At 44.9% G+C, this 121,896-nt stretch overlaps 1 protein-coding gene across 4 annotated transcripts; it reads right to left on the bottom strand.

Moving 5' to 3' along the window:
• Positions 1–636: 636 nt before the first annotated feature.
• ADAMTS9 (ADAM metallopeptidase with thrombospondin type 1 motif 9) lies at positions 637–83,714 on the bottom strand. 4 transcript variants are annotated; one of them, XR_003993701.1, is made up of 40 exons: positions 82,484–83,714; positions 81,985–82,373; positions 80,605–80,767; positions 67,471–67,757; positions 66,420–66,503; positions 66,189–66,310; positions 65,736–65,776; positions 65,510–65,615; positions 63,591–63,737; positions 62,592–62,733; positions 62,086–62,193; positions 58,047–58,192; positions 52,541–52,722; positions 52,303–52,439; positions 51,213–51,330; positions 50,852–50,947; positions 48,244–48,410; positions 48,006–48,135; positions 47,330–47,456; positions 45,356–45,566; positions 44,303–44,467; positions 43,124–43,288; positions 42,139–42,258; positions 40,033–40,137; positions 39,718–39,885; positions 39,240–39,524; positions 38,443–38,604; positions 37,698–37,874; positions 23,751–23,918; positions 18,998–19,171; positions 13,301–13,471; positions 11,654–11,848; positions 9,577–9,709; positions 9,251–9,345; positions 8,997–9,091; positions 8,769–8,924; positions 7,205–7,296; positions 5,535–5,639; positions 3,384–3,478; positions 637–3,264 (listed from the first exon to the last, which is right to left on the bottom strand). XR_003993701.1 is itself a non-coding variant. In XM_030501181.1 (40 exons), exons 1-39 carry the CDS (start codon positions 83,082–83,084, stop codon positions 3,389–3,391), a joined length of 6,303 nt encoding a protein of 2,100 aa, XP_030357041.1. In that variant the 5' UTR covers positions 83,085–83,714; the 3' UTR covers positions 637–3,264; positions 3,384–3,388. The 4 variants fall into 4 exon arrangements, 2 of the variants coding, with proteins under 2 accessions (XP_030357041.1, XP_030357042.1); XR_003993700.1 differs by having other exon boundaries at positions 8,803–8,902; XM_030501181.1 differs by having other exon boundaries at positions 8,769–8,902.
• Between the last annotated feature and the right edge of the window lie 38,182 nt (positions 83,715–121,896).

The following is a 121,896-nucleotide window of genomic DNA, read 5'->3' as shown; positions in this document are numbered from 1 at the left end:
AGGAACATACAAGGAAGGACAGAAAAATGCAGCTTCTTCACTCTCACCTGCAGCCTCTGGGGCAGAGGCAATGTAAGACTCTGCTGCAGTTTGCCACTTGGTTGCCCTCCTGGGAGCCAGTCCCCACATTTCTCTCAACCCAACTTTCTTCCACCTTGATTTTCTGGTAGATTTGATACTATTTTTCTCAGACTTAGTAAAGTTGATTATTTTTGCAGATTTCTTTAACTAGCATTGCCAGCGGTGAGGACCAGGTCCAGCATCCCAACTCATCCTTTGAAAACATTTGGCTCCCTTATCGTCCCATGGAAACGGATGTCCCTGGTGCACGGATGGCAGCACCAGCCAGTCACCAGCTGCACAGGGAGCCTCTGAGATGTGCTTGTGTATGTTTTGTACCTCAGATCACCCCTCTTGTGGAGGAACTTGGGAAGCATCAGTCTAGCCAACCGGCAGGACACAAGTGGATGCCTGAGGCCATTCTCCAAGGTGGTACCTGATCCACAGACTCCAATGTGGTTTTGGGGCATGGCTCCATATCAAGAACATTATTATCCTCCCTTGTTCTTTTTGCCTTTTTTCTGGGATGATGAAACAAGGAAGCCAAAGCTTAGAAATAAACACCAGCACAAAAAGGAATGTTTACCATTCAATGTATTATTCCCTCGTGTACAAAGTATTTTGCCTCTATAATAGCACACAGGTATTGAAATACAATGGCAAATGCAGAAAGACCATACAGACATGTCTTATGGGTCTTTTCATTTCCTTTTGAGTACAAGCAGAGAGAAAAGAAACACTGTACAGGAAAGTGCTTGCAAAAAATACCTCAGTTTGTAGAAAAATAATAACATTGATATAAAAAACCCCCAGAGTTGTTTCCTGAACAAGAAATGTCTAATGTCTCTGGTCCTCAAAGTCTGTTCCTATTTAATGAAGCCCTTTAATGAACCACAGGATCAGTGCTTTATCCTTTTTTTTTCCCCTTATAGTTTATTTAATATTCTTTTAGGTTTCTCTTGCTCTGTTAATAGCTGCTATGAAACTATATGGTAGAAATGAATGTGTACAGGTCAAAATAGTATTTCTTTTTATAAATAGCCATTCACTTAATTAGAGAAAATATAATAAGCCTGTACTTTCTAAGCACCACTGTTTCTTTCTAAAGTTCATAGTGCAATTTTCCCTTTTCCCCTGCGGAAGTTATACATAAGGAATTATCATTTAAAAACAAATCACTTTTCCATTACTACTCCTTTCCCCTTTCCCTTTTTGCCTCTTTCTCTTTCCCTTTTCCCCTTTCCCGTTCCTTTTTCCCTTTTTCTTTCACCAGTTCTGTAGCTGCTGGACTGTAACACAGCGCTGCTCACCTGCGAGATGTCTCCCAGCTGGTACGGATGTGTTGATATCTGTCTGTAAGGCTGGCCGACAGGTTTCACTCTGAAGGCTGAACACAGCCCAGTGCACATGGGGTATGAATCCAGGGATTGGATCATTTGTCCCTATTGATCCAACTGTTTTGTAACAGACTGATTACACATCCTTTGGGGAGCTCCGCGAAAGACTCACACAAGATCCTGAGGTTGTGTTTGTTAACTATTTGCATCCAAAATCGAAAGAGTTATCTGAAGTAGCAGATAAGCCTCTTTGGTTTTCCAAACTGCTGGCAATTTTGTGCTGAAAAGCTTCCTTTCCTTGTACTTTGTGCTCCTGGCTGCCCTGACATAGGAGCATCTTACTATCACTAAGTAAAATTGTGGAGAAAGAGATAAGGGACATAGTCATAGACTACAAAAATAATCTGGTCACATCACCCCCGTTCAACGTGCTACGAAGCTCTGCGCAAAGGTGGCGTGCTATGTACAGGCAGGAGCCATCGCACAGCCACGTGCGTTGCCTATGGGAGATGGCTCCTCAATTTATACATATATATATATATATATATGTATATAAAAAAGCCAATGCTAAAGGTCTGGTTGTACATGGGATGGCAAATAGGCAAGGAGCACAGATGCCTTACCAGGAAGATCCGAAGCAATACAGAAGTAGGCGTAAAGCAGCTTGTTTTTGAAGGGGGGGGGGCAGAGTTATCTCTAAGTACAGAGTGATCTTGTTGAAATAAGGCTGAAGCTTCCCTTTGCAGATGGTCTGGGAGTGAGTAGGAAGCTGGGGAAATGTTGCAGGTGCCTGCAATGGAGTCCCCTGGCCAAGAGGAAGGGGCGGTTTGGCTGGGCTTGCTGTCCCACATCCCCCGCGGTCCACACCGGCCCCGTGGGAGATAACATGGCAGGGATGCTTTCAGCTTCCTGTTAGGGTTTTGTGACAACATCCATAAGAACCCACATCACTTCTCAGCACACAGCCCAGGGAAACATATGGCCTGATCAGCCTGTCTGGGATGAGTTAATACCCCGCTTCCAGATGGAGCAGGAAGCACAGTGGCACATGCAATTAGGAGACAAAGATACGGTTTTTAAAAAGCAAGTTCACTTCAGAGCCCTACAAAAAAAAAAAGGGGGGGGGCTTGAGCTGAAGATCCATCTGCAGGAATTTTCCTAAACCTGGGGCAGATCTTAGTTTATTTGAACCTGACAATTTTTCTGCTTTCTTCCCTTTTTCACTGATAAAGGCACTGGATTAACTAAAACTACAGAGCATTAATAAATATCATGTTAGCACCAAACCAGCGCTTTTAGCACTGGCCACAGAGGTCATGTGAAATTCAAAACATACCTAAAAGATAAAGATTGCTAATGCAACTAGCACTGTATTCATTGTCCTGTTTTCCTCAAGTGCTGTTGGCCTAATCCCTAAAAATAAAATTTAAGCACATCTTGTCTATTTTCCTTACATAAAGACAGATTGAAATGCCAAAAATACCCCTATGCAGATTGTGTAGCACCGTAGAGGGCAAAAGCAGCCCATAACTGAAGGAAAATTACTGATTGAAAGTAAACAACTGAATACAGTGACAATAAAGTATCACTTGTCATAATGCTACATATAATGTAGAGTACGCAAAATGCAGTGGTTTGACTGCAGGATTTAACAATAAAAAATAAAAATAGGAAAAGCAGCCTTAATATAATGATTTTACGTACAAAAATATTAAATCAAAATAAATAATTCCAAACATAAATATTATACTGTACATTAAGAATATGCGATCTATATACACACATAAACAGATAAAAAAGTGGAAGGCAGAGGTATTGCATCGCTATCCTTCATCCGTCTCATCTCCGCTGACTGCTCAAAGACATCCTAGGAAATACAGACAAGGTGTACATTAGAGTCAGACCACCATCTTCTGAAGCCTGATCTGCTCCTTCAGGATGTTTTGGGAAGGATTTCCCTTCATGCAGAAGCAGCAGGGAACTTACCATGGTTATAACACCTGAACATCAAGGCCCGTTCCAGATGATGGAGTACACTTCCCACAGTAACCGCCACATTTTCCTACTACTTTGGTACCATCCTGCAGGCAAAATCAGAAATAACATCTCAAGTAAGGGCTCAGGAACATCACGCTGTGGAAGGGCCGGATCTGGGTTATTCTAGTCAGGGTTTTTAATAGAAAATGCCTTGGAAGGAAAACAAATTATGCCTAAATCAATCTATGAAATCACCGTTATATTTAAATATATGCAAATGTAATTCTCTTTAGTGCTACCAGGTCAGATGGTGAACACAAATAAGAAAGGGTAGTTTTGATTTGTTACATTGAAAGATTCCCAAGGAGAAGGCCATTTAGAGGGGTATCTCAAGGGTATCTGCTTTCTCCAAATTGCCCCACAGTGAATAACTGTAATGAGTGGAAAACTTGGCTCATGCAAGAGCAAAACCACATCTAGACAATAACAGCTCCTCAGCTGTGCCTGAGCATGTGAAGGGCACAGGAAAGGTATTTGCAGGCAATACCAAGAAACATGCATTTGGAAGGGAAAAGTCTGGAGTGGCTCCAGAGACAAGACAAGAGGGAAAGCAATAGGATGAGGCTCTGCCAGTTGCTAAGGTGCTGTCCCTCCTCAGCTCTGCATTCCCAAAGCCAGAAAAGACAAAGAAAAATGCGGAGCAGTCCTGGGATCAGCCTAGTCTCCAGGAGAGCCCAGCAAGGATGATGCAACTCTGGTCTTGAGTCAGGAGATTAACATCTCCATCTGACCTTCCTCATCCCACCTCTGCAGAGTCTTTCTCCTCTTGGTCATTACAATGGACAGACAGTCCTTGAGGGGAATTCAACCCTCAATTACCAGAAAATTGGACCTAAGTGCAGGACAAGCTTGCACAAAGCGTTTATTTTTAAATGAGCTCCATCCTGCCCTTGACACTATTGATCTGTGATTGCAGCAGGCTGCTATCATCTCTTCTCATGATGCCTTTCTTTCTTCTGATCCTGCAGGCAATTACACCCTTGGAACAGCACTTGACACATGCCAGCGGGTAATGGATGTAAGAGTTGTCTCCTCGACCCCCTGTTCCTTAAAGTTTGTTTTAATTCTGTTAGCTGTTGTGGTGTTTGCTCTCCACAACCCGCAAGTCGGCTGCATCTCCTTTCTAAAAGTGAGAACAGCAAAGCACCTGCCAAAACTAAGATATGGGGTCTATGCTGGTCCTACCTGCACTGGAGGATGTTTTGCTGCAATATGGTTGGACCAGTAGCATTTAATTCTCCTTTAAGAGCACCTGCACTGATGAGGCTCATGGGGCTCCCCTGAGCCAGGGATACTGATAGCAGTACAGGAGAGGATATTCTGTGAATTGCTTTCTGTGGAGTAGTTACGGTGACATCGGTAAGTTTGGAGAGTTTTAACAGGGGCAGTTGGGGTGACTCATATGAACTAACAGCCAAAAAAGCAATCCTGGGTTTCTCCAATTTCAGAACATGACACAGAAGCAAGTGTGAAGGCACACAGTGATGGAGGTGTTAACAGGCAGGCAAATTAAGCCATACAAGTTCAGATTTGGGTGTGGGGTGATTTTGGAGGTCTGCCTGGCTTACCCAGAGACCTCAGGTTAGCAGAGCCACAGGCAGATGCAGGTGACGATGCCTTGGAATGCAGCTGTGGGGACTCAAGTCTCTCCCAAGCAGATAGACCCATCCCAGTGGGATAGTCCATGTCCTCCACACTTTAATAGCAACGTTTTGGGAACAATTCCTACTGAGGGCACCTGCCTGGCACACGGACCTCCTGCAACAGGTCAATCCCTGCTCTGCAGCCCTGACCATGCGTGTCCTGCTGCTGTGTGATATACTCTCTATGCTGGACATTTCAGACAACTAATTAAGGATATGCCTACCCCACAGCACTCATGGTTAAGCAGGCTCACTAATTAATTGCAACAACTCAGATCAAGTTAAATCCATGAGCTCCCCCTCTCCCCATGCAATTACAGGCAACAACTGAATGTCAGATGCTATTCTTTTGTTAGTGTCTACTTGGAAGATGTTACCATGAAACACAACATGGCAATTAAAAACTCATAATAAAAAATTATGAGCAGGTATAACCATCATTAAAATTACAACTCACTGGGGATTTCTGGATTTCCGACACAGCGTAATTCCCTTGTGAGAGCCACTTTGCTGTTCCCGTTAAGGACAGGCCTGTCCCATAAAGGTCTATGCTGAAGCGACCCTGAAAAAGAAGCAGATGAGCCTGGTTATCCCAAAACACCATGCTTTGTCCTCACGTGGCTTGCCACAGTGTCACTTTCCCAACAGGATCTTGCCAGCAGTGTTTTAAATGTCTTCCATCGCTCTGATAGTGATTAGCACATATTGTTTGAATCACAGCATGTCTCTGGTTAGGAATTTCCTTCTCGTTGGTGGCTGCAGGAAAGGAGGGGTTTTATCTCGGGTTTTCACTGCTTTTTCGCGGTTTGCCGGCTGAGGGCATTCTTGGCTTTTCCATGGCAAACAGCGGAGCATGACGTGCTCTGGCAGCTGATGGGAAAGGTACCCCAGGGATGCGCTGCAGCCGCTCTCACTGCTCCCTCCTCAACTGGAGAGGGCACACTTGTCCGTGTTTTCCTTACTTTCTACTGGGCTTCCCCCCTCTGGACTTCAGTAAAAGCAAAACTCTTTCATTTGCTTATTTCTTAAAAGTGTCCTTCACTTCATTCCACCCCATCTCCAAATCCACAAAATGATGGAAAACTAAGGGCTATGCCTGCATCCAACACACAGCCCCCCAGCCTTCCCCTTACTCCTGTGGCAGACCCCAACCCTGCCCATTTCGGGACCCAGAGAGGGATCCTTTGGACACATCCCCAGGCTGACCCACAGCCCAACATGGCTGCATGGTACCAGATGGTTGTTAGCTTTGCTCCTTGCACTTGGTGCCTTGGGAATGCTGATTTTCTGTGAGGAGCAAACTGTCTGGGTCAGGTAGATGGATATTAACATTCATGAGGCTTTCTGAGGCAGGAAGTCAATCCCTACGCTGCTGAGCTGTGCAGAAAAGTGTCAGCTCTGAAAGTAGGGAGGGAAGAAGACGGAGGGGTTTGCCCTCTGCCACGTGTTGCAGCAACTCCCTGCTTAATGCCCTTTGCAAATATGGTCCACCCAATATCCTGGACTATCCAAACATATCACTTCTTATAATCCCCCAGCTCCACAAAAGCTAATTGTGCTGGGGACATGGAGCAATCTGCCTATAGCACAGTGTTAGTAAGTGTCCTAAAGACTTCCAAGAAAGCATGTCTTTTCCAAGCAACTGGGCTAGATGTCCTACATCACCTCCCAGAGCTTCTGAGGAGGCAACTTAGCTTATGCCCAGCTTCATGCTTTCATAGCCAGCACCTCATGATGCTGGGACAGGCTGGGTTTGCCCTGATGCACAGGAAGTGTTCAAGGCCCGTGGACAAGGCTTTGAGCAACCTGGTCTAGTGGAAAGTGTCCCTGCCATTGGAACTAGGTGATCTTTAAGGTCCCTCCCAACCCAAACCCTTTTCTCCTCTACTATTGACTGAGGCCCAGGGGAATGTCCCTTAGCCAGTCCCAACACTGGCCTGATAATGACCTGACATTTTCCCATATGGAAAATGGAAGGTGCTTTCTTCATGGACAAAATGAAGTTTCCAGTTGCTAAGATGAGAATGTGACACTCACTGAGGTCGGACTGATGTGATCACCAGTAATTAACAGAGGGCCTGCACATAACAAATGTTACCAATTGCTATAAATGCTATCGTGAAATACCTGTGGGCATTTGGCTGCACTGTAGCAGTCCCCAGCAGTGGCATAAGGAACAGGTCGTCCATCATGTGTCCGTGCAAACTGTAAATCAGTCGCTATGGAGAATAGTTGGTGAATAACACGGAAGGAAAGATGCAGGGAGAGAGATGAAACAAGTGTAAATATGGTCCTTGCTAATGTTTAATTCACTAAAGCTGGTTTCACACATTAATCTTAAGAGTCAAGACCGCTGGATTTTTAATATTAAATCCCTCAATTCATCCCACATGTGACTCCCAGAATATGAGCATTGACTTTAACATGACAATTAAACACGACAATTAAACACTCAAACTTTACAGTTCAGTTTAAGTACATTGGTGATTTAGGGCCTAGGTATAAATAACAACAAATAACAAAACTCAAACCCATGACTTGGGTTTTATTTCTCCATCAGAAAATTCTGCACTTTCAAGAAGGCCATGGAACCTCCTAAAGCTCCCTTTTAAACAAAGGCAAACAACTATCTCAGTGCTCTCCTGGCTGCCTCAGCACAGGGGTCGGGGTTTCAAAGGGAATTGGGGTATTTTGTTCTGGAGGGATGTGAAGTAACCGAGACTCATTTAGATGGGGATGTGAGATAGCTCCTGCCTGACAGAGGAAGGTGCCCAGCTCCTTTTGAAATTCAAAGGGAGCAGGTATCAAATTCCCCAGGGGTGGTTCTTTTGAGATCTTTACCTAGGAGCTTTTACAGACTATTAGTAGCTTTTTACAGATTGATAGACTGGGAGGTCTCACGGCTAGAAAATTAAGTGATAAAAAACCCCTTATCAGATAAAGAGTCATTTTACAAGGAAGGATTTTTGATTCACTGAAAAACATCCCTGCTAGATGCTGAATGAACCCCCAACAATATGTTGTGCTTTTAAAACATTTGATGGAAACTGATAGTATCCCTGGAGTCGGTGGGACTGAAACCATGACCTTGTGGGATGCTGCAGGCTCCCAGCTCCCATGAATGATAAGAGACACAAGGGTATCACTTATATTGCACAGTTACATTCCCCTCTGCCTCTGCAAATCCAGGGCGTCAGCTCCATCAATCTCCCCACAAGTTATTTCCCCATCTTCTGGCTCTGTCAAGAGTTTCCTCCACTCTGGCCCAAAGGGACCAGCATCCTGACCCCAGAGGAGCCCCCTGACACATCTGTGTGTTAAATGAGGAGGCAGCTCTTCCCTGGTTAAACCTTCTGAGTTCAATCTGAAAATAGGAGACCAAATGAAATAAAGTCCTTAAAAAACCCCATACACTGGCCTGCCAGGAGCATGCAAATATTCATTCTGCATAGCAGATGTACCCGCGACTGTTTTAATGTATTCCCATATTACAGAGAACTAGTATGAGCATTTCTGATGTACTCAATTCACAATCTGTAAGCTTAAAGCGGCAAACAAGTTTCAAAGCAGTTTTTAACAGGAGAGCTCAGGAATGCTGCTCACTACAGTGCTACTGCTTGCTTGTAGTTACAGCTGTATTTGTGTAAAATAAACGTATTGTTTTTAATGGCAAGGCCCTGTTTTTACTCACTTATTATTTGCATAGTGTTCAGGTCCAGCCTTACTTTGCTGAAGGTGGAAAACCCAGCTGCTGTGTAATCTTTCCTACACTGGCAGTCTTCTCGTCTGCTCCCGTTATATGGACATTCAGTCGGGTTATGCAATCTAAATCAAAAGAAAACCCTTTCTACTCATGACCGGAAAATATTGCCATGGAAAACAAAAACACTATGAAGCTCAGGATTAAGGGATTTCCTACCTGTATCCATACACTTCTGAAAAATTCTCTTCATCCCCATTTACAAGGGTCACGTACTCCTTGGGGCTGTCAGTCTGCATCCCAGAGCAATACACCTGAGAAAGAGAAGCCAGAGTTTTGTCAGGCATCATGTGCAAAGGGATCAGCAAGAAAACCAAAGGTAGAAAATCCAAGAGCAGAAGTGAAGAGCACACATAGGGTCCTCTTGCACCTCAGGGAAATGCATTAACCATCAATCTGTTGCTGAAATGCACCTTTAATGTCTTCCCTTTGACTTGAAGGAAATATTCGCCATCTTCAATGACACCTTTGAGATTTTTAATGTCTTTGCAACTCCTTGGTAATTCACCTGAAACAAAACAGAAACACTTGCAGTCACTGAGTGACTGTACATCAACATTTGTTTTGTAACATTGTGAGGCATCCAAAGCATCAAAACACCTTGTTTATCTTTTAAGAGGTTTCCCTGAAGTGCCTTAGTGCTTAGCTGGATGGCTCCCAGTGCTTGGAAATGCTGCATCTCTCTAGTTTGATGGGGAAAGATGCTGAAGCCATGAGAAAGGCAAACCTGCAGACTTACAGTCATGGACGTTGTGGCATGTCCTTCTCTCTTCAGGCTTCAGATCTGCATGGCACAAGCTGCTGACCTGGTCATCGTTCGTCAAGCACTGCACTGAGCGGTGCATGACTCCAACTCCACAGGTGACAGAGCACTGCAAGACAGAGATTCATGCTTTATCTCCTGGGTTTCTGGGCTTCAGAAGAACAGGCACAGACTGTTTCCCTTGTATCAAGAGACAGCAGCAAAGACCCTGATCCTGCAGAGTATTCAAACCCAGACTTAATTTTAATCAAATGAGTAGGCCCCCTGATTATTAATCACTTCATTATTATCATTATTAATTGTTTCAAGAAAATGTACTTTGTTTAGCACTTGCACACTTTACTGGATGAGGCAAGTTGGTTAAGGTGAACCATGTGCTCCAGAGAAATGGTTTATTTTTCACATTAGGAAGGTGATACATGGGAGAAATGTTCACCAGAAGGCATGAATAGTAGAAATCTTCTCCTGGTGGCTGGGAGACATTGCTTGGGTCACTGGCAGGGCCCTCTGAACAAACACAACATAGGCTGTTGCTTTCTATCCAAATTGCACCAAAAAACCCACAGCCTCCAAACCCTCTCTCCCCTCACCCTCTGGAAAAACGGCTAAATATGTGCAAACACTGGGTCATCCTCAAACAGCCCAAATCAAGGGCAATCTGCAGGCTGAAACTGCAAAAGTTACTGGAGCTACTGAGCAGTAGCTTGTCTGGGTTGGCTGCTGCTAAGCATGGGCTATGGCAGGTGGGAGCATCTTGCTCCACCTCCACTGCTTGTTCTTTCAAGTACTGGAGAACTGAAAATCAGCTTTTTCTACAGGTACCAGGTTAGGCCGCCAAGAAAGTAACACGGCTTATCTGTTTAGAAATGATTAGTCTAAAAGAGCACACCATGAAGGAGACAGTCTTCAATGGCTCATGGTATTCACAGTTTGTCATTTACTCTTTATTAGGTCCAAATCCATAAAACTTAAGTAAGGAGCTGAGTGGGACTCTCTTTGTCCATCAAAGAAGATGGTATTTTACATTAAATCCCTTTAAAAATCAGGGTCATGGCACTTGGTACTCACTGGGATGTACAGCAGCCCAAAGTGAGAAGAAAGGTCTGGCTCTCTGAAATGGATACTCTTTGCAATGAAGTTGTATTAACGAGTTGGACGTTTTACACTGAAATTCTGGGGGAAAATACCAATTAATTGAGGCTGAGCTCTTTGCTGTAACTCCTCTGCCCTGACTTTCAGGGATGATCTGAAGCTTCCTACGGAGCAGGAGGAACTTAGGTTTCAAATGGCTCTGCCATTTACTGTGACAACTTCCACTACATTTTCCTTGATTTGACCCTTGTTGCCTTGTAAAGGTTTGACAAATTCCTACAAATGCCTGAGCTGGGTTAATAAATCAAATTTATGGGAGGAACACCACATTTCAAAGAAAGTCAGGAGCCCAAGAAGTGAAATGTTATCACCTCAACTAAAATCTGATCTTGTAGTTCAGGCCCCCAAAAGAGGCTCGACACAAATAACTTTAGCAGAAAGGCTAAGTTCTTTCCCCTGCCATGTTCCAGCATTTATAGGAAGGAGGTGTTGTGGAGGTGGAAGAAAGAAAAGTACTTTTAAGGCTCAAATTACCAGCATTTTGGCCTATAGGTGGTTCCCAAGTCTTGCTCATACACATGGACAAGATCAACCCCAGTTGCCAGCATTCATCAATGCTTCTAGCACAAGGCTTCCAAAACACTTCTTTTCTGGCAATGATTCTGCTTTCTGACTAAGCATTCAGCATGACCATCAACATTGCCACCAATTTTGGCTACATCTGAACTGGAGATCATGACTCTTCTTATAGCTGCTGGGACTCCCCAGTACGATGGAGTTCAGTCTGGAGCACGGAGCGCTACACACACCAGGGCTGCCGCTGCACACAGGTATTCACTGCACTCATTTATGCAGCTTTTAAGCATTTCCCCACCAAACTTCCACACTGTGTCTCCTGGTGTAAGGAAAAACAAGTTCGTTCCAGTGTTTTTGGTTACAAAAAGAAGTTTGCCAAACTCACGCTTCCCCAGTTGCCAACGCGCCAGGATGCTGAGACGGGGCACTCCCCGAGGTAGCAGGGCTGGATGTTGGGTGGCTGCGTGCCAGGACAGTTGACTGTGTTCTGGTACCCGTACTCATAGTGGTCCTTCCCGGTGTAAATCTCACTGCAGGACACGAGGCGCTGCTTGTATCCCTTCCCGCATGTAACGGAACACTGTGGGCACAGGAAGTGCCTGTTAGCACTGCATGCTTTGGGAAGAAAAAGCAGGCTTGACAGCTTTTGACATGACAAGCTGCTCCGAGGGATTACTAGCAACTATTTAAGCCAGCCATGAGTACTGTGAGTGGCTACAAGTGGGCTGATGCCTGACACTGCCTTTGAACACCCAGTTCCTTCCCGTGTCACCCTGACAGCTTCTCCCGGACTCCCTACTCCATGCTGGCTCCTGGACACATGGAATCTCTCACCAAGGGCAAAGAAAGGAGGAGAAGATCCTTGGGAACTCAGAAGTGCCTTTATTATTTGGGTTTTCTTTTTTCCCTTTTTCGTTTTGTTTTTTGTTTGGGTTTTGCCATGGGATGCACAGACAAACAAAATGGTCAGGATGGACCCTGAATTGCAGGTACTTGGCAGCAGCTAGACAAAAGAGAAGGTTTTTCCTTGTAATTAGAGGACAAACAGTGCTTCTGCCCTCTTCACCAACAGGCTGAGCTGGGGAGAGCTGAGGTCTGAGCTGACCTCTGTGTCTTCATGGGCCCTAAGAGGGGAGTCACAGAAGGTGGGAGCGGGTGAAGGGTGTCTGGGCAAAAGGCAGCCAGGGCTTAGTAATAGCGCCTTAATATTTCTCTTAGAAAACCACCCAGGAGACCAGGCTCCTCCAACAAATTCTCATCTCCCCATGTCTCTCCCTCCTGCGTTATCTTGGGTGGTTTGTCTCTCCACCCCCTCAGCCCCAGCCTGTTTTCTTTTTCTCCCTTTCCTTGTTCTTTCTTTTTAATCAGTGCTGTGTCAGCAGCTGCCTCGTCATTTCCCTCTGCTGCTCCTCCAAGTGGAAAGTAATCCTTCACTCGCAACAGAAGGAAACAGGCTGAGATTAGCCCGGGTCCTTCCACATGCAGCGCCTGCCACAAAGAAAACTCATCTATTTTCTTTGCCGAGCCCTCTCCCAGCAGTGAGGGTGAACCTGCTGCCTTTGCTCGTGCCAGAGACAGCATGAGGAAGGACATGTCCCTATAGTCACATCCAAGCTCGCCTTTCCCCCTGGATGCTCACCTGGACGCTTGCTCATGGAGCTCATGGGGAGGGGATGGGAATAAAACCAAGTAAATAAATAAATGAAATGAAATGGCACAAACCCACAGAGGGTGCCTGTTGGAGGCAATGTGCTTTGGAAGAAAATTGCCTCCAGATATTAGTTAGGATGCTGAGCATGCTAGCATTTAGTCTTTAATATCCTGGTCTTCTCCCACAGCCCCGCTCCTTTCTCTCCAGCAGGGAAATTGCACACTGAAACAACCCCAAAAATAACAATTACACCATGCAGCGCTGCCCTGCCACTGTTGATTTGGGCTGCAATATCTTAGCGAGGCCGGTGGCGAAAGGAAGAGAGCACGGCCTGGTGCAAAGCAGCACATTCCCTGTGCAGGGACAGGGATGGGGACTCACCTCCGACCACTCTCCGGTGATCCAGACGTACTCGCAGGGCGGCAGCCCGCAGCTCTCGATTTCGGGAGGGCGTTTGCTGGCGTCGCAGTAGCCGCTGTTCTGTGGTTGCTTGTTCTCATCCACGCAGACCACCTTGCGGTACCGGGATGCTTCCCCGCATGTCTTCATGCACTGTTTGCAACAAACAACAGCTCATGCAACCCATGAGGGACCTTAGCAAATGAATCCACATCCAGAGCGAGCCCTCCTGGCAGCCTGAGTGAGCAGATGGCTTTGTGCCCTGTGTTGGCATCTCTCATTAGCATCACCCAAGGGCAAATTTGATGCTGGGCGTTGTGGGAGCATCCAGTGACAAACTGTTTCCATCCTCTGGAGCAAATGCCAAGTGTAGGGAGAGAAGAGAAACTGAGGCAGCAAGTATTGGGATGGGACAGATGTGGAGTCCAGTGATAGCACCAAGATATGCAGGGGTGGGCATGCCAGGCCAGGAGATGGGGCAAGGGGGAATGGGGCCAATCCTCATCGTTTCATAGGACAAGGGGAAACAGCTTTAAATTGAAAGAGTGGAGATTTAGATATTAGGACGATATTACATATCAGCAAGAATTTCTTTACTATGAGGGTGGTGAGGCGCTGGCAGAGGGTGCCCAGAGAAGCTGTGGCTGTCCCATCCCTGGCAGTGAAAGCCAGGTTGGACAGAGCTTGGAGCAACTTGCTCTAGTGGAAGGTGTCCCTGCCCATGGCAGGGGGTTGGAACTGGATGAACTTTAAGGTCTCTTCCAACCCAAAGCAGTCTGTGATTCTATTTGAGCCCCTAGTAAATACAGCTGCTTGGAGAACGACAACCCAGCCATCCCTCTTCCAACACACATCCTTCACTGTGGCTGGTGTGTGGGGACACCCTTTCCCTATCCTTGCCAGTGGGTGAGCAGCAGCACACTGCCCTGCCATGGCGTGGTGCACATCTCTGCAACCACTGCAGCAGAGGCAGCCCTATGAGTTTATTCTCTTTTCAACACTGCCCTGAGCAATATTAAGAGAAACCCATGCTAGCTGAGCACAACTGCTCCCTGGGGGCTTCTGGAGACTTTAAGGACTTGGTTCTTTCTCTGTCCATCTTGGAAAAAGCTGTGCTCCTGGGAGTGGGTCTGTGCTTGGAGAGCATCTTACAAAAAACACACATAAAACAAACTAAATCAGCGTAAGAGCATCTGTCTGGATAAAACCCTGTTTTCTTAAAGTTATAGCCCGAAATGAACGTCTAACACTTTCAGCTAACTGGATTAACAAGGAGAAACATGCATGAAAATAATAATTTTATATAACGTGCAGGAAATGTCTTCCCCTAAGGAAAAGTAAAAAACATTCAATCAGACCATCTGTAGAGAAACACTGCTTGAAGCCACCTAGGACTGTGCCAGTTTAATCTAGTTAAAGCCTCACTCTCCAAACATCATTTCCAGCCTCCTCAAAGCGGCTTCTGCTCTCCTGACTGGCCCACAATTAGCAAGATCTTAGTGGGTTCAGCTAATTGCAAAGCACAGGCACTGTCAGACCTTCACTTTCTGCAATTAGCTGTCAGAACCAAGACTTTAAAAAATCAGATCAATCCATAGCAGGAGCAGCAAACCAGGAGAGTCACAGCAGTATTGGTTGTAAATACTTAGTAACTAAGCAAAGTGGAAGGGGACGGGGAAGTAGAGGCAGCTCCACAAAGCAGCATCTATTCTGAAGGAATAACTTAGGAGCTCTCAGGCAACAGTCAACAATGCGAAATCCGCAGTCTGCCAGAAGACCCCAAGGGCTTCATGTGCTTTCAACCTTATTTACTCTCTTGCTATAAAAGTCCTTGGAGTAGAAGCTCCTTCCAGGTCTGTGCCAAAACACAGTGATCCTATGGGCGCTGGAGGAGGTTGATTTCCCCAGAGAACAAACGATCTGTGCCATATTTGCCCTTCTCTGATATCTCCCTGTTACATAAGTAAAATCTGGAAGGGGGTTATTGTATGTCAATAAGGAATCACTAGTGGCCCATCACCACGTAGCTTCCCTGAGCACCTTTCAGGGGCAGCATGAGCCCCAAACCTTCCTGCTCCCTCCCAGTGAGGGACTCTCCAGTGCAGTGAGAGCGGGGCCATGGGATGCTCAGAGCCTGCCTTGCCTCTGGTTTGGAATACACCAGCCCAGTACATGGTCATTAGCACAGGGTGAGCCATTCTGCAGCGGCCAAAGGAGGGACCTTGCAAGAATTGGGAAGACATAAGACTGATTTTGTCTCCTCCCCATAATGTATAATTAAGCCTAGATTTGCAAAGTACATTGGCTCATGCTTAATTTGAAGAGAGTGAACAATCTATGCCATCAATGAATCTTTTGACACTAGCTGTGAAGAGTTATCATATCAAAAGCCCATCCTTGTTTAAAATCATTAGTTGCTGATGAGAGATTGACAGCTTCAAGCACACACCAGCCTGCTTTGGGTTTCTCTGCAAATAACGGTTGCGTGGCCAAATAAACCTGAGCCAGCTTCTGTGCGTTTTGTCACCATTAGTAAATTAAAGTTTGATTATTTGTATTTTTAGGTATAACTAGCAATTAAAATAATCCCACTGAGATGTTAAATATGGCTCAAAGACAGTGAGACCGTCATAAAAATAAATCAAGGAGAAGCGCTGCAGAGGTTCCAATCAGCCACCCCAGGTTATAAAACATTATTCATGTAGGAAGTGGACAGTTCAGCTAGCATGAAAAGGCTATTTTTCCTTTTAATATGGTGATAGATTTTGTATGAAATCTCATGTTCATGACTGATCTAAATCTCCTACAAAACGGCAGAGCCAGGGTATAAAAACTATTGATAGCAAGGGCTGAAAAACAGCTCAGGCATTTGACAATATTAGTCTCTTTTGCCTTATTTCCCATATTCTGAATTGTTTTCCTGGCAGTTCAAATTAAGGACCATTTCAAACACTTCTGCAACTGTTTTAGAAGAGTAATAACAGTAATTAAAAACCCCAAAGGCGTTGCTTTGCAAAAGCATTCTTTGGCATCTTTTTTTTTCCTTAAATCAAAATCTGACATAGAGACGAAATAAAACCCCAAGCCACGAACACTCCAAACATGCCTTGGGTAACTCTGCAATCCCAAATCAGGCAAGGATTTTCCCCTAAATGTTAGACTCGAGAACTGCATTGCAGCTTCCAGAGAGGTTCATATTAAAAAAAAACCCCTTCTCTCCCCAGTGTTCCCTTTTTCTTTGTGACCACGATCTGAGTTTTACTTTGACATTAACAAGGCCCTTTCTATTGACTTTCTTCTCCCTGGTGTTGGCATTGAGAACAACTAATTAATGGTGATACACCAACAGAGCAATGAATGGTTTCCAGTAAGTTTCCTATTCCTTTTCATTGGCAAGACCAACATTTTTCCTAAACAACAGCAGAAAGGAACAATAAAAAAAACCCACCTCAACAGATTCTCTTTAAAGATAAGAAATCAAGAACAAGACAGCGCTGGGATAGTATTTTACATCCTGCCTTTCATGTCAATTAGGCTTCATTGCTGTTCCCTGCTCAGAGATACTAATGCAAGCTGTGCCTCCTCACTATAAAGAATGCGTAGCCACTACTTATGGCTGGGGAGAAGGTGCTATTTCTTTCTTCCACCGGGTACATCAGAACAAAATAAGAAATGCTCAGAACTGCTTGGAGTCAGCCAAAGGGCAGAGCTCACATTTGGGTTCTCCTGCGTGTATCTATTAAAGGTTATTTACGGGTGAGGAAACTTCCAGCCCAATTCGCCTAGCAAAGTTCCCCAGGGGGAAAAAAACCCCTCTGTAACACAGTAAAGTTTTTCCCAGTGTTGGAAAACTAAGGAAAACATCAGCATCCACCTCCCACCAAGGGCTTGGAAGGGTAGGGGCAGGCAGGGGCCTCTTGCCACTGGTTTGAGAAGTTGTAAAAATAAAGGGAAAAGGGTGAAAGGATGAGATAGGAGCCGTGGCTTTTCAGAGCTGATTACACCGTTGGGTAAGGACTGCAACTGCATGCTGTTTGCTGACCTACTTTGCCGCCTGTAAATTTATTAACTGAAGAAATTTAATGGGCTCTGTAAAAGCAGAAGTTCATTGCAAAGAATTTGCTGAGCCCCCTGGGCCATTCCTACTTTTCTTTTCCAGGCTGGGATGTTTCTGTCAGGTATCACTGCACTGTCAGCTCAGCTCCGAATCATAGAATCACAGAATGGTTTGGATTGGAAAGGACCTTAAGATCACCCAGTTCCAACCCCCTGCCACGGACAGGGACACCTTTCACTAGACCATGTTGCAAGCTAAACTTATTCACACTGTCCCTGCCACGCCAAAGTACCACAGGAAGGGGGATATTAGACAACATCACACACCCTGCTGCCTGCAGTCAGGGCTGCTCAGTGCGGTAAGGAGCCAAGAAAAAGCTCGTGGAGGAGGAAGCATGAGAGGAAAGCAGGCGCTGACTCCACCTTGAATCTTTTCTTGCTGCAGCAGAGTAGTTGCGCAGCCTCTGCAAGCATGAGATGTTTTTTCTCTTATCAGTAAATTTGCTTTTTCTATCTTCTCCCTTTTATTCTTTCTTTTTTCCTTAGTAACACAATAAAGACAGGCTCTCAAGTGTCTGTGAACACCAAGGCTTTGAGCAGGAAGCCAGCAGCACTTCTCTACCTCCTGCTACCAGAGCATGAGGCCCCAGTTTCCATTTACACTGTGGCCTCTTTACAGTGTCTCAGCAGGCAAAGGGACCTCAGCCAATTTCATCCCACTTCAAGACCTTCCCGGGCCATGCAGGAGCAATATAAAAGCAGCCTGACTGCCAACGAATGCTGGACCCTTCCCTCCCCTGCATCCCCATGGAGGGCCCATGATGTGCAATCCCCTTCTCCCTATGTGACAAGGATATTCTCTCCATAGGAGCGGTGGCCTCTTCTGCAGGTGTGTGACACAGGAGTCAGCTCCCCAAAACTGGCAGCTCCATTGCCTTTCCCATTTCCAAGGCTGGCAGTCCCTTGGAAACGGGACAATGGGATAGGGATGGAGGAGGGCTGGGTTAGGGATGACTAAAAATTGAATGAAGCCAGAACAAAACCAACCATTTTGGTGTCTGAGCTGAACTCTCTCTGCCAAAACCTGTTGTACACTCAAAACCTGTCACAGCGGGCACCATCTCCTGTGGGACACCCCATCTCAGCGCTGCTCATGGCTTGACAAAAAGCGTGGACCAGGAGCTCAATGAAAGGAAAGAGACAGCAGAAGGAGCTGGGGTATGGGGGCAGGAAAGTGGGAATTAACCAGTCCTTCAAACCCACAGGGCACGGGGCTCACTGTTGGAGCAGCACAGCAGGGCTCAGCCTCCAGGAACAGACCCAAATCCGCCCTACCCAAAACCTGCTCAACATTTGCATAGGTCTCAGCCAAACACAGGGCAGCACGAAGCCATATATTAACCCTACTGAGGTATTTCTCAGCTCCCCCTTCCAGCCAGCATGCGTGAGCATCTCCTCCGCTTTACCTTTTGGCAAGCCCAGGTTGCAATCGCAAAACACCATCCCTCCAGCACCGACCTCCAGCCTCAGCAACTCCCCATCTCCAGCATCATCCCACACCACACGCATGAGAGCACAAGTGACGTGACCCCAGGGAAGGGCGAAGGGGGGGACCCCGCTTACCGCTTGCCATTCGCCGGCTGCCCAGCGGTGCGTGGGGCACTCAGGGAGGTGGCAGTCCTGCTGTGGAGGGGGACGGCTGGATGGGTCACACTCTGCTTCCTCGGCTGCCTTCGGGGTGCCGCTGTGGCAGTGCACGGTGCGGCTCTGGACACCCTGGCCACAGGACACTGAGCACTGGAGGAAGGGACAAAAGGTGAGTGATGGTCTCAGCCGTCACGGTAAGTTCCATGGCTTCACCCTCTGCTTTGAACTCAGTGGCAGTCATAGCAATGAGCTAAAGCCAGCATTTAAAGTTCCAGGTGAGGCTTTTCATTGCACAAAGGAGAATTTCTGCAGACAGAAATCCCTGCTCCGCTCAAGCCAGCAGGAATTTTTGCCGTGGGCTTCAGTGGGGTCAGGATTTCCGTTGCAAAAACCTCTGGAGATAGTGGCACTGCTAAACTTAAATCATAACACGCCAAAGACAGGCTCTGCCTATCACAGGCGCTCAGCTCAAGAAAGTAATAGCTCAAAATATATCAAATGCCACAACTGGAGTGGACTTTAATGAAAAGCAAACTTGCGTTATACAGAAGAAAGTCTGTAGCAGTAGAGAGGTAAAGGTATGATACAAGCTGAGGTTTCTTTCAGCATGCATCTAAACATGTCCATGCACACAAGCCTGTTAGTTTGTGAAAATAAATGTCTTTTTTTAACTAACTGCATTTCACATTTCCTTCATTACACTGTGGGCACATTCCTCCCCACTTTTAGGCACAGCAAGAAGAGCCTGAATTCCTCTGTTTCTCAGACATCTTCGAACTATCATCTACACTAAAATGCTTTTAATGGCTTGTTTTTAGTTTCACACAACATTTCTTAGTGTTGTGACTACACACCGTTATATGCTTAGCAGTACTTAACGTCCCTCTGGTATGGATTCTTCCTGGCTAGATCTTAAAGTATACTATTTAGATTTGGAATAAAGAGAATTTGCATTTACAGAAGAAAGTATGTAAAAAATCAAAGGTATGCATTTACAACACAGCTATCACAGTAAGCTATCTGTTGAATTAACGATTAATATAAGTAATCTTATTAATACCTCAGGAACTAAGAAAACAAGTTTACAGCCCGTTACTGCAATACCCATATAAGTGAGCCTTTTTAAGGCAGGGAATTAAGCAGTGCCTAATGGGGAAGCAATTCTCTCTTCTGCAGAATATTCCTCCGTAATGCTCCGTTTGCTTTACTATCCAAATGCCCCATAAAGCCAAGAAGACCAAAGAAAAGCTGACTGTGAATATCTGCCTGGCTTCAGATATGTTAGAGGGTGGAAGGGATTTTTTTTGTGTAACTTTTGAAAGTAGCAGTGAGATTTCTGTCACTGGCAATGCAAATGCTCCCCATATGCTGCGCTGCCACCCTGTGATTAACGGCGCTGTGTTTGTCCTATGCATTCCACAGGGAACAATTAAACTGAATAACGGCCACAAACCTGGAGAAACATGTACACCAGGATGCATACCATGCTCTAAAATGCCTTTTGGTTTGCATTTATCACTCGTCTAAAAGGCACATGACCGGGTATGTTATGATAAGGGAGCACAAGCGATGAAGTGGCTCTTTTACAGGGGCTGTGCTGTGTGTGACACCCAGGCAGAGTGGGTTTGGGGAGAAGGAGGTTGGTCCCTGTCTGTGCTGTGCAAAGCATGGCACCAGGTGAAGACATAGACTCATTTCACTGTGTGCCTGGCTGAAACTTTGCCCCCGTGTAAGCCCATGAGGATAAATCCTGCACCCTGACCGAATGGGTGCAAGGACTTGCAGTGGGGGAGCAAACCGTCTCACTGCATTTATGGCTGGCTTCAAAATCACACCATTCCACTCTATTACAGAGGCAAGAAAAGGTAGGTTTTGACACCATTTTCATCCTGTCTATTTTAATCCAGAATAGCCAACCTGTGCCTACCTTGGGGAAATACAGCTGGCTGACACTGCCAGAAGATACTTAGTCTGAGGCAGCCAGCTTTTGCTGTACGCATATATTCTCCTATGGGATGCCATGAGCCAGGCAGCCTGTTAGTCCTTCCAACAACGTCCATATGTTTTCTCAGGAGCTCTCCTTTCCCCACTGAGAAAGTCAATCACCAAACCGCCGAGGCCAAAACAGCTATGGAGAAGCTCTACCTGATGCCCTACCTGTGTTTTTAGACTGGGCTGGATTTCAGCCTGTAGCTGCAATATGTAAATATGAGACAGCAGAATAAATGTTGGTATTTTTGCTAAGTGTAAGTTAAATGGCCATAATTGATACCACTTAGGAGATGCAAACGCATTAAATCTGACATTTCAGTGCAGATACAAGCACATTTAAAACTTGGAGAAAAAGCCTTTTTTTTCTTGCCTTCTGATATTACAGATATATTAAAAATGCTTTGCCGCAGGAAAGTGGATTCATAACAATCTAGAAAAGAATTATCCAGCCTCTGAATACAAAATATCCAGAGAGAAAAAAAACCTGGAAGCGAAGCACAGCTGCAAGCTGGGATTCAATTTAACCATTCTGTATTTTTTAATCCTGATTTTTGATCATTCCTTTTCCAAAAAGGAAAAGGATAAAAAAACCCCAAAACCTTAAAGGCACATGCAACAGGTTGTGCATATGTGGTGACAAGGAGGATGCACTCTTATGGGAAAATCTTGCCTTACTTCTCACACAGACTTTTGCTGGTTTACCCAGGATAACAGGCAGCCAGCTCACAGCAGCTCAGCTTTGGGATTATCTTTCAGCAGCAATTAGACCTTCAGAAAGCTTTTTCTTGATAGTATCAAAAAGCAAACTGATCACGGCTCCTCTTTTCAACAGTGGCACTGGTGATGGGGAAGGTGACATGGACTTAGGGTGCCCATTTCGACCCTGATCAGTCTATTGGGTATTCAGAGTGTCAAACCCCTGCGTGTTTCATAGCCTTAATAATAAGTTCAGCACCTAAATCCACCTTGGCTCTAAGGCATTAAATCTTTTGCAAAGCCATGCAAGCCCTGTGTGCTCTCACACGGCCATGGCCAGCGCCCTGAATGTCTGATAGCCCCAACTCTTCACCTGTCACAGGCAAAGAAGCTCTGCCAGCATGAGTGGGAATCAGGACACAAGGAAGCCACGTCAGAGCTCCCAAAAGCCCAGTTTGATACTGCAGAATGTTTCTAGCCCTTTATTTTTTCCCCAAGCAAGATACCGGCCGGCTGAGCACATCCAGCATCAGGGACCTGGGCTGAGGAGCCAGCCCTGGAAGTGTGCTGCCTATTCTTATCGTTAGCATACAAATATTCCTTAATTGCCTAGTCACAAGAGATTACCTCAGGCTATAAATCACCTCATCCTCCTATTAACTTGGGTTTCTTTCTCCGCTTGCATAAAATTAACTCCAAACATGCAGTGGAATGTTGGGAATATTAAAACACATACTCGTATCAACTAATATTAGTGTGTTTTAATGCAATCAACAGACCATTACATTATTATGTTTACAGTTATTAGCTGTAAAAAAATTGCTTTAAATAAGGAGCAAATGGGATATGACGAGACTATCTAATGGCCTCAGGTTTCTTTTCCATCTAGCTTCCTGAATAAAATTGAGGTTTCAGTCCTGCAGGTAGTAAAGGTAATAATATTGACTTGATTTCCAATGTGGAAGCATTTCACAGGGCTATGTACAGCTACCTGAGTGCTCCCAGCCATACCTCGGGAGAAAGACCCAGACCTCAGTAACTGAACCTCCACAATGAATGCACACTTAGCCCTTGACACACCTAATGGCACATAATCCGCTCCTATGAATTCAAAGGTAAGCATTAAAAAAAAAAGTACAAGTCTGAAAACAGTCATAGAACATCAGCGGGTTTATTGTCTTTTTTAATAGTCGACATTGAACAACATTGTGCTGTCCTAGTCCTAACATTTGCATGTATGCCTGTAAGCGATGTTAATGGTTTATCTTTCAGGGAACTTGCATGCAGTGAGAACGGGTGTTTTGTACCTTAATTTGGAAGACAGACCTCAAGAGAACATGATGTTTTACAAGTTAACAGTTCATTTAGTCTGGGATTTTCAATAATTCTGCTGATTAGCACACTAATGAGGTAGAGGGGAAAAGGGAGGTTCAGAGAGAAAAATGTGATGCAGCAGATACAAGGTGATGACAAAGACGCTATTTTTCAGGAAAACAAGAATTCAAGGTATGCTTTCAGCAAACAAAATGCTTAATAACTTCAAGCACTTTCACATTTCCAGCAGCCTCTGCTCATGCGTCAGTGTCTGACTTTTTAATGAAGCAATATCAAGCAATGAGCTTGTTAAGAAACAAAAGGTAGGGAAAAGCATTTTTAATGAAGAGCTCTGATTCTTCTTTAAGCTTTCCCAGGAAGCCAATAATAAAATTAGTTTCAGATTTCCCAGAACTAAGGAAGGCTTTGCTTGGGAATAAGTAGTAGATTCTCTTTATTATCTACCAATGCCTCTTCTATCAGAAACAAAATAAACAACAAGGAACTTGCTTTCAGATAGATACTAAAAGCAAGTTGCCATGTTTTCAGCTGGTACAAATCACTGCTGTCCATGAAGCTACACTGTTTTACACCACCTAAAGATCTCATCCAAAACTTTCAGCCTTAACAAACTCCAGAGGACAGAAGTGACGGGAAAACCAGCTTCCAACCAATTTGACAAAGGAAGAATATCCGAGGGTGCACAAGGGTATACAACGTGTCTCACCTGTCCCCAATCTCCTGCTTTCCACTTCGGACATCTGCCCCCTCTGCATTTCTTTTGCACGTTGGGCTTAGCAAGGTGCTTGCAATAATCTTCTTCTACATGCCTCCCTTCCTTCGACAAACAGTATACACTGCGGTGCTTTTGGCCCTTTCCACAGGAGACAGAACACTGTAAATATAAAGTAACAACAGATCAGCTTTCACGCAGGGCCACCTACATGGTTATATACGGGCCATGGCTACCCAGGGCATTTTCTTGTAACTGGACCAAAAAGCACATCCCCAGGTTCCCACAGCCTGCACAAGGCTTAAGGGGGATATGGAAGGGCAGAAATACTCCCATTTGCATTTAATATTGCATGATATTCTTTGCCAAAGCACCCCAAAATGCCAGTATCAAAATAGAGAAAGCAGCTGACATTCAGCAGGGATAACAGGCTGGATTCCTGGCACTGCTTCAGTGGTTTCAAAGGAGCAGAGTCATCTTACAGGGATCAAGGCAAGAGCCCTCAGTATCTACTTAGCAGAACTTGAAAGGAATAATTTCCATTTACCTTGGTACAAAGGGAGGTCAGATGTTGGTGAATCAGGAGAGTAAAGTGCAATATACACCTTTACAGAGGGAAATAACTGCACAAAGGATGAGGCAGAAGAGAAAAATGCAGTCTTCCCATGCCCCTGGTGTTAATGCTCATATCTGTTCTACCAGTGCAGACTAATTTACTCGAATTTTCTGTTTTAACCTAAACAGACTGAAACCAGGATATGCTCATCCTTTAGATTTATGCATTTTGAAAACAACTCGGAAGGTGGCAAGAAGGCAGAGCCTGAAGAACCAAAGCAAAAAGCAAATCAGCAGGTATGTTAGCTGTAAGCTTTGTAGTGAAGCAACTAATTTCAACCTCCCTCTGCAGGTTCACTGAACGTTTTCAAATGTGACCACTTCTGGCATGCAAACCCCAAGCAACTTCACTTTGATTTCAGATTAGTCTCCTCCAAAAGATTTAGGAATCAAAGGGGTCTGCAATCACGACAGGAATTTAATATGACAGTTCCATGTAGAACAAGCCTCTTACTCAGCATGATGCACCCAAAGACTCAGCTTCAATTTCTTCATTACATGCTATGTCATAAGCACCCTGGTTTAATCCTTGAGCACAAACATGCTATTTCAACCATCTCTCAACATAAAATGTTCTGATTTCTTTACAGAACAGACCAAACGTTCAGAGATGAGGCCTCTACTCTCATTTTGGAGGCACTCCATCAGTATATTTCCTAAGAAATAAATTACAGCCCAAGCTCTTCCCAGCCTATGAATATGTTTAAACTTAAAATCCATCAATTTATATATGTAGCAGATCTGGAAGTTCTGTTAGAACAGAAATTGGCATATGCATTGACAGCTGTGATTACTTTAAATTACCGCCATACTTCCAACTCATTCAGCCCACAAAGAATCAGTGAGAGAGCAGTAACTTGCTCCAAAATGGAAAAGTTCACAGCAATGTGTAGAGAAATGGATGTAACTCATCAGAGCAGACGTTGCTGCTTAAAAGCTTGTATAAGCAATGTCCTGAAAGGGCTGTTTTCCTGCTGCAAGACATTACAGATTGACAAAAGGTAGCCCACCTCCTCTGTGATCAATAGGGTTTAAGGGCCAGTAATGATGCTCCTCCATCATTAGAGAGGTGGGGAAGCCAGCCGAGCCTGGGGCAGGGATGACCACCTCTGAGTTTTCCTGAGCCCAGATCCAATTTCAGGATAGCCAAAAAAACCCCAACGAGCAACATTCAACCTTGCAGTGAGAAGCAGACTTTCACAAGTTACCCAGATTCATAAACTTCACTTTTTTTTCTTTCGTATCAACAGAAAAAAGATTGACTTAATGTTATCCTATTTTTATAAGCCTTCAAATTTCATCAGAAGTTCATTTTTTCACTCCTTCTACATCTCTCCCCAGGCAATGAACGTCAGCAGCAAGAAGGAAATGTCAAATCCTACCAAACCCAGTTGTAAACTTCTAATGCTTTTATCCATTTACTATCTTTGGACTAAGCAGCAGCACTGATACTTTAGCAATAATTCAAGTGCTCCTCGGTAAGTGCTCTCCATGCAGGTTGATGCCATTTTACTGTGACAGCCAAAGCTAAACGGTAAATTCACTGACTTGATCAGGACTCTCTCTTGCCTCACATATCCAAAGCAGGTATAGCCTAATGCATCTTTAATTTAAAAAATACATTGGTTCCACTACTTATTCTAAAAGAATAATATACTTATTCTAAATCCTTATAATAATACTTATTCTAAAGGAAGAATAACCACACTGTGCAACAACACAAGCATGTTTCTGGGGACCTAAAGTTGGTTCATAAATATTTGATCTCACAAATAATACAGTGCTAGTCATTTCCAAAGTTATTATCCCCCATCTATAAATTGCTTAACTTTGGTATGGTGCCTGATTCTGACATTTATCTCAGGATCCCATGACCAAACATGACTGCATGGGTACCTTGGTGCATCCAGAGGCTGAGGCCTAATTTGCCTAATTTTGTTAATACTTAAATGTAATTCCCAGGATGTTGGAATTCATCATTTCTGTGTCTGTCTTCAATATAAATCAAAGTTAGGCAGTGTGCATTTTTAGATCTAAATCACTGTTTGCTTTCATGCTCGTGTGAGTTATGATCTTATTTGCACTGACAGAAAAGAGAGGTTGAATAATCTAATGTAACCAAGTATCAGACACCAAAAATTCCTTTGCAAAGAGACTACTTCATAACTGCCTTCTAATTTGTCTCAGGTATTTCCAACTTTTATTTGGCACATAGATTTTAAGCATATGTGAGCCACATGCAGAAAATTATTTAATAGTGGGCTTCATCTCAACTCCATATGACTTAGGGAAGCTACTGCCATCAACCCCATCATTTATTTTGGATCCTGGAGAAACTTAGCATTTCATCAGCAGGACTCCTCAACACTTATGATATCTATCAATAAGAGTGCCATAGTGAGGTAAGCTTTCACATTGCATTCTTTACAACATTTGAGCAGCACAGACAAACCTGCTCCTTTCATACTTCTCCTTTTCTTTATTTCCTTTCTATTTCCCATCTCCCACAGAAAATATTTCCAAGTACTGGTGATGGACAGGCAGTGCTCTGTGGAACAGCAGTCTCATCCAAGGCTCTTTGCTGTCAACAGAAAGACTTCTACCAGTTCTAATCACCTCTGGATCCAGCCCTGAAGGTGTAGCCAAGGTACCGTATTGACTTCTTCCACTAACTCAGCTTTCTAGAGTGGAGGGTCACAGTCTATTGTTGCCCATGGTCAACCCGCCTCTGCCTCCACTCAAGTGTGGGGAAAATGTTGCTCTGAAATGCTGTTTCCAGCCTGTGACTGAGGCACAGCAAATAGCACCCCTTAGTGAACCTGGGAGGGTGGCCAGGGATGGAAAATGGTGCGAAAACAACACATCGTGCCGTTTCTTAAGAAAAAACCACAAGAAATAAGATGATTGTGGCACATAATAGAGAAATACTACTTCAAAAAATCAACTATTGCCATCACACTAAAGGCTCTACTAAACCTTTCTCTTGTTACTATCTTTATTATCTCCTAAACCCACCACAGTCACACCTGGTGCTTTACATGGAGAATAAGAACAAAAGGACTTCCCTAAGAGCATTAGAGCACAGATTTAAGGGGGTTATGTTTATTACATGATTAGTTTTGTTAACATGCCAAGAACTGGGGATTGGCGTGCTGCTGAATTTTCAAACAAATATACTGCCTAGTTTAAGTAAACGCAAGAAAACAGCTTAAATAAATACAACAAAAATATTTCCATATCAACTGTTTCCAGAAAGGTCAGAACATGATGCTAAATATCTCCTGCAACGCATCACTCTGCTCTAGCACAGCAGCAAGCTTATGTTTTTGTTTCCACAAAAAAATTTGTTTTCTGTTTCAGAGTTCAGCAATGATGAAGATCATTCTGTTCTACCAAGTACATGCAAATTGCTTTAAACTAACCCTTGCTGCATTTCTTATTCTGATCACAGAATCACAGCCTGGTTTGGGTTGGAAAGGACCTTAAAGCTCACTCAGTTCCAACCCCCTACCATGGGCAGGGACACCTTCCACTAGATCAGGTTGCTCCAAGCCCCTGTGTCCAACCTGGCCTTGAACACTGCCAGGGATGGGGCAGCCACAGCTTCTCTGGGCACCCTGTGCCAGCGCCTCAGCACCCTCACAGGGAAGAACTTCTGCCTAAGATCTAATCTAAATTCACCCTCTTTCAGTTTAAATCCATTCCCCCTTGTCTAATCACTACATGTCCTCATAAAAAGCCCCTCTCCATTTCTTGTTGGCCCATTTAGGTATTGGAAGGCTGCTATAAGGTTACCCTGGAGCCTTCTGATATTTTGGAAGATGAGGGCACGTCTCGTTCATTAAGACTTCTCTAAATAGAAAGGCTGCTACTTGATTCTCTGGGCCGGTAGCAGGGGAAAAACCAGACTATATACCCCAAAAGCTCTTAAAACTTGTACAAATTGTCTGGCTGGTTGGGCCCAGGTTCTGAGCCTCCTGTGGGAGACTGTGACCTGCTCCTCTGCACAGGGGGCTTGTGCTGGGAGCGAAGCCGGTCTGGCACTGAACGGATTCGGAGCCCTGGACACAATGAACAAATCTTGGTGAAAATAAAGAGGCAGCAAAGAACACTCAAGAAGAAATAGAACAGCTCTATTTCTTGTTAACTCTATGCATTGAAGGGGCAGCTCGACGTGCGGCAGGAAAGCAAAACACCAGCAAGAACCTGGGGATATTCTCCCCCCCCAAAGTGAAAGGTTTCAGAAAATGCTGTCAGACCACTTTTCCCATGCATCAGCCAACGATTTGGGAGGTATTTGAGATAATGAATGCAAGCTGTGGTGATCACCAAACGAATTCCCAAAGATAGGTATGCTCTGATAGCTCACCAAGGGCAGGGCCGGGGACTGGGAAGAATTAGACTAAAACCAGCTTTATCAGATTCTTCCAGGAGCAATTTTTTGGAGGAAATTAAAATCAATCCTTGCAGGTTTAGATTTCCACACATTAAGGATTATACGGAAAGTAAGTAAGCCCCCGTTCATCCCTTCCAACTATCTGAGCTGAAACATATGCTGGGTGAAATAAAGCAGAAAAGCAACTGAGCCCTACAATGCTTTACACCCCCTTTTCTGTGAGGGGCTGTGCTCCTGCATGTCAGCAAACTTCTCCAACCACGAGCAAAGCCCAACCTTGCACCCTTCACAGTTACATTTCCGCATCCTATTAGTCTACATCAGCTCTTACTACAACTCACACTGCTGCTATCAGACGCTGAAATCACAGCCCTGTGACTTCCGTACCTCTGGGGTCTCCCAAGCACACAGGACATCAGCAGACACACTACCAAGGAAAGCCTGGATCATTCCTCACCAGCTGAACCTTTACTAAAAGTTTTAAAATGCCTGAGCTTTGTGTGTTATCCAGCAATAGAGACTCTATAGCATCCAAACTAACTTAGCTTCACAACAGTAAGGTGTTTTAGCAGGTAACTCCCTCGGCTTCAGGGAGACAGGCAACAGGCTTAAAAACAAGGGTTCAGCTCCATGCTATGGTTTCTTCAGTGGCTGCAGCATCTCAGGAGATGTTTAGGAAATTGCCTCTTTGAAACCTTTTTCCTTCCACAGATCTGTTTTAGCATGGTCTCATGCCCAACTGCATTGGCATGGAGAGAAGTCCATGCCTGTGGGCTGGGAATATGGCAGGGCAGGATTCATTCAGCTGAGCTTTCCTCTCCTACCTTAACACACACAGCTGGGTGATTTTAGCTGATACTAGGCCAGAAAACACATCTGATTTTTGTACTTTTTAAAGGGAAGAGTGGTGTCTACATTCAAAGGAGGGCAGCTGGACCAGAGACCTGAGCAAAACACACCAAAGCATTGCACTGCAGTTTGAAAGAGGCTTTAGAAATGCTTAATCCATGCAGACTCCCCAGAAAACCGTGAGAATTGAAAACCATACATTAACATTAAGGATTCTGGAGCGTGCAGTTCAAGTATGTTTGTGAGCATTGTCCAGAACCCCTGTGGAAATGTCCCAGAGAGCCCTTTCAGAGCTGGAGAGCAGACCTTGGCGTGCACAAGAGCACACTTTGCCACAGCATCCCCAAGGAGAGTTCCTCGCCCTAGGCATGGGTGATAATGGTCATCCATGCTGGCTTGCCCTGACTCTGCATTGTACATAGGGTCTCCATCCTCCAGCTGCTCTGCTCTCAGCTCTGCAGCAGAGGCAGAGTCTCCCAGGTTTCTCAGAGGAAAGGGTTCAACCGGATCTGTTGCTGCAGCAGAGGGAAGAGGCTGGTGTGTCTGGAGCCCATTCCTCCAGCAGCACAGACTGCCCAGAGAAAAGGATGCTCTTGGGCTTTTTAACTCCTGCAAGATTTAAAGCCCTGAGCACTGAAGTCAATACAACAATTTCCCTGAGCTGGGAAACCTCACAAGATATATGGGAGAAAAGCAGATAACTGTAGCAGGAGAAGCCATGCATCGTCTCTCCTATGGCATCCACTTGGCAAATAGCACCTTCTCCCCCTCTTTCACCTGCCCTGTCATTACATTCCCAACAAAGACTTCACCAGGTACAGAAAGCAGCAGAGCTGTGAACACACAAAGCTGCCTTAAAAGCTGTATCCCTGCCCTGCTCCACGCTATTGAACTTAAACAACAAACAAGCAAAAGCCCCCAGATAGCCACTGCAGGTCTCTCCAGAGAGTGTGGGGTTAGATGGCATTTCCCCAAATCAGGAGGAGATGTGTGAGCTACCCAAGGACACCGGTATAAAGGCATGTGGAAGGCACTGATGGAGCCTATTTTCCATGCTGCGGCACTTTTAGGAGAGCAGCAATTGAAGCAGCAAGCAGCCCAGGCTAACTGACACTTCATATTTTAGTGAACAGTTGTATTATAATGCCATTTTATAACTCCCATTTAAAGAATAGGATTTGTCAGCGTTGGATGGAGTGAAACACAAAATAAAGAGCTCTCTAAGGAACGCAAGCCCTATTTCACAGGTGTGTATCACACCAGGGGTTTGTAGAAGCACTGGGCTGCTGGTTTTATAGAGACAAATCCTGACTCAATGCAGTAGGGATCAAATACTGTCAGCCTGCAGACAGTCTTGGGCATCAGACACATTTTCATCCATGCTGCTGGCTCACTCACCTCCCCTGTGAGCTAGTAAAAATTAAAACATGAATAGAGCATTAAGTGCCTTTGGAACAAGACTGACTACATCATTTTTCCTTAATGACTGCACAGATCAGTCATGAGGAAAGTTAGAAACACACTAAATGTCTTCATGCTTAGTGTCCCTCATCATCACACATCCTTGTTTCTAAACACTACAGACCCTAGGATTTGAGCAACAGCAGTTATTGCAGTTTGGGGTATACAGTGTGAATCTGGAATATGGGCAAAAACACACACAGACTTCCCAGCTTAGGGATCTGCTTGGAGATGCTGAACCTCACAGCTCATCCTTGTGTTCCTGTTCTAACGTTTCTCCTGCAGTCTGACGCATATTTCAATTGCTGCAATCAAAGCCAGTGCTTTGGGAAACAAATGTTCCCAACTACTGCCCTTTTATTTATGGTTTTATTTCTCCTGTGTGTGTAAGCATGTGCATATGTGCGTGTATAAGAGGTCTGCAGACTTTATGAAGCCTGCAGTCACGGATGGGCCACATCTGATGACATGAGGACAAGCCAGCCATCACTGAACAGCAGTCCCACCACTTGTTCAAGTTTGGACCAGCTGTGCACAGCCTAAAAATGACCATCTCACTGAGAAAATGTGTAAGAGGGAAGGTATAAAAAGGCAACACTGGAGGCATGCCAAATGCAGCCAAACAGCCAATGTATTTCTTTGGGAAGAGAAATAATAGTAAGCTCAGACAGAAGCATGGGTTGGATGTTAAGAAACATCAGTGAATAGTAATGGAGTTACGTGCTCTGAGTGGGAAGATGCACTGAGGAACTTGGGAAAAGGTGCATCATTTGGGGGCAGGGTTAAGAGAAGAGTTTAAAGATATGAGAAAATAACCTTCCTCAGTCTAACCACTGGTCTAGCTCACGTCTGCCCTGGCAGTGACATTAGGAGAGGCTATTGAGGGAGAGTGGATGAGACAGGGCATTCTCTTCGGCTCATCACGCTGGTACCTCCCCAGCCTTTGGTCACTGGATTAGGGAGGTTAGAGGGGACACTCTGCTGCCCAGTCCTGTTACTTGTCCATCAGACTAAAAGACACTACATTTAATCAACAGGTCAGATCACAATGGGTGCAAAGACTAATGGATGCCTGCATGGGAGGAGCGTGGATTGCAACAGCTGAGCATTAAGTTGCAGAAAATCATTCCTGCGAGGAATGAGTGCAGCAAAGCACTTCAGTGTGGGCTCAGTGTTAAGCACACAGTGCCACAGGGTCTGACGGGCTTCAGTGGTTGTTTTCCTGCTCATGGAGCATCAGCACTAACAAACAGGAGACAGTAGAACTGATAACAACAATATACCTATATAGTTCTCCTTATTTAAGGAGAAACAGGAGTAGCAATGAGAGATGGTAATGATAAGCAAACAACAAAATAGAAAGGAAAATGAAAAGTGGAGATTTTAAAGTAGCAAGAGAGGAATAAAATGATGCTCCTCTAACAGGCAGTTGGGTACCAGTGGCTTCACCCATCTGTAACTGGCTTGGAGCCACCAGCTGTGACTCTGAGCTTTGGTGGGGATGATTCGGGAAGAGCTGCAGGAGCATCCATCACTGCTGCCCCAGAGCAGCAAGAGGGTGAATCTCTTCAAACAAAAACCCCAGCTGCATTTACCCTCTGGGATGAACTCTCAGAAGGGCCGAGGCAGTGAATAGATGGATGCCCATCTTTGACTCAGGGATGTGCAGGTTTGAAATGGGGCTGGAGCTGGGCGTTGGTGGTGGAATGCTCTGGATGGGTGTCACACAGCAGGGAGCATAGGAAAGGGCTGAAAGGGGTCTGGTTTGCTTTTTTTAAACAAAAGTAAAGAGGGCTGCACTGTCAAAGGCCTTTTTCTGACTGGGAGCCAAAGCAGACAACTTGTTGCTCTTCATGAGCACACCGAACCACTCCACTGACCTGGAGTCAGTATGTCTGAGTGATGCTAGAGGGGACGCAGCCGGGAACTCAAGAGGCACAACAGCCTTGATGGGCCAGCCTGAGTGTACAGTAAACAGCTCTGAGATGGAGGCAGCTTCAGACAGATGGCTGAGGATATCCATAGGCTACCAAGTTCTCATTTTGGTCTGGATCAGCTTTATTAAACCTTTGCTAAGGCATCTATTTCTATCTGTTTTTCTAAAGGCATGCGAGCCAGCCAGTGCCTCCCTCTGCCTGGGTTATGGGTGCTGGGACCATTCATGCAGCCTTCCTCTGCTGCAGCGTTTGTCCTTTCTCCACAGGCTCTCAGGGTAGGACTGGTTTTGTTTGATTTCTGATAATATCTGGCACTAGAGAGAAATACAGACTTGCTGTTGCAGTCTCAGAGCCTAAACCATCATCATATGAATGAGGGACAGGAAAAGCAATGTGAATCACTGAGTGACTGAAGGGTTCAGCGTGCCTATCACTTCATTTTCAAGGCTGGCTTTGTTATTGCAAAACATGTGTAAAGAATCATACAGCAGCTCAGTAATGCTGCTGTCACAGCAAATTTGTTTTCTGCAGAAGAGAGGAAGAGAACAGCAGAATTATATACGCTTGCAACCAAATCTGCCCCTGGTTATCACTTCTGCCTTAGCAAGAGCCAACATCCTGCCTGCTAAGAATATTATCAGAACAACGACATGGAGAATATTGCTGTTGAACAGCCTATTTTCAGCCATGGAATGGGGAAGGCATTTTGTAAACAGCGTGTTGGGGCTTTGACAGAATTAAATACAAATAACCTGAACTTCCCACTGACACCAATTTTAAGATTAACATTCATGAGCACCAGCTCCCCGACACAGATGTGGCCCAGGCAGTTCTCCCTCTTCCCGTGATCGCAGAGCCCTATCACTGCTACCTACATCCCTGCGTGCAGCCAAAGAGCCCTGCAAAGCTATCAATACCACCAGCTTCCAGCCAAATACAGCAATGTTATCCTAACCCAAACCTGAATTCACAGAGACAATTAACAGAGTTTGGAGCTTAGCCAGATAATATTCTAATTATTTTATGCTAAGCTTCCAATTCTTCATTGTTAGATCAAAAGGCCCTCAAAAACTAAGATAGCAGTGTCTCTGGGAGCTGGGAAGCACACACTACCATTTTGCAGGCACTAAAAGCTTCACAACCACTGCATTAGCACCTAGATCTTTTGATACCCAAGAATACTACTTGCCAAAGCAGATTACTTGTAAAATGGTAACACTCTTCTAGGAGAAAAAAACCAAACCCCATCAAACACACACAAAAAACAATCTAAAAACCCACCAACCCATTTTCCACAAGTCAAAGCCAAATATTTACCATCCCCAGTGCAATGAAGCTCAAACAACTCACCCAACTGAACCAGAACAGGGTGCTGTGTGATATAATTGCATTACCTTATCTGTGCCCATTTCCTAACCCAGAAGGAATGAGAAGCCCACAACGAATTAACTCTGCATTATTCATAAATTATATCAGAATATAGTTGAGCACTATGGTAACCTCAAAATTTCACAGGGGTTATTGCAAGGAGCAGATCTGCTCCAGGAGAAGAGGTTCAGCCTTGGGTTTTAAGTGAAGTGATGGGTAATGCCCTTTGTGAACGTCTCCCTCGTTCTGAAGAACATAGCGAGATGTCCTCTAGGTATTTGAGAGCGTGCGTGCAGATTTGCGTTCATACCATACAGCATTCAGAGGAGGAAAAACCACTCTCTGTATCCTGGTGACAGTCTCTGCATGTTTTCTAAAGCATTATTTTAATAAAAAGATCAGATCTATCACATGGTGTACAATTCTGCAGTGTTTAAATACATGTTCTTAAACGAGCAAGGAAATGAAAGTGTCACCTCCTCTTAGTCCTCTTTGAACACGCATTATAATGACAAGGCATCTCACCACTCTCCTGTTGTAAAATTATCATTTACATACAAAATCCATTTATTCATTTAATTATCTCTTTAAAACCTGGACGTAACCAGCCAGATAAAAATCACTTCTTTACTGTATAAAATCCCAGTGGAATTTCACCTGAGGACTGCGGGTGTTGGACTCTTCAGACTATCTCTGCTTTAATTTATATGCATTTTATAGCACTAATTTCACTGAAACTTGAGTAAAGCTAAGCCAATGATATGCTTGCAAGAAATTAGTTATCCAGACTTCATAATCCATACACTTTTAACTGTGTCTGTTTAATTATTGAGAATGACAGTTTCTGTTGGAGAACAAAGCAAGTAAAAGAGAAGCAAGTCAGAGGATGGAACATTGCAGTATCATTTCAGAAAATTTAGTAGAAGTTACCAAAACTAGGTATATGATCTTAATTTAGCAAAAGACTCAAGAAATCATTATACAAATTCATTTATGATTACATTCTACTTGTCTTTAATTTTCACTGTTCAACATTAACATTAAACATCGTAAATGTATGCAATATTTATATAAAATTAAATAACAATATTGGAAAAATAAATACACTTTTACATAAATACATAAATCCATACCGCTGAAAAGTTTCAGCTAATACTATACTCTTGTTTCAAAAGTGACCAAAAAAATATGGTAGTGACACTCCATCCCAACAGATGAAGTATGTACAGCTACAGAATGATGTTTGCAACCGATGACAGAGCTAAAGCAAATCCGGGTGATACCACACTAAAGAAAGTAAAATTTGGATGTTACTACCTACAGTAGTAGCACGAGGTAGACATACATGTGGAGTGTTTTGCAGGAGGGACACGGAGCCCTGTTGACCTCATAGATAACAATTCAGTTTTCAAACAGCTCTGGGGTCCTCTATGTCAGAGCCAAAGGACACCTCGGTAATAAGACTGAATCAAGTCACTTCGTGGCAGTGATGAGGCTCAGCTCTGCAGCCCCTTCCCTGTGGAAGCCCCATGGGAAGAGGGGAGGAGATGCTGCAGGCTGGGGAGGATGCCCCTGCCCTCTGATTGCCCAACAAGGAGACCGAGCAAGGACAATCCACCAAGGCTAATACGAGTAAAGTCAAGGGGATATTTCCTAGGTGGAAAAAGAACCACCAGAAACCAAACCAGCAGGACTGCACCCTGCATTTCCAACAGAGAGGAGCGGGCGCAGCCCCGGTGCCTGCTCCTGAACAGCTGTGAAGAGGCTGAACGCTGAGCGACACCAAAACGCAACACAACTCTGTCCATACTTTCGGTTCTTGCAAATGGTCCAGCACAGGGAACAAAAGGTAGGCAGCAACTCCCAGCCGGTGATTCCACTGGGAAGACACTGCACGGGCAGCTAGCTCTGCTCAGCTCACCTCACTCATTTTTAGCACCAACTATATCAGCATACAAGTGATACATTAGCACCTCAAATGAAGTATTTCAGATCACTGTCCCTTGTACTGGTTGAAGCACCGTTTAAATGCCAGTTCAGTAGTTTAATGGCTATTGCATAGCTCACTGAGGTATGGTAAGGATATTGAGGAGTGGTATTGAAGGCACCCGCAGAAACCAGAGCGTGGTTACGTTTTAGCAAGACGACTTTCAAACTGTGATAATTAAGGAAGTCCAATACATTACAAACAGGCCTCTTTTTTTTTTTGGTATATAAAGTGCTTTTGAGTCAGATTAAGGTTTTTTTTTAGATCTTCAAATGCTTTTATAACAAAACACACAATAAAGGTTGACATTTGTTTGAAGGCCACTCCAGAACTGGCAGGTCTGTGGTTTCCAGTGTACCAGCAGCAACCCAGGCAGCATTCACCCTGGCACAGTGCTCAGCCCCGAAGCACACCAGGGCTCTGTGCTGAGCAGAAGGTGCTGCTCTGGGCAGGGAGAGTTTCAAAGCTGCAGGAACACAACAGCATCCCAGCTCTGTGGTCCAGGGCTGCTCCTGCCCTTACAAGAGCATCTCTGTAGTAGACTCCTCCAGCGGCAAAGGAGCAGTGGAAGACACCTCTGCTCCAAGCACTATTTTGTTATTAGAAAACTCACAGGGTTTTAAGCCTTTCACCACCTTGCTGACTTAATGATATCTAGAGCAGCAGCTGGAGATCAGGCCAGAAAACAACTCTCTAGAACCAGAGATGCACAAGAACAGCTTACAGGTGCCTTTGCACAGTACAACATCACACTCATATATACAGAGGAACAGAAATAAGAGTACAGGTGTGACTGCAAACGTCCTTCTATATAGCCGTGTGTGGGCAGGTAGGGACACGCACACACATCTACACACACTTGTACATGCTTGGGAGTTGATGCAATTTAGTCCACATTTTCCCCTGTCATCTCGCTTTTGGCAAAGAAAACATGACTGGGTAAAGCAGGAGGTGCACAGTGCAGCATTACCATTAAATACCAGAAGAATTTAACTTCAATGGAAATGTACTGCTTAAATGCCAGGTTTAAATCCATATGCAAAGAACTCCGTCAGAACCAAGACTCATAATGCACAGCGCTCGCACCATGTAATAACATGGACAAAGGTGGCTACTTAGCAGAAAGTGCCTTTTAAATTAAAAGGACTCGAGCTCCCCTAATGTAAGCCCTTCCTGAAGAGGTGTTATTCTGAATATATTGTCAATAATCCTCTTTAAGTGCAGTTTTAAGACACGAAGCATTAGCACCTTGGTTTGAAGCAAATTAAATCTGTTGTTACGGGATATCCACAAAACGGTTCACAAAGAGAAAGAGTTTATGGTCGTACCGAGCTCCAAGGACCAGCGCTCCAGGCAGCATCTCTAGGACAGTCCTGCACATTGCACTGCTCTCTGTCTGGTGGCTTGTCAAGGATTTCACAGCTCAGATCCGTAAACCTTTCTCCGTTAGGGCGCTGGCACACCACCAGCCGTGTTCTTGTCCCTGCCCCGCATGGCTTCGTGCACTGGAAGTCAGCAGAGGACAGAGCAATCACTGCCTGGGTAGCAAAAATACTACCAACCAGTTACATGAAGCACTAGCACCTCTTGAGACCCAACAGTTGATTATCTTTCCAACCAACCCACTCTGGCCAAATCTGCCCCCCAAAAGCTGCAGGCAGGCATCAGCCGCTTTAGCTTCTCTTTTCCCAAAGCTGTTCATGCTGCTCCACAAGGATACTGCCAGACCCAATGTGATACTGGAGGGTAACATCTCTAATTGATCATCTCAAATTAATTTGCAGAACGGAGCAGTGTTTTTATTAAAGAAAAAAGGCCTTCAGTTAAACTGCTCTTAAAAAGAAAATCTCATTTTTTGTAGAATTTGCTTTTGCCTGGGAAGAAAGTTTCCTCATGACAAATGGAAAGCAAAACACCACCAAGCAGTTGCTGGGGCTCATTCATTTATCAAAGCCTGCCTTTCAAGCTCCAATCTTTCTAATAAACACCACCACAATATACCCCCTCTTCTCCCATTTTTCAGCCATCCCCTAATGAAAGCCTTCCCCTGCACAGGATGAATGCTGCACTCACCTCTCCCCAGTTGCCATAAACCCACTGAGGACAGGGGCCAGATTCGCATGATCTCTGCTCCATGGGTTTGCTTTTCTCATCGCAGTTATTTGCGGTGTATCCGTTTTCATCCTGGCACACCACGACCCGCCGCTGGAACCCCCCCGCACATGTGCTAGAGCACTGGAAGACACAATTGCCCATGGCTCCATTGAGTCCAGGAATTATTTTGCATTCCCAGCTCCTTCCCAGTGCCTTGCACCGTGGGAATGCACCGCTAGAAGTCTAATACAGCTAACAGGCATTATTAATTTCAAAACCCAGCTATTACTAATAGCAGTGCGATGACTTAGGTGCTGACTAAGCAAAGAAAATAAACACAAGCCTGGTTTTAAGCAGGTGAGTAATCCCCACTGCCTTTAATGCAGTGTTTGACATCCCATTTGTGCTTAATTCCCTTCAGGGACTTCCATGATAAAGTGCTGCAAACCGGTTGGGGTGAGAGGAGCTGGCATTAAGGCTCTGCTGTGCTTTGGCAACAGCTCTGTGCAGCTGTAAATGTCCCAGGTGATGGTCAAGAAGCAGAGGCTGGCCTTTGCCTCATGGAAAATGATGCCATTAGCTGTCTGTCTAGAGAGTCTTAGAGATACGAAGTGTAAGAAGCAATGCTTGTGCCCTACTGCAACGCTTGTGTGAGCAGAGAGAGGACACCAGGGAGAAAGGCCTCTCTTTTCCCTGCGTGGTGACTTTAACAAAAACCTGGAATTAGCCCACGGGAAAAAACAAAAACTCAGCAATAAGAAAACCAGGGCACTTACAGCACCCCAGGGACCAATCCTCCATTGATTGCCTCCTGGTACATGTGCACGGTTTCGGTTCGGGCTGCCTCCAGGGTGCAGTTTCAGGCGATGATCCGGATAGAGGAAAGGGTGGATGGGCCTGCCGTAGTCATGGCTGTTTGGATGACAAGGAGACATGGAGCAGTCTTGCTCAGTGGCAGGGAGGTCGTCTGGATCGCACTCGCTCCTATCCACCAGCTGGTCACTGTAATCGATGCAGATCACTTGTCGCGTTGCCTTACCTTGACCACAAGTCACCGAGCACTGCATTACAGTGGGAAAAGGAGACACAGTCACATTTCCAGCTTTGAAAATCAGACAGCTATTGCTAATAACCAACAGCAGAAAGCCTTAATCTCCCCACTTACAAAAGGGCAAGCATGACATTAATGAAATGAATTAATTTCCAGCAATGAGGTCTACAAGGCTCTCCTGCAAGAGACAGCACGATGCTTACAGAGCTCCACTCCAAGGCTTTCCACTGCCCGCATGGTGTCACGGTGCACATTTCTGTGGCTGATGGCTTCGGGAGGTGGAAACAGGCTGACTCGTCAGCCACTGAGCCTTGGTCATCCCGACAGCTGACATATCTCATCCGGGTACCCTTCCCACATGTTGCGGAGCACTATGGAAGAGCAACAAGAACTCCACTAGAAAGTTTCCCGATATATGTTACAAGGGCTTTGGAATGAAAAGTTGGTCAAATGCTCTTTAAGAATATCACATTGTCTACTGTAAAATAATCCTGAAAGTATTAACAACACATGCTTACCGGTGTCCAGGATCCAAATCTCCACTGCGTCCTGTGAATGCCTGATAGGGATCTCTTGGCTTCAGGACTATTTGGATGGGGAGGACATGCTGCTATTTCACAGTCCTGTACGTGAAATACATGAGGGAAAAGAGGGAAATGAAGAATTTGCAGATGTTGCAGTTAAACCACCTCCTCTTCAATGTAATCATGAACAACACATCATGTCTTGAAAATGCAACCTGCGTGCTTGTGGGTTGGCAGGCTTTCCCTCATGTCCTCTTGGTGAATCAGCAAAACTTGGTATCAATACCCCCAGGGCTTCATATGCAGGAACCTCAGTGGACTTTTGACTTATTAGGAACTCTACAAAAGGGATCCCCATAACTATATGCCATCTCCATGCATTAAAACCAGATGTTTTTGAAGCAAAAGATGAAAGTTCATTAAGAGACTTTCTGGTTCTGGTATGAACACACATCTGCAAATCAGCAACTTTATCTCCCTTCAGAGCTCCCTTCCGTCAGCACAAGATCTGCAGCCCACTTAATAAAGGTTACGCTGCTGAGCCAATTGTGACCCTTTGATTCCCTGCAGCCCACCAGACCACCTATATTCATACACATCTTCACTGCACACTAAGCACGTAAGGTCTTGGGGATGGTCATATCATTCTGCTTAGCCTTGATACGGTGCCTAACAGGAGGGCTCTGGTCCTGTCTGGGCCTCCTGGGAGGTCTGGTGACAGAAATGATAAACAGCAATGACTTTACTCCATGAGCCTATGAGTAAGTCATTGCCAAAAAGGAAATTAATACTGATTGTCACTGCGAGGGAGAGAGCAGCTCTTGGCAAATGGCATCAATGATTTCAGCATTGCTGTGAATTTACTTACACTGGAGACGTGCATGCCGAATGATGTCTGATGACAAGTGGGTTTGTTACCCCTTGACTATAGCATCTCCAGACATGGCAAAACCAGCCCTTTACTAAATGCTGTGGCCCTAGTTAAACTTTACTATGAGGGTGGTGAGGAACTGGCACAGGTTGCCCAGAGAAGCTGTGGCTGCCCCATCCCTGGCAGTGCTCAAGGCCTGGTTGGATGGGGCTTGGAGCAACCTGCTCTAGCGGAAGGTGTCCCTGCCTCTGGCAGGGGGTTGGAACTGGATGAGCTTTACGGTCTCTTCCAATCCAAACCATTCTATGAGTTTATGATTCTGTAAGTCATGCAGGACTGAAGCTGAGCAGGGCATCAGCACTACAACTCTCCTAGATGACAGATAGATGGTAATTTTCTGTTTTATTCAACTCCTTCAGACACCCTGAACATATCCCTGGACACATCCTCTGCTTGTAATGGGAATTTACATGTTTGCTTCCAAGTACCAGTGAACACAGCATGGAAAGTCTCTTCAGCAAATTTACAATGGGTGTGCAACATTTTTCTATTTATCTGGGCCAGGGGGATGTGTCTGGAATTGTAGCTGGCACATTATATTGTCATGTGCAGAAGACAAGAAATGATGGCCCCTGGTCATCACTTGTACCACATAGCAACAGTCGTGCAGCCAAGCGAGCCCAGGCTGCAGCCAGGCATCCCATACACCATGCAAGCCAAAGGAGGTGTCTGCTGTGTTAGGACCCCGGCCTCTATGGCTAGTTTTCCATATTTTATCCTTCTGGTATCTGGTTTTCTTCCCATGTACATCTAGTGCTGCTTCTTTAGCTCATGAGCTCTTAGTGACCAGCTTCAGCTCTGAATCTGCCCAGGCCCTCGGATATCCCATGCTATGACTAGAGCTCCATGGATAGAAGCCATAAGCAAAGGTAATCTTTACCCCACAAAGTCTTAATGCCCTCATAGCAAGCCATCTGTTGCCTTTTTGGCAATGTGGTGTTTCAAAGTGTAAGGTTAACCATGTGGAGAGGGTCTGGATGGAACCCTCTGAATATAGCTTCTCTGTCCCACTTCTACCAAAACAGAGTGCTGTGCTACACCTTTTCAATGACTGTATAGCAAACTAAGATACTGCTCTGCATGGACTGGCATTCAGAGCATGGAAGCTGCAGTTTGGGTGCCTCCATATGCACGCTGTCAAAAGATGGAGACAGGACAGCAGGATTTACCTGGGTATCTGTTGGCCTGGTTGCAGCATTGCACTCGTTATCATCCACCACTGACACGTAGGTGCCCACAACACACTTCACCACTCTCATCTGGTAGCCTTGGCCACAAGTCGTCGTGCACTGGGAGAGGACAGATGGGAGAAAGAAGTGCTGGGTCTGAGTAGCTGCTTCGGTTAGACAGTATTAATCAGCCCAGCCTGTGTTTAGGCACATAGCATGAGCAGCAAAAATAAAACACAGCTTCCCTTCTGGTTTGTCTCCACTTCATGCATTTCAGCTTTAAATTAGGTCAAAGTTTTAACTCGCTGTGCCCACCAGAGCCTCGCACGCTTCACTTGCTTCCTTGGGAATGAAGGTGCGAGCATTTAAATCATTAACTTTGCTGCACACAGTAAATCACAGTCTGGTAGAATCTGCATCATATCCTTCTTTAAAACTGGTTGTTCAGCCCCATGGTAGCACAAGCAGCTAATGAATAATTTTGCTGATGGGAAATCAGTCCAACCGGGACAACTGGTCTGGGTCTGTTGCTGTTTTTTTAAGTTAAGAGCTAACAGCTTTGTGGAAAAGGAGATGCCAGAACACTCTAGGAGAAATGAGTGACTCGTATTCTAACAGGAAAAAACCCACTCACCAACCCAGAAACTGGAAAACATTAAAAGCAACAAAAGCTATTCAAAGGGAGCAGCTTTGCTGTGAAAATTAGGCCATGTATTTACATGCCTAAATATGGATTTAAGAGTGTAACCTTGGAAACCCTTTTATTTTTTTGACAATCATGGCCAATTTAGTATGACAAAGATTAAATTTAGCACAAAATGCAGGTACTGTTACTGCTGCCCATCCGCTGAACCCAAGCAAACAGAGGGCTGCTTTGCTGTGCAAGTCAATTAATGCAGTTAATGCCTCTGATTTGGGATGAAGGGATAGCACCCAGCCTCAGCCACCAGCACCCAGTTCCCACTGACTGGAAGCCCTGCGGTACCTGGCCCCACGGCCCCACTTGCCACGAAGCACACTCTTGCTGCTGGCATGTCTGCACTGACTCTGGCTTCGTTTCAGGATCACAAAACCTGTCATTTAATCGATCTTCTCCAAACTGGCACCAGGTCTGGCGGTGTTTGTGCCCCTTTCCACAGGTCACCAAGCACTGCGAGGAGGAAAGCACAAGTTCAAGCAGTGCCGGGGATGCGCTGACAGCTCAGCACCAGCTCCAGCCCTGGAGACCCGCTGCAATCACTGCTTAAAGACCCTGTCCACTGGAAAAACTGTATCTCGTACCCAGACAGGATTGCTCTCTGGAGCATGGACAGCACAGCCAGGATGGGACCCTTCAGCACAGCCAAAGCAAAACCACAAAGACTCTTGACTTCCAGCAGCTTTGAGACGAAGAGCAAAGCCCCAGCCCTGCCCTGCAGGGCTTTAGCTGTGCACAACAGGGGACAAAGGCTTACAAGAAGACTTGTTCAGCTCCGAGCGTGGATGTTAAGGGTCTAGCTCTTAAGAGATTGGGATGCTGGTAGCTCGACCCAGAAGACAGATATTTTGCAGAGAACAATCCCTGTTCCCACTTGATTGCTTTCATTATTTCCTTAAAGAATGTGATTCACAGAAATGAGAGCCATTTGGCCTCAAAGGTGACAAGCAGCCTTTGAATACTGTTCACCAGCATCCCAGGTCCTGTTGCAGAGAACAGCCTATCAAGATGTGGTTTTGTTACATTGCAAAGGACAGCAGCAGCAGTGGAAGAAGTAACAATAATAAACAGCAGTGAGAAAGCTGAGCAAGACATTAGTAGGGTGAAATCCTGCCCTCCAGCGACAGCCAGAGCTCCGAGGGCTCATGAGGACAATGTCCAGGGAAAATGAGCATTTTTCTTCCCAAATGTGTGGAGGAACCATGGAAAAACTGGGGAGAAATTACTGCAGGATTGGAAAGGAATTAACCCTTGTGGCTTTGCAGGGAGGGAAACAGCCACTTGACCAGTGACTTTGCTGCCTATCTCAAGCCTCCCTATGCTGAGGCTCTGGGAGACCTTCTGCAGGAGGCACAGTGCCACCATGCCCTGGGGCACAACAAAACACCAGGTATGAGCACGGACAGAGATATCTCTTTGCATGCACCATCCCCTCAGTGTGAGCTCATACTGGTGACCAGCACCTACCTCGGACCAGTCGCCAGTCTTCCACTGGGGGCACAAGAAGTCGCTGCATCGCTGCACCGTCAGCTTCTCCTGCTGGCTGCATTTGCTGTCATCCAGAACATCATTGTAGGTGTTCACACACATGGCTCGCCGCCGCCGCGTGCCCCCGCCGCAGCTCTTGGAGCACTGGGAAGGAGAGACACTGAGTAAATACCTTCTGCCACTCTATTATGGGCTGAGAGCACGTTTATGGCCTTCACCTTCTTTGCAGTCAAGACTGTGAAGAGACTGCAGAAAAGCTCTGGAAGAACAATTTGCACTTTCAGTAACAGGCTGTTACTTTATATATTCCTTTAAAAAGTCAGTCTTGCTAAGTTTAATAAAATCTCGTAGCAATGAGTTTCACAAATTCATTCTGGGTTATAACCCCATTATTACTTTTACAAGTGTTGCCTCTTTCAGTTCTCCCAAGTGGTTGTTGCTCATTCTCATTTTAGGAGATATTAATTCCCTCTAACCAGCCAGAACCCTCTCATCACTGTGCCCTCCCTGAAAAGCCCCAGGCTCATCATTCTCTCGGTCCCAGGCCTGCATTCAGGAATTTCCTTGTTCATGGAAAAGCTAAAAGCCATAAAGGAAAACAATTTCAGAAGTCCTCTGCTGATGGCAACATGTGCTGCCCAACTCCTGACAGTGGTGTTGGCTTTGATGGGAGAAGTGTCCAAGACCAGCTTGGACATGCTTTGAACAACCTGGTCTAGTGGAAGGTGCCCCTGCATGTAGCAAATGCTATTTAAGGTCCCTTCCAACCCAAACCATTCTAGGATTCTAAGACAGCCAGCAAGGTTTAACATAATGAAAACAGACCTTGGAATGCTTAAAAGCATAAATTAATTGAGGTGGAAAATAAGGAGTACTGGGCTAATTTCAACTACAGCATCCTCCAGAAAAAACAATGAAAGCAGAATCACTGCGGCCAACTTTAATACAAATGCTGTTTGCAAACTAAACAGCCTTACACATCCCTGTAGAAGAAGACAACTGTTGTTCACCGTACCACTGAGCACCCCTTACCTCAGTCCAGGCTGAGTACCGCCACCCTCCCACGTTACAGTCTCCAGTGCACTTCTCCCTCGTGCTGGGCTTGGGCTGGCTGCTGCAGAACCGGTCGTCGACCTTCTCTATCTTCCCCTCCAGCCTGCTGTACTTGGAGCAGTAGATCTCCAGGGTGCGGTACCCCAGCCCGCACTGGGCCGTGCACTCGCTCTTCCTCGCGATGTGCCACCTGAGCCGAGGAGAGCAAACATCAGCTGTAGGGCTCTGGGACTCTGCAGGTAAATGTGCTTAAGGGTGTTTGATATAAATAAGGTCAGGCTCAGGTCGTCCAAAGAAGTTGTGAATGCTCCATCCCTGGCAGTGTTCAAAGTGGGGTTTGACAGAGCCTTGCATGACATGGTCTAGTGTTAAGGTGTCCCTGTGCATAGTAGGTGGGTTGGAACTAGATGATCTTAATGTCCTTTCCAACCCAAACCATTTCTATGATTCTATGAACAAGGAATATACGCTCTTGAACTGGAAGTTTTGGCTCTTTGTAATGCTTCCCAATGCTTTCTGGCTTCCAAAACTTTAAGGCAATCAATGATAGCATTGCTCCTTGCAGAAGAAGCTGTCACCATGTCCTTCTCACAGGCAGCAAACCAACCCTGTGGGACCATGCAAGGTGGCTGGGGGGATGGAGTCCATGGCCAAGCAAGGAGCAGTGCTTTGAAGGCTTTCTACCCCACATCCCCTGCAGAGGTGCCACTTTGGCCCCTAAAAATAAAAAGCTGAAAAATATAGCATCAGAAAACTATCTGCACAGGCTTAAAAGGCACTTCCCATGGCAGGGTGCCTGTAAAATAGTTTCGGCTCTTCAAAGTGCAAGTGAATGACTTGCTCCAAGACAAACCAGCCCCAGAGGTGTCAGTGGGGATTGGAGATGTTCCCTGTGGCCACATGGATTCCCACTCTGCTGCCTCCTTCCCAGGATGGGCAGAAGGGAATGGTGCTGGCGGCCTCATCCCTGGTTCACATCATCTCTGGCAAGAGATGCTGGACACGAAGCCTGATCCAGGGAGATGTCGGAGACCATGGAGTCAACAGGAATTGGTGGCTCCTGGGGAAGGAGGTGCTGGGGACCCCAGGCTGATGTGAGCGCCTGTACGGGGAGCAAAGAGCCTCACTCTTAAGCCGAGAGAGCAGACTTCAGCGCAGTCGGGAGAAGAATAAGATCAAGGGGATTTGGAGTCAATAGCTCCTGAATGGCGGGAGCCCTCACATCCCTGCCCGCTTTCAAACTCCTGCATTTGCCCTTCTCAAGTTTCCAACCTGTTGCAATGGCAACAGCTGTTACCTCGACAACCCGACCTACAGCCCCTATAGAGCCCCTATAGAGAGCCCCGGCTTGAACACAGCCAGAGAAACCCCTCGGAAAACACGGCCATCTGAATTCCTTCACCAGCAGCTGTTCAATGACACCATATTTAAGCTCCAGAAAGGAAAACAGATTGCTTTTTAAAGGAAAACGGGTTGTGATGATTTAGGCTGTGCTCTATCCATTCCAGCTCGCCAGTAGTTGTCTGGGGACAGCCCCGAACCTGCTCTACACTTAATCCTTGCTTTAAGCGAATGGTGATAAATCCAAGTCTTAGTTATTCTTTTGCTTTGAGCATATGTTTTTCCCTCTTTGCAGGCTGTTTGGAGGATGGTGCTGAGCATTTCTGATCCAGGCAGAGGCAAATTTCAGTCACAGGGAGATGTTTCAATATTAGGTGATTTTTCTTTTTTATACTTAGCACTGATTAATCCAACAAGAGAAACGTGAAAATGTAGAAACATGCCTCTCAAAACACAGCTGGTGGATGTCAATCCCTCTTGGTTGACAAAGAGGCAACTGCTAATCCTTTTTAAATCTAATACAGGCTGGAGAGAAAAGGAAGAGGATAAAGGGAAGAGGAGTAAACAATAAATGTATGATGTAATGTACAGGCACAGATGAGTAGAGTGCACCTTAATTCACATTCTGTGCTACAAGGCTCCATGATGGGGTCAGGCTGGGGAATTCGATCACATCGCTGGTCTGACACCGTGAGCTGATCCGACTCTCTTGTACACACAGGTTTCCTCTTTCGTTCTCCTACATAGAAAAAAGGGCACATTGTTTGAGTCACACAGGAAAGCAACCAAATCCATTATTTCTCTTACTCCTTTTATAGCAGCACTTAAGAGACGTTTAATTATGCTTTTTAATCTCTTTCAGAAACAGGGAGGGGGTTAAGACTCTATGAAGAGCAGAAGGGAGTTAACACAGATGAGATGGTGCAAGGGTAAGGATGTGTGTTTAGCAGGGTCAGCACTGGCAGGGGGCAATGACCAGATGTCAGACCTCAAACCAGACCCTGATACCCTTTTCTGCCTTAGGAAATGCTACGTAACTTCTCCTGTGCTTGATTTTCCTCACCTGCAAACCAGGTTGCCAGGCTCACCTGGCTCAGAGGGGCTGTCAAGCTGCTCTGAAACCAAGAAACAGCAAACCACTGCTACACCTTGCACATTTTCTACTGCCACAGGGAAACAGTCACACCCATAACATGAGAATCTCAAAGAAATCAAATGGAGAAGGATTTGACAGCACTGCTCAGATTCCAGACAAATCCAGGACAAAACAGGCTTCCCAAGCACCCACCTTGGCAGAGCTTACTGCAGGGCTGCCACGGGCCATATGCATTCCAGTAAAACTGCTGAGGTTTGTCCTCAATGGGGATATTAAACGTGTAACGAACATCAGGATTGTACAAATTGCCCACTGATAAAACCTGAAAGGATGAAAGATGAAACAGAGTAAATGAAGAGCCTTTGCTGCTCACTGTTTTCCGTCCAATAATGCTGGGCAGACTTTTCCGCACACACAACATATACTTCACCTGAAGTGTTATTTCTTGCTCAATCCGATCTGTAGAATTAATCCTTTCAATAGTATTATCCGATCCGCTGTATTCGATCACAGCATTCCCAACTTTGATTTCCCTTTTAAACATACTGACGACAAAGTCTCCATTTAATATAAAGTCTCCTTGACTGTTAGATAAGGCTGCATAGGTGCAAAAAACAAGAACTAAAGAGGCAGAATTAACTCATACGTACATAATAACGTGGGTCATGTGCTCTCAGTGCTCCTTTTCATTAGGATGGGAGGAAAAGCCTACTGGCACTCTCAGACAGAAAGGATGTAAACAGAGCAGCAGAGCTCTTACAGACATTTTGCCTTCTCCTTCTTCCACTGGAGAGACTCATTAAAACCAAGGCTGAATGCTTAAAGTTGTTGCTAACAAGTTCACCCATAACCCAGGGCAGAGATACTCTAAAGGCATGCGGCGCTGGCTGCTGTACACAGTACACAGAGTCTATGTCCCCTCATATACTGCCCAAAATAATCCTGCCCAAAACTTCTTGCTAGCTGTGCAGATAGGGTGGCTTCCCTGTTGTTTCCAGCTGTGTTCTTAGTGTAAATGTATGTAACCTTAATTGCCTAAATGTCATTTTCTAGTAGATAATTGTAGGGAGAGTTTGGTCAGTATATCTCCCCTTCTCCCTCCTCCCCCTGTACTTTTTATTATTCCAAATGTTAAGGTATGTGAAAGCACCAAAGGCTTAAAGCCTAAATGCTTTATAAAAGGAACAGTTTCCTGAAAACAGCAGTCTGCTGCACAGCTTCACACTAATGCGATTATGTAGCTAATTTCCTAAGTTAGTTTCCCCACCATTTCACCCATCACAGCTACATTACTACAAAGCCTCTGTACTGAAAAATCCAAACTTAACACCAAAACACCAAAGGGAAGGGTTTTATACCAAATGAGAGGAGATAATGAAGCAAAACACTGCTCTGTAGCAAACAGACATAGATGGAGGAAAGCTTACAAAGCAGACACTACACTCAACAAAATTCCATCTTTTGGAGGCTCTAACGTCATTAGGCAGTAGTAAAACTCATTAAAGGATTCCTTCCCGTTTACTGTATCTCCTACAACAGTAGGTACACGTCTTGGACTTGATGACAACATCAAATTTCTCCTAAATTGTTAAGCAACTGCAAGGTTCTCAGTACTGAGGGCCCAAGATTTCACACTCAGTGAGCTGCAAAATAAGTGGACACATGCACACTTCTCATTTGCTTCTAGTCAGGCCTAATGTGAAGAGATGCTTTCCCAGCAATATTAAAGCAACATTAAAGAAGATTTGACTTCATTTCTTCCCAAGAAGATTAAAGGCCCTCCAAGAAGAACTGAGAAGTTCTTTGGGGCTCCTTCTGGGGTGAACAGGTTGGAATAGGCACAACTTGGGGAGGACTCTGTTTTCTAGAAAAGAGGAATAACAAAACATACCTCCCTCCCCCAGGATGGAAAACTATCACACCTCAGTAAGGTTTTCCTGGTACTGATGTGCATTCATCCTGCACTATCTCATTGCTGTGAATGTTCAGATTGATGCACTGTGGCTGTGAGCGTGTAGGGACCTGGTCCAGTAGAAGGTGTCCCTGCCCATGGCAGGGAGTTAGAACTGGACAAGCTTTAAGATCCTTTCCAACCTAAACCTGTGACTCTACGACCACAGGCTGGGAATGAAGACACGGAGGACCCGCTTGGCTTCTGCCCTGAATGAATGGTCCAGCCACATGAATGGTGTTTCAGACTGACAGCCAAAGCTGTCAGCACCGTTACCCTTTGCACAATAGTCTCCTCTAGTTGTTTCTCAAGTGAGTTCCTTTACCTTTGATGGGCTAGGAACCATCAACCTAGTGCCATTTTTAATATGCCCACTTAGAGCAAGCGCTTGGGCTAAGCCATATGTGTGTGCTGCAGACCGGTCTAACACAGCATCCCAAGCATTTTCATCTGCCTCTACAGACATACCCATAAGTTAGAGAAAACAGTGACTATCAATGTCCAACAGCCAAAGGCCAAGTTACTGTTAGGTTTAAATCAAAACACTATCATTGGTGCAGGGTATTTCTTTACATTTATGTATCACTGTCACTTAGGGAAAAGAAGGGCTCAATCTAAGTGAAATCAGAATTATTATTCTTAGAGAAATAGCAAATAATTTCCCTTTGAATTTGTTTGTACACATGACTTTCAGGGTATGGCGCATTCACTCTCAGGCCAAGGCACAGAGAAAGCAGAGTGGTTGATGAGGAGGCTCCAGCAGAACTTCGAAGCCTGTTTGGTTCCCAGCTTTGTGCCACAGCTGCCACCCACAGCCCAGGCTCGATAGTCCCTCCCAGCCCCAGAGATGCTCTAGAGAGATATTTCTTATAATCTGTGAACCTCCCAAACTTTCCATCAAGGATGGAATGAACAAAAAGAAGGAACAAGACAAGGCTCAATGTTTGGTAGACATACAAGATATTCTCAGGAAAACATCTCCCTTAAATGAATTCTTCACCCTCCCTTGCACAGATCACCAGTAGATATATCACCAAAACCAGACAATAAAGCAGATTTCTGGACTGAAACAAGGACTGCAACTCACCCAGGTAGTTGTCATCCTCTGGCTTCCCTGAGTAACTGTGCTGACGCACATCAATATTAGTTGCACCAGCTGGGATGCGGACCACAACATTATAGCCTAGAAAAGATTTAACAAAAAGCCAAGGCTATTACACAGACATTTCATTTGCTTTTTACAGGGGGAAGGGAAATGAGCAAAATTACCTCACGTTACACAAGCCGATTCTTTTCATTTAGGGATAGCGTAAATAGTTATAAAATAGAATATACTATAGCTAGAAGGGTTTTGCATTTTAGATCAGTGTTTTTTGTAGATTAAGTGTGGTAACGGCTTTTATAGACCCACATTTTTCACTATAAAGTTTTTAGCAACAGATTCTTACCATAGTGCACCGTGTTAAATGTGCCTGCAACAGTTTTGCATGAAGAATTATCCCCACCACAAACACCACATTTATCTCTTCTCGCTTTTGAATTCAGCACATGATCGCATCCAGCTTGCTTTAAGAGAGACATTGAAAAAACTAGATTGAGCAAATACAGACTAGAACAGCATTTACAAACCTCCCAATTAAGGCGCACAAAAGCTGTGTATGCAGAAGGCTGCTGTGAGACAAATTGTTTTGCTTCCCCACATTTTTCTGCTGAATTACAGTGTGGCCATCCCACACCATTTTCAAACAAAAGGCTTTCTTATAAAGCGAGAATCAGAGCTGCCATTTGCACCACGCGATGCCTTCGCTAGAGAAAACTTCCTGCATCATTTCCATAGAGCAAAGTGTGAAAAATAATTGTGAATGGAAATGTAAAGTGCTCCAGGGTCTGACTGTGAAAAAACAAAGCAGAGCACAGAAGGAAGCACCATTCGGATTCAGCCTCAGACCTCCACAAGCCCTCAGTAACTTCAGGCAGATGTACAAACTTCCTCTGCTTGAATGTGTCCAAAGAAGAGCAATGAAGCTGGTGAAGGGTCTGAAGAACAAGTCTTTGAGGCGCAGCTCAGGGAACTGGGGTTGTTTAGTCTGGAGAAAAGGAGGCTCAGGGGGACCTTATTGCTCTCTACAACTATCTGAAAGGAGGATGAGGTGAGGTGGGACTTGGTCTCTTCTCCCAATTAACAAGCGGTAGGACAAGAGGAAATGGCCTCAAGTTGCACCAGGGGAGGTTTAGATTGGATATTATGAAAAATTTCTTCACTGAAAGGGCTGTCAAGCACTGGAACAGGCTGCCCAGGGCAGTGGTGGAGTCACCATCCCTGGAAGTGTTTAAAAGACATGTAGATGTGGCACTTGGGGACATGGTTTAGTAGTGAACTTGGCAGTGCTGGGTTAACAGTTGGACTCGATCTTAAAGGTCTTTTCCAACCTAAGCAAAGAGGGCACACCAACAACCGGGTGAAGCAGGGTGCAGAAGCACCAGCCTGCTGTGCCAAACTGCTATCACCCTTTGCTGAAGAGGAGGGAAGATACTTACCCGGCAAAGTCCCTGCACACAGATATCATTGGTGTCGGGGCCACAGGGCGTCCCATCAATCACTCGATCCCGCAGCTGGTAATACGCCGTGTTTCCTGCCACTCGGCAGAACAGCTTGCACCGATCCTTCATCAGGACTGGGGACAGGAGGGAGGAAAACCAGAAGCACGTTATCCAAACACCATCACCCTGCTGCTGCAATCCAGGAGGCAGGATCTGCATGCCCCCTGTCACTTACTGCCGCTGTATTTGGGAACCCAGCGCACGTTTGTGGGCAGCCCATTGATGTTAAAGTGCTTCCCATCGAAGTCAGCGCACTGCTCATCCCGGAAATCTTTCTTCAGCTTTGAGCATGGTTCGGTGTTGCAGGATTTAAACTTCATGCGGCGCCCCACGCAGTATTTCCCACCGTTTTTAGGCCTTCAGAAACAAGATAAGACTGGAAATGAGATGCAACCTCCAATTCTGCAACCTGTTCAGCACAGACAGGATTTGTGACATCATTCTGTGGGCTCTGTCCCTGTGCATGTCTTTAATTAATATCCCAGGCTGACAAGCAGGAAATATTATGCAGGTGTCTAATAAAAAAGACCATATATGCAATGCTAAAAAGGGATGCAAACGGGAATAATTACTCTCTGCCAAATACAGTGATAGTAAGAGAAGCCAAAGAGGAAGAGCAATATCTTCCTCCCCGTCTGAGGATGTAGTTTCACACTGAGGGATCCTATATGGGATCATCCCTCCACAACCCCACTGATCCTATGGATCTGGTGGCTGAGGGTTTACCTGATCTAGTGGGTTGCAAATAACTAAGCATCACAGCGGAAAGGAGAAGGGACTTTGAATTTCCCAACTCCCAGATTCAGGGCTGTAGTCATAAAACTATTTTTGTCCTCATATGTAGATGGAGCCTTTGCCAGATAACAGCTCACTTCAGGGACTGAAAAAGCTTCTCCCACTCCAGCCCCTGTCAGCAGTGCGGGAGTGAGCTGCATGTGGATGGCATCAGAGGAGCTCAGCAGAAGGCACTTTTCTGGTGAGGACCCATTTTCACCTCCAGTAATGCTGCAAGGAAAGCACCCTTGGGATATAAGCTATTTACTGTCTCTTCAAAGGACATTTCATATGTTTGGACTACGTGCAGACTTATGTATATAATGAATTCCAATAATAAGATAAAAAAGGATGCACCATGCTTTAAATGTTCCAAAAAAACCCCACCATCTCTGCTGCTCTCTCCTGAAACTTTAAATGACATTAGGAGGGCACAGTGAAGGCTTCTACAAGCTACCTCCATCAATATGCAGTACCACCCAAGCAGCTTTGCTTTTCCCATTATGATACAGAAGGAAAGATATTGCCATCTGGATGAAATGTTACCAGAGTCAGCTTGGGCAAAGGTGTAATCATCCAGAAAGGAAAAATTATACCAACTACAATCTGCACTCAAGGGAGATGAAGTGACAACGCATCTCAGCCATTGGCATGGGAAAGCCTCCACCTGCTGAGGTGAGCCTCTGCCTCTCCTTTCAGCAAACTGTTTCAGAGGAGTCAACGGAGGGCAAAAGCATCCCGAGTGGCCAGAGACACCATGCCCTGACCGTGGGGCACATGTACAGAAGCAGAGAGTGGCCCTTGAAGGTCAGGACAACATCTGGCCCAGCTCCAGCCTCTGCAAAATAACCACTAAACCTAAAGCTTGTAGTTAGAACTGGATGATCTTTGAGGTCCCTTCCAGCCCAAATCCCTCTGTGATTCTGGCAGCTGTGGGTGAGATGCAGAGCATCACTTGCTACAAACATGGGATTCTTCCTGCCAGCATCCTCTCCTTGCTGAGATACGCACTGCCATGGTGCAGACCCTTCAAGTCCTACCCTAAATGCAGAGGGGTAGGAGTTGTCTCTAGGCACAGCCCAGGACTTGAAGTTTGACAAAGGCTCTAAATTACACAAAATTCTGGCAGGGAATTTAATTTAAAAAGTTGCAATCACAACATTTTTATGGTACCCACATTGCTTCCAATATGAATCAAGTTAATAAAAATGAAACTTTTAAATAGTAAGTTAGTTAAGAAGAACATGCAAGAGTCTTTTTCTTTTTAACGGGTATGTCTAACAAAATCCAAAGATCCCAAGCTACTTTATAGTTTCCTTTTCTCTACACATGACCCATGAGATTGAGATAACACTGAACGCATGGACACACCACAAACCGACGGATGCTAAATATTGCCATCATATTGCAAACTGTCAGCTTCCTAACTGTGGCAGTAAATCTCCCCACAGCCAGTGTCTGGGGCTGAAGCATACTCACACTTCTGACACTACAAAACAGCCCCAAAGCACCCCAAGAGCTTTAGGGTGTTTTTATACCAGAATTGCTTTTCCCAGAGTCTGAGTAAACAGAAAGAGCTGTCCCTGAAAAGTAAGTCAGCTTCATATAACATCGATTTTCATTGTCACGAAGAAATACGGGATACTTCCCACTACATAATATTTTTGTCATAGAATCACAGACTGGTTTCGGTTGGAAGGGACCTTAAAGCTCATCCAGTTCCAATCCCCTGCCACAGGCAGGGACACCTTCCACTAGAGCAGGTTGCTCCAAGCCCCGTCCAACCTGGCCTTGAACACTGCCAGGGATGGGGCAGCCACAGCTTCTCTGGGTGACCTATGCCAGCGCCTCAACACCCTCATAGTGAATAATCATCAAAACAGTGAAACAGAGACAGAAGGGAAAGCAGTGCATGCATAGAAACCTCCTGTTCTGCCTCAATTTCTCTTCTCTCTGAATCATCTATTTGATCAACTAACAGCCGGCATGGACATGCTTTCAATCTAGTTAGTTCCTGCATATACCCCACTTTGCAGTGTTCCTCCCAGCACACCAGAAACTCTGAGGACACAGCAGACAGGCCTGGGGAACAGTGGAGTCTTACCCCACTCCCGCCCCGACAACTCTTAAACATGCAACGCTTAATGCATCATCAGCAGTTACTAACCTTGAGCATTTTAATCTGCAGACCTTGAGGCAGCACCCAACTCTTAGCGATCCAGAAGCACCAGGTACAGGCACCCCACCAAGAAGCGCTGTTTTGGAGGTCCTTTGGACATGCTCATCCCCATGGGCAGCAGCTCTGCCTGGGGACACTCAGGCTGCCACAAAAGGTCCCTGGAGAATTAACTGTGGGGCATGTGTGTTCATCTGCACGTCTGCCTATGCGCCTCTGCAGAAAAACCTGTGAAGCTCTAGTGTGCACAGATCAGTCTGTGATCTCCTTTGCAGCATCCTGGGAAGCCCTAGGTCAGGGAATTGGTACGTGTGCTGCCAGTGGCCGGCACTGTTATCTATAGATGTGTTTACATGTTGAGCTCAGACAGCTTTCAGCACAGGTGGATACTTCTGTGATGGACTAAAAGGCAGACGTGATCCCACTCGCATCCAGAGATAACAGTCCACCATCCAGAAAGCCATTCCTGAAAACAAGGCTCCTGGTATTGACATCTTATGAAATATGCCTTTTCCTTCTAATTCTGCAACTAAGCTTGCTTTGAAAACCAGGCTTGCGCCACAGACCCTCTAACGTGATGAGCTGCAGCTGTAGGCTTTGTCTGTACCAGCCAGCCTCAAATTCCCAAGTGGGCAATCTTGGTGGGAAAGGTCTGGTCTGGTTAGCAAATGCATTCCTTCAGTGTATGTCAGAACAGTCTGCTGCCATTTCGGAGGCTCACAGCTCTTCCTACAGCCCTGCAAGATACTGGTCCATGTAGGTGTCAGAGCACATTAGAAACAGAGGCAGGAGCTGCAGCTTCATTTTCTGTCATTTTCAATGCCAGGTTTAACACAATATTTTATTGGCACCCAAGATCCCACCCCAGATCCTTGTGCGCAGAAAACACTTGAAAACACTAAATCATCTTTCAATACAAAAGACTTACTGAAAACTTTTTCAGATCTTACTCAAGGTATCTGGGCTGGGTTTTTCTGCCTTCCACATAGAGCGGAAACGCTGTGTAATGTTGAAGTACTTTGAAAAGCAGGAGAGGCAGGCGAGTACCCAGCGGTGCCTCATCACTTGCATTGTCTCAGCAGCCCCATGATAACAGGGACGCAGATGGTGGGAGCTCACAATATGATGTCAAATTACATGGATAAAACAACAGAGTTTGTGTAAAACTCTGTGGACAGGGCTAGGACAGACTTTGTGAGGGGCTGGAGAAGAGGCCATTGGCAGTTACACAGCTCTCGAAAGGGGGCCTGGAAAACAACTGCTATTAATGATGGCCACAGGCAATTTCACAGGCAGCTTGGTCCTGAGTGTATTTTGGTGCTTTTGCAAATCCCAGCCAAAGCAATCTGCCTTATGAAACACCAAGATACAAAATGCTAGCTGTAAGAGAAGATGGAATTCAAAATCCCTTTAGGATAAAGATTTGCTGTCACAAAAAGCTATCAGTCCAAACAGATGTCTCTCCAGAAGAGAGGGATACATCTCACTGACAGCGTCCAAAGGTTCGGCTGCATACCATAGCTGATTTTGTGTGTGGAAAGACATTTTAGTTTTGTCTCTCCATGGCTACTGAAGACCATATGGTGTGCGCTGACTCAGCACAGTGGGATGAGAACTCCTTTGTGCTCATGTGCTTCTCAGCATCATGTTAATTAATGTGCTGCTGTCCTACTCCCTTAGCCTCAGCCCTTCTCTTTTCCTCCAACACTCGCCCAGCTGTGCTGAGCCAGTCTCTCCTGTCACTTCACCACTGGTGCTAGAGGTACAAGCACTCCTTTCTCCCATTAGCAGTGACAAAACTGTCACTAGCATATCACTAATGGCAATTTCCTTGGCAACAAGCTGTCCAACACCAATGATGAGAAGGTGGAACAAGCCTGCTCAATCTTTTTAAGAACTCGCAGTCCAACTAGCTCTACTGACCACTCACCTCTGCATGTCTAAGACCCTAGAAAGCAACCTGCCCACCCCTTCTTGCTCTCATGGGCTGAACAGAGGCAGTTAAACAGAAACCAGCACAGTTCACGATTTATGTAAACAGGCTGTTTTCATACCAGTTGCTCAACCTATTACTAGTATTTTGCTGGCCATGCATTTGTCTCCCTGAAGCCCACGGCAAAATTCCCTGCCATTTCAAAGGCTGCAGGATTTCGCATTCCAGGCTGACGGCAATCATTTTTGAGTGCCACTTTTTAATGGGGCACAGATTTCTGCTGAGTTTTGGCTAGTCTGCACCAGCTGACATATAACTTTATAAAGGATCAGCTGCAAAAGCAGCCAAAAGCTGCAAATCCAGCCAAAGCAGGAGTGAAATGGTAGAAAACTGTATAAAGTGGCCTGTAGGAACAGCTGCAAAATGGTGAAAAATGGATAAAACCATGGCTCCTTCCCTTCTCCATCCTTTCTGATCCACAGCTTTGGAGAAAGAAAAACGTCTTTGGAAGTGAGACCCTGGCTGTGCCTCCCCAGGAAACCTACACAGATAATAGCTTTTTCCTTACCTCTCCCTAGACTGGAGCACTTTTTAGTGCACTTTTTCCCCTTTTTAGCGTACTTTACCCACAAACCAAACCTATTACCAGCTCCTCCTAGGTTCTTATGCTGCCTTGTCCATGGCAGGCAAAGCACACATGGGCTGGGGACAGGCAAAGGGGTTTTCAGCCCATTTGGGCAATCGATCTGCTTTTCCCCCCTTTACCCCCCAGTGCTTCTCGCTGCTCCATACACTTACTCAGGTCTGTTGCACTCCCGTATTGCCGTCTTTATGCCACCGCCGCAGGTTCTCGAGCAGGTCCCAAAAGGGCTCCAAGTCCCCCATGCTCCATCTATCACTGGTGCCTCTCGCTCTTTGGGCACGCACATCCCAAACCGGCAGTGCTGCGTGCGAAGGAGAGAGATGGGAAAGGTGGGTTTGCATTGCTTTGGCATTATGAGCCAACCAACAGCAACCAGCCTGGGTGACAAGACTCAGGCTTCTTTCTTTCTCAACGACATGCTTAATGCAGCAAAGATTTTGCAATCAAATATAACTGAACTTTACTTTTTGTCTATCCCCCCCCCCCATTTTATTTTCTCTGCACCCTTAAACGGAGAAATGAATGCAAGTTGCTGAGTCCATGGGAGCAATTTACGAGAAGACGACTGAGGACAACAGCAACCACTGAATATTCCCTGTTTACTGGTGCTGAACAGCACACGACAGCACTCGCAGCACTGCTTATCTGATTTCCTGGAGAGCAGCAGGAATTGCACTGTGTCAGGGGAGGAGACAGGCAACGGGAGAAAAACACCAGGGAAAACCTCCCCACAAAGCAGGAAAGGAAACTTACAAATCCAAAGGGCAAATAAAATAGAAAAATGAATTCCTCAATCCAAAGTTGGTTGTTTTTTCACTCAGCTATAACATGGGATTTGCCAAAGCCTGGCCTCAACTTTTGTTTTCCAGCTATAATTCTTGTTTTGTTTTGTTTGGAAAACTGGCTTCAATTACTTTGGCAAGCCCCTGTTCCTCATTTTTATGGTATAAATTGTGTCCATTTGGGGTATGTTTGCTAGTTCAACTACACAGACTTCTGGAGAGGTGAGATCTAGGAGAGAGTCATCTTCTGGCCCCACAAGAGTGAATGGAAAAGTGTCCTCAAGACCGTGAGAGCAGGACTTCTCTCCCACTGAACAGAGCTTGCTACAGCAGATTTAAATCAAAAGACATGATCATCTGTCTGTGGATGCCTAAATCTTTGCAATTATAGGAAGCCCAAACATTGCTGATTGCTCACAGATTAGAAGAACTTACAGACTTAAAGAAGAAAACAAGTAGTGCATCATTAAAACATTCCCTTGAAAAACTTCTCCAGACCAGAGGCTGTTCAGGCAGGAAAACATCTGATGATCTTTATGGGAATGGGTTGAATTTACTAATATACTGCATTTCTCCAGCCCTTTCACTAACAGTGGAACAAGGTTGTGTCAGGATACACCATGAGCTCATCTCCCTTTTTTAGACATCCTCATGAACCACCTTGGAGAAAGCTATCTAGGAAAAAAAGAGCAAAATCAAGCTATTCTGGGAATTGTGCATCCATCCCACAGGACACTGGCTCTTCAGCACATTTAACACCACCTGCTCATGATGGCCAGCTTGTCACATTGCTTTGCTGATGAAGAAAGCTGATCTCAGGTGCATTTGCTTATGGACACGGTTTGCAGGACAGCTGAACAACTCACAGCTTGCACCCTAAACATGGCGTTTGCTGAGAGATGAGCATGGTCTCTAAGGCTGCAATGTGCCCTAGATTTGCTTTCATCTGAAAATATGATTCCCCAAATAGAAACTGGCTGAAAAATCTCTGCCACAGTAAAGGACAGGAATAAAACAAGCTGAAATGCCTGTTTCTTTGCTGCAAGACAAACAACTCCTCCTGGCAGTTAGAGGGTTGAAAAAAATGCAGGCTGGAACCCCTATGCCAGTCCTGTATAGGGACAAAGAGGTCCAACAGCTATCATCAATGTACAAAAATACATGACACTAATCCAACAGTGCTGTCCCAGTGGAGGAGAACTCACAGCAATGTGATGCTCACAGCTAAATATGTAACCACAGTCATGCTTGGCACCACTGACCCAGAGAAGACGACTGAATAGCTAACCAGTGAATGAACACAGCTAACAGGCCGTGACATGACCTATATGTCTCCTATCCTGGTTGAGAATTAACCAGGAAATCACCTACATCCCTTGATTTGATTAAAAATTGGGGGTTTGGAGTTGATGGTAAATCAAAGAGGGGGGAAAAAAACCCAAAAGGAGCAGCTGTTTTAAATAAACAGCAAGATTATCTTATGGAAACGCGATGGTGTTTCTTGGAAGCACACTGTGAATAGTCTGGCTGCGCAACCTTCGTGCCTTTTGTGTTTTAAAAATACTTTCTGTTGAGCTACAACAGAAAAGCTAAAAAGCCTGCCAGGGTTCTCCTTCCTATGAGCTTCCAGAGCAGAGAATGAAAGAATTTTTGTCTGGAGCAAATTCAAAATAACTTAGACACACAGTCGAGCAGGAGAGCAATGGGAGGAATGGGAGACACTGCAACAGACTTTCCTTTCCTTTGTCTTGCCACTGGAGTCTCAGATAATTCACCACATCCAGCTCCTCTCCTTGGGCTGACTTTGGCTGAATAGATTAGCAGGGGGCAGACAAGTGCTGTGAAGCTCCATGCATGCATAACATATATGCTACCTGCTGCCATACAGCAGGAGACAAAAATGATTACTATTTGTCTACTCTTACTTTACCCTTCTTTAAACAACCCTGAAAACCACAAGATACTCACACCACAACACTTTACAAGCCCATGTAAACACTGAGGAGACACCATGTGATGATCGAAACCTTAAGTTTGAACTAGACCAACACACAGATAAAAGAATTACTCCATAAAGCCTTTTTATGTGAATACATTCAAATGCCCGAACACAAGTGGCCTGCATTAGCTTTTCTTAAGAGCCCATCTGCTCTCAGCCGAGAAGTTCAGGTCACACTCGTCTGATTTGTCTAGACTTGTTAAATTGCCTAAATTTATGGGCTGAAATGTTTTTGCTTACACAGTCTTTATTAAAAGCCATGCAGCTGGACACTGCCTCTTGCATGACATGGGGTAACTCTGAGGAGGTGCTAATCTGCCCAGTTGCAGTTGTTTGCACATCACCGGTCACATCCATGGGTAACTGCAGGTTTGTCGCAACAGAACTGCAGCCTCAATTTTGGAATTTCAAGAAAAATCAGTTATTTCTGAACTTCCAGTGACCACAAGCTCACCAACAGAAGAGTTGAAGACACAAGGTCTTGTGTCACAGAGATGCCACAGTTGCCTTCCGTTTATCCTGAGTCTCAAAACAGTGCGGGTTTTACATAAAACATTAAACACTGGCGCACCGCTGGCTCCAAGGAGTAGCAACCACATCCCTCAACAACAAACCCAAACATACATTCAAAAGACTATAAATTAAAATGTTGACTCTAAAAGAAAACTTTAAATGATCACCAATAGCCAGAAAAGCAAATTTTAAAGTTATACCTTGTAGAATAACATCTCATTTTTTTTACTAGATCCAGATGGAGAATACTTTTGTTCAGACACAAATGATGAAAACTAGTTAGCATTTTTAATCAAAAGCTTCAGTATCCCAATAAAAGAAGAAAAATCCTCTCCACTATTTTTCTCCAGATCTGGAAAACTAAATACTTATTCTAGAAACCACAGAGCTAGCTGGAAACTAACATTGCACATGGAAATTGAAAGTTTCTATGAATTACTGCCAAAAATGCTCCATGCAGAAAATGTCAACCAGTTCTATATTTTACTCTGAAATTGTCAAGCTATGAAACCAGTTGGCTGGTTTATGTTACACAAAATTACTAATTGCTCACATCACATAGGAAATTTCTAATAAAAGTCTAGGGAAGCTTTGCAAAGGTTTTGCTCACAAGTTCACTCAAGGGCATTAATTGAAAAAGATAAGCACTCCAGAAGGAATACCTGCTTTAAACAAAGTTATGCCAAGCACTCGATATTAATCACATTACCTGAGGTAGAGCTGACCTCTACCTCATGCACACCAGGCGTAAAACACACCAAGCTGCTTTGGGCTCTCACCCCTGCAGTCAGAAGCTGTTCCCCATACAACTGACCACTAGGATAGGATATTTTTGGCTGATATGCTTAGCCTGAGCCCTAGGAAACAGCTACGAGGCTTGAAGTACCAGGTATTACAGACCTTTCCGGGCTCACATTCTGTCCCGTCAGCCCAAGGTGTGTGTTGGGTACGACATCCCTTGTGTGCGCCATCAATGTTGATACACCAAAGTCGCCGACACTGCATCTGCTTCAGGTATTGAAGAGATGAAAGTATTAAATAAATACATGCCACATGCCTTACCAGATACATGACCCTTTATGAAACTATGTCCCTAAAATTTACCATTAACCTCCCATTTTTAGACTGGATATTAGGAAGAAAATCTTCACTGAAAGGGTGATCAAGCAAGATGTTGAACAGGCTGCCTAGGGAAGTGGTCAAGTCACTGCCTCTGGGAAGTGTTCAAAGAATATGTAGATGAGGTTCTTAGTGACATGGTTTAGTGGTGGACTTGGCAGCCCTGGGGTGAAAGTTGGACTTGATGATCTTAAAGGTCTTTTCCAACCTAGTTGGTTCTATGATTCACCCAACCCCAGGAGGCCTTGGGCAACATCAGGGAAAACAAGGTGTGGAATTTCACTTACCATGTATGGGCACACTTGAGATCCAGGTCCAAAAATTAACTCACATTGTTTGTTGACATCATAAATCAGCCCCGGGAGCTGCTGAGGCAACGTGTAAGTTCTAGATGAAGGTTCATCAAGCAAACATTCCCCGTAACCAGTGCTACAACACAAATCAGATAAACGGTGTAAACAGGAGGCCATGAGACTAGAAACCATTGCTGCTTACCTGAATTAGCCTTAGGGCAGATGCACACCACATTTGCCATATTTAACAAGCACTATGACAGCTGTTGCAGACTCAAGCACAGGAGGGTGCATCACCCATTCGCCGCGCCACCACCACCGTGCTGTGCTAACAACCCTCCACCACACTGCAGTCAGCTACCCTGGCAAAAGCATATCTGAATGCACATGGCCTGCATTTAGTTGCTAAGCAAGCACTGGTACATATCTAAATATAAAGAATATTGTTGATTAGCAGAACTGGCAAAGAGACTGAACTCCTGGATTTGCCATCGTGGCTCTCATTCTGTTCCCCAACACAACACATGGGAAGGCTTCGCAGCAAAATGGGTGATCACTGTGCATCAAACTGACCCGCAGGCTCCTGGAATGGTGTTCCCATCATGGGCTAGTGCCAAGGCTTTATCTTGACCTGTGGAGCAGAAAGGCAGATTCAATCTGCCTCCTAAAACACGGCTCTGTATCTGGGCCACAGGGCTTGAAAAACTCACTCTTCAGGTTCAAGGAGAACACGCATTCCTTAAAAGCAATACCCATGGGGTTAGACATTCTTCCCCATAGAGAGGCCAGTCGTTGCCAGCTTATCATGCGGCTGAACTGGCAGGGACTGGATGGTGGGGGTGCATTCCTGCTCTACGTAAAGGATGTGTGCACACACAAATCCCTGTGATTTCCTTCAAACGCTGCGCACTAGGACTTCAGATCAACCGAGGAACCCCATGGGATGCATGCACATGTAAAACCAGCCTAACTCATGCACATGCAAGGCCTTACTCCAGAAACTCAGTGATGTATTTTCTACTGCATTTTGACCACATCCAGGGATTGGTGTAGAAGTTCAGTGTTGGCGCCATGACATGCTGTTGATTTTTACCTCCATCTTCTTTGCATTTATGATTGTCATCATGTGGCATGTTAAATCTAAGAGAAAAACAGCAGTGAAAAGCAGAGTCAGTTAAGTGACAAATGTCAAGTATTTAGCATAGCAACAGTGTGAACTAAATGTAAGCAAACCCAAGAGTTTTTCCTAGATATGCTGCTGACAGGCATTACAGAATATATGCACATACTCCTAAGTGTCAACAAGCATTCCTCAAATGCAGGTCCTAGCGCTTGTCTGCAAAAAGCTACACAACATCCTGGTAAGCTCTCCACACATATTTAGCTGGAGGAAGCTTGAAGTAAGATGCTATTTCAGCTTTTCACTAACAGTTGTGATCCTGCAGGCGAGCTGGAGTTTGGTCCCACCACCATGAAAATAGCAAGAACTCTGGAATTAAGAGAAAGAGCCAAGAGTTGATCCAGGGGAATAAGTTTCTGAAAGAGACAAATGCCTTGAGCCCACTGACAACCTGAAATCCCTTGTGTGCACCCCATGTTGCCTGCCAAATGTTTTCTAATGCAGTTGAATACCTTGGGCCACGCTGATCCCTCATGCTGTTGGCTAAAGAGGGTCACACCAGGGATAGACTTGGCTCCTATGCTTATTGTGGCAGGTTTACAAACTGCCACCAAGCATCAGTATCAGCAGAAATCCACGCGACATTTGCAGCACATGACATATTGAAAAATACAGCAAATATGCTAACGGAGACAGAACGGCTTAAAGCGCTTTGCTGTTTGAAGTGGAGAAGGGGAAATGACCCAGTGTGATCCTGTGTCCGAAGGCTGGGGAGTTTATATCCCATTAAGATTACCTTCAATGAACCACCTTTCCCGCTCTGCCTGCTGTAAAAGAGCAAAGAGGCATTTCCTGCTCGGGAGCGCCGCTAACCCCTCTGGCAGCTCTGGGGCATTAGGGAAGGAATTAGCCACAGGTTAGGTGTGGGGAACACCAAACCTTCGGGGACTTTCCATCAGGAAATCTCATTTAAACAAATACTACTGTAGTTAAAAATAGACCATCTCAGCCAGCTCCCCATGAAGAAAAAGGGAGTTTAAAACAATAAGAGATTTGTTCCCAAGTACTCATCCGTCCCACACCTACAGACTGCCACTGCAAACCAGGCATGAGGTGGTTTGGGGCTGAACCAGCTAAGAGTTATAGCTGGGGGGTAATGGACTACGTGATCTGAGATGATTTTTCTCCCAACCACTCTGAAAAAAAGTCAAGATCAGTTAAAAGAAGTTTCCAGTGGAGAAGGTACAATCTTGAATGACAGCATCTCTTCTGGGAAGTCCAACAGCATGAGATTTTCCCTTGTGAAATAGTTAAGGAGGGGGATCAGTCTCACTTATACATCCTGATGTATAAGTGCCAGATGCCCTGAATAAATTCCTTCCTTCACACACAGCTGGGCTGCCTTCAGTAGCACCACATATGGCAGTGGGATGAGCTGTGGCAGGCTGAGGACCTGCCATCTGCGTGCAGATGTGAGAAGATGCAGTAATAAGGGACATCTGTTAGCACTCCTCCCTTGCCTGGGTGCTGCTTGGGGTACCCTGTCACTCATCCTCCTCAAACTGTGGGTCTGCTGGTTTTGCTGTTCTCAGATGGGCTCTGGAGCACTCCACCACCTCCCAGAGTCACAACACAACTTAATCTTCCTCGGTGGTGCATCTTCTACCCAAGTGTATTTGTCTCCTCTCAAATAATTAGGCCCAGCAGGTACCAAGTCCTAGCCTGGCTGGCAAGCCCTAGCTAGCATAAATCTTGGGCTATTTAAATGTAAATGTATTTACATAAAACATACACATGGCCAAGTTCATGTGCTATTGTGAAAGCAGTGCTCAGTCCGTTATCTTCACTAATCGAACAGCTCCTGTACGGGTCACAAACTGTGCCCAGCTCTGCCAGACCTAGGAGAGAACAAAGAGGTTTATGATAGGAAGAGAAATGTTGCCCATAGTTCAGCACAGGCAACTAACCTTGTCACTACAATAAAAGTTATTAAAAGACAAAGAAAAGGTTTTCCTTACCCAGAGTATCACATTTGTCGTGCGCTCTACAAATATCCTGTCTGAAAGCAGAGCAGACCTGACACATTAATTTTCAATGCAGCAGTGAGTTAAGGTACAAGCACAATAACAACAACAACAACATCCAAAAGCAATTCTTGGTCCTCCAACAGACCTTCTCATACTGGTTTGCCACATCATCCAGAGTCCAAACCAACTCCCTACTATAGTCAATGTTTTTGACCGTATGTTGAACCCACAGGCAGACTTTGGACAGTCCTGAAGTTCTCAAAGTCATCTACCACCATGGTGGAGACACTATCCCAATTCAGCTAACAGTTACACTGCTCCCACAACCATAAATGTCACTGCACCCACATCAAAACCCAAGCATTTCCCATAGCTGGATATATGACATGCTCACAGCCTCTCATATGTGACAGGCTACAGTTTTGACGAGAATATTCACCATACCTGGTAACAAGCACGGCTGTATCATGTTGAAGGTGACTCCCCTCAGGATGGTTCTGGGATTGCTGCCACTGGCAGAAGTTTTTTAGTGTTGTCTGGGCATTGTAAGATATTGCAGGACCATCCTAAGCAACACAAAGAAAGCAGGTATTTTAATTGAATAATGCAATTAATTGCAATACTCACTACAAATAACACTGTCAAACAGAAGGTGAAGAAAATCACTTCCATTACCTGTTCATTATGTATCACCACCAATTTCACAATAACAATATTAATCAAATTTCCAATGCTTGGGTCTTTGTAGATAGAAGCGACCTGATTCAAAAAGAAATATTCAGAATTATTGCTAACATTCAAGGAAAGAAACGACTAAGATAACACATTACACATTTTCCATTCTGCAACTGGTTTATTCCAGAGCTGCTCTTCTGCCACACTCCGTGCTCTGATGCTACTTGGAGAGACCTCCTGTCAGAAGCACAATTTCAGAATGAAGCAAACCTGCTGGTATTGCAGAAACCAAACATTTCCTTTTGCTTTAGAACACATTTCACCAAATTACAGGATCATTCTGCTCTGAGATACAACGACCACCAACCAAGACTGTCAAAAGCAACTTATTCTCTCAAGTGCCTCGTTTTAATGGGGATGGTTTTAAGCCACATATTCACTGCACTTCTACCCTTAAACAGAATGAAAATCCCTCCAGTGATGCAACTATGCCAGAGACTTCACTTCCAGTCACTCTGCACCTACAGAGCTGCCTGTTTGGGGATGGTACTACTGCATCCTAGTACCAGCAGCTACTAAAATGCTTGTCCTCTGCCTGGAAAGCCAACCCCAGCACTATGCTAAGGATCTAGGTGACCACAAGCTGTTTCTCCTTCCAACAGCAAGGGAAGGCAGACAACTGCATAATCTGCTAGCATCAGTCCTTGGAAGCACAGTTCCCAAAGTACCTTTTTAATTCAGTTGCTATTTCACATGGGCTTAAATAAAAAGAGTAGAGCACATGGACTAAAGGGCCAGTGATCTCTCTCATAATGCTTGGTGTTCGGAAAGCTGGAAGGTAGAGGTGTGGGAAGGATTAGGAAATGTGATGGGTCTGGGAAGAAAGACTACTCCAACCAGTGACTCCAAGCTTTACTCTAATCCCAGCAGTATCTCCATGCCTGGCCTAGGCAAACTGATGGTACTGCACATGAACACAGCAGAAAGGGTGCTCCGTGATGACTAGAAAATGATCCATGGGTAAATCTACTCCCTCTAGTCGAATACTCACTATTGACATTAACGTTAAGACATAGTGCTGTAGATTAGCTCCATGGTAGGCGACCATCCTGCTGTCAGCCACCACCATAACTTCCACAAACCGAGGATAGGAGAGAAACCGCTTTGTCCGCTTGTGGCTCTTCTTTTCACTGATGTTCCCAGTCTTGTTCCTATCTGCAGGAAACGAATTCACTTCCAGACTGTGTTTCAACATCTCCACGTCTGATAATAGGGTGCTTTCTGCCCACTGTCTTCTCCAGTGTTTCTGCTTGTTCTTTTTGTGACTGTGTTCATGATCTATGATTGAAAAGCAGACAAAAACATCAAGTACAGTCTGGAGTGAATGAAGTTAATACTTTATGCACGTTATGTTAAAATAGGTATTTTACATCAATGAAGAGTTAGCAGCCTCGTTCCAAACAGCTACCCAAACCAGAAGCACTCTGTGGAAGCCCACAATGTAATCCAACATCTAAGGCTTTTCTTAGTCTTTAAAGTAATCTTACAGAAGTCAATGGCACTTCAAGGTGGACACTCCCATGAAGGCTTCCCTGCAGAAGAGCTGTCTCCTTGCCCATGGCAGGAGGGATGGAGCCTAGGCTGCTGTTCAGTTTAACACGATGTGAGCCCCATGATGGTAATTAGCCACTGCAGCAACAATGTGAGGATTCTGGGCACGTCCAAGGTGGCCAGGAAAACACAGGAAACAAAGGTCCAAATCCTGTATTTCTAACTCAGGAATGAAGGATGGCAGGATTTGGCCTTCATAGTGAAGCAATTATATATGATTTATTTCTGTCTGTAACAATAACACGGCTGGGCTTCAATTCCCCCCCCTCCCTTTATTATTCTGTGCTACAGGAACGGTAAAGGTCATCTAATAGCACAGCTGCCACTGGCTAAAGAATAGAATTCAGGAAGTTTCACATATACTGCTTTTGATATTCAATTAGGCCAAACATAAAAGCAGCCTGAAAATATACTCCATGCTGATACAAAGACGACAAAGTGAAGAAGGAGAACAGGCAAATAAAACATATGGAACGTGTACAATTAAGATTTACCATCTGATTAGTATGTAATTATAGCATTATTTAAATGTAAGAGCAAAATCAGTCTTATTTGATGCCACTTAATTTTTAATCAGTTCATCATAGGAAGTAGCTAATTGAGTGTGATTCATCCATGAGAGACTGTTTGCTTCTGCATTTAATATAAAGCCAGATCTGAACTACTCATCTAAGACTTCAGGCTACAACCCTCACGTTCATTGTAGCTTTAGCTTAATTTCGTCATGGTGGTGAAAAATATCACATTTCCTTATCTGACCCATTGAGTAGGTTAGAGGAAGCATAATATTAGGGAACAAAGGAATACTCAATGCTCAAACAAGATCGAAATGATAGGAAACTTCTTAGCTATTTTTCCTGTGTAGTTTCCTCTTAGCATATTTTGTAATAATTTCCAAAAAAGGACATATAAAATACATTCTCCGATATCAAGGGCAGGCAAAGGCGGTCAGCCAGCTTCTACCTATCTGAAAAATACTATCCTATCCTATGTGTAAATAGGCAATAGAGTATTCAAGAATTAAATCCTGTTTACTCTGCACTACCTAAGTCCTATGAATTCCCTTCCCAGACCACCTTAATACAGCAGAGAGCCCGCAGTTATTTGAGTAAGAATTTGAGAAAGCCAATGGCATTTGTGGTTATAATTGGATTGCCCTAGTTCCTCTGCACTAATCAATGCCCTTGTCTTGGCAAGGTTCTGCTCTCATGCTGGCATGGCTTCGTGGGCAACCATGACATTATCCTGACTCATTCAGTGCCAATCAGTGCAGGAAGCCAACTATGCATACAAATAACTTAAAGGTGAGAAGACAACCAGATTGAGGAGCAAGTGCTAACAGCCCTTCCACCAACTCCCCTCCTCTCTGCGCCCTCAGCCAGTCCCTTAAATTTCCCTTTTAAATAACCAACTTAAAAAAGAAGCAGGTTTTCACAGAAAAAAAGCATTAAGGATAGGGAGATGATCAATAGAGCTCAAGTGAGGCTGAAGGCAAGGCTGCGGTGTGAAGGCAGAGCTCTGCATCATCCACTACCATGGCTCCATAGAGCCCCAAATGGGACCATGGGGCTCAGGCATCTTCTCCTCCAGCCTCCCAGGCAGATGGCAAAAGCAGTGGGAAAGGCAAAGGATTCTTTGAAGAGGCATTTGTTATACAGGAGGTATTTAAAAGTTGTTGATATTCATCAGTCTTGCACTGAAATCTTGCAGCCAGTGTTGCCACATGCTCAAAAACAACTCTCAAAACCCCCACCAAAACCCAAAAAACAGAGAGGTCCATGAAATGCCAGGTCTGGTTCCAGGAGCCCCAACCTGATGCACCATGCAGGACCACAGCCCAACAGAGCCAGCTATGCCCAGCACAGAGGGAAAACTACCTTTTTCCTGTTGCAGAGATCTGGCACAGTGTCGCAGAATCATTTAGGCTGGAAAAGATCCTTAAGATCATGAGTCCAATTGCTAACCTAACACTGCCAAGTGTCAGTACAGTATCAGTGCACTTCCCCTGGCCAGCACATACACCAAGTCAGCCCCATCATCCCTTCAAAAACTGATGTTATTTTCCACGTATGATTCACTCCAACACTTACAGCACACTATCTGGACAAGTCACGTACAGTATGTTTGCCAGCCTAGTTACTGTAAAACCAAGCACAAGCAAGCGGGGATGCATTACATGTAGAGCCACCCCTGGACTTTGACAGTAGTGAACTGTTATCTTCTCTCATCTTTCTAGCATATAACTACACTAAGAGATGGTGCACATTCACCTGTAAAAAATTAAACACTAATGGCAGGGCACTGCTCTCAACCCATCCATAAAACCCCCACCAGCATTAATGGGAGTTGCACACAGGCACTGCCAGTACTCCCTGTGCCTGATTCTGCTGATACCTTGGCTCTGTTACAATGGCCACAACAGTCATACCCTTATTGAATGGTGCGGCATACTGCCATTGAATCGAGCAGAAGTGAAAATCTCTCTTGTTACACAAGAAAACTGCAATTTTACAGTGACCACTTCCTATTGCCACACACAGCACCAAAAAAGGGTGTGATATTTTTCCACCTGATTTTGCCTTTTTTTTTTTTAGTTTCCTATTGTGTTAATATATCAACAGAAATCAGGAAGAAGAATGGTTTGCTTGGCAAGCTCTCAATCTCTGCAAATGGCCTGAAAAACATCTACCTACACATGGCGGGAATCAGTTCGGTTGAAGCAATAAAACATTTGCTTCAACCTGAAGAAAAAACAAAGCCCAGTAAGTAGACCAACACTTTAAACCCATGCAAACTACACATCAATAATTCAAGTATTAGGTGAGTCTATGCACTGATTCAACAGTTTATATTCATTCAAGAGATGGCTAAAATGCTGCTGGAATAACGTCCATTTAACAGCTGGCTTTACTAACATATTCTATGGTGTTTGCACTGCCTTTAGACAGAGCCGAAGGTCTATGTTCATTTTTCTTTCTGATTGGTTTCTTCTTTGTTATGTGGAGCTTTAAAAAGAGACCCAATCCTGTGACAGGGATATTCCTTCTTGATGGCATCTTCCCACTTGCACTAGAAGCCTCAGCCCAGAGCCCACTGAGCTGACTTATCGATGATTCCTGCTGATTAACGGATTTTGGATCTATCCCAAGGGAGAGGGCAGGCGAGATTCAGGCCCTACAGCGGTACTTTGCCTGCACTAAAGGGTGACAGGGCAGAGCCAGGGACTGCTTTTGAAACAGTAGCTATTGTTACGCTAAAACCAAAAATTAAAAGAGAGAGCGATCGCTTATCCCAACAGTTCTAATCCTTTCCATTTCTACATTAACTTGTCCTTAGAATAGAAAACAATTTGCACAATTAAACAAGACGTGACAATTCAAGCAATTCCAGTTCAGCTCCAAGTTCATGAGAGCTGCACATGGCAGGGGGAAAACAACCATAAAAAAAAAAAAAAAAAAGACATAAAAGAGAAAGAGAGAATGAGTGGGGAAATAATCTATTTCTTGAGCTAATAACATTAACAACTACTCCCAGCTAGAAATGGAGCATGGTCCTTTCAAACCAACTTACTATCAGACCTTTCCTGAATGTGTGACCTAGGATATTTAGCACAAAGTTTGCTGCTCAGCGGTTGGCCCATAGCACCCCTAGACCTGCTCTGATCCATCTGCACAGCTGATAAAACCATCATCTGGAAGTTAATTATTTATTGCACACCTCCAGTCAGTGTGTGATCTGCAGGAGCCACAGCAGCAAACCTTGCTCAAACGCTCTGGTACAAGCTCCAGTTGGCTGGTCTGAATTCGCTGCCTGTAGCTGGTAAAACAGCCGCCACTGAAGTGAGTGCCACCATTTGGAAAAGAGAGGCAAGGGGAAAAATAGGTCTTCCTCATGCAGAGGTCATATTGGCTGAAATAAAACCATATTTTTAGGCTCTTCTTGCCAGGAAATGGGGTGGAAACTGGCTCCCCTTGAAGATCCAAACAGGTCCTAAGCTGGACCAAAGGATTTTTTTCAGCCTTAGGTCTGCTTTAATTCTGTATTAAAATGTTTTATATCTCTATCTTTCAATATATAGATAGAAAGGGGAAACAGGCTTTAGAGTTGAGATCAGTGACCTACATCAGAAGGGAAATGAAGGATCTGGGCCGGCCAGGATCCAAGAGAAAGATATTCTGCACCGAGGGTAGAAATGAAAGTTTGCCCAATTATCCTAATCTGCAAACTAGAAAGTGTTCAAATGCAAATTAATCTGAACCTACTTAAACAGAGAGATCAACTGGAGTTTCAACCTTCACCAGCAAGAGCTAGACAAAACTTCATAGATCAAACTTTCACGGTTGGAACTATTGAAAATGCAGTAAAATATCACACCTTTCACAAATGCCACTATTAGACCAACACAAAGGAGAAGTAGTTTAATTTTGCCCATATTGTTCATGCTATAGTCTGGGCTCAGAAAAGTTGCCTCCCAGACTGTTCCAGGAGCATCAAAATATTGGGCTTCTACAGAGAAGTCTTCTTTGCTACTAAGAGAAATGTTTCCATGAACAGATCACAACCCCTCACGACCCAGGAACACCTTGTTAATTTTCTCACCTTCCTCCACTTTGAACATAGTACATGCACTTTACTAAGTGGTTTCCTAGATATCCAACTGGAGCAATGTTCAGACTCTCAGAAAGGCCCATCCCCAGGAGTACGTACTGCTGAAGGTGAATCCATGTCAAACCCAGGGCCTGGAATCTGTGTTTGTAACCTATGAAAATACTCTTTAAGGCCAGAAAGCAACGCTACAGAGCCATAAGCAGCTTAGACTGGCAGGAAGCATCACTGATACAAAAATCAGCAGTCCCACTTCCATTCACCCACTGCCGCTTGTGGTGGCTTTGGCTATAAAGACTCCAACCTTGGAGCTGCCAAAGCTCAAGGCGATGCTAAACTCACCTATGTCTTTCAGGGTTATCCTGCCTTTCTTCCTGCTGCTTGAACCAGAATGCTTGAGAACCATGGACTTGTAATTAGCACCAACCAACTTCCCTCAGTAAGAAAATATTCTCTGTTTTTATACCACGCAAGCACCAAAGACCACACATGCTCCAGACATTTCCTTTCCTGATGATGTATGTCAGAATGCATTCCAGCTTTAAAGAATTCTTTTCTGCCTAAGGTAAAAAGTTGTATGTGAAAGCAGCTATCAATTTCACACAGTAGACAGAAACCAGATTAATGAACAAAACAATAAATTGCCTCTTTAAGAAAGCAGATAGTAACATGTGAGCTGAGCATGTGGCAGAAAATGATTCAAGATCATCTTACAGAAAAGAAATAACTAAATAACTGCACCTCACAACCGCAAGGCACAAAAGCACCATTGAATTGGTTCAAAATTGATTTAAGGTATGGCTGACAGAAAGCTACAGTGCTGAAAGTCACTGATACCAGTTTCATAATCCACTGGTTCAGGAAGAAAAATAAACTAGCCCTGTAGAATGACTAAAAAAACATGGCAAAATATGCTTGAAAACCACCCTGATACTTCAAGGGGCTGGGCAGATTGCTAAGTACATCCCAGTGTTTCACCTATGAGTAGACATATCTGAGCCAGGCTGTGGGTCAAACCAGTAGGAATATACCATGGGCACACCAACATACACTGGTGGTATTTCAGCGTATCAGGAAAACAGCCAGAGCTGCTGCTTTCGGCACTGCCAGGGCTAATTAAACCTATTTGCCTGCAGAGGTCTAGAGGTTGCACTTGCTGAACCTGACTTCTGCTTTGCAAGTCACCGGAGCACCTGAACTCCCAAGCTTGTTTGCTTGCTTTTAGTGCAACTCCCAATGCATAACAGTCGCAAGTGCACCAACCTGTTATCCATGCCCATGTCTAGTGATACCTAGGAGGGACCATGTCAGCAGGAACAACACTGAGATCACCACAACTTTGTACTAAACTTGGTGAAAGATAAAAAGATCAGAAAAAAATATCCCATTAGAAGAAAAGAAACTTCAACTGGCCACAGGGATGTTGGTATTGATAATATAGGCACGTGGAAAGAGAATTATAAAATCACTGAATGGTTTGGGTTGGAAGGCACCTTAAAGCTCATCCAGTTCCAGCCCCCTGCCATGGGCAGGGACACCTTCCACTAAAGCAGGTTGCTCCAAGCCCCGTCCAGCCTGGCCTTGAACACTGCCAGGGAGCGGGCATCACAGAATAGTCAGCCTGTTTACTTTCAGTAGTATGGAAAGGACCAAAGTGATACCTCCCTGCTTCCCCCACCTGCCCATGTTCGTGCATGTCCACATAGATGATGTAAAAGTAGATGAAAAAACACAATTACATCCATTTTGATTCCAGGAGAATAATTTAACTCTCTTCACTTACCATGTCTAAGTGCAAAACAATAACCAAACAATAATGAGTTGTTTAGCCACAATCTTGGTCTTCCACTATTAGGGTACCAGACTTGATACATTTTTAATACTAACAACAAGATAATTCATGCACCTCACTTGTAACTCACACTGAGAAATCTTAAAACAAAACCACAGTATGGGATCTGCATTATTGGCTGTAATCAGATTTTTTAACCAAAGTCAGTCTAATACCTTATTTCACTTGCCAGCACCACAGCAAGACAGCACAAACATCCCAGCCTGATCCCTTCCTAAGTCAGTATGGGAAAAGCTTATGTTTGACATCCCAGGCCCATCTGACCAAGTACGAGTTGGCTGTCACTGTGCTACTACCTCAATAGGAAGCCAGAAATAGAATTAATTACATTAGCATATGGGACTTGTGACGTAACCCTCTCATTTGCTGGTTTTGGGAGGGAAGGAAACCTGAAATAATTACTATCTTACTATAAATTACAATTCACTTCCTTAAGATGAGAAACTTTTCTGAAGGAAAGAACAAAGTCAATGTTTTACCCTGAGGCCAAAAGCAAAGCTGACAGCTTAAACAGACATTTGAAAAAGCACAAGGATTGCTCAACCTGGAAGCAAAGGCTTAGGAAAACCTCCCTGCAGACCTCCTGCAACCCCAAGGCTACGTGAGACCCAGCAGCACAGAATTTGCCTGACGACCTGCCTGGAAACCAGACACCTAGAATGTGACATTCTGCTGGATGGAGGAGTTGAAAACCAAAGTAAGGTCATAGAAGCAAGACAAATGGTCCAAAAGAAATAGCAAAAGCACTCTAGACCAACAGCTTGACTGCAAAGGATCTGGGATTTCACTATGGACCAGTCACCACAACACAAACATCAAGTCTTGTGGAAAAGGCATTCCTGCCTCAAACCTGCTATAAAATAAGAATGTAACGCGTATAAGTGGTCTGAAGAATGAGTATGAAATTTTCCACCTCTGGCCTGCTTGGCCACAGCCCCCACCATTGTCAGTTCTAACACTGGATATATACCTCAAATCACAGTGCAAGAGCTTATCATCTACCTGAACCAACGAGAGACCATGATACATAGAAAGGGACAAAGTCAGGCTTTAGCCATGGTGCCAGACCCCCAACACATCCTCCCCCATGCCACCTCTCGGTCACAACACTGGTAACACATTAACAGACCCACTCTCTGTCAACCTCAACCTGGCCACCTCTTCTCAAGCACATGGGAACACGGTGGCAGAACCATCGTCTACTTGTGCCATGGGTTCACCAATGACTCTCTGTGCATCTGGGTGGCACTGGGAAGGAGATGACAACCATCTGTATGGCTGAGCAGGCTGGTGCTAATTATCATGCAGAAAGAAGATCACAATCATGGGGCTGGCAGCACCATTTGTTTGCTCGAGACATAGGGCAGCACTCCTTTGCTCTGGGGCTCCCCAGTGTCACCTTCAGCATGAAGGGTTGTCACATTTACTATGAAAGGGTAATCTATTACAAATTACTCATTAATGCAACTGAAAAATCAGTGACATATTACTGATTAAGCCCGTGTCACGCTAGCTCGGCGGTAACACTTGGTTCATGCTGCTGATCTGCCACGTGCTTTTTACAGCAACCTTCTCAACACAACTTACACGCACACAGCTTCTTTTCTCCTCTTCACCCAGATGAGTACACAGGCCTTGCTTTTTTGGAGCTGCTGTGCACATGTGCTGCCTCCTGAGTAGTCCAAGTGCTTTAACGCCTTGCAGCTAAATACCCAGTTGCAAATTTGAGACCCTTTTACATCCGTTTCTGGCAGGTTCTGGGACACGTTAAGCCCCCAGGCTGTGCCCAGCAGCTCTCTGTGCTGGTAATGCATGTGGGTTTTGGAAAGCAACTTCAGCAGCTGAGTCACTGGGCTTTCCCACCTCTGCCGGAAGCCAGCTCTGCCCAGGTAAGATCTGCTTTGTCCTGTGCTCCTCTGAGCCCGCTTCCAAAACCTCACCACCTCAGCACAAATCGCTGGAAGGCCTCTTTGCTGGCTGCAGCCCCTTGGCTCTCCTCCAGAAACAGGAAAAGCTCTAATCATCTTCCTACTAGTTTGGCACCATCGGAGTGTTATTGCTGCTTCTGCATGAGGAGTTTTGCCCGTGGTGGATATTCCCGCTTTAAGCACTCTCATTAAGGAGCCAGGACTTTGTGCAAGATCCTCACACGCAGCCTCAGAGCCCACATCTGACACACTAGCCTCAGGATGGGCACAGCTGACCAGCAACAAGTCATGGGAATAGCTAATGCTCGCTAAAGGTTTAGTCCTTGATTCATTCATCTCAGCCACCAGTGGGTCTTGAATATAAAAGAATTATGAAACAGGGAGGTATTTGACTAACAAAGCTGGGAAGGAAACAGAAAGCACAGATCAGGAGAGGAGCAAAATGAATGCAGTGGGAACAAACAAGGAGCTGCCAAAAAGAGTTCATTCAGGAGTCCCACAACAGGGTCACAGTAAAAGCAACAAGGAATTGGCAAAGTTCGGAGCAATGAAATAGCTGAGCATGCAGCACAAGTGGGGAGACAAGAAAGCCCAACTCTTGCATTTATAGTCATGGACATGAGGCAATTGTGGCTTGGTGCCACCAGGCAGGTGAAGGCCACATCTACCTCAGAACAAGGGGTGGCCAACAGGTAGAGTGGTTGAGTATGATTGAATAAAATGCTAAAGCTATCACAAAACCCAACAAAACTGGAAGACAAGAGCTCCAGAGAAGCCAACAACCAAAATATACCTATAAACATATCCATGACAGAAAACATAGGAAATGTGAGAGAAAGGAAAGGTGGCAGAAAGGGACACAAGACACAGAGCAAGAGGTGGCCCAAAGTGGTTTATTCAGGTGATGACCAGAGGCAGTGTCCTGTTGGCATCTGGAGTTGGACATCCCTCTGCTACACTAAACCTTTGGGGTTTCACATGGAAACCAGTGGGTAGGGATGGCTGTTGTGCTCCTGGTAGGAGGTCAGACTGGATGGGGGGGTCAGATTGCTGCTGCTGGCCCCCCATTACCGGCCGGCACAGAAGGACACAGCTCCCTGCAGTGCTGCAGGATGCAGCTACGCGCCTTTTATCATCGGAGTCAGATTGTTCCTCCGCGGGGCGCAGGAAAGCTCCACTCTCCAGCTTTGCAATGAGCCACTTCCTTTTCGTCTTTTTTTAGGATCAGAATTTCTTTTCCCTTCCTCCTCCACCTCAAAAAAGCGGATATTTAATAATTTGGATCGGAAGAGCTTGCTATCGTGAAGCGATGGGTGGTAGCGGCGCTGCACCTACTGACATCACGCTCTCGACCTGGCCAAGTCTTCATCCCATCAGGGCTATTCAGTAAAACGCAACTAATTATTCTGCCAGATTCTCGACCAGATGACAAATTGATTCACGGCACTAACTAAAAGAAGGGAAGGAGGAGAAATTGCACCATTTCCTATGACTGAAACTACATTAACCTGTTACCCCAAGGAAAACTTTGTCAAAAGCTTTTATTGCGGCGGCTGAGCTATACACCAGACGCTGAAGTGCAGTGCCAGGAGACCCTGGTGTTGTGCTATGAAAGTTCATATGCAGACCACAGTTTGCATTCGATATCCATCAGCATTCAGAGAAGAAAGGCCTTTTTTCAGAACATCTGCAGTGTATCTCATATGTCAGAGGACCCAAAACCGTTATCAGAAATGGCTAATTAAAACTTCTACAGAAAATCAAATACCTGTTTTTCTAAGCTGACCTGAGAATGCTGAAAACCAAAAGTAACACCAGGGAGACCGCTGGAAATGAAAGCTTTTACTCAACCTGTCAGTCAACTCACACGGGAGACTTTTCCTGGATACTGCAAGAAGTCTATAATGACATCATCATGGCAAGGGCACACCAGTGTGTTGTTTATTAATCATTTCCAGGAAGAAGACTATCAGAAAGCTGTTCTTAATAGCCCCACTGCCCGGCAATGCAGGCTCCTTGCTCACTGCAGGGTGGGTACGTAAGATTTCCCTTGCATGAATTTTCTCTTTGAGCAAATTTCAATCCCTGCCAGATGCCTGCAAAGCAAATGCACCTTTTCACGCGTTCTTCTCAGTGGATTCACACAACACCCTACAGCTCTAACAAACTCCCCCAAACTCTTGTGAACCATTCTTCTCTGGTAGGAGTGACAGATGCACTCTGTCCAAAACACTGAGTGCTATAGCATCTTGTTTTTTCTCCTCTGCTCCAAAGACATGTGAGATACATTCTCTCCACCAGACATAACTCCAGGGGAAACACCAAGGTTCAGCATTGTCCAAGCTGCCCTGCACTTGCTACTTAAATCAAGTAACTGAGACTTCTTCACCATACATCATTCCTTTTCAAAACCTTAGACAATGGTAAAGGAGAGCAATGGAGAGGAAGAGGACAAGAAAGACTGCCACACCTATTTGGAACCCTTAAGCTTGTACTTGAGAGGTGAGATCTCCTTCCACTACATGAAGCAACTGTGAAGAGCAAGGAAGCAAATACAAGCACGAGGCAAAGCATGTTGGAAAAGAGGAGAGATATACACCACAAAGGTAATATCACAAATGGAGCATTATTCTTGTGAGTCATGATCCAGAAGAATAATACCCTCAATAGAAGCTATGACACAGTGGGGTGAAATAAGGCAGGCTGTTACAACAACGTAGAGTGAAGTCCACAAGCCAAAGTCAGAGCCCTCCCAGCTACCTTGGATTCAATGAGTCCTGTGATCTGCTGCTCCGTTCCTCCAAGGGCTACTGATGCAATGTGCCAGATTCCGTGTTTCTTTCCAACTGTTCTGAGTCTCCTGCATCTGATCTCAAAGAAGGGAGCAGAAACAGCTGGAAGAGAGAAACCAGAATGGCATAGTCCAGCAGCAACCCTTGGAAGAACAAACAACGACGGCCTTGTGAGAGGTACCATTGTCCCCCAGCACGTATGCCTGCATGTGGACATGTGTCCACATGTTTTCTAGAAGAAAAACATGTTGCTAGTGCATCAGCTCTGGCTGGCCACAGAGCACCAGAGCATCTTCTGGCTTAGCACGATCAGTTCAAGCTGAACAGACTGACAACTCAACAGCACAGCCACTATGCACAGTCATGGGTGCCAAACGAGTCACGCGTGCCAAATGCAGCCTGAGTTTGGCGTCACGCTTCTCTTCCAGTGGTACTTTTACTCCCTGAACAACTCCACCTACTTTGCAGCACATGAGCGGCTTGCAGCCTGCGCAAGGGAAGCCAGTCAAGGTCTACTCTGTTTAGACTTTAAAGCTCCTGTAGATCTAGCTGCAGGCCAAAGGAGGAGGGCAAAACAGCAGGTGAAACAGGAGAGAACTTAGTTATTTGCTGCCAAAGGAGAGGATTAGTTGTGAAAATCAGGAAGTCAAGGAAGCAGAGAGCAGCAGGAGGCCACTGCAGATAATAGGGACAGTAGGAGCAAGGCTATTGCTCACCAAGGCAAGTGAAGGGGAGATAAAAGCTTGTGCTCTTTCATATGTGCAACAACTAGAAAGAGGGAGTGAGGAGGTCATGGAGATGGTGCTGGTGGAGGAAGGGCCATGAGGGAAAAAAGCCTTTGAAAATGAACCATGGAAAAGTGATTAATAAGGGAAGAACTGTCAGGGTTGGTGTTAGGACCTTCTCATTTCCACTAGAAAAAAATAAGACATTGCAAATCACAAACACATTTGGGGAGGGAAGACCAGGATCACAGCAAGACTAAGAAGTCATTTAAAGGACAGAAACAGAAATTCAGACAGAGAGCAAATTAGATTAGGATGGTTAGGAATTACACGTAGGAGAGGACAGAATGCAAGTTGAAAGGTTCATGGGACATTTAAGGCAAGAGAGCCCAAAGGATCTCTTGCCAGCCTCACAGCAGGGATAAAAAGGAAACCTAACATTCTTCCTGACCACAACTTCCTTCTAACTCATTACTAGAAAGCACAGACACACCACATCGCTCCAGGACAGCAGTAGCACCGCGAGCCCGGCCCTAGCTCACACAGTACCATTCCTAAAGGGCTCCCTCAACTCTACATCCCTTCTGCCCCACACAAACCTACTGTTTTTACTGCATATGAGTTCCCTTTCATAGGTGCCAAGTCACCAAGAGCAGTTAACAGAACAAGTACCTGGAGTATCGCAAGTCTGCCTGTCCCCCGAAGAGTTCATTGGAGGTGTCCGGTGTCGGTAGACTAGATGTGGTTTATTGTGTTCTTCTTCATACTCCTGTTCTTCAAGCGATAGCAGTGGCTCTACAAAATAGTCCCCATCGTCAGACTTGAAGGTGCCTAGCTGAAAGGGACCAGAGAGGAGCAGGCGGTTAGCTTCGGGCAATGACAAACCACAGAGCAGGATTACCCAACACAGTGAGTGGTTAATGAGGGAGTGCCTGGTTCTGCAGTGACCCATGTGAGCTCCAGGTCCCATCACACCCACACCAGGCTGCACTGCTCCCTGCAGCCATCCCACTGCAACTTACAGAAAGCAAATTACTAGTCCATAGGCCAGAAGCACAAGAGAGGCATGCCTACCAGACCCTGTCCCTATGTCAGTGACATTTACCACGCCACCCCTGCCCAAGGGGAGATGGTGCTGCAGTATGTTGGGGGCCTCAGTGCAACCCCATCGCTCTCCCTGTGATGGGGTTTAAGGCTTTAAAACAGGCTTTAAACCCACGTGTAAGGACCAGAGGGAGGTGTCCAGCCACTGAAATCCCAGTTTATAATAAAACACCAACACTCCTAGTTGCATATGACTATGAATGTAAGGATTTGGAAAGTAAACAAAAAGATATCTAAGACTAAGAGACATCCTAGGGTGGGATGCATGACCAGTAACTGAGAGGGAAGCCTGCCCATGCACACATGCACTAGTCGGAGTGAATGCGCTCACCCAGGGGAGCAACCAGACCAGATGGAGACAGCAGAGACTCCCCTGGTAGCACCTGGGACAGGCACCCGGGGTGCTGTACAGCACCACAAGGATGATCCCTGCTAGGAGCTTCTCCTCATCCCTTTACCAACATCCCCGTGCAGAGCAGGGCACAGGATGGCAGGAGGAGCTGCGAGGCAGCCTGCCTTCATCACCCACCGGGCCATGCCCCTGCCCTGGGGTGCAGAACGGCTCTGGGATCAGCGTTGCAGGGAGCACCCATCACCCCTTTGCAGCCCTCGCCACCACTCCAGACACAGGCGGGTGTCCATGCCCGGGCTCTGACCCGCTGACCTCCCCGCCGGGGTGCCGCTGGGTGGCAGTTTCTCCCCCCAGACCCGCGGAGCAGCAGGAGGGTTTCACCCGCTGCCAGAACCCGACGGAACGATAAAAGCGGGGTGGGAGAAACCCCCGACCGGGACAAGGCGGCGCCGCCAGCCCCATCCCGGGGGCGGGGGGAAGGGGCCGTCCCCATCCCAATGCCCACCCCTCCCTCGCCCCGCTCCTCCTCCGTGCTTCCGCCCCGGCGCGCCGCCGCTGGGCGCCCGGCGGGGTCGGGGCCGGGACGCGGGTCTCACCATCCCGGAGCAGAGGCTGATAACGGCGGTGTGCCGCGGGCGGGCGTTGACGTGCCCCCGGTAGAAGCAGTGCTTCACGTCGGCGTCGGCCGCCTCGGCGTACAGGCGCCGCTGGTCGGCGGTGGGCTCTCCCAGGAGGCTGACGGTGAAGAGCGGGGCGATGAAGGCCGAGCTGGCCGTCAGGTTGAAGAGGAACTGCTGCCCGAAGGCGGAGAGCCTGTAGTGTGCCTTGGGGGAGGCGGCGGAGGCGGCCGTCCAGGCGTCGGGGGCAGCGCTGGTGCTCCGCCGCCGCCGCCTGAAGTGGACATCGGTGGGGAAGGGCTCGCCGAACTCATTCACCCGGGTAGGAGTCACGATCTCGTACTCGCTGAGCTTCTCCAGCAGCTTGGCTGCAAGAGAAGAGAACCTCATGCCCTTGAGTGGGGAGGCCGAGCCTCCTACCCCTCGAGGGGGCAGCAGACCAGCACCCCCCAGTTCCCCAACCCCAGCACCCTATTACCTTGCCTGGGGTGCAGCTTCTGCCTCCTCGCTCCTATCCTCAAGCCGTCGATGAAGAGCGTGGTGAGTGCCAGCGCCAGCGGCGCCAGCTGCATGGTGCTGCGCGCTGTCCTCAGAGGAGAGCAGCCTTCCCCACTTCTCTTGGCTCTTCTTTTCCTCCTTCTTCTTCCTCTCTTTCCCCTTCCCCCACCCCCCTTTTTTTTTATCCTTCCTTTTTTTCTTCCTTCTCGCCCCCTTCTCCCCCCTCCCCGCCCCCCGGAGCGCGGCCGGGGGAAGGCGCCGGAGCCGGGCGGCGTTAGGGGCGGGCGGGCCGGCGGGGCGCGGGGCGCCGGGGGCCGCGCATGGTGCGCGGGGGGCGGACGGGCCGGGACCGACACCGACGGGCCGGGACGGGGGATCCGGCCGCCCGCCCGCCTGCCTGCTTCTCCCTCGCTTTCCGCCTCTCCCCCCGTCGGGCTGGTGGACGGGGCGCTCCCGGGAGCCAATTTAAGGGGCCGGGCTCCATAGATCAAGCAGGAGGAAAGATCCCGCCCTGCAGGAGAAGGGACAGCCCTTCCTCTCTCTCTTTCTCCCCCCACTTCCAACATGTCACTTTCTTTCATTCCCGAGGAACGCCGGAATCGCAGGTTTTCGCCAAGAAAAGCCCTCGCTGGCGCGGGACGGGATGGGATGGGATGCGGGGGCTCAGCCGCGGCCCCCGCTGCTCCCCACCGATGGATTTAAGAAGGCGAAGTGGCCCGGGCAGAGCGGCACCGGCTGCTGCTGGGCTTCAAGGTCCTGGGGGAAGAGCGACCCTGTCACTCGCCGGGAGGAGAGCCGAGCTTTCTTGCATAATTGATGCTTTTCCTTCTTTCAAGCAGTCTGAGGGAAAAGAAAGATTATGTCCTTATCTGAGTTTATTTTGGTTTACAATTTGGAAGTTTTTCTATTAAAATCTAAGACAACCTTTAGAGCTCAATGTAATTAAACATTGTCTTCTACCCTTCCTCAAACCAAAAGCCGAAACTTTAGTTTTAAAGTTCTTCACTTTCTTCACTTGACTTTGGGACAAAGAACAAATGAGTGTTTGCTGCAGGAAGGTAAAGCATTAAAATACATCCATTCAGAATCCACTTCTGGCAAAACAGCACCTCCTGGCTCTTCTAAACTAGCTGGTGAAGCCAGACAAACCTCAGCCATTAGCAGTAAATTATTAATTTGGTACAATGAATATAAACCTCAAAGTAAGCAAAGCATCACCTGCAAAGCCGTGTGTCTTTAACTGCTCGTAGTCAGGCCCTTGGCCGCAGCTCAGCACAGCAGGGCATGGTGCAGGAATCCTCCATGCTGGTGGAGACCCAAGTCAAGTCATCACACCTTTAGGGTAAGGCATAATGGCACGTAACCTCCCAGCATGGCATTGTGCCCACGCTTACAAATCATGCTTAATTCAAGTCTTGGATGCTTACAATAAGATAACTCACCCATGTTGGCTTCGGGGGCTTGACAAAGCTGGGATGCTTCCAGACTTGAGTTGCCTCGCGTGCAGCCAGCTCCAAGAACAGCGTTGGGTCTCCTCACTGTGTCTAGTCTTAGGGTTGGTGTGAGTATGGCTGTAGCTGCCTGATGGTCCCCCAGGTCTAAGAAGCAGAGGCAACTCCCTGCTTCCACTCTGGGTGTGCAGGAGCAATGATGTGCCTCTCCTGGTACATGTCATCCATTGCCAGGAGCAGCTCTTCCCAATAACCAAACATAGTTGTATCTCTGTGCACTCACCTGATCATGAGCAAACCTGGACCAGATTTGCTTTTAATGCCACAAAGGGCTTCGCAGTAACATCTTTCTATTCTTGCAGCTAATTGCTTGCTCATGCTCCCATGTTAAGAAAGAAACCCTCAGACGAAAAGCAAGAGCAGACTATTCTAAAATAACTTCAGTCTGCAAAGGCTGCTGGGGCTGCCAGGCAAACCCCTGGCTTGCATGGCCTTTCCTGGCTCGGCGTGAGAGGACGTGGCATTCCCACCCATCCCACACTGAGCTGTGTCCTGATTGAGTCGGAAAAGCCACCGAGGTCCTTGGGCTGCTGGATGAACAAAAAGGGGAATCTCAACATCATCGCATAGCAGCCAAGGAATCCCCTCCAGGCATGTTTTCTCGCTCTAATTCTTGGTTTCTCTGTCTCATCATCAAATGAATGACTTAATTCACAGCAGGAGCAATATCTGCTCCCTGAGCTGCAGTGCTGCTCCACTGGGCTAGTGGGAGCATCCTGTGCGTTACTGCACACCAGTCTTCCAACACCTTCCCACAACTTCCATGTGTCCCCCAAAACTTTCAGACTTCACAGGGAGAGGGGATACAGAGTGTTTGCAGCCTGGGATAGGGCCCCACAAGTCACGGCGAGGGAGAGGGAGGCCGTATCCCGTGCTCAGGTGGGTGCGGACACGTATCCCGGGAGTGCCGGGGTGAGCCGGCGCTGCCAGTTGGGTGTGTTGAGCCGTATCAAGCTGCCGGTCAGCAAAGGGGGAGTAAGGAAAAGTGAACAGAGTTGCCTGAGGAAGGAGAGTGAAAAGCTGAGCATAGCATTAGAGCTGAGTCAGAGGGAAGGGGAGGACGCTTACGTGGAGCTAGTCCTGCAGGTATCCTGGGAGAGAGGGGTGCAGCCTTCCCGCATCTCCTCGTCCTCAGATCGGGATGGTGTTGGGAAACAGGTCTGTTGCTGTTTTATCTGGGTTGCAGAGTGCCCCAGGGCAGCCACTGTCTCCATTTCACAAGTGTCTTGCATCCCATGGCTCCCAGCCTCGGCATCCCCTTGTTCTGGCCGGAGCTGCCTTGCTTCTATTCAGCTGCTGACACAGGCAAACCTATCAAAGCGTTTTCAACTTAGTTTTCTACAAGGTAACCAGTTATTTTGGCTCTGAGGTGGGGTTCAAAGGAGCTCAGGTGCTGTCATGGGGTGCAAAGTGGCAGCACTACCTGTGACTTGGGTGGGTAGAACCCTGTTCTTGTTGACATTGAGCTGAACGGACTGAGGCTGTCTTGTGGAGGAGCATCCTCACAGGCTTGCTCACTGATCTGAAACCTTGGCACATACAGACATGAGGGTAGGCTAGAAGCAAACCCCCTCCATCTTTCAGAAGAGGGGAGCTGAACCATGGAAGGACTCATTAGGTCTCAAGCAGGAGGCAGACTTGTGAGCAGACTGAAGTTTACTCCCAGGACCAAATCCTGACTTTGCAATAGTACTAAACACGCTCTAGGACCACGGCATTACTTACTTACGATGCCATTTCCACTGATATATGTAAGAGTTGTATGTTGTGAAGCATTCTGAATCTTTACAGCTGACAATTAGGAAGCACAGAAAGAAAGCTGAAGCATAAGTAAATAGATTATGTGGAGTTTAGAGAAACTAAGCTACAATCTTAAATTCAAATAACTTTGCTATTAGGAAGGCTTTATTAATACTTACGGTATGGTAATTGTGCAGACTCCACGTCCTCACTCAGTCAAACGTAACCCCTAAAAGCCCATACCTACCCATGGAAAAATCCCTGTAAAACACTGGAAATCTTGCCTGGGTAAATACCACAAAAGCTGAGCTGCATAATGCCTCTTCTATAAACCAAAAAATGGTGACTTGACCACAACAGCAAAACTTCAGTAGGAGATTTAAGGCAGTGCACACTGCTGCAAGAATACACTCAAGGAACCCAAATTTCCTGAGGTTATTGCACTGCTTTTCACCCCTGTTAGTGTTTCCTTTTCCCCCATGGGTAATTCCCAGTCACTAATCTTTGCTCTTTGTGGCTCAGCCTCTCTGGGTAGGCATCATCTTCCTTTATCTGCCGCATCCACTCGCTCAATGATTATCCCAGAAGGCAGACTGTTTCCCTTGATGGTTGCTCTTCAATGCCACAAGCTAACTGAAGATAGCCAACATTTTCTCCTCCTGTTTAATCTGTGTGGTCAGAAAGTGAAAGATTTCATTTCCTTCGAACAGCTGGCTGCTTGCTGGCTGGATTTCAGCCTCTCTTGCTCATCTGTCCTAACAAGAATACCACTCTGTGCTGCCTTTCTTTCAGTTTAAGAAGGTGTTTTGCTCACATAGAATTATAGAATGGAAAGGACCTTAAGACCATCTAGTTCCAACCTCCTGCCATGGGTAGGGACACCTCACCCTAGACCATGTCGCCCAAGCCTCTGTCCAACTTGGCCTTGAACACTGCCAGGGATGGAGCATTTACCACTTCTTTGAGCAACCTGTTCCAGTGCCTCACCACCCTCACAGTAAAGAACTTCTTCCTTATATCTAACCTGAGCTTTCCTTGTTAAAACCTGTCACCCCTTGTCCCATCAGTACAGTCCCTGATGAAGAGTCCATCTCTGCCATCCTTGTAGGCCCTCTTCAGGTACTAAAGACAGCTATGAGGTCTCCACGCAGCTTCTCTTCTCCAGGCTGAACAGCCCCAATGTTCTCAGCCTGTCTTCATATGGGAGGTGGTCCAGTGCCTGATCATCCTCGTGGCCTCCACTGGAGTTGTCCTAGGTCCAACTGTGCAACTCAAATGTCTTCCCAGCCAGTGAATTGCAGCAGGAGCTGCGTCCTGTGGGAGCAAGCTGGGTGCAGTGGAGATGCAGGTCTACCCCTGTCCTTGCAGACATCATCCGTGCTCCTCACCTGAGTGGGGAACTATCATTTGGGAACAGAAGGTGAAAGAGGAAAAGCAAACAGCTCCACTCACATGGAAGGAAACTGGCTCTCGGTTTGCCTAGAAACAACTTTGACCCTGGGAAACAGATACATGAGTAGGAACAAGGGACTGGGTGGGAGGAACAGCAAAGCCCACGTAGATGCTGCAAATGTGTGGGATTTTCGGCTTCAGGTCAGCACGGATGGACGTAATGATCCCTTGAGGGTTTCCACTTAAAACTGCTGGTTCCAGCTCGCCCTTCCCCTGCTCCCAGCATTGTGCAGGCTTTTGCTTACACCTCTTATCTGCCATGTGGAAAATGCATGCTCAGAGTAGCCCAACTTCTGGGTCTTGCTGCAGCCTGGCAGTTCTGTCAGCCTGACAAGCATTCATAGATCCCATCCCCTACCTTTTTTACTACAGGTAGCAATCTGGGGCAGGTCCTGAGCCAAGAAACACTAAATTCTGAACCTTCCCATTTTTGTGCAAAGTAAGCCATCAAGTTCTTTGTGTTTGACAGGCTATAAATCAAACAGGACCTGAATACACTCCTTTTGACTTCTGATATTATGTACATATGCATCTATTCTGTGTTCCAGGTGCCTTTGCCAAAACGTTAACAGCAATACTAGGAGGACTAAACAGAACAGATGTTCTGTAATCCCACACCAAAAGGCAATCTGGAAACATTGGAAGTTCTGCAGGTACAAAAAGCTTTACCCTCAGGCCATGTACTTTTATTCTCATAAACTAATTATCGTAACAGCCTTGTGAGGTATCACCATCACCTTATGAAGAGGAGACCAAGATGGGCAGTTTGGCAAAGGACACAGTCATGGTGTTCTGACCCTGTGATCAGTTCCACCCTCCCACTCCAGCCTGCATGCAGTCTAAGTGTACAATGTAATATTTCATTGCAGGGATCATTAAGCTGTAAAACTATTTTAGAAGGGTTGTTTTCATTCTTTTCCCCAAATAGTAGATTGTCTTCAGAGATAATAAAATACAAATATCCATTAGAGTAGAGAAAAAGCTCAGCAGCTTTACAGATACAGGCTCGAGAGGTGGGCCCATGTGAACCTCATGAAGTTCAACAAGGTCCTGCACGTGGACTGGGGCAATCCCAAGCACAAATACAAGCTAGGCAGAGACTAGATTGAGAGCAGCCCTGAGGAGAAGGACTTAGGGGTGTTAGTTGACAAGAAGCTCCCCATGACCTGGCAAGTGTGCGCTTGCAGCCCAGAACCCCACCATGTGCTGCGCTCCATCCCCAGAGCATGAACAGCAGGTCAAGGGAGGGAATTCTCCTCTACCCTGCTTTCCTGAGACCCCCCCTGCAGTCCTGCAATCAGCTCTGGGGCCCCCAGCACAAGAAGGACACAAACCTGTTACAGTGAGTCCAGAGGAGGTCACAGAGATGCTCTGAGGGCTGGAGCAGCTCTGCGATGGAGATAGGCTGAGAGAGCTGGGCTTGTTCAGCCTGGAGAAGAGAAGGCTCCTTAAGGGGAGACCTTAAGAGCAGCTCCAGTGCCTAAACGGGTGGATAAGAAACCCGGAGAGAGGCTTTTGACAAAGGCATGTAGGGACAGGACAAGGAGGAATGGCTTTAAACTGACAGAGGGGAGATTTAGATTAGACATTAGGAAGAAGTTCTTCCCTGTGAGGGTGCTGAGGCGCTGGCACAGGGTGCCCAGAGCAGCTGTGGCTGCCCCATCCCTGGCAGTGTTCAAGGCCAGGTTGGACGGCGCTTGGAGCAACCTGCTCTAGTGGAAGGTGTCCCTGCCTGTGGCAGGGGCTTGGAACTGGATGAGCTTTAAGGTCCCTTCCAACCCAAACCACTCTGTGATTCTATACCAAGTTCTTTTCTCCTGAGCTGTTTGATTTCCCTAAGAGTATCACAAGGTAGCTAGCTAAAAGCAAAGATATCTGCCTGGGGGAAACCTTTGTGATGTTGTTGCATTTGTACAGTGGTAGGAAGTCTGTACCAGTTATAAAAACATCAAAAACTTTTTCAATGGCTAATAAATGGGAAAGTTTTAGGCCTAATCCAGCTGCTCTCAAAATTCATCAACGAAACTTCCACTGATTTAGAAGTGCAGAATCAGGACGTCTGTCATTTGTAGGAGCTATTTTACAATATTGCATCATGCTCATTAATACTTGACAAGCATATATTACAACCAGTATTCCATTACCAAGATGCAACAGCTTGAAACAACATTTCTCTCTAACTGAAAAATGGCTCTCTAAGGTGCAGCACTGAAAAAACAGGGAGCTTCAAAATGCTGCCCAGGTAGCTGGACACAGACTGGCACAGGGAGGGAGGAGGTAATCTAATAGTAGCTCCATCGCTTGGCACAACTTCTGGCATCACATCATTAGTACAGCCAGAAGGTGCACCAAACGAGAGCAGTGACGTGGGATTGCTCCGCTAATGCTAAAGGAGTAAGAAGCACTGCTTAAATATGATGCTGCAGATGCAACTTCCAGCAAGTCTCGAACTTGCCGAGTGCAGGATGTGCTGAGGAAGGAGCTCTTCTGTACGTGCTCCTACACTTTTGCACCAGTTTCCTCATTTCCTCTGAAAGCAGCATTGATAAGGAACAGACTAGGGCAGTGCAGAGTCAACATATAAACATGCCACCGAGATCTAAAAAGGGATTTGGTCTCTCCCCAACTATGCTGTGTTTGCCCTGGATGAGTGAGCAGTGAGCAAGCTCTATTTTCAGCCGTGCACTGTTTAGAGTGCATGGCTGAAACAACTTGCCTGTTTCTCACGATGGCCATCATCCTGCCTGAGCAGCTAACACAAGATCCCCTACTCTGGTGTGTACCTGGATCAGTGCTCTGCTGTTAGATGCCTGCAGCTTCAGCTTTGTTACTTCACTGTCAAGCTCTGCTTTTGCGACCAGAATAGGGCACTTAACACTAAGAATTCAGTGTTTCTTAAGTGATGGAGTTTAGGTGAGATGTTAAGGATCAGGCTCAGAAGTAGTGGGATGCAACCGGGGGAGAGCAAACTCCGGATGATCTGCAAAGCTGAAGCAGAGATGTCCTCTCCCTCCCTAGCTGTTTCCATCAGCCATCTCTGCTCCGTGCTTTCCTGCCTTCTCACTCACTAAATACCTTTTTTGATGGCAAATGCTGTGTAGGAGCAAACCTGGAACCCATACGTTCCCCTCGCAGGTACAGGGAGAGCTACAAGAATGACGTGAGTTGGCTGCAGCCTTTGTAACCACATTAATGTCATGCCACTCAGGCTGGGCTGCTGTAGAGAGAATTAATGGAGTGTAAATTCCTGTTTGGAAGTACATAGCATTTTCCTTCACCCCCTTTGCAAACCACATGAGGAAGGGATCCCCCCAGAGAACCACAGCTGGACGTTTTGGGTCCTGATAGAAAGAAGTGGAGTATTCACACAGCCAGAGCTGCTTGGCTGACTTGTTCAGAGCTAGCTGTGATATTTCCAAGGGAATCTGTAGTCCTAAGACTAAAGCAACAATCCTCTTTTAAAGTTATTGTATGGCTTGGCTACAAAGATAAGGCACCAGATGGCTTGGGAAGAATTTTTAGGAGACAGTTGTGCTGGAATGCCTGGAAGGATCTCGAGAGTTTACATTTACAATAGACTATTTCTTTGGAGGCGAATGTTTGTCAGGATCATCAGTTTTAATTACTTAAAATGTAGGCTGTTTCTAAATGCAGGCAGTGTTAAGAGGAGGGTTTCTTCTGTCTCTGTTTTTTGCCTGATGAGAGGACAGACAGTAGAAATCCCTTCCTTTAACTTTATAGGTAGGAGATTGACTTGAGAAGACTGACATTATGCAGTTTTCATCCCAAGTACTATCCTGCAGCACTTTCTTTCACTGATGAATTATTCATTGCACGAGCAGGTATTTCTCATCACTTATTCATATGACTTACCTGCTTTCAGTTAATGAAGTAAGCAGCTAATTTCTGTCACCTCTAAGCACACAAAAACATGGATCAGTCCTCAAAATTCCTACGACTTTAAAACCAAGCCTCACTTTGTCTTTTGGTTGCAAGGAGGGATGAACTGCAACCAGGGACAGGATCCATTAGGATGCCAGGAGGAGTAAGCAGCGTGACTGAAAGAGAAAGCAACATGCCAGTAATCTAGATGTTGCTTTCTTACACTTACTCCTGAAACAAAGGGTGATCAGTTTGCAATAAGGATTATAACACTATTACCTACAATATAGGGGCTGAATTTAATGACACCAGGAATAGAACTCCCATAACACCCAGTCTGAGGGCATGACATTTCTTTCCCAGCTAGAAGTGTTACTCAGAGATAGTTAGAGGATTTGGACCATTTGTGCCTTCTGGTAACCATGAGCCCACTGGAGCTCCTCATCGCTTGCAGGTGCATGGCAGACACGTGCACATGAACAGCATGTTTTGTATGCCTGGAGACATGGCAGCAGTGCTAAAGAGGTAATTCCCTGTCCTATGATGCATGGATATTGGGATATACATGTCATGTTTTTCAGGTCTCTCTACTTTCTGTATACACTAGAATATAAATAACATTACTGAATGTTGGTGATGGGAATCAGGCTCATGTTTGTGAGCCAGCTGTTCCCACATTTTTCTCCCCATGGTTTATCAGCTTAATTCTTAAATATCCCTAACATTTCCATCCAGAATTTTTAAAGGGAGGAAGCATGACTTGGAAATCACTGTAACGTGAATGGATTTGTTGACTTAACTGACATTTTTTGACATGACAGGGCCTACCAAGGGACCAAGACCCCTTTGTGCTAACTGCGGAACAAACACAGAACTGAAAATGGAGCTGGTATCAGAGTTCCCTTGCCTTATCACACTCAGTTAATGCATTACTCTGTGCAGGCTGGCCAGCTAAGAGTAGCATTTGTTTCGGGGAGAGAGAACTCATGCATAGCAGCAGCATTGTTTCTCTATGCTGTTTTTATAGCAGGTTTGTGCCCACAGCTCTATGTAACTCAAAGCCCGTATTCAAAACAGAATTGTCCGAATCTGAGTCATTTCATCTACCAACAGAAGTGGACTTTTGTGTTCAGACAACACCAGGACAGGGAGATATTGGCTGATGATGGCTGAGAGCCCTAGACCCGTCCTAGCTGGTGAGCCATGCTGGCATCTCCCAGCAGCCACAAGTCAACCAAACACCCCAAGATCCAAAAAGGTACCCCCCCAATAACAGATGTGTAATACCGGGCTCATCAAAACAAATGCATTCGTATCCTGTTTGATCCTGTGAATTAATTAATGCCTCTAAATACTGAGAATGTAACTTTGTAGCCCTGGTTATGTGTATATAAAACCATCTGGTTTAGAGCAGCATATCTAACTGACTGCACCAAATTTGTTTGAACACCACTATGAATAGAGAATAGGCCTCTGGGACAGGAGTCAGCAGTTTCCAAGATCTGACATGCTTCTACCGAGAGCATCAGGAGAGATCCAGTGTCACCACCTCTCTGTTGCTTTGGCAGCCTCATCCAACCCAAACCATCCTATGAATCTAGAACAGCTCTGACCAAGAACCATCTCCATAGCCCTTCTCTCTCATAGCCATCCCCGAGCCACTTGCCCACAACCCATCGCACGGCACAAGGAACAAAAGAGGAGCTTCTGCACTGCTTAAACACATAAAAGCTACTGCTCTGTTAGGGCCATTTTGTGCCACCTCCAGGGTATGCCAACAGTGACCATTCGATGGTGACAGGGTAAGAACAAGGTAAGCTTTGTAAGCAGTGCCATACCTGAGCACCAGTCCATCTTCTGAGGATGTGCCATTGGGTGACCCATGCCAGAGGTGATGTCCTTGTGCCCCTCTGCTGAGCTGTTCTAGGAGAAGAGGACCAGAGTCCTGTGTTGGGAGATACAAACATCATTAGAACTCTTGCCCTTTTGCAAATGCAGTGTTGGTGTTGAAAGGCTTGACCTTGCACTGCCCTGTGCTCTGACATCGATACCAGTTATGATAGTTTAGCTTCCACTGAGCACCCAGAACAGACATGGCTGTAGAAATCCCAACTTAATAAATTCTGGTTAAAAACAGCCCTCCCCAGTCTCAATGGCATGTGTGTGCAGCCGGACTAGGGTTGCCAATGGCTGTGAGCTTTAAGCAGAAAGGGCTGTGAGCTCTCTCAGTGCATGGAGCTATAATTACAACTGTCAAGAGCAGAAATCCCTTTCACTTTCCTCGCGCCCCAGCCCTCTCCTTGCGTCCTTCCTTCAGATCATGTGTCCAGGTCACCAAGGAGTTGGGTTCCTGTGCCTAGAAACCGGCTCTTGTCTTATCAGCAGATCTTTTTCTTTGTGCATCCATTGAAATCTGTAAAAATAAAACAATGCACGAGTAGCTTTTTAATCTGATTGTACTTCTGTTTACTTGGCAGAATCTTGGATATTTTACAACCAAGTTATTTGAGCCAGCAAAGATATGATTGGATGAAGAATGGATTGACCCATCCAGAAGATATGAGCACGTAATACAGTGACCCAGATATCTGCCGTCAGTCTGAAATGCGGTACAAGAGTGCACTTCCCTATCAAAGCCCTTCAGCAAAAGTGCCTGTAGCTCATTTCTTGATTTCAGGAGATACGTGCAAATGCAACTCACCTCACCCTGTGGTTGGTGGTGTCTGGAGCACCTTTCAAGTGGGGGTGCCTGATGCCCAGTGTCACAGCCGTGAGCCCCATGGTGTATGAGTAGCATGGCGATTGGAAAAATTCACACAGAAGACTTTGCAAGTATGTTTGCTGGCTGAAACTTTGTCCTAGAGACCCTGCAACTGCGAGAAAGGGGGCTCCTCGTCATTTATAGCTGAGGTCAATGGAGGGCCAGAGCAAGGAAGTTTGTATTGCAGCAATTTGTACCTTATCTTGTTTATAGATGTAAACAGAAGGTTTACACTTCCGTTACGGAACTCTCTGACACCAAAAATGTTCAGTGCATAGAGGAGGCCAGGCACAGGCAACGTGTGTGAACACTTCTTTCTTGAGCATATTTAAGAAGTACAGTTAAAGAGTCCAGTGTTTCTGAAGTGTTTGGAAATTAGGACTCCCTTGCAGTGATTAAAACCCAATCTCTGCAGACCGCAGGGGTCATTCCAGGATCTCCGTAAGGTCTGGATGTAACTCTTCAGTGTCATGGACTTTGGTCAACATCATTGAAGACAAGAGTCCTTTCACGAGCTCCAGGTCACTCCCAGTTGCTTCTGAAGTCATTGCCCAGGCTTTTCTCATTTTAGTCACGGTACCAGAGTTTTGTATCATTTGAAAATCTCCAAGGCAAGGGACATATGGAGCCTACAAAAGCATAGTTAGTGTGCTAGCTAGCTCCAGTCCCATGCCAAGCAAATTATTCATGCACACTCTGGGGATGGGAGGCACAAGCTTTCATGTGGTTATATGGATAAAGGGAGGAGAATTTAGGCCACTGACTCAGCCTGATAGCAATGTTTCCCCCTAAATACAGCCATGGAACTGCAAAGCAGAGTTCTCACAGCACTGATGCTAGGGCAGTCCTCCCTTTGGAAAATGTTACCCCTTATTTACATGCCACTTGGAAACCAGTATCATACAAGGGAGCCAAACTCTTCCAGAAGTCTGGCCTTTTGATTATAACCTTTCATGAAAGAAAGCAATTCAGCAAAAGCAGCTTAGATAGCATTTCAAACAAGAATCAAACGGCTTGCCTGGAACACAAGCAATAGCAAACTGCCCCCCCCGCCCCCACCTGTTAGAGACCTGCCCATGCTGTGTGATGCTGTGCTCCTGCATCCAAAAGGAAACCTGACATTCAGCAGGTGTTCTGCTTTTTGGGTAGTCTCATGGAAGGAGAAGGACTCTGAGGAGACACAATACAAAAAGGTCCTTTAAACACATCTACTTTTCCATTTCAGCTCCATGACCAAAGTGCCTTTCTTCTCCTCTCAGTGGATTTTATTCAAATACCATTGCAGTGGCCACTGCAGAGTGCGGGGGTACATTCCTGCTTCGGTTGTCTTTGTGTCCACTTGGCAGCAATCCTGGACACCCAGAAAAGCAGACAGTTGCTAATTTCCTCCGTTTTTACTTTCTCCTTAGAAATACTTGGCTTTGCCACACTGCAAAAAAATTTAAAGTTAATAAATTCTTCTCATTCTTTCCTAAAGGAATTAAATTTACTCTATTATTTTAGTTAGTGGAAATAGAAAAGCTAATCAGCTGACTGTAATTGTGCAATAAAGCCAAGAGTAGTTCATTTCAATCCTTGTTCCATAATACTTATATAATTCAGACCTGGAGACAAAAGCACTAAGGGTCATGGATTAACGGTGGCTTAAAGTTGAAAATAGCCTGAGGAAGTAAGGATGACAAAGTAATTACTAATGGGCAAATCATATGTTAATGGGTACTTATTTAGTGTATGATATTTAATCAATGTAAATGGAAGAAATATAAAAGCAAATTTAACTTTTAAGGTCTCCTATGAATATATGTATATAACTAGTGTCTATAATTGAAATACAGCTACAAAAAGTAGCTTTGAAATAGCAGTTATTAAAATACAGGATTTTATAATACTTAAAACAGTTGTTGAAATATAGAGATAGTTCTCATGAACAGTGTTTTGTAAGTTTTTTTTCGGTGACGTATAAAACTAAAACCTGTGCTGTTCAGCTGAGATGCCAAGCAATTGAAAAACACACTGCAGAAACTCATCCCTAAGCACCTGCCAGAAACTGCACTACTCTAGATAAAAGATCAGAGTTCAGAAGTAAATAACTTTAGCAATTCACTTTGCTATAAGCATTAAGGTAAATCACATCAAAGCCTTCAATGTGCATACCCAAACAAATTAGCGAAATCTGAAATAAAAGCTCTGGTGGGGTTCACACTCGCCAGCGCTGGAATTTCACAAGACACCTAGCAATGCTTCGTTAGGATCACCTATTGCAAGAATTACAGCTGGTACAATAGTAATTGCTGTGCCAAAGATAATTGCAGAGATTGCAAGAGTGGAAAAACACAGGAAAGGAATTCTGTAATAAGAATGCCATGTGATTTTTCCCACAACAAACAAGGGAAGAAAATTAGATTTCTAAACAGAGGGTGAACACTTGTTTGCCAGGGTAACTGCTACTGCCTGCACAGAAACCATCCCCCTGAGCCTGTGGAATGTTCAGAACAAGAAGCTGAACACGTCCAAGAACAACAGCAATTAATTGTTTGGTGCTTCTGTGCTAGAAGAAACTACATCTGCACACGTTATTGTTGAGTGAAAAGATCATACATCAGTAAAAACATATACGAACTAGCTCTGTTATTGATCAGACACCTCTAGCCTTATTGCCCAGGACACCTCTTTGAAGAAGAGTGCTTTGCCTCAGTGATTGGGACTTAGTGGAAGAAGTTCATCTCGGCCTGAATTCATAGCTCAGTCAGAGCAGAGAGTTTGCAGAGACCTTTTGGGTCTTTATAACACTGTGTTAGTAATACCAGAAATAAAACCACTGTCTTGGCATATTGCAGCTTCTTTTATACAAACATTTCATCTCAAAGTCTTAAATAGGCAATAAAACAATAGTCTTATAAGTCTTCTTTGTTTAAGTTCATAGTGTACCAATCTACCACTTACATTCCCCACATTCAGAACACCTAGAAACCTCTATTTATTGGAAACCCATCCCAAAGTAAATATACCATTTGAGTCAAGGATAATCTATTCTGAAGAAGGCTGCTAGCCAGGTCCTGTGGATACAGGAAGATAAGGTGCTCTCGATTATTTAACAACAAAAGAAGTGTTTTCCATTTCAGAAGTGAATTTTTGCACACCCATATTCAAAGCCAGGTTTTCTTCATTCGGGTATAAGTTGTGACCTCAAGAAAATATCCATTGAGACCTTTCTTACTCCCAGCTCTTGGATGCCAGCATGAGGAAGGCAATGAGGCCTCACATACTATGCCCATACACACAACACAGTATCTTGGGCTGTTTCACAGTTTCACCTGTCCTTCAGTTGCCCCATGCAGAAGCAAACCGATTGTTGCATATATGCTGTACAACTTAAAGACTGCTTAGCAGACTGGTTCTGATTCTCTGTGTCTTATGAACCACGTAATCCTATTTAGTGTTTTAGCTGTTTCATACATGACTTGGTGTCTCTGTGCTGCTCCTTATCCAGTGTCAGTAAGTAATAATACCTTTGGCATGCAGCACTCAGCTGAGACAAGCATTGAAAGCGTTAACTCAAAGGCAGGATAATGTCCCATTCGGTTGAAGTAAAAAGTAAATAAATACAGGATTTACTGCAATTTAAGGCTTAAGATGAGATCAGATGCCTGTCATCTCCAAACACCTCTCAATCAGCAGAAAATAATCCTTTGCAGAATAGATTGTTGTTTCTTGGTGCAAGTTTTTCTGGAGAAAATGGAGCCATATGTTATTCCTCTGTAGAGTGGAGAGAGACGAAGTATAAACTCAGCTGAAAACTTATCCAGGGCTTCTGGCAAGTGCGGGCCATTTGTGCTGCTTACCAGATCTCTGCATTTCATGAATCACAGATGATGTGCAGGGGGACCTCTTTAAAAGGATACAGGAAGTTACAACTATCATCAGCTAATGAAGAGGGCAGGGAAGTGAAGACAGAGCAAAAGGGAGAGTGGGCTGAGAGCTCTTCCCCCACTACACGTGAGGGAGGAATGTTCCTGGGAATTACTGCATTAGAGCCACCTGCTTACAGGGTCAACTTTCTTACCCTCTTTATTTCAAATGAGGGGAGTCAGCTCGACCTTTACTTTCAGATCTGAGAGAAGCCTTGAAAATGAGAACAGTGAAGCCGTCCAACACTGGCTACAGTAGACCTATTTATAAATAATTTAGAAGAACACCATCAACTGCAGGAGGGGAATTTTCTACACCACCACCACCACCCTCCCCTCCCCCAAGTTTGCTGCCTCAGTGAACACAGTGACACACTTGAATTTGCTTTCTTTACATATCAGGAAGCCTGTAGTAGAAAGTGAGGTGAAATCTACAAGCGCAGGACCCAGTTCAGTCAAGCAGCACTGGTTCTGGTTTTGCTGCAGTGCATGAAGGGGCTGCTCTGCAAAGCACATCCCTGGTCCCAACACAGTCCTTCAGGCTTTTGTTAGTGGTCCTGCCTCATGGCAGCAGCCTCTGGGCAGGGAAAAAATCCCAAACCAGGTCGAGTGGCTTGGAGGTAATCTACCTTCAAGGACAGAGGGGCTGCCTTCATCCTTCTCTTTTAGCTTTCTCCAACCTAAAAAGGTTTTCTTTTATAGGGTTGATAAGAATAATCAAGCCAACCAGCCACTCAGTTGCAAAATATAAAAACATTAAATATTCAAGAAGTGGGAAACTAACCCAAAACATTCAGCACTCAAGCCCTCATGGATTCTTGTAACAAATCAGATTTCTCATAGCCCCCAGCTTGCTACACAGCTCTCGAGTCACATCTACTATTGGCACACTTCTGCTTGGCTCATTTGAACCTTAGCTCTACAAGGACTTGTCTGAGCAGATGCTTAATCTTTGTTTTAAAGGACGTCATAAGAAAAAACAAACTCTGCTTTGAAAGCTTCCCTGTTTGTATTCCCCCCCCAGTTACTTGAAAAAGTAATCCGATAGATTAAATTTCCCTTTCCAAGAAGTGTTATCTAATGGCAAACCAGTGCTGATGTCACCATGAAAATGAGACAGTCACTAAAGTGCAGCTACTTGGTCAGCAGAAGTGGCTCAGGTGCTTGAAAAAACATTGCAGGAGCACTTCATCCCTTTTTTGTGCCCTGCACGCAAAAACACTGACTATCAAGGCGGCTTTCTGGGGCCTGAAAAAGTTAGAGAAGATCACAGAGAGAGTTGGCTGGTCATATTCTGTATTTTTTCAGAATACCACCTAGCTACCTGTAATTATTGACACGTCTTGGTTTCTCCTACCTGCAGACATCACTTGCTCTCTCTTAACCCCATTTGAATCATTACTGGAACATATGAGGACTGGGAATAGAAGTCAGTTAAAGGCAAGATGCAGAGAAGAAAATCACACATCTTTGGCACATCTCTACAAACAAAGGTCAACCCATTTTCCCCTCTTTTGCAGGTCACTGAAAGCAGGGTGTATTTTATCAACCCAGACATTTCCAGCTACCTTTATCTTCTGTTTCTCATCTCATTTTTCCCCCCAAACCTCTCTAACAAACTTCAGGGGTGATTTCTGGAGTCAGGGTGGTATCTTTGTATTTCTATTTCATAGCCCTTCGTAGAATTGTTTTCCACTAACTCATTTGATTACTCCTGAACTAAGAAGACTCAGAGCCAGCTGTAGAGAGGACTGAAAATGAGATATCTGCTTTTTTTCCTCTGGGTAATAGTCACAGACAGACTTCTTTCTCCAGCCAGCTGTTTGAAACATCCCACTCCATTTCATAGGAAGTGATCCTGTATATGGGTTAGCTTGAAGGGTCATTGCCATAGACATAGCCAGCCACTTGCTCAGACTTGCTGCCCTAGGAGAGCTGTGCCTAAGTCACTTCAGTATCTTACAGGTCCACTTTTGAATTCAAGGAGAATAAGAAAAAAGACAAGAGGTGTGCCAGGCATGGCAGCAGCCACCTTGGACAACCTGCTGGTGAAGAAATAGAGTCCCCAGAAGTTCAAGTATGTCTCAGGACAAATCAGGATGTGGTAACACCTGGGACGATGAAGGAAGAAGCTTGAAAGTGCTTGTGCCTGAACCAAGGTCCCTGACATTACTGGCAAAGCACCCCTTGAATTTACTGGCTTTAGATTAAGCTGATTAAAGAAACAGCTGGGAAGGTGAATGTCTTCAATTAAATGGAGAATAATTTATGAATTACATTGGATACGTCACAGTAAAAAATAAACTGTTTATTAATAATGGTTTTAAGACCCAGTTCCTGGTTTTTAAGCAAAATAAATTTAAGCAAGCAGTCCCAGCTGAGCTTCTGGTGGGAGGGAGTGTACTGGAAAGATTAAACAAATTAACAAAGAAAAAAGCTACTCAGTATTTACTAGAGTTCATTTGCCATCTGTAAGTTTTAGGACAAATGTGCAACCTAGCACTTGCACTTCAAAAGTTTTCAAGAGCCACTAGCAACAGGCATAATTGTCCTCTGGAGGAGAGTTGGGAATCTTGGAAGCTGTCTCTTTTCTTCTTGGCTTGATACTGTAAATCTATATTGTATATGAACATATGTATACACACACTATGTATATTTATATATACACACACACACATTGATATGTACATACATGCATTTTCCTGATGCAAAGCAGTGTGGGAGTTTCCCTCAATGAAGAATTTGGCAGCTGAAACGTGCCCAATTGGAGCTGGCAAACTCTCTAGAACGCAGCACACGAGATGGAAAGGGCAGCAATTAAACACCAGTTTTGTTGCTGAAGAAGGATCAGTTCCCTGTGATACTTCAAATTCCTTCTGTAACCATGGGTGGATGATTTAGTGCCAGACATTCAGAGGGATTTAGGTTTGCAAAGATGCAGATAGAAAACTTATAGGAATTTCTTTAATGCCTGGTGCCAAGGGGAGCTGGACATCTGGGGAGAATTTTGAGATTTGCTCTGTGTGCCTCTTTCTCTCCTAGTTTACTTCAACAGATGTAGTTTTCTCTGCTTCGGCTCTTCCTATTTAGAAAATGTCAAAACCAGTGATTTCCTCCCTCATCAGCAAGGATCAGGAGAGTGAGGCCCTCCAGCAAACAAGTCAGCTGCAAAAAGGAGATAGATGAAGGAATATGAAAGTTTCATGCATTACTGCTCACCTTTACCAGAATGACCTATGAAATATTTATTGTCAGAACCACTATCCTCATTCTAGGCAGTGCTACCTAGAGCCTATATGGCATCGTTGCTTCCTATACGTTGTTTCCCTTCATTTACACTTAGCCACAAATGCTTGTGCAGACTTGGAGGAGAGCTTCATGCCTGAAAAGTGGAGTTCAGCTCCAACACCTTTCTTCTGTCAGTCGTGAGGGTCTACTAAAACCATAGAGCTGAAAATGGCTGCTGTCTGTTCCTTACCACGCAACAGGCTGATGTTTTATCAGCACTTAGAGGACCATTATGGTCCAAATATCCATGTCCCAGGCAGAGTTCTGGGACATGGAGACATCGCACCATGTCATATGAATCTGGCATGTTTGCATTTTAATCTTATACAAGCCTCTGTCCCATACCAGTGATGTTCTCAGGTTGCCATCCTATCTAATGCCATAAATCTTTCTGTGCCCCCTGCCCTCAGGTTCCATTTCCCTTCTGTGCTCAAGAATTATTAGTAAAGAAAGTACTGGAAATGTACCTCCCAGGTCAGTTGCACAATATTGAATGGGAAAACCATCTTTGCGTATTTAAAACCAAAAAACAAAGGCTCACACGCATCTCTGACGATGAAGTTAGGAATACATTTAACAAGAAGCCAATCTAGGAGCAACGGAATCTGCAAAGCCTTGTTTCCTTTGGCTCCCTGGCTCAGGGTTGGGCCAGTCTCTGGGTAGTAACACGCAAAATCAAATCAGAGTATCTCCTATAGCAGGAATACTTTTCCTATGAGTAGTTTGTGGGATCTGGAGATTTACTTGAGATTACAAGGTAACTTCTGTTCCTGATTGGGGGGCATGAATTTAATCTCCCTTTTCTTCAGTTGCTTATCTTGCTATTGCTGACATATCTGTTTGTCAAATTTGGATGAAGCTTAGCAATGTATTCAGGCACAGAATCTGACTTACAGTGTGATGGTGGAAATTCTCACTTTAGGAAAGCAGGTTTAAAAAAGCCCCAACAAAACTACGTAATTGTACTTTGACTTGTCTACTTCAGCTGTGTCAACTCTGCTGATGGCTCATGGGAAGTTACTGAAGCAAGTTCGCAAACCATCACTGATGCACAGCATGGGAACCCTGCTGATTGCAATTACTAGGAGGATTGGTTGGAGCATTAAATGACAGCCATTTATTGGACTAATAAATACAGAGCTTAGTGTTCCTGGAGGAAATGCCAACAACTTTTGATACAAGAGGAGTGCCCATGGATAATCTTTCCTTGTGAATGTAGTAAATGCAAAGAAGCAGCTGTATTTGTTCCATCAGAGTTCTAACATCTTCCAGAGTAATATCCAAATGAAGGACCATCAAGAAATCCAGACATAGTCCATTTTCTCTCTAGGATACATCCTGCTGGGTTTTCTTGCAGGCTATTAATATGTTCTCTGCTGAGCCATGAGACAAATGAAGCCAGAGAAATGCAGTCTAGTGAAATTTGACATGAGTAGAGGACGCATTGGTTCGCTACTTAAACAAATACACGTTTAAATACTTAGACAACAATTTTGATTTAAAAGGAAAAGCTCCATGCAAGGGAGAGGACAGATGAAAGTTGACGTTTTCTGGACCAACAACAGATACAACTACTGATCAAAAAAAGCTTGAATACAGAAAGTGCTGCCAGGTTCCATTTGGATGGATAATAAATGGCTGGAGTAGTTAAGTGAAAAGAGATGTTATGTGATGCTAATACGTAAAGCTCCAAAAGGATGTCATTGGACTGCTTTGATGAAGTGAAGAAAGAAGAAATTCCACCTTGGCTTTCCACAGCAGAGATGGTTGTCTTGGCAAAGATGAGGAGAAATGGCTAGGCTTGCTCTGAATTAGTGTCAGCAGCCTTCTGATGGCTCTCCATCTGACCTTGGTGTACAGGAAAGCTATGAGACAGAGGAAAGCAGTAGCCTGAGTAGGAGTAATTTAGGGAAGTTGTCCAAGCAGTGTTATTCCCCTTGGGGAGAAATTTCAGTGTTCTAGACAGCAACGGCAAGAGGGGCACCTATTCACCATGCACAGTGAGGACTCTGTCCAACAAACAGCCCTAGGTATCCCCTCTGAAGGTGAGTGTCAAAAAGGACCATTACACTTTCTAGACTTCAGTCTCAACAGCAGGAAAGCTTCATCTGCTGGCAAAAAACCTACAACTAGGATATAATTCTACTCTGAACGTTAGCAATCAAATGACCAAAACATTTCACGATCCTCTCGTAGGGACAGTGATGCCCAGAGCTCCAGGAGCTCAATGTCTTTCCTTCCTTCATATACTCACCAGGAGAACGTCTCACCTACCTCAGTTTTACAGTGTTTTTACCTCCCACACCCCTTTCACTCCAGCTGTTTACAAAATATCAGCCACTTTATTAGTCAGAACTAGGAGAATAAGCAATTGTAAGAATATCTTGAGGGAGTGCAAGTACCAAATAGAAGTTACTCAGTATTCTTCATTCAGAACCATGCTCGAGAGAAAATGAAGTTGTGACTTTTGGCTATTTCCTAACCTAAAAGCTACTGCTAATATTAAGACAAACACATTCTTGCATACTTGTGGGAGACATCTGCTGAAATCAAAGGAAAGATTCCCTCTACTTTAGAGTTTAGGGCTTCAGAGTCCTTGCAGGTGTCCAATGCATCACTACTAAAAGGTGAGCTCCCATTTCATGGAGTTGCATGTACAGGCATCTTTGGCTCGAGAGGAAGTGATTAATGAAGAAGGCCAGAAGGGGCTCAGGCACAATGTGATATGAGCTTTCCCTGTCCCTTTGGAGAGGTCTGTACACAAGAGTTCACTTTCTGGTATTGATTCTGCGCCATTACCAACAAGACCCCCAGTCCACATCTCTAGCTTCACATTGGACACCTTGATGCTTGACTACAGAGCTAAGTTTGTGGAATCATTTGTAGTCATGTCCAATCTTCACAAATCCAAACATCAAAATCTTCAGGTTTGTAGGACATCTACTAGACACCTGGTCTAGTGGAAGGTGTCCCTGCCCACGGCAGGGGGTTGGAACTAGACGATCATCAAGATCCCTTCCAACCCAAACCATTCTAAGAATCTATGATGTTCAAACTGAGCAGATTCTACAATCTGCATTTTCAGAATATCTCCTTGCTGGTACATCTATAGGTTAGGCTGGAAAATTAACTCAATAACTGTACTACATGAATTCTGAAAGCTGCTTAAACCTAGCCAAATACGGGCACTTCTCAAAAGGTCCTTTTTCTTTGCAACCATATGTGCTTCCTTAAATAGCACAGTGCTCAAAACCTTGGTATATTTTAAAATTATATAAAACATTTCACATGTCAAATTAGAAGTTTCGCAGAAAACTTCATATGGACCATCTGTGTTTGACCACTCAGTTAATATTCATTTCTGGAGTTCTGGGTCAGAAAATAATATGCATTTCAAAAGCTGGCTAAAAGATCACTTGGATTTTATCCTGTTGGCTTGAATCTTGTATATCTTGTACAACTTCCTGGCTGCGTAGATGACATGTTGCAGCAGTAAGCACAGAACACTTAGAGAAATAAAACTGAGCAGTCTTTGGACACTGGGACAGTTTTCAAAGGCCATTGCAAATACACTCAATCTATCATTTGTTTCGCATTACTCTAAACCACTTATATTCCCTGGGAAATCTAAGTACATTTTGGTGGGGGAAGGGGATGGAAGAGGGCAAGGGAGGGAAAACAAGCAAATGTAAATACTTTAAGTGGAAATTAATATTGAAGAGATAGTTATTTGTTCTAAACAACTATTCCCAGGCTGAATATTAAACATTTTCTATTTAAATATAAACCAAGCTATCTGTGTAACATAAGCATAGTTGAGAAACGGGAGTTTATTTCGAGTAAATATATATTTTCTCAATTAAAATAATCGCTCAAGCTAGTGAAATAGCTTGATTTTACAATGATTTAATCAAAGGTCTGCACAACTGCTAGGATTTTGTATATAAACCAAGCCTTTGGTACACACTGGAGCATCAGAGGATAGAGACTGTCCTCGTGCCCTAGGCTATGCCTAGAAACTCTCTTGAGTCAGTTTCTGAAGTCTTGCACATGCTTTCTTCTCCAGCATCCCCTTCTTGCAAAGTAGAGACAAACAGAAGAAACAGCTTTGCTGGCTTCAGCCTGTCCTCATGCTGTGAATGCCATCGGACACTGCCTGTGATGCTATCCCATTGACACTGGGCAAAGAAATGGCAGCATTCAGTTCACCTCTCTGCTCCTTTCTTGGTCTGGGACACCTTCCCACTTCCTCTTCACTTCCCCTTCCCCAATTCACATACCCCATAGATGTCTTCTTGCTTTAGTCCTTTCCCTGAGAAAGCTTTTAAGATTCTGCCTGGCCCTAAAATGAAATCGACTAGAAAGAGTAGGCAGTACCTAGTTTAGGGAAATAACCTAGACAAGAGGACAAGCATGGGTGTTCCTTCTGTCGTCCTCCCTATTTCTAGAAATCTCCTTCCTGAGGTTGTGCCTGAGCCCCCATTCAAAAGCCATTCATGAGCCGTTACCCATGGATTTGTGTAGTTCCGTTCGATCCCATTCATGTTTTGGCTTCCTCAACTTCCAGTGTCAACGAGCTCCATGACCGAATCGTGCTTTTTCTGAACAACAGTGCAATGAACCAAACAATGCCAGGGACAGATGGCATTTTGGCTTTCTTTCCTGTTCCCCTCCATCCACCCACAGCTGCAGGCATTCATGCAAGAGCTGCAAATCTTACCCATGCAAGCACAGACACCCTGAGCTGAGCATGTGCGTAGGAGACACAGCAAGACCCTTGTTCCAACCAGCCGCTTTGTTAGCTCTGTTCACAGCTCCCTCTTTTAATGCAAACATAAATCAGAGAATTGAGCAGGAAGTTTGTCAAGTTCATGCCTTTGCTCTGCAGTGGAGCATGTTGCTGCTGAGACCTTCCCACCAGATGTTTTACCTGCTCAAACACTGCTAGTGACAGGTGGTCATGCACTCCAGAGGTAAAACCTTTCCGTTCTCAAATACCATTGCAGTTACAAAGCTTACCGCAATGCCAACTCTGAGCCTCCTACACCTCACTTTAAGACCAATGTGTTCTGGTTCCCTTCCCTGCTTCTGGAACAGAAGAGGATAAAAGGAGAACATGCAACATGAAAGATGCTTGGGCAGGGGAGAAACTCTTCCTGGTGGGCTTTCAGATCAGGCTGGTTGTCTTTTGAGCTGTGGTTGTGTTCAGGCTTCATTGTCCCTCTCCATACCCACAAATTCCTCAAATCTTTCTTAGTCCTTCAAGGTGAATGGGTAGCAGAGATAAGCTCACTCAGTGATCAGGGGGAGGATGGTATTTCTTAAAGCTGTTGCTCCTGAAAGCCCAAGATTTCGCTTCTCAGTCTTCTCTAACATGTGACATACATTCAGCTCACTAGTACTGCGAAACATCCCATGGACCTAATGGTGGATAGCATCAGATTTTGGCAAGACAAAACAGCAGTGCTGAATACAAATCAAGTGCTAGCAAGAAAAGCCTAGCTAGAACAAAATAATTTCCAGACTGGATAGCTCGGGGAACGTTATCTTCAGAGAAGTGGGTTTCTGAGTTGCTTTGATCAAATGAGTTTCAAAGGTGATTACAGCCTCATCAGCGTTTCCCTAAGCAGTATCCTGTGGGATGAGGAAGGCCAGAATTCAGGCAGAAGCTTTCCCCTGTACAAAAGCCTTGCCACTGACATTGTCAAGGGATCTGTTGCACTCCATTTTGTCCATAATCTTCAAATTAAAGCTCCCTAAATCCACAATAGTCTAATAAACCACAAGCCTGTAACAGCCCCTTCAATTTTCCACGTTAATAATCCATGGATTAAGAGTCCCTCTGCTGCTACAATAGCCAGAACTGATCTTCTCTACTGTGTCAATGACCCATGAATTATAGGGCTGTGTCTCAGATGGTTAGATAATACTTCACTCAAGTCCCCGCGATAGATTTTTCTAACAGGGCAGATTCAGGATTCTGTTTTGGAGTAAAAGCACATTGTGGCATTCCCATTTTTGGGACTGCTCTTCCTGTTCCTCTTGGCAGTGTCCCCACACAAAAGCACAACCCCCTTTTTATCATATCAATCATTTGGTTTTGCAATAAATGGCCTAGTTGCCTTTCATTTACAACTGCACATTTGATGTGTCATATGAAAGTTTAATAAGAGGCACAGTTTCATAACTGGTTAATCAACTGATGAAAAATCCTTCAATTTTCTTGTAATAGGGTCTTATAATAGCCTGGAATATTTTATACTGATTTGTGGATAGCACTTCTTAACACACTTGCATCACTTAATAACCCTTTATTATACCATTTTCTGTGAAGTACATACAGCATCTACAGCAGCCAAATCAGAGGATAGAAGGAAGCAGAGTGGAGTCACTTCAGAACTACTGCCCAGACCCATCATCTGTAAAATGCTCATCGACCTTTCTGGTCAGGAGCAAGCAAGTTTCTCTAACAGCTGCAAGATTTCACCTTTCCAAATACCACTGCAGCCAGAAGCCTGGTTTTTGTGTATGGATGGGAGTGCCCTGTCAGCCACCGGCATGGAAAGAAATATGATGGGTAGGAGCAGTCAGATTGTGTCTAATGCATTTTCACTGAGGAGTACCATCCCAATGGCACATTGTCTGCTGGAACAGAATAGCAATGCAATCTTTTTTTCCCTTTACTTTTTAAAGCAGAAACCTTCATATTGAGCTTAAATCACTGCACATTGTTGCACAGCTATTAAAGCCAAGGAATGCCTGTTAGGTTAGCCAGCCATGTCTCCATCAAAGCCTAGCTGTTCCATACCGTATCTTTTACGGCGTTTGTTTCAGACTCCTATTACTTGAGGCATTTAAAACTACACTATCAGCTCGGGTAGACATAGGAAGAGGCTTTGCATTGCAAGCAATCAGCTACTTCCACCTCTGCTGCCACATCTTAAAGTGTATTGAACAAGAAGTTTGGTTTTATTTTGCCCTTCAGAGGGCAATAAATCATCTGGTCAAAAGTCATCGCAGTAATGCTTTAGGGCAGGTAAAGCTGTGGCCATGACTTGGGGGCCAGGGTGATTCCCAATAAGAAAGGATCCCTTACTTGCCAAAGAAATGTATTTGCCATTTCTCTGTTTTTCCAGAGAGTCAGTGAAGGTCAGTTTTGTAAATCACCCCTAGTAGCTCTGAGAGTCTATTAAATAAAATAGTCCCAAATAAAGACTTGTTAACATCGATTCTGGAGCTTAACTCCACTGTTAAATCTTTCAGTGTCAGAAAGAAGATCGGTGCAGCACCTATAGGCAATTAAAATTATAGTCAAGGTAACAGTGGCAGAAACCAGTGTAGTGGCTGATAGAGGTTGAAGGTAAATCTCTTCTGATGGAAGGAGGGTGGAACAGTAATAGATGCTATGATTTTAATGTTTGTATAGCAATTGTGACAACACATGTCAAGCCAAAGAGAAGTAAGCTTTGTGCTTTTGGCTACCATGTGTAGAAACCTGCAATGCCACAAATAATGGGATTCGCCTTCCCTGGCTGCCTGGTTTACAACTATCGGAATCTCACCTCTTATTTCACACTGGTGCAGATTTTCATGACTTTGTTTATCGTCCTTTAGAAGATAATAAAACAAGGCTCTGAATTGCCTATATATATCTTGAGCTGCAGCTCAGATTTGTGAGACCAGATGTACTGCACTAAGTGGCAAAAATAAAGAAACCTGACCCATTTGCTTCATGGAGAGGCACTAAAATCCTGTCATCAGTTCATTTCCCTTTGCAAACAGGTGTAAGAACAATAACTGTATTGTCATTAGCCTGCATATAGAATAAATAAAAGGAACAAGCCCATGCTAGCTGACCCACGTGTGCTAGAAAGTGCTGCTTTATCTCCTGCAACTGCCAGGACCTGTGCAATGAGTTTCCCCTGATTTTGACACAAAGTCAGCATTGTCTTCTGAACCCATCCCAGCCTTTAAGTTGACCTTGCAGTATTATTCTTGGTCGTCATGCTGAGCGTGATATTTATCTTGTTATACTATTTATACAGAGCAGACTAGTTTTCCATAAGGGAAATATCAAATGTCAAGCATCTGAAAGCCCAGAGGGTCATATACTGGGGCCATGCTCCCTGCTCTGGAGGTGGTGCAGCCCTGCTATACCCTAGTGGGAAGACCATGCCAGTGCTGAGCTCCCAGATGCCCAGAATGATGGCTCTTGGACCTACGAACACTAGTGGCATCTAAGGCATTCACTTTTTCAGTCCACATAAGAAGAGGAATTGCTACTATGAGACCCATGGTAGCTTATCAGATAGGGTAATACCTTTATTCCCATTTAATGGTAAAATACTAAACCCAGAGAAATAAGGACAGTGCAGCACAGGGAATTGCCACACAAATAGTAGATACTGTCACTCCTCTCACACAGAAACAGTCCAGTTCCCAGGGTGGATGGGGGCAGGAGAAGCACCACTAACATGCTCCCCAGCCAGGCAGGTCTTTTGGAGATGAGGGCAGGAGGGACACCTAAAGGACAGCTACAGATAACCCCAAGCCCATTGCACTGAAAGGCACTGCATGCAATTTGGGTTACGTGAGCTTGCAGACCCCTCTGTCCCCCCCTGCCTCCAACATATTCCTACGTGCTCTCAATATACACACAGCTTGTTAGCAGCTCTGCAGGGTTCCCAGGAGCTGTGAATGAACAGAAACTGGGATTGTATGATCATAACAACCAGCTCAGTTTCTTCTGTCTCTTAAGCTCCCCTCCCTAAGCACAGGAGGAGTGGCCCCGGAGGAGAGGCCATGAATTTTTTATTTCCCTGACCAGAGGGTGATTTTGCCTGGTCAAAGCTATATACATTGTTCCTCGTTACTAAGGCAACAGGTACCTTACAAATGCTGATAATACATAAACTAATACAACTCTGCAGTTTGCTCTTTCTTTCCAGTGCAACCTAATAACCCGTGTGGATGCTGCTGGCTGCCTGTCTCCTGCTGTGCTAAATGAGCACTTCAGGAAGTATTATCTCCCTTCCAGCGCGGACTCCGTGGTGCCCACACAAAGACGAGGCACCGAACTGGGGAGCTGGGCCACTATCAAAAGGCAGAGGGGTTTTAGAAAGCTCCAGGGAGGAGTGGGAATGGCTGTGGGAACACCACACAAATCTGCTGCAGCACTGTTGCCTTCCTAAAAGCAGCAAAAGATCCTTCGCGCTCTCTGTCCAGAGGGAACACGCTGCTTCTACAGTCCTGTAAAGGAAATCCCAGAGCACATACTCGTTAGTTCCAAGTTGTGCCCCCGCCATCAGCATCAAGAGCTAACTGGATTAAGCGCTGTTTAACTCTGCCTTGCTCCTGCTCTCATATACCAGCCTCTTTCACACACATGCCCGGTTATTAAGTAAACACACCAGGTCCCCACTGCTCTTGTGGTGAGAGCAGGGTTAAATGTTTCACTAGTCTCCTTAATCCCTCTCACATGATTTAGTCAACACTGGTGGGGGAGAAGGACCCACAGGTTTTGCCTCCATGGCTCCCCCCTCTTCAGAAGGCAGTGGAAGAGATGAACTCAGTGTTGCACTTGGGCTGGAGGCTGTAGGAGCTGTTGAAACATCCCAGAAACTATGAACACCGAGCGCAGCCAATAGGTACTGGGGGCTGCATCTGCAGGGCTCGAGACCTGCTCCTGCCCTAGGCTTAAAGCTTGCTTTTTTCACTACTCAACACTATTTAAATCTTGAAACAGAGAAAGCAAATAGAAATTCAAAATACAGATTTCTCCTCCTGTCCAGAGCTGCTGTAGTGTTAGTTCAGTGATGGCTAGACGATCACCATGCAGTAGCAGAAGGAAAAGCCGTTAGGAAAGCAGAGCAATTCCACGCTACTGGATGCATTCCTCCTCAGTGGACCTGACATACCAATGATCTACCTGCAGAATTTAATTTGCAAGAGCAACAGTTATGTTAGAGAAACCAAATAAGTGGCCTTATTTCTGGGGGCTGGAGATAGCCTGTGATGCAACAGGCTAACAGGAGCTCAGACGAAAAAAAGACAACCCAGACAGAAACCAAAGCAGCTCAAAACCTAACGACTAATCTTTACCTTTTTGTTTCCTCTCTCTTTTCCTGTTTTGGGAGTTTGTTTTAGGGTTGGTTTGGTTTTGGTTGGTTTGGTTTTTTTTGTTTTTTCTTGGTTTTTTTTTTTTGGAAAAAGACTCATAGGAGCATATATTTCAACTATTTCATACTTGCTACCAGTCAGCCCCTTTGTCCCGGTGATCTAACAATAACACAAATAACTTAATATATGTTTAACTTCCTTCCAAAAGCAAAACACAGGATGAGTAGTGCACTCTCTCTCTCTCTCAAAGAACTTTACAAGCACAAAACAAGGACAGCTTTACAGACCCCATTCTTGTGCTGGATGACTTGCTGTTGCTGCTGCGGCAAGACAAGGGTCTTTTATTGAAATCCCAGCAGAAAAGTAAACATTTGAAATAAAGCTAAACAAGAGTTTAGTTGTTGAGGAAAAGACAGTCATCTGTCAGCATTTGGCAAACAAGCTCTTCTTAAGAGCAGCTTTATGCTGGACTGGGACTCCAGTACTTGGATTTAACCTCTGTAGTCTGAATCCCTTCTACCTAATGAGAGGGTTCCCTGCTGTATCAAATTTGCAGCACTGTTGGCTGCTGGAAGCATTATTCATTTGCCAAATAGATCTTAGGAAAACAACCCTGGGTTCCAAGTCTCAGGAACACCAAAATATGCTACTGGAGGAGATCCCCAAGAGAAAACTCTGTGAGCTCACCACCTCCCATTGAAAGCCATTAGCAAACAGTGCTTGTCCTCTAGTTGTGAATTCACTACCTTCCCATTTTATCTCCCAAGACCTTGGCTGCACTATCCTCTAACCCAAGCCAACATTTCAGGGGATATGTGGAGACGTATGGAACCAACGGGTGGGCTGCCAAGCTCTGAGAGTAGTGGTCAGGAACTTGACGCTCAATTGGTGGCTGATCATTAGTAGAGCTCCTCACAGTTTGGTACTGGGGTCACCGTGTTTAGCAACATCAACCTTGCCAATGGGATAGAGTGCACCTTCAGCATTTTCACATGAGATACTAAATTGGTGGTAATGGCTAATGTGCCAGAGGGAAAGGCTCTGTTCAGCTGCATCTTGACTGGCAGGTGAAGTCAACTGATGGGAACGCCATGAAAGTCAACAAAGTCCAGTGCAAACTCCTGTACTTGAAGCAATAATCCCCATGCATGCTGCAGATTGTCTAAATAGGAAGCAGCTTTGCAGAGGAGGATGTGAGGTCTAGGTGGACAGGAACTGGGTTTGAGCCATCAAAGACACTCAGCCACATACTGCACTGAACTTGCAAGAAGTTACCCAGCAGGTCAGGGAAATGATTATTACCCTGTATTCCCATAGAAAGGCTACCTCTGAAGTGCAGCAGTCGGGAAAGACATGAATATTCTGTAGCCAAGGCAGCTGGAGGACAGGACAGACTGAGAATGGCTTTCGTTCAGCCTGGAAAAGATAGAGCTGAGGATAGGTGCATCTGGTTTCTTTCTCCAGCTACCTCATGGGTGGCTGTGATGAAGCCACACGAGCAGATGGTGCTGCTTTGTGCAGGGATTGGTCTAGATGACCTGCAATTTTTTTTTTCCAGCCTCAATTGTTCCATGATTCTATGAAACTATTCCAGTGAGAACTGTTTTGCAGAACATGACATTCAAAATAGTCGACTCCTGAATAATATGTAGAGCTCGGTTTCACCATAAACTCAAACAAAAATGAAATAAAAGGGGGCTGCTTCTCATCTACCAAGTCCTTCCCTTGCCTCTGGGTGACTTGCCAACTCAAACAGCTGCTTCATATGGGTAGAATGCAACAAATAGCTGACCTATATCTGTAATTAATCTTGAGGGCATTTTAGTTTTTCAGAGGATTAATGCACCCAATGTCCTTAATAAAAAGCAAAAAGCCAAAACCATCCAATCCTTCTTGAAATCAAGTGAAACCTAAAGCAGATGGGTGAACAACAGTTGCAAAGCAAACAAATATTTGATGGTTCTGCTCAACTTCAAATAAGTTCAGCGCTGAAAACCTGAGTAAGCAAAGACAGCGTGTTACCTTTGGCAATCTGCATGGCTCCAGCTTTGCAGTATCGTTTCTGATCTATGGAGTCTGCTAATCAGAAATGACTATTAAGGTTCTAATAAAAATAAACCTCCAAATTACATCAGATATAAACCATGGTCAAGACTGAAACATCAATTATTTGAAACAGTTCTTTGTCTGTATACCCTAGTTGTCAACCTTGTGCCAACAGATTATGCTTCAGTCCTTAGTTACATGGAGCATGTGAAAACTAATAGGAGAGAAGTGGCCAACCAGCCTATTTCCCACTCTAATTTATAAGAATGACACCATTTAACCTCAGCAAGAGCAAGGCACCACACAACATGCCCAGGAAATAGCAAGACCAGAACATTCTTATAATCACTTTTTTTATCTTCAGGAAGCATTGGGCCATGAAGATGATCAGGAGACAGGCTGAGAAAGTTTATTTGAGAAAGGATTATTCAGCCTGGAGAAGAGAAGGCTCCAGGGAGACCTTAAAGCAGCTTCAAGTGCCTAAAGGGACTGTCAAGAAAGCTGGAGAGGGGCTTTTGACAAGGGCATGAAGGGACAGGACAAGGGGGAATGGTTTTATCCGGACAGAGGGGAGATTTAGATTAGATATTAGGAAGAAATTCTTCCCTGTGAGGGTGCTGAGGCGCTGGCACAGGGTGCCCAGAGAAGCTGTGGCTGCCCCATCCCTGGCAGTGTTCAAGGCCAGGTTGGATGGGGCTTGGAGCAGACTGGTCTAGCAGAAGGTGATCTTGAATATCCCTGCCATCCCAAACCATTTTGTGATTCAATGATAAACAAACATCTTAGTGCAGCCAAAATTTGCAATATACAGTGTCTTAGCATGAGCCTCCCTCTTCCTCAAGATATACTTTTGACTCACTTGTTTACATTTCTTAGTTTAGAAATAATTTATCAAGAAATAGCTCTTCTTCCTCTTCATATTTTCAGGTGTTATACAGTTTCTCTGGCATACAAAGAAGAGTGACAGAATATCTAAGTAATAGGACAGGAGTGCTCGGGGAAATCCATTGCTGAAATATATGAAAGAGGAGGGGGATAGGGAGCATGAACACTTTATACCCTGGATGAGACAGGAATTATTGCAAACCCTTTATACCACAATTCGTGGAGGTGTCGACAGGCACAGACAATTTTGCCCAGAATAGAGGATATGAGGGCAGAATTAGTTATGGCCCATGTTAGTGAATCTGACCTACTTCAGATTGAAAAAGCTGTTCTGTGGTTGCTATTCAGGTGGCTCTGGGGGAAATCCCTGTCACCAGATACCAGATTTATCCTTTTTCTCATGCTTTTTGGTATCTACCAGCAACATAATGTCTGGCCTGCACAGACGTACAAAAAGGCAAGTTTCTTCTCGCTGTGCCCCAGCCAACATGAGGCCATCTATAGCATTTCTCAAACATGTATCTTGTTGCAACTTTTCTTGGTATTTTGGTACCAGCCTCTGGCAGACACAGCTTAAGTTTCAGCACATTAATCAAACTCCTCCACACCCCATCAACGCTGCTCTTGGCACGCAGCTACTTTTGTCTCGGGGACTTGTTGAACTCTGTACCTGGAGTCTACAGAAATTCCCCTCATCCCCCAAACCTCAGGAGAGAGACAGGGTGATGGTCCTGACAAGGGATGCTGTGAGTGCGTCCTCTAAGAAGGAGTGAGCACTGAGAGCTCTGGGTTATTAGCATTAATGCACTAGAAAGTATGTTAGTACTAGGATGAAGCCTAATCCATAAAACACTAATAACACTGAAAAACATAAGGATGAGAGATGTCTTAGCTGAGTAAGGTTTTTTTCCCCCTTCTTGGCCATGTTTGCAGTGGAAAATGAAAAGCAGGGGGAGAAAGAACAGCCTTCCTTTGTCTCTGGAAGTCGGGATGGCTTTCCACAACAGTATATTTCCGACAGTTTCACTACCCACCTAGGTCTCTCCAGCTGACTGAAAACTCAGTTTTGAAGAGGAGCTGGACATATACTGACCACAGCAATGTGTATTTTGTTTCTAGTACTGGGTCAGAGTGCCCAAAAAGAGAGTGCTAAAGCCTCATCCATCCATCCTAGCCACCCCTGTTTATTTCCCTGGTTGTATTTGCTGCTGCAAGACACTTCTAGACCATTGACTGTAATCAGGTATGTTGTACTCATCCACGTGAATAACAGTTCCTTTGATCTTCAAAAGAGTTTTACTTCTTTGATTACAAGTTTATCAGTAGCACATAATCAGGCTGCAGACACACGTAGTTAAGCCTTAACCCACTCTGATTGCAGGTACGCAGCCAGCAAGTGTCCCTTATGTTGTATCCAAGTATTTATTGAGATAAACTGTCTTAGCTTTTCCAGGAGACAGTCTTTCTTGGCAGGTGTAACAGGGTGAGTTTCTCAAGATATCAAGAGCTGCCACAGCTAATCAACTACCTGCACTGTGACTTTTCTCTCAAGATGAACTTTCAAATACTCCATATCCCATGTCAATCCCAATAGTGATATATTAAACATACAGCATCTTTGCACATGGTTTGACTCTCTGGCCATGTCTAAGCAAAGTGGTGTCAGGAAAAAAAGAAAACCACAACACACTAGTAAAATTTAGAATTAGGAAAGGATGTTTTTCTCTTTTTGCTCATTCCAAGTTGAAAGCAGAAACACAGAGACACTAACCTAGAACTGCCTCATGGGCAGGTACAGCCCAGAAACTAACAGAAATGCACTATCTGCACACTGAGGGTTTAGAAGTACTGAAGAAATTAATTGTTTGCGTAAGTATTTGGTGGCTGATTTGGTTTGTGACCCCTATGGAAGGGGCAGCCAAAACACCTGCATAAAGCATCAAAATAAGGGCAAAAAAGCAGTTGGCTACTCTGTGTTTGCAATGCTATGAAATCTGGTTGATTTTAATAGCAATCTGCTCAGCTCTTCATGCAGTAGAAGGAGATGAAGTTCTGTTTGAGGTGCACGTGATGAAGTCGTGTTATCCACATGTGGCAGGGAAGAATGACTTGCTAAGCAAGCTCCTCCAGCCATGCCCTGCAGTCTGCTCCTCTTCCTGCTCCCTCCATTTCATCACTGCTTTCTCCAGCTGCTGGTCCAGACTCATGAGCTCTTTGCATTTCTGTCCTGTGGGCAGCATCAAACTAAATACAAGGATCCTGTCAGAAAATGGAATTTCAAAAAATATTCAGAATCAGAAAAAAAATGGCCAGTTGTTTGGGTTTTTGGGTTTGGTTGTTTTTGAGAGCAAAAATCCCTTCCATAGCAGCCAAGACAGGACCAGATTTTTCAGAAGAGCTCAACGTGCTGTTTAATGTATTCAAATGCCTCAGAAAATCGTGGCCCCCATTACAGCATTGAACACCTGGAACTGGCCATGCTTGGTGTTGAATGTCTGCTCTTAAAAGCAACAATAGCCTATGCTGTTTTGGGTAATTCAGTTTTGGAAGCAGAAGCCTTGATTTATATGAACTTCATGCTAATGGAGAATTACTTCCAGTTTGTTACAGATTTCAGCACTGAAATTAGGTGGTTTTCTTGCCAAATTTGGGCCCAATGTGATTCCAATCAAATGGGGTTTGAAGAGCTCCAGTCCTTTTTATAACACTGCAGCATGGCTTGCAAACCAGCTTTTACATGTTTGGGGTTACCCAGCACTACAAATTGTTGTTTTATCAGATGCAGCTGACTGAAAAATGAAAAAACATTCCCTTTTCCCTCCCACTCTAAAAGCACTTAAAATGCAGCGTTTCCGGGAACCTGGCTTGGTGGAGGGAGTTGGCAGGGTGGATTTGTAATGTATAAAATACAGAGGGACAGATGTTAAGCTGATGGCTTTAACAGATACAACAGTAACACGAGGATGACAGCTCTATTAGATTTCAGGAGATGATGTGTCACTTGTGCAGTAGGCTAGTCCACATCTTCATAAAAAGCACTTTTTATGGGGTGAGACTTGAGAGATCCAGATAAAAGCGACGTAAGAATGCTAGTCAGCCATAATCATGAACTCAATTAAAGGTTTGCTGGAAATCACATTAAATAGGATCTCAAATCTGCAGATCAGCTCTGTGGCTTTCCCAGTTGGCAGCAGAGCCTTCTTTCTTGAAAGCCATTACTCCTTGGGCATCCTCTTGCCTGGTGCTTGCACCCAGATGAGGATGATACTGTTTTCAAAGGTAGAAGACTGCCCATTGCCCAGAGCATTGCTACACAATGGGCATTTAAGAGAAGAACCAGGCTTGAACTAGCAACATTACAATAGCATGGTATCACTAGTGACAAAACCCAGTCTGGAAATCCATATGAACTATGAGGCAGGAGCAGCCTTATCTCCAATGATGTCTGCTCCTCCATGCTATTAGTTTTACCTACCCCAGTCTTTGCTTTTTGCCTGTGACCTTCCACTTCAGCTTGTATTTCCTTTTTAAATGTCTTTTTCAGCTCTTGAATCCCAGGTGTTTCTCGTTCTTCAGCTGACACTCAGGCTGTGCATCAGGCAACCATCATGACCTGGCAAAGGTTTACTGGGTCAGTGAAGGAAGACCCTCAGATCCAGATTTTTGCTATTAAAGTTGTCAGTCATACAAGTCCTTAGAGACTGCAAGAGCATGAAAATTGAATCTATGGATTGAACTATCCTGCATGGTTTGGGTAGGTTTTTTACCCTTAAGTGCACATGTGGTCTTGTCAGCGTGTCATTTTTATCATTGTGACAGTCCTCAACAAAATAGTGCACACAAAGCTATCAAATTTCTTATTCCTTCTGCACGTTGAATACCAAATATGAACTCATAAATTGCAATGACTTATTCTGCTTTGTCTGTCACATTGTTATTCAGAATGATCGTGTAGCATTTGTAATCAAAGCTGTTTTGGGTGGGTTTTTTGTTTGGTTGGGGTTTTCTGAATATATAGAAAAAGAGAAGATTTCCCTCCTATGACAAAAGAAGGAAGGTTGCAGATTTCAAACTAGACTGAGATTCCTAAAGAATTAGGCCAGCAACTTGGAGCATACAAGAAGAATTACACCACAGGCAATAAAGTAAAAAATGGTGTTCTGATATCAACAAGTGGGGCTACCTCAAACCGTTTGCACCCTGCCTGGCAGTCAGTCAAGTTAAAGGAGAAGGTAGAAGTAATACAGTGATTCTGACCTATAGATCTTGGTCCTTGGCCAGTCACACTTGATGGCTGGGAAGCGAGACATTCACAAGAGCCCTTGGAAATCCAGGGCAAAGAATATTCAGTCGACAGCTATGGAAAAAGCAGTTCTGTTCATTTTAAAGGTAAAGTTCATTTCTATCCAGCTTTCAATCCAAAATGTCTAAGTAACTAAGATAAAACCCAAACCCATGAAAACTTTTGTTTCACATTCACAAGTACTCTTCAGCAACATTTTTCTTTTTTTTTTTGCCAGTATTAACACAGTACCCTATTAAAACAGACAGAGAAGCTTGTACAGTGTTTTCTTAGAAAAGAGAGAAAGCAGGTAACCACCAGGTACATGCGAGCTGTGCAAGCACATCACAGTGTGCAGACCCAGAAGGTGTTGAGAATGACTACTCAAGAGCACAGGCAGAATTTCAGTACCTCTGCTGCAGCCATGCACAGCCTGACCAGAAACAAGGAACTGGTGCTATTTTAAATGACTAATCAAGAACACAGAGTTTCAGGTGTAATGACTAAGTTGTTTGCATAACTTTTGGTTGTCAAACTTAAGACTTCTTAAAGGACCTAAGCAGCTGGAGCTCTCCACCCTTGCTGGAAAGTCTGCTTCACGCTGTGCAGTCTTATACAGTGTAAATAACTCGCAGGCACTAGCTGGGTGTGCAGCAAGGATAGGTTTCCTGGGAAACTCTAATAGCAAAGCACAGGATTTTGGAGGATGAAGTCAGGAAGAAAAATCAATGGGCTGAGGACTATTGTGTTCTTCCTGGTTGCCCATCTTCTGTTGGAAGTCAAAGCATGTTCAGTTTGTCTGGTTAAAAATCAACATGAAGTGGGTCTTAAATACTCAGAGCAATAAATTTGAGCGCTCTACACACAGTTATCAGTGGCCAAGAAACACCTCATTAAAAATGTAGCAGGTTTCACCTTATTTTCACTGACTGGCACTTTCACCAGTCTCAAGAAGTAGGACAAACATGCTGACAAATCACTACATCAAGTCAGACCTGACAGCTAATGCTGTTGTGTCTCTAAAGATAAGCAATCAATCCAGCATTCTCTGCCAGTAATAAAGATTCATGAAAAATTGAAAAGGAAATATTTGAGAGTTGGGCCTGAGGAGTAGGTAAGCAGTTCCGCAATACGTTTGCTGTACAACCTCATACAGTAGAAACCAACTTCTCCAGTACACACCAGTCTTTAGGACTCCTCTCTGCACCGAAAGCGCTCCTGAATGGGGGTTTAACAATGAAAATTTAATACGTAACTCCCCCAAATGCATCCCCCTCAGCCTCTCCCACCCTTTCCAATGTTTGCTGAACCCTGACACTGAAAGGCTTAAGCTTTCCAACAGGCAATAAAGACTGAAGTGTGACTCATCTATTCGGAAGAGTAACAACTATAACCCATAATAAAATCTGGTGATAGATATATTCTGGCAAGTACGAGACATCCAGCTCCTCAGCCTGGTCACATCTACTCCCTAATGAGGGTCTGGGATGCGTTAGGCAGCTGATAGAGGTCCCTCAGTTGAGTTTCTCACTTTTGACTCTCTGATTAGAAATTGGTTTCCAAGTTTCAAAAGCTTAGACTAGCACACAGTATCAAGGCTAATGAAACAGTAAAGATTTCTGCTAACCAGTTCTGTTCTGTCTTCTGGCACACGTCCAACATCCATATTTATTTGTTTAAATTGTTATTTTCATATAAGAGTTGTACAACTGCAAAGCTGCATTTTACTCGCAGTTTTGTATGCTGACCTGCTGCTGCTGGTTTCCTGAAGAACCCAAGAGTATAAGTATAGGAAATGTGCAAAGTGTCAAGGTCATGTTAGTGGTAAGTCTCTTTTCCAGGCTGGATTGCAGGAGAAAGGTAGTCCCATAGGAAAAAATGAACATACGTACTCAGTAAATTCTTGATGCTTCATGAAAAATCTTGGCCAGGATACAGCTAAGGCTTATTGGGCTATTGGCCAAAGTAAACTAGTAGGAAAAAAATTCTCATACACAAACTAAACAGTTTAAAAGTTGAACTTAAAGCCTTCTCCAGAATAGATGTCCACGCCACATTAATTATTCCATGCACTTAGTAGACAAAGAACTAAGAAAGTTAGGCTGAAAATCCTGAAAAGCCCCAAAACCTCTGTATTAAAACTATAACATTATGAAGGTATCTCAACACTCTCACATTGAAATCCACAGAGCATGGGGCATTAGCAGTGAGATGTTCAAAATGATGTGTGCTTACGCTCTCTGCATCCTGATGTTCCCTGAAAAACCTTCTCCAATATGCAATAAATGACCCCGGAGAAGCTTTATGGAGATACTTTGGGAGACTATGAAAGTAACCCTATATATAACCCTTCCCTCGATGGCAAAATTATGGCTGAGCAAAAGGCCTTACTGTGGACATTGATAAAAAGTACATCAAAGATATTAAAAATAAAATATTTTCTTCCCCACCCCCCCCCCAAACCCAAATGTCTGTCACTGGTAATCAGGCAGAGGAACAGCTTGTGTTCCTCCTCATAGTGGATGTCAGTTCAGCCAGGAGCCTGTCTCACAGCGAAGGACCAGAGCATCAAGCCCTCATACTCCCAACAAGGAGCAGTGGCACTATTTTGAATGAATTTGTTTAGGTTGTTAATGAAATGTTAACGTGCCCACAGGAAATAGAAACTTAAGGAAAGGAAAATATCTTTTTTTTTTTTTTTTAAATTAAGGAAAATATTTAAATTAGCCTTTTTACCAGCCACAGCAGAACATTATTTCTGTCTGTATTCTACTTGCAGTTTGACCCTATCTCCACAAGGAAAGAAACCCCAAAACCCACCAAAAAAAGAACCTCTACAAAGTCTTAACCTCACAAGAAATCTCTCTCATGGCTTGATATCTTAAGCTAAGTTTTCCATAACAAAAGAAAGGAGAACAGCTATACCCATTTAGAGCAACTGAGATTTGGCCCTCAGACATTCTGAAATCAAAACCACACAGCAGATGCAATTATGTCTCGCAACAGAAATAAATATTCAACTTACTACAGGAATGTCCCAATGGACAGCTTTACTAGAAATAAATTTCAACCAGAATTCATTTAGTTTTGCAACAGATGCTTTGAATTTGAGCCTGCTTGTTCTCAAAAGCATGAGACAACAGCTGATCGAAGCCATCTTCCTATCACTCTCATTCACATATCAATTTAAACACCGCTGAATAAAGTTAAGAATAGAATCGATCTCATGTTTAGGATTTACAAACCTTTTGCAAGAGTTCAGCCTGCCCTGACTTTATTTTGTTCTCGTCACTAAGACGCATTCATTAACTACCGTTAAAGAATCCCCAAGCAGTTCCTAAGGATCATAACACAGCTATTAAAAGCCTTTTGGATCCAAACAGTAGTTATTTGATACCAATCTATCCTTCCAACTCTTGACAGGCACCACATAGACAGACATCAAAAAGGGCTGAGTATTTGATGAAATTTTTTACGCAATGATCTTTGAGCAGCAGGAAGGTTACATACCTCCAGCAG

Source organism: Strigops habroptila, chromosome 11 (genome assembly GCF_004027225.2).
Source record: "Strigops habroptila isolate Jane chromosome 11, bStrHab1.2.pri, whole genome shotgun sequence".
Taxonomy (NCBI): Eukaryota; Metazoa; Chordata; class Aves; order Psittaciformes; family Psittacidae; genus Strigops; species Strigops habroptila.
Note: the sequence above shows the minus strand (reverse complement) of the source record. Positions and strands in the feature narration are given on the sequence as shown.

Excerpts from the sequence above, each read along its gene's own strand:
- ADAMTS9 (XM_030501181.1), bottom strand. The coding sequence starts at position 83,084 with ATGAAAGAAAGTGACATGTTGGAAGTGGGGGGAGAAAGAGAGAGAGGA. Across the intron at positions 48,411-50,851 it reads AGAGGATGACAACTACCTGG|CCTTATCTAACAGTCAAGGA; the intron begins GTGAGTTGCAGT and ends GCACCTATGCAG. Across the intron at positions 13,472-18,997 it reads CAGCCGGCGAATGGCAAGCG|TGCATGAAGACATGCGGGGA; the intron begins GTAAGCGGGGTC and ends TGTTGCAAACAG.